Here is a 144,179-nt window from a genome sequence, read left to right on the forward strand (position 1 = left end):
TCGCAAGGCGTTTGGGATCCAAGGTACGACTGTATTGGTAAGGCGCCCCCACAGGTAACATGGGGGGGGGGAGAACGATAGGAGGGGATCGGGAGAGACAGGGAAGCCCGGAGGGAACGCCCCACCTAACCCAGCTCCGACCCCAAGCCAATATCACCAGCGGCTGGAGCAAAAGAGCAGAGGAACCGCACACCGGGGACCGGCTGGGGGCTAGAAGAACGCGGCGTGGACCCTCCCCTGGCAGTGCAGGGGGGCACAGCAAAAACCATGCTTTATGTTATTGAGTTGATTTTCAGTCCATTTCTTATCAGTATTTTAAAACCCTATGAACCCAGGTAGGCGGCCTGAACCATTGGAGCCCATTTCCTGGAACGGCCGCCTCAGCCCTGATCTAGGGACCCGACACCAAGCCCTAGGGGTCCCACAGGAGAATTAAAACTGCCCTTCTCTCTCTCTCTCTCTCTCTCTCTCCCTCTCTCTCTCTCTCTCTCCCCTCCTCCTCCTCCTTTAGTTATACACACATTCATCCATTCTATTCACTTCTTACTCATTTTCATTATTATTACTCATTTTTTCTAAAAAAAGTTTTTTAAAAATTTCTCATTAATGAATTCTATATATACCGTATTTTTCGCTCTATAGGACGCACCGGACCATAGGAGGGGGAGAACAAGGGGAAAAAAATTCTCCCCCTCTCTGCTAAGCGTCCCTTCAGCGAAGCGGCAGGAGAAACGGAGCCCCTTCCATTTCTCCTCCCGCTTCGCTGAAGGGGCGCTGCACAGAGAGGCGTAGCCTCGAGAGCAAGAGGGATCGGTGTGCACTGACCCCTCCCACTCTCCAGGCTTCAGGCGGCAATCCGCAAGCCTTCGGAGCACAGAATTCCATTAGCCTTTACATTTTTAACTTTGGACTCTTATCTGCAAACTCCCAACCCCACCTCCCCACCTTAACACTGGGAGGGCCATGTCCCCGGAATTTGTGAAGACAGGATTCTCAAAAATACCTCTTCCTTGCGGATCCTGGAGTACTTTTGGCAACGCCTGGAGTTTTTCTTCAAGCTCCTGGACCTTCATACGCAATGCTTGATCATCCTTAAGTACTGTTTCCGCCCCCGTCTTAGGGCTATTGGGTGCCTTCTTCAGTATTTCAACATCCTGGAGAGGACAGACACTTTCTGCTAGACATTTACTCCAGACATTTACAGAAGGCACAGAGGCACTGGTTGAAGAAGTTGGGAATGAGCAGACAGTGCTATTGCTGAGAAGGAGCTCCACCCCAGGGTGCTAAAGAGCTCTTTCCCTAGCCTGCAGGTGCCAGAAGGCCAAGCGCTGGTGTTGCAGTGGTGGTACTTCAGAGGCGTATGAGAAAAGGCTGCTCTGGATTCTGGGTATATAAATGGCCTTGCCTGAAGCTGTGGATTGTGCTCGCATTAGCAGAGAGGCTCTACTTAGTTGCAAATGAAGCACATTTCAGTCATGATAGAAACCGGTGCTTCCATGCATGCTTGTTCAGGAACTCTGTGAACTAGTCAGCCGCTGTTTTAAACTGGCCCTTTTTCTGGCAGGTTAAACGATTAAAGTTGACTTGATTCACTTCATCCGCCAACTACCCTTCTAAGCAACCAGGGCAATTACAAATAAAAGGCTCTCCAACCGTGCGCTATCCCTATCTGCAAGCAAGCTCTCCCACAAAGTGTTCTATGAGACACATGAGCCAAATAGCCGAGGAGACAGTTTTTTAGCTGCCTGTCATTCATACACTTTATACTGAAAGGATTTCAGGGGCAGATGCTCTTTTTCTGCATGGAGGGTGGGGGTTTCCAAAGGAGCACTATTCAGACCTGCATTCATGGCTTATGAGTCGTAGCCGTGTGACAACTGCACATCATGCTGATGTGTTGAAGGGCTGATGTTGCACTTCCAGGTAGAAGAGCTCGTTGGCATTATTTTAGGCTCTGTGTCAATTGACTTTGTGACATGATGGGGGGGGGAGTTCTTATTTTTAGAGTATTTACCTGCAACCTATTATGTGGGAATCTCAAGGTACTTTACAACTAGGTCCGAAAATAGGCAAACATTGAAATGCAGCAGAATAAACAGGCCTACAGTAAAAAAATATCCTTCAAAGCCCATATTGGCTGGCAGCAGCATCCCCCCAAGTCCATGATGGATAAACACTTTCCCCACATGGAGCAGAATTGCACCCATGTTGGCAAAGGCCTCCTTTCTAGAAGGGGGAGCAGAGGCTGCCCCCACCCACTGCTCTCTTCTCCCAGGCATCTGAAGAGACAAACGGCTCCCCTTCTCTACCTGTGTGCCACAAGCCTGAATTGCAAGACAGTTCCCACTTTGGGGCAACAGGGAACAAACATGCAGAGGACGAATTCTGAGGCTCCCCCAACAAAGCCATTTCCCTGGGCCCACCTGCCAGCCTGCTGCTGGCTGGCTGCCCACCCACAGGAAAACGACACGATTCTCCCCACCAACAGGACATAACAAGAAGATGGGGACGATAACATAGGACTTCCTAACTTGTGAGTTCTGATGAGCCGCTGCTGCTTCCCCAGTTTAAAGGATGGCGGCTCAGGTGAGCCATTAAGCTAGAAGGAGGAAAAGGACCGACCCCGGGATGGGCTGTCTGCCTTCCTTTTGCCTTCCACCTCACGACATCCTTCCCCAGCCTGGTGCACTCCAGGTGTTCTGGGGCTCCATCTCTCACCAGGCCCAGGCGGTATGGCCAGGGGTCAGGGATGGGGGCAGTTGTCCAAACAGCTGGAGAGACTCAAGGAGGGCATTACAGCCTCAAAGCCCTTTCCCTACCTCTCAATCTGGACTTACCTGGCCTTGCCCCTGGCCGCCTTTAGCCAGATCAGCTGTGCTCGGAGCTGGGACAGACCCCTCTGGAGACTTAGAGGCAGAGGAAACAGCCTGGGTCCCCTGGAGAGCACTCTCAAAGGAGATGCCCGCAAAGCAGATCACACTTTTCCTACTCCCAGACTGCAGGCTAGAGAACGTCGCTGCACGCTGGTGACCCATTCCCTGGGTGGTGCACTGGGAAGAAGAAACCTCACCCAGAGATGGGAGGGAAGCACTTTGGCCAGTGCCATGGGGCCTTTCTTCGGCAAGCTGCTCGGGGACCTGCAATGGAGCACTGCCCAAAAAGGAGGACATGTGGGAGGCCTGCTGGGAAGGCTGCTGGGACCCCGACTCTTCCTGGCTAAGGGAAGCAGCTCTTCCAGTGGTTTCTCTGGGAACAGAGGGCATTGAGGTGAGCTGGCAATGAGAAGGCTCAGCCAGGTGGGAGCCGGAGGTCTCTGTGGTCGCACCCATGGATTCGTTGGGCGAACTTTTCTTCTCCATTCTGTGGACATGAAGGCAAGTCTTCTGACCAGTGTACCAGCTGGTTTCAAAGGCTATTTTTTATGAAAGCTTGAAAAACAAAGAAAACACAATATACAGAAATCAGTGTCAGATATCAAGCATTTTGAAAACATAAAAATGAAAAGAAACAGAAGACGAAAAGACTTCTGATTCCTTGTCTATCAGCTTAAAAACCTTATGCGAAACTCTTACTTCCCACCTGGGATGAGCCGCTTGGTGCACTAGACTGAGCCGCTGGAGAAAGACTGGGGTGGGCGGCAAGTGGGAGGGGGAAGTCGTGCGCTTCTGTCCCTTGGGGAAAAAAATGCTGATCGTCCCAGGAGGCAGCCTGCTTGCAGACAAGGGGTCTGGGCTGCCTCAGAGCCCATCAAGGCCACAGGCTGCTAGCATGACTCATCCCGGCTTTCTCATCTGAGGGGAAAGGGTGCACGGTCTTAAATGCTTAAATGCCTTGGCAACTTGGCTGAGCTACCTTGGGCCAGTCCTTGGGCAAGTCCTTGGGCCAGCTTAGCCTCCCTCACAGAGGGTTGTTCTGAAGATACACTCAGGCGGAGGAGGACGTCGGGTTGGGTGGGGGTTGCCAGGAGCAGCACGATGTCCCTCCAACCCCCGGCTTCCACTCTCCAGGCAGGCGCCCAACGTGGCCAGCTGGCAAGGGCTCTTTCTTACTCCAGCCTTGGCGTGCAGATCCCGGGTTCAGCCCCAGATCTCTGGAGCGGAAAGGCTCTTGGGCGTGAATATGAAAGGCAGCATCTGTCAGAATAGGGCATACTGAGCCAGTACAGATGAACGTGACTATTGGTTCGCTTCCTCTGCTATCTGCCTTTTCGGGCACCTCAGAGGTGGCAGAGAGAGGCAGGGGGGAGACTCTGGCCTCTACAGAAGGCTGCACCCCTTTCCTCCATGTCCCCACCCCAACTCTTAGGACCAGAAGCAAGAGACAGCTTTCCTGAGCACGTGCCCCTTCCCAGGGAGATGCCACTCTGCACTACTTTTCCCTGAACTGCTCGCGAAGCAGCCATACTCCAGGCTCTTATTGTCACAGCCCTGCAGGATCAGACCAAGGCCCATCTAGTCTAGCTCTCAGCAGCCCAGCAGATGTCCAAGGGAAACCCCAAGCAGACTCCAAATGCAGCTCCACTCTCCCCACTGGGGACGCCCGCAACGGGTAGGCAGAGGTAGACTGCCTCTGCGGCTGGAGGTGCAACGTGGTCTAACCCTCCATGAATTTGACGAATCCTCTCTTAAAGCCATCCCCCGTCAGTGCCTCTGGAAGGAGGAAATTTCAGTGTCACTAGGCACTGTGTCTGGCCTGAATCTGCCAACATTCCTCTTTCTTAAAGAGATCCAGGTTCTGATATTATGAGGAGGAAACATCGCTCTGCACCTTTCCCACATCATGCATACTTCTATGATGTCCCCACTTTCCCCCCTCTCGCAAAGCCCCAAAGCCTCCTACATTGTAAGCCTTCCTTACAGGGGAATCATCAGAACCACCTGTGCTGCAGAGCTTCTGGCTGAAAGGCGACTCATGGAGATTTGCAATGACTGCTGCAATGCACCCCTAATGATTCAGATTGTATCATTATAGCCTTATTGTGTTTATTTGTTGTTGATATAATAAAATTTGTATAACCTTAGAAGTGGTGTGGCTGTGAGTACCATGAAGGGAGCCTGCACTTTGTGATTTGCCAGGGCACTACTGCAGGTTAGGAAGGAGGAAGAGGCAAAGATCCTTTCTCCACTAAAACATGTTTACACCCAGGGTGTTTCCAGACTGTCAGTATTTTGTGGGAGGGATTCAGGTCCAGCCCAGAACTTCAGCTTTTCCAATGAGAATGGATTAAAGCACTCTGACCATGCCCTTAGTAGTGTCTAACCACTGTGTTAAGTTTTGGGCAAGCAAGACATGAACGCAAAACAAACAAGTGGGCGTCTCCTCCGGAGGAACCCCTGCATTGTAAATATATTGACAGCACACTTACAGGTCTTTGGCATTGGCATCCCAGAACTGTGAAGGTTGCCTCAACTGTTGAGCAACACAGCTAAGGAAGAAGGAGTGGAGTGTCTCTGGGGGGAGCATAGCTCCCATTCCCTTCCAAACACACAGACAGGACAGTGTGGTGGCACCCAGGGAATAGTTGCAGCAGCCGGATGGCTGGCTGAAACACACACCATTGCACTCTTTTTGAATGGGATTCAATCTGAATCAGCCAGTTAGTGAACTTGGTGCTCCTGTGCAACAAACCCACTACAAAATTGCTCTTCCCCGCACACTTCCAGGTCCCTCCAGCTGGGCTTTTGGAGTGTGATAGGTTTTTCTCACTCCAGAACAGTTTGTGTTTAAGCTGAAGGTCACCAAGAAAGCAAGGGAGGCTAAAAAAATTGCATTTGTTAATATAGTAAGTTTTACTAACTCTAATAATGACTAACTGTGTGGAAATGACTGGAAAAAGAAAAAAAGGAAAATCAAGGCTTTCGACTCTTGGTTTCCTGGAAGAAGATGAAAAGACTCCCCTGGACTAGAAGAGACATCTCATTAACAGCTAGAGAAATGCCAAAGAACTTTGGATATCTGCTTGGGGGGTTTCTGATACAGTATTAATTTAACAAGGAGCCAGTACTGAAACCAAAAGTAGACTGACCAGCTAGCTGAATCAAATATATTGCTATGGGGTGGGGGGAAACCTCTAACATTTTACTTTTTGATACTTGTACTTCCAGGGTGAATTGAATGGTTGGGGGGTGGGGTGGAGGAGAGGCAGAAAGAAGAGCTAACTTGTCCGTGGCTGGGGGCGCCATCTGGACGGTTCTGCCGGGGCACAAGATCACCTAACTACTGCTCTGCGCCTCTGGACCAGGGGTGGATGGTGCTCATTGGGACTGGGAGGGTGGAAGGCAAGGAGGCCAACAGTAGGTGGCGCCAGAGCCAAGGAGTGGCAGAGCAAATGTGTTCTGTATCTGAGATGGAGTGGGAAGGGGCTGGCGGCCACCGCAGCCATCTCCTGTCTGCCCTCATGGAGCGGCCAGAATCCACTGGGCAAATGCTCATCTTGCCAGAGTCTGGGTCTTCTGCTGTTGCTCTCTCAGAAACCGTGCCCAGGTGGGATGCTTCGTTTTTCGTAGCTGCTTCATCCCTGAGGAAGTTGGAGGTGACGCAACTCCTGCATCTCTGACGTGGGAAGTTTGGGAGGTATTTCAAATTCCCCCCTTCTCCCTTGGCTCCCTGGAAAGAAGGCATCTTTACATTTTGAGCGCATTTCACAGGCCAGGAGCCCTTCCCAGCCCAAAGGCGTTCCCCTGAGATTCAGCTTCCGGGCTATGGCTAACCAGGTTAGGAGCAGGAATATTGGGAGCGGGAAGGAACTGATGTCATCTGCCAGAGCAGCTGGCTAATTGAAGTGAATGAGGTGATAACAAGGCTTTCAAATCTGAACTCTTGTTTGCGGCTGATTAGGATAGAGGGAGGTGGAGAACAAGGGCAATCGGTAGCAGACTCTGGGTAGTTGGTTCCTTCTCTTTGTTCGGGTTCCTACGTCACACCAGCAGTTTAAATGGCAACACTCCTGTGCAAGATTGTCCGCCTTTAAATTATTTGTTATGGAAAATCAATAAAATGATAAGTTGCCCCTGCCAAAGGGTTGCATGACATCTGGCTGAAGACTTTTTGTGCTAAACGTTGAAGCTATGCTGGGGTGTGTGTGTGTGTGTTGCAGAATGGTTTAATTAGCTCATTCTCCTCCTAGCACATCGTCTTCATTCAACTCTGGCTGTTGAATGAATGCTTTCTTAGAATCATTCTGATGTTTAAGTGGGCTTTGGCCTTCTTCCAGACAGCAGCTTGAAAGGAAAGCAGAGGAAAGCTCAAATGATGACAGAAGGCAGGGGCATCCCACAACCAAGAGTTTTGGTTTGGATGTGACACTTTGAGACTTCCCCAAGCCATCCCGAAGCCCCCATTTCACTCTGGTCCATCTGAGTATCTCCTTTCCACCCATGCCTCCCCTCCCCCCCAAATATTCACAATTAAGAAATCAGAAAACAACCCCCACCTCTCTTTCGTCAGAACTAGATGGAATGATCAGGCATAGCACCTCCTGCAGAGAGGATAAAACCAAAATGTTTCCAAGGGACACATTTATCAAACAAGATATCTGCCCATAGCTCAGTCAGTAGAGTGTGAGACTCTGCATCTCAGGGTCGTGGGTTTGAGCCCCACGTTGGGCAAAATATTCCTGCATTGCAGGGGGTGGACTAGATGACTCTTGTGGTCCCTTCCAACTCTACAATTCCATGATATCCTGTGAGGAGTAGTCAACTGAGTTTTACTGAGAAGAGATGCGTCAAAATCAACACAGCCACGTAATTTGTGCCCATCAATTTAAATAGGTCTGCTGTGGAAAGGACTGATGTTGACTACAACCCTGATGTTTTCTGATTATTTTACAGAGCGTTTCCCTCAATATCAAAAAATGGAGGCAGAGACAATTTACTGAATTTCAAAACCACCGAAGCTTTATTGAATGAATGAACGAATCAGTTTATTACAGCCACAAACCAGAATATGGACTTCTACAGAGATAGAGAACATGTTGTAGAAGAAGAAGAAGAAGAGTTTGGATTTGATATCCCGCTTTATCACTACCCTAAGGAGTCTCAAAGCGGCTAACATTCTCCTTTCCCTTCCTCCCCCACAACAAACACTCTGTGAGGTGAGTGGGGCTGAGAGACTTTAGAGAAGTGTGACTGGCCCAAGGTCACCCAGCAGCTGCATGTGGAGGAGCGGAGACGCGAAGCCGGTTCCCCAGATTAGGAGATTACCGCTCTTAACCACTACACCACACTGGCTCTCATATATATGTAGGTTAAAATCAAAATCTATAAGCTAGAACACAGTAAAGAATACAGATGTGAAACTATTAAAATGTGTAGCTTAAGACCTTAACCGCTAATTTAAAATATGCATGTCAATGCTTTATTATAATTAAGGCAGGTAAAATAATTATTACTCTTAATATTATTCATTGCTATGAGGCTTCTTGAAGCAATTCAGAATACAATCAACATTAGCAGAACACTTTCCTTTACAAGGACAATTTAAAAAGCAACAATTTAAAAGCAATAAAAAAGTAATATTGCATAGGAAAGAATTCTAAAACAACAGCAACAAGACACAATGAAACAGCAAGCAAAAATTGCCACTCCATCATCGCTGAGCCTTGAAACTTGTGTCTTCTCCCCATAATCGAAACTGACATCAAGTCTTATGTCATCTGGAAGAGAATGAAGGAGAAGAGAGATGAATTTCTGCCACCTTTACTGATTCACCAAATTGACCTGGCCCCCATTCCACCCCATTTACAAGGAGGCTTCCAGGGCTGGGGTTCTATTTATGGATCCTGCCTTTGGTGGCAACAACTCCTTCCAAGCCTGCAGTTTGGCCATCTTTGTGCTGTGGCAGGATTGCACAGCCACATGACCCAGGAGGTCTGCATCAAGCAAGGATGCTGCAGCTACTGAGTGGGCTCTCCTTAGTCTGGAAAGTGTGTCCCATGTCCCCAGGCTGTGGGGTGTTACCTTCTTTGGGGCAGAAGTGAGCCAGCTCCAGAGGGACGAGAGCATGCTGTAGAGAAAAGAAAAGACCGTACTGGGCCAGATGACTGATCTGATCCTAAACCCCCCCCCCCCAAAAAAAAATAATGGGTGCAAGAGAACATGGAAGCAGACCCAAGCCAGGGAAGACTTGCTTCCATCATGGGATGAGTGAGTTCTATTGCCTGGCCCCAAGGTGGAAGTGTAAGATCAAGGAAGAGGGCAGGAAATGTCTCCAGCCTTGTCCGGCATCCCAGGGACACACATTGTGCTGTGCGCCTGATACCAGACTGTGATTCCTCCTGTGGGAATCCTTTCACAAGCCACTCTGGGAGCCTCTTGGGGCTGTGAAGGTGCCAAAGGTGAGAGACTTACCTTCAGGCAACTGAGCCTTCTTGCACAGGACATCAGCCAGCTAATGCCACTGGCTGCCAGTTGCCTCTCCGCTGCAATCACACTTGTTGTGTAACCTCTCAGTTCCTGTGGGAGGAAAGGGGACCTCAGAATCAGGAGGCTGGTCTGGGGGAAAGAGGCAGACCACTGTGAAGCCCTTTACACTCTCAGAGAGAGATCCGTTTCTGTTCTAAAATGGCAATGTCCTCCAGCCCCAAATTGTAGCTCTGCATCCAAGGCCCTCCTTTGGCTGTCTGGGCAAGTGGGCCTTTGCTGGCTGGTCCATGTGGCCAGCTTGCCTTACAAGAGGGGAAGGGCCCAAGAGGTGCACTGCTAGGTGGCGGCTTCTCCATGAAAGCTTTCTAGGTCCAACAGCCACTGAGGCCATCAAGATACTTACATTCAACAGCAAGTTCAGGGTCTTAGTGCTTGGGGCCTCCCAGAGGAGGCCTCCCAGCATCAGAGTATAACGTTCCTCTAACTCCTGCAGGCAATGGCAATGAGGGAGAGGATGCGCCAAGCAGGGGAAAGAGAGATCAGATGTTGAGCAATGCTTAAAGCGTGTGAAGAAGAAACAACAACTACAGAAGTCAAATTTCAAGGCTAACAACTTACCTGCTTGTCGGGCTCAGTTTTGACCTCAATGACCGCCGCAAAGGCTGCATGCACAATCAGGCTGTGGAGCTTCAGTGGTAATTTGGGCTTCATGAGGCTGGAGAGAAGGAGGGAAACCTTTTTAGACTCTGTCTCATATGGGGGGGGGGGGAGCATCAAATACATGCCATTCTCTTGAAGTTCTAGTGAATTCCTGTGTTAGCTTAAACCACTTTTTACAATCAAGCAGCGTATCAATTTTACAGGGTAAAAATGAATAAAGGTAAAATTAAAATAAACACACGAGGGCACTGTTTATGTGGCAGTCTACCTGGCACTTGGTTGCAAGCCTCTAGGTCTTAGTTAATCCCACCCCTAAAAGCCGAGTCATTTCGCAGTCATCTCTAGACAATATATCTTCTATTTTCTCTCTCACATCTCCACTCATCCTGTAAATAGTTGCTGCATAAAGAAAGCTCTTTGAACGCAAGAAACCCAAGAAATTGTAAGCAATTCTTCCAATCGAATTCACTGCAGTGGCAAGGTCTGGTAACACCTTTCCACATTCTGCTCCCCTCCCCTCCCCCCCCCCCCCCGCCAGCTCCTCGTCAAGCTCAAAAAACCCGGTATACCTCAGTTGGTAAAGGGCTTCCAGCGCCATAGCAAGGGCCAATTCAGGCTGCGTAAAGCACACAACCCGTCCCATGAGATCCTGATAGAGAACAGAGGGCGGAGGGGGGAAACGTCAGTTCCCTACGGACATCAGGTGGATTCCTCCAACCCCAAACTCAGTGCAGGAATTGGCAATGTAATGCCAAATGCCTGCACAACCCTTCTCTTGGCCAGACCCCGCCAGGCCTTCCTTCTGCCCAGCATCCCCCCAATCCCATCCCCAGCTCTCCTGCCCACCTCACCCCTGGATACCTCATGCAACCTCTCACTCACCGCAATTGCCTTGACGGCCATCTTCTTGGAATACCTCAACCTGTCCTTTTCTCTCGCGCGGGCCTCCGAGCAAGTGGCCAGCACGCAGCAGAGCAACATCTCATCCTTCTCCAGTTGCTGGAATGGCAAGAGTCAGGCTGTCAGTTCATGGCAGGAGGGCTTCTCTGCATCTGAGACCGCCAAAATGGGGGTACAAACAGCACTGGTGGATGGGGGGGTGGGGGTGAGGGATTTCGTATGTACTGTGCTGTTTTCTCAAATACTAACCACAGGCGATGCCCAGACCCTGCCAGTCTCTGAACCATCTGCAACAAGAGAAGCAGGAAAGGACATGGGGGCAGGTTAGTTCCTTTCTACTTATTTTCCACAGTTGAGGATTAGAGCATTAAGGCCACCCCTCCTTACGCTCCAAAATGAAAAGGAAGCATTTGCTCACGTGGGCCCCCAGCAACCCTGGACTTCTGGGGGACTTTGCGGGTCCCCTTCTTCTTGCGGGCTGCCATGTCCCTCAGTCGCCTGAACCTAGAAGAGAAGGAGAGGGGCAGACCTTCTTCTTGTTGTTGTTATACCGCCCTATACCCACAGGACTCAGTTACAACCAGTGCTTTTTTCTGGGGGGATGCAGGGGTGCGCACACCCCAAAACATTTTGTGAATCTTTGCGCTTTTGTCCATTTACTGTACTGCATTTATTTCCCCGATTTGAACTATAAAATGGTGATTTTCTTGAGTCAAAATGAGAGTACCCCAAACATTTTTTTAATAGAAAAAAGCACTGGTTCCAACATAAAAATCGCAATATGCATAATAAAATGCATAATAAAGGTGAAAAACAACCCAGTAAAGCCCCCTCCCCAACACATTTCAAAACCTGAGACAGAAGCCTACAACCAAAATGGTGTGTGTGTGTGTGTAAGAGAAGGCAGGGAGTCTTTGCAGCATAGCCATAACACAAATACGGGTGGCCTAACAGTTGCAGGCAGAGCCGTGTCATTTCACACACTACTTTGGCTGCGGGACATCGTATCAACAAGGAAAGGAGCATTTGGTGTTGTTGCATCTCCTCGGGTATTTGTTGATTTGTCGCCACGAGGGGTTGTAGTTGTGGAGGTATAGTTTGATGAGGTTTCTGGTTATTTGTACCCTAGGTGCCCACTCACACACAAAAACAAATCTCCCTGCAGCCAACCAAAGACCACCAACCACACCCTAGGTCACCCCCAACCTCTCTCACCACCAAGGAAATGCAACAAGGGAATAGTAAGTGAACCCACACAAGTGATGCTGACACAAAACCCCACACATACAGGGGAAACTCGGGAAATTAGAATATCGTGGAAAAGTTCATTTATTTCAGTAATTCAACTTAAAAGGTGAAACGTCTACTTCTCAGAGGTCAAATATTGCTCTGTTTGCAATCCTTGTTTTGCTGATTTCATTTCATATTCTAATTTTCTGAGATTGTTAATTTGGGGTTTTCATCAGCTGTACGCCATAATATCACAATCACAACAAATAAAGGCTTGACATATCTCGCTTTGCATGTCATGAGTCTATCTCATATATTAGTTTCACCTTTTAGGTTGAATTACTGAAATAAATGAACCTTTCCACGATATTCTAATTTTCCGAGTTTCCCCTGTACACTAAGTAGAAGAGAAGCATTGCCACCCGGCCCCACCCTCCCCCTCTTTCCCCCTCTGTTCTTCCTAACCCAACACTGCATGCAACACTACTGTCTCACAACAAATGAAACTGATCTGTAGAAAACACAACTTGACAAAAGAGACAAGGCACTTTTTTTTGTAAACTAAGAAATCTTCAAGCATTTGTTTATTTATTTATTTTTTTAAAAAAAAACAAGGAAAGGAGCAGGAAGGAGTTATCCGAGATGATCGTGGTCTTGGAGAGAAAGCAGATGGAGGGAGAGCTTTGAATCAACTAATTTGAGTATGTTGGTGGGAACTTCTTCACATCATGTTTACTCCGTTGCTGAAATTTGCAGGCAGCCGATGCTACAAGGACAAGTAGCCTGCAGGGCTGGGAAGCAGATTACACCAATTGTTGGAGGAGAACAACAGCATCTCTTACTATTACTCAGCATAGCAATATAGAGCTTCCAGGAACAGAGGCACTCTACCTCTGAAGCCAACAGCTAGAGGAGAAGCAGCAGGAGTGGGCTACTGCTTGTGAGTTTGGACTAGATGGGCTTTTCCTCTGATCCAGCAAAGCCACTTCCGCCTACAAAGGAGGTGGAGTTGCGGGCGACTGAGGGAATCCCCGGCCGCGTCAGCCCCTGGACAGCCAATCGGCTGGCTCAGGGGGCGTGACCAGCCCTATTTATCGCCGTCTACCTCGTAGCAAATCGTCACAACTTTCTGGGTATTGGCGGTTAGGCATTGGTATTGGTATTGTTCTGTAGATGGAAGAGGGGAGGAAGCGCCATCACCTGCCCCGCATATTGAAGGGTAGTCCGATAAAGGATTCCGGGGGCGTGGCCCTGTCGAAGCCTATGGAGGTGAGGGCCTAAGGCACGCCCCTGAGTGGTGACCCCGGGGAGGGGGGTGCGAGTTGACGTGCATCAGCAGGACTCCCCCTACTGGTGGTTAACCCTTCCCGGACCTCAAGCGGACGGGCTGAAGCCGGATAGTCGGTTAGGACCAATGCCTAAGCCAATACCACTCATCACCTGTAACCAATAAAGTTGTGGCCATATTTAGCCCATTAACCTGAAATAATTGTGTCGTGTGTCTTTATTTCCCCTTGGGGGGGGGCGGGAACTCGCCACGCAATAGGGCTCTTTTTGTTTTTTTATGCACCCACAGACCCCAAACGGCTCTCCACAGGAACACAGTGGTGCATCTCATGTATGTGGGGGGGATTCCAACACTCCCCCCACCCCCATCCCCAGCAAAGGAAAGATAAGGGAAGCATTTCCAGCATTTAAAAGAGCCCTCAGCACAATGCTGTTAGGACAGCAGCCCTGCCTGGAGAGCGAAGGGGGCTGCTAGGAAGGTCGTCAAAGCATCAAGGCATAGATGAGCCAAAGAATGCAATGAAAACTCTCTTGGAGTCAGAGTGACTGACAGGAAGACTGACAGAACCCCTGTCTGTTGCAGTTGATGGCTGAAGAGTTGAGAAACGGAGAAGGGGTAGAGAGAGGGGGGTGTATAGTGGCTAGAATTCTGGACTAGGAGGACCTGGGAGATCCGAGCGCAAATCCCCACTCAGTCATGAAGTGCACTGTTTGATGTTGGGTCCAGTCACTCTCATCCTAGCCTGCCTAACAGGTTTGTTGTGAGGGGAGAAACAGGGGGAAAGGCAAGCCATCAATGCCACCTTGAACTGCTTGGATGAAAAGTGGGCTACGAATGTAATAAAAAGCATCCCCAAATAATGATCATGGAAGGTCTAGTCCAACCCCCTGCAATGCAGGAATCTGCAGCTGTACCTTCTGGGAATCGGGCCTGCAACCTTGGTGCTATCTGCAGCTCCCTCTAACCAGCTGAGCTGCAATGAGATTGGAGGGAGAATGGGAAGGCGGGTGGGAAGAGAAGTTAAGCTGTTCAAGAAGGGGTTAAATTCCATGGGGATGCTGGCCGTGTGGGGGACCCCAAGCCCTCGCCCCAGAAGATTAAAAGAAAGAAGCAGAAGACATCCTACTTACAGATTCACGATGCTGGCCATCTCTTCAGCTGAAATCCCCTCCTGTTTAAACTCAACTGCTTTAAAATGCTCACACAACACTAACTCTGAACCTTGCCTCCAACCCTATTGCTACTCCTCTCTGTCTAAAGTATACAGGAAAATAGGTGCACAAAATATACAGAGGAAAATGAAATGATAAAGTGAAAGCAAAGCAAAGTCTACACCTATCTCCCCTGTTGGTCCCTCGCTCGCTTGCTTGCTTCTCCGTCCCAATTCTGTCTCAGCCAACTCCTCCCAACTATCCCACGACAGGGATGTGTAGCCTCTGTCTTTTCTACAAGCAGCACGAGATGTCACAAAGATGGGCAGGACACTGTTTCCTTGACAACCCATCCAGCTTGACCCTGAACTAATCTCCCCCCTCTTTCGTTGCCATGTTTTCTCCCTAACCTTGGGACACCTGCTGTTTGCAGCTTTACAAATCACTTTTTATCACAAACAGGTTCATACATTTTCTGGCAACGTTTCTCAAGAGAGGCCACCCAAGCAATTCACCACCCACAATTTGCGGACACCGCTATGCCATCATATTGGCATCAGGTGTTTTCCAGGCCAGTGAAAGTCAGCAACCCCTTCTTCTAAAGCTGCTTCCCCAGTTTCATCCAAAATAGAAAGAAATGCCATTTGGTAGCCCAGTGAGAAGCTTTGGGAAGTAATGAAATACATTTCTGAAAGTTATTTATGGATGCACAAGGTCACCACATCTTTGCTTAAGGTGAATGGAAAGGAACATTTCCCCAGGCGGCACACCACTGTCCCCGAATCTCGTCCGCTGCCTGGTCATTTCAACAGATTGTGTGTCTTAGTAAGATTTTGTACATTTCAGAAAGCTTCCCCTTGCCTACAAATGAAGTGCATGATTTTTCAAAAACTTATTAATGCCCCGTGCTTTTACTTCTGGTGTGGTAAAAAAATGGCAGAATCTGGCTATCATTTAAAGCAGTGTAAGACGCTGGTTTACGTTTCCCCTCACATTTGGTGACTAGGTAGGGATATGCAGTTTTGTGTTTTGTTTTTTGAAGAGTTGCTAAGGAGTCCTGCTGCTTCCGAGTTTTATTTTGGGGGTTGTTGTTGTTTTTGTTTACAAAAAGGTAGTCCAGTTGTAACCCTTTTCTAGGTACAATTCTGTACATTCTGGTACTACCTGTTCACTCATGGTCCCTCCAAATCCCTTTGTTTCTTTTAGCAATGTGTCCTTGTGTATCTGCATAAGCTTTTCAAAGCCTGCTACCTTTGCTTACAGAATTTCTCCTTGGTCTGACTCTGTGGAAGGCACCATGCTATTCCCCTTTAAATTAGCCATTTCAACAGAAAACACGAGAACTGGAATTTTGCTCTTGAATGGATTTTTGGATCGCCTGCATGCCAAGCACATACTTCTCCCACTGGGCCAGCACCCTTCCTCAGTGACTGAGCTCTCATTGCACACAGCCATCCAGCAAGCAAAAAAATGTTCTTGTTAGAAGGGCAGAGTGGGGAGCAAGAGATTCAGGGGCCGGTTTTAGACCCACAGTGCTCGGGTTTATTCTGCTGCCTGCTTGACATTGTGCCTCCTTTCCTCCTACCTTTTATTCCTATGAAAGTTTCACAGTGTCGCTGCTTGGGATTCTGGATAATTTATGGTGTTTTTCTTTTCAGTCTTTTAAATTAATTTTCCAAATTTTGTTTTTAAATTTTTTTATTCAAAGTTATAACAAAGCATATTTTCCAAAAACATATCCTTATTCCCTCCCCATTTTTCCTCCCCCCCTCCCCCCACAAAACCCACCCCCCACCCCCCGACTTCCCTCAGTTCCAGTCTTTGGTTTCTCCAATAATGCTATTTTCTGCATGTTACAGAGTTGTATAGATCCTCCAACTGTTTAGCTAATTGTTATCAGTAAAAAAAAAAATAATTGTGGATGTTTATTCAAAACCTGCCAAGGAGTCCAGTTCGCTTTGTTGCGTCTTCAAATACTTTGTGAAAGGTTCCCATTCATCCTTAAAGTCACAGTTATCCTTGTCCCGTAGCTTATGAGTCAATTTTGCCAGTTCTGCATAATCCATCAATTTTTCTTGCCATAATTCTTTAGTTGGGATTTCTTCAGTCTTCCATCCTTGTGCTATCAGAACTCTCGCGGCCGTTGTCGCATACATGAAGATGTTTTTCAACTTTTTTGGCAGGTCTTTCCCTACGATCCCCAACAAAAATGCCTCGGGTTTTTTAACAAATGTTAGATGGAACATTTTCTTCAGTTCATTGTATATCATTTCCCAATTTTTTTTAATTACCTTACAATCCCACCACATATGATGAAATGTTCCCTCCTTTTCCTTACACTTCCAACATATGTTTGAACTAGTTTTGTACATTTTCCCTAACTGCACTGACTGGTGTTGTGTACCATCTGTACATCATCTTCATGTAATTCTCCTTCAATAGGGAACAGTCTGTAAATTTTAAGTCAGTTTTCCATAATTTAACCCAATCCTCCATCATGATGTTGTGACCTACATCTTGTGCCCATTTAATCATAACTGATTTTACCTCTTCATCTTTCGTCTCCCATTCTAATAGTATGCTATATGCGGCCTTCAGTAGTTTCACTTTCCCTTCAATCACTTCCGTTTGAAACCTAGATCTAGTATAACTAAATCCTTTCTGTAAAGGGAATTGGGGTTGCTTGTGCGTAAGTGGCCGCTGCTTTTGGCAACGTTCCCTGGCTAAACTTTTCCCTGGCTGAACAGCACTTTCTCCGTGGCTGTGTCAGTCACTGGCAGAATCCGTCAGTGGGCGTTTCCTGAACTTCTTCCAACACAAAAGCTCTTTGACACCAAGTCGTCGCCTAGCTTCCCTGCGTGGAAGTTTTCTGCGCAGAGTGGGTGTGGCCAGCGGAGGTCCTGGGCTCTCCCCGCTGGTCTCTGTGGAAGAGTCTTGGAGCCATCTCTCCGACGTCCCTTCCGGCTCTCTATTCTTCCTGGTGTCACGCTGATCTCCTTCCTCCGAGGAAGTGTTCCCTCTGTCCCGGCTGGGCCCTTCTCCTGCATCGCTAGGGAGCCTCACCTCCACTCTTGGCTCCGATGGCAGTTCCCTGACACTTTCTTACAGTCTTCTTTATGTTTCATGTAGTTGTCGATAATGCAACCAACTCTGAAAGTGGTCTTTGATCTCATCATAATCTCTTAATTTCCATTTTCCATCATGTTCCTTTAATAAATCAGCATATGTGAGCCATTTTCCTTTCTTTCCAAGTGGTTTGAGCAGTAATGCTTCATGTGGTGAAAGCCACCACGGAGTCTTTTGTTCCAATAAGTCTTTATATCTCTCCCATACTCTCATTAATGATTTCCTGATTATATGGTTGTAAAAGCTTCTATGAATCTTCCCTTTCCCATACCATAAATATGCATGCCAACCAAATCTGTTGTCATGACCTTCTAGTTCTAGTGCCTCTTGCTTGTCCAATCTCATCCAGTCCCTGATCCATACCAAACAAGCAGATACGTAATACAATTTAAGGTCTGGGAGGGCAAACCCGCCTCTATCTTTCACATCTGTAAGTATTTTATGTTTTATCATTGGCCTTTTGCCCCCCCCCCGATAAATCTTAAAATCTCTTTCTGCCATTTTTTCAAGCATTCTTCTTTCAGGATGACTGGTATTGATTGAAAAAGAAATAGCATTTTTGCCAACACATTCATTTTAATCGCTGATATATATATATTAAAAAATAATAATATTTATTGAAGTTTCAAAAAAGCTACAAAAAGAAAAAAAGAAAACAAAAAATACAAAGTACAGAAAAATAAAAGCAGTTAAAAACAAATCAATCTTTACATATCTTATCTTTCATTTACTTGTTTCCCTGACCTCCTCACACCTCCCTTTTTTGTATTCTAGTTCAATTGGTTATTTCAGCAAAACCTTTCCGTTTTTGCTTTTATCTTAACAATTCAACTTAATATATTGTAGCTTTACATTCTCACCTGTTAACAATCCATTTTTACATACCCCTTTGTAACATTACTGCTAAAACCACATAACTTCATTCCAGCATCCTTCTAACATTCATTAATTTTACAATATTTCTGTAGATAGACTTTAAATTTCATCCAATCTTCTTCCACCGACTCTTCTCCCTGGTCTCGGATTCTGCCAGTCATTTCTGCCAGTCCCAATTTTGAGTTTTTTCTGTTACTTTAGGGAGTGAAGTTTTTATTTTTATTTTTTTTATTTTTTTAAAATACATTTTTATTGAAGTTATACACAAAAACAGACATATAAGAAAATACAGAAAAAAAATTACAAAGAAGAGAGGGGGGGGAAAAACCACATCCGAAAAAAGAAAAACACACAATCTGAACTTCCTTCCATCCTTTTGATAAGTATCAAATATCTCCTTCCATTACGTATTTGATTTTCAATCTATAATCTTAAATTCACTCGCTGGTCGTATTGTTCTAACCCCGTCAGTTCACTTTAAACATTTATTCCAATATATTTCCAAAATTTGCTCCAATTTTTCAGAAATTTCTGTTCATCCTGATCTCTTATTTTACCTGTTAATTTGTCAAGCTCAGCATAGTTTACCATTCTAATCTGCCAATCCTTTATGTTGGGGATAGTTTCCACTTTCCAATATTGTGCCAACATAATTCTCGCTGCTGTGGTGGCGTAGAGGAATATCGTCCTATCTTCCTTTTTAATTTCTTTATCCATCATTCCCAACAAGAAGGCTTCAGGCCTTTTGGGAAAAGTATACTTAAATATTTTTTTAAGTTCATTATAAATTGATTCCCAAAAGCCTTTCACCTTTTTACATGTCCACCATAAATGATATAGGTCACCCTCCGCCTCGCCACATTTCCAGCATTTCTTGTCCTTTAATCTATACATTTTGGCCAATTTCACAGGGGTGTGGTACCATCTATATAGCATCTTCCAGATATTTTCTCTCAGTGCCATACATGCTGTAAACTTTATGTTACAATTCCAGACTTCCATCCACCTTTCGAAATCAATATTATAACCAAAGTCAATTGCCCATTTAATCATTGCCTCTTTCACCTCCTCGTCCTTTGTGTACCACTCTAATAGTATATCATAGATTCTGGACAGGGTTTTGTTTTTGCCTTCTATTACTTCTATATTAAATTTTGATTTTTTATCATCAAAACCCACCTTCCTCTTATCCTCTTTTAACAAATCATTCACCTGGTGGTATTGCAGCCAACCAGTGAATAAATTTTTTATTTCTTCATAAGGTCTAAGTTTGGGCCCTTGGTCTGTTTTTCTTAACATTTCTTCATAGGTGGCGTTTATCTCCTCCATATTTATTTTCTTGACCGTTAAAACCTCTATTAGTGAAATCCACCATGGGGTCTTTCTTTCAAGGAGGTTTTTGTTCCTTTCCCATGCTTGGTATAATGGTCCCCTAAAAATATGGTCTAAGAAACTCTTGTGGGCTTTCACTTTCCCATACCAAAGGTACGAATGCCATCCGTACCAATTATTAAAGCCTTCCAGGTCCAGTAGCTCTCTATTCTCCAGTTTTATCCAATCTTTTAACCAAAGTATACAAGCCGCTTCATAGTATAAACTTAGGTCCGGGAGAGAAAACCCCCCTCTTTCTTTTTTGTCTATCAAAATTTTCATTTGTATCCGTGGCCTTTTCCCCTGCCAAATATACTTTGCCAAGGCTCTCTGCCACTCTTTACATTGTTTTAGGCCTTTAAGTATGGGGATGGTTTGGAATAAAAATAACATTCTGGGCAGAATGTTCATTTTAACAACAGCTATCCTCCCCAAAAAGGAGAGTTTCATCCTCCCCCAAATTTCCATGTCTTTCTTTATACTCCTCCAGGTAGCATCGTAATTATCCTTGTATAAATTTATGTTCTTAGCTGTAACCCAGATCCCAAGATATTTCACTTTCTTAGCTACCGCAATTTCGGTCCTTCTTTCTAGATCTATCATTTCTTCCTTTGTTAAATTTTTAACTAACATTTTGGTTTTGTTTTTATTTACCTTAAGTCCTGCCACGGCTCCAAATTCGTCAATTTTTTGTAAAGCTTCTTTTACGCTATTTTTTGGGTCTTCTAAGGTTAGTACGATGTCATCTGCAAAGGCCTTGATTTTATATTCCCTCTTTCCTACCTTGACTCCTGTGACTAGGGAGTGAAGTTTTAGGTTCTTCCACTCTTATCACTAGGTCATCTGCATACGCTTTTAACTTGAATTCACTTTCCCCAGCTTTTACACCTATAATCTCCTTATTTGCTCTTATGTTTTTGGCAAGTACTTCCAAGACCAGAATAAACAATAATGGTGATAATGGGCATCCTTGTCTTGTTCCTTTTTGGATCTTACAGTCATCCGTTATCACCTGATTTATAATTAGTTTGGCTTTTTGTTCTGAATAGATTGCTGCTATTGCTTTTAAAAACTTGGGACCACTTCTAATTTGTTCTAACAGCTTTATCATGAACTTCCAAGAAACATTATCGGAGGCTTTTGCAGCGTCTATAAACATCATTGCCACTTTCTTTTCATTTTTAGCCTCCAAATATTCTATTATATTCAAAATATTCCTTATATTCTCCTTCATTTGTCTTCCTGGTAGGAACCCAACTTGATCTTGATGTATATATTCCTTTAATATTTTTTTTAATCTGTTAGCTAGGATATTTGCAAACAATTTGTAATCATTATTTAACAAGGAAATAGGCCTATAGTTTTTAATTTGCAGCAAATCTGCGTCTTGTTTTGGAATTACTGTTATATAGGCCTGTTTCCATGTTTCTGGGATTTCGCCTGTGTTCAGTATTTCATTCATGACATCTTTCAATGGGTTCACTAATTGTTCATTTAATATCTTATAATATTTTGCCGTAAAACCATCCGGGCCTGGAGACTTGCCATTTTTAGAGCTTTTTATTGCATCAAGTATTTCTTGCATTGTTATCTGGGAGTTAAGGATGTTCCTTTGTTCTTCTTTTAAATATGGCATATTGCTATTTCTGATGTATTCTTCTATCTTAAATGTTTTTTCTTTCCCTTGTCTGTACAACTCAGAAAAATATTTAAAAAACCCTTCTTGTATTTCCTTCAGCTTGTCTGTGATTCTGCCATTTATGTTAATTTTATTTATGGAGTTCCTTTGTTCAGTTTTATTCAACTGCCAGGCTAACAACTTCCCCGGTTTATTTGCATGCTCAAAATATTTTTGTTTTACTCTTTTTATTTCCCAGCTGATTTCCTCGTTTATAATCATTGAGTACTGGGTTTGTAATGTTTGTTTTTTTTAAAAAAAGTTCTTTTTATTAAGTTTCATTTGTCATACACACACAAAGAAAAACAAATACATTTAAAGAAAAAAGAGAAAATACAAATACTCACTAAACGAAATAACAAAGAAAATTTAAAAAGAACACCAAAAAAGGGGGGGGGGGAAGACTGATACATATAACAATTAACATACACCGACTGACTTCCTTCCCTACTGATTTCGGGTTTCTGATTTTAATAATTTCATTTTTACAGCTGGTATTGGTTATTAGTTTATACATCAAAAGTTTTATAACAGACCTGCTATAGTTGGTAGGTTTCTGAAATTACCTTCAATATAGACCATAAATTTATTCCAGTCATCATTTAACTTTGTATTTTTTTGGTTTTTAATTCTTTGCGTCATTTTTGCCAATTCGACAAAATCATATAATTTTGTTTGCCAATCCCTCACCATTGGTATGTTTGTGCTTTTCCAGTTTTGAGCGATTAGCATTCTGGCCGCTGCTGTTGAATATTGAAATAAGGTTTTATCTTCTTTCCTAATTTCATCTCCAATAATACCTAATAGGAAGGCCTCTGGTTTTTTAGGGAATGTGTATCTAAATATTTTTTTTAACTCATTATATATCTGGTTCCAAATTTTTTTCATTTCCTCACATGCCCACCACATATGTATAAAATTACCTTCTTTTGTTTTGCATTTCCAGCAGGCCTTATTTCCAGTCTTATACATCCTACTTAGTTTTTCTGGTGTTATATACCATCTATATATCATCTTCTCTAAGTTTTCTCTGATTGCAACGCTTGCCGTGAATTTTATTCCCTCATTCCACAATTTTGACCATTTCTCATATTCTATGTTGTGCCCCAGATCTATCGCCCATTTGACCATAACTTCCTTGATTTCCTCGTCTTTTGTATCCCATTCCAGTAATATATTGTACATTTTAGATAATAACTTAGATTTGCTTTCAATTATTTCAATCTGGAATTTGGATTTCTTTTCATTCATTCCATTTTTTTTGTCTTCTGTCCATATTGCGTTGATTTGATGGTACTGTAACCAGCCTGTCAATTTTCCCTTCAGCTCCTCATACGGTCTTAATTTCCAACTGTCTTCAGATCTTATCAATAAATCTTCATACGTCAATCTTTGCTCTTCCATATTTATTTTTTTGATTATTAGGATATCTGTTGGGGACAGCCACCAAGGTGTTTTCCATTCTAGCAGTTTTTTGTTTTTTTCCCAAACTTCGTACAGTGGACCCCTGATGATGTGACTTGAAAACCCTTTATGGACCTTCTCTTTGTTTGACCACAGGTAGGCATGCCAGCCAAACCTGTTGTCTGCCCCTTCTAAATCTAGTAGGTCGGTGTTCTCTAGGGTTATCCAATCTTTAACCCAACAAAGGCAGGCGGCCTCATAATACAGTTTTAAGTTAGGGACTGCAAACCCCCCTCTCTCCTTTCGGTCCGTGAGTAATTTAAATCTGATCCTTGGCCTTCTTCCCTGCCATATGAATCTTGAAAGAGTTTTCTGCCAATCTTTAAATATTTTGGACCCTCTGATTACAGGAATATTTTGGAACAAAAACAACATTTTTGGAAGTGCATTCATTTTTATTGCCTCCATCCTACCCATCCACGAGAGGTTGACTCTATTCCAGACATCCAGGTCTTTTTTAATTTCTTTCCACGTTATCGAATAATTGTCTTCAATTAAGTTTATATTTTTTGATGTAAGCCATATTCCTAAATATTTTATTTTTTTAGCCACCTTGATTCCATATTGTCTCTCTAATTTTTCTTTTTCGTCGTTTCCCAGGTTCTTTATCAACATTTTTGTCTTTAATTTATTCAATTTGAAACCGGATATTTTACCGTATTCCTCTAGTGTCTCCAGCGCTTTGCCAATACTTCCTTGCGGCTCTTCCAGGGATAACATCAGGTTGTCCGCGTAGGCTTTTAATTTATACTCCTTTAATCCTATTCTAATCCCTTGTATCTCTGATATCAATCTTATTTTATTCGCCAATACTTCTAATACCATGATGAATAAGAGCGGGGAGAGAGGGCATCCCTGCCTTGTTCCCTTCTCGATTTTAAATGTGTTTGTAAGATTATTGTTTATTACCAATTTGGCAAATTGGGTTGAGTATATTGCCTGTATTCCTTTCATAAATTCGCCCTCTATCCATGCCTTCTCCATAGATTTTAATAGAAACAACCAAGAGACGTTATCGAACGCCTTTTCCGCGTCTATAAAAATCAATGCCACAGGTATATCGTTATTAATCTCCAAATATTCAGTTATATTTATGATGTGTCTCACATTGTCTTTCAAGAACCTGTTTGGGAGGAAACCCGCCTGGTCTTTGTGGATTAAATTTATTAAACACTTTTTCAATCTATTTGCCATAATGTCGGCATATATTTTGTAATCGTTATTTAGTAAAGATATTGGGCTATAGTTCTTGATGTTCAATTTATCTGTGTCTGGTTTAGGGATTAACGTTATAAATGCCTCCCTCCAGGACTCAGGTATTTTCCCTCCTCTTAAAATATTATTCATGGTATCACAGAGCGCTGGTGACAATTGATTTCCCAGAACTTTATAATATTTGGCCGATAAGCCATCCGGTCCTGGTGCCTTTCCCAATTTCATTTTTTTTATCGCATTCTGAATCTCTTCTATTCTTATGGGTCTGTTTAGTTGAAGTCTTTCTTCTTGTGTAACAATCTTCCCTTTGCAATTCTCTAGGTATCTTTCTATTTGGATTGGATCTTCTTCTCCTTTCTTATATAACTCCTCATAAAATTTAAGAAAGTTTTTTTGTATTCTTTTTGGGTCTACTATCAGTTCTTCCTCTACCATTATTTTGTTTATCACATTTTGTTTTTGTCTTTTTCTCAGTTGCCAAGCTGATAATTTTCCCGTTTTGTTTGCTGATTCAAAATATCTTTGCCTCATTAGCTTAATTTTCCATTCAATTTCTTGGTTCGTTAACATCGAATATTGTGTTTGTAATATTTTTATTGTTTGTATACTTTGTTCATCTTTCGGGTGTTCTATTATTTTTTTCTCATACTCCCTTAGCTGTCTGAGAATTTCTTCCTTCTTTTGCTGTCTTATTTTCTTCTTGTGATTATTTTGTTGAATGAAGAGACCTCTTAGAACCGCCTTACTGGCGTCCCATAGCACTTCTATATTTGTTCCTGTGTTAAGGTTCAGGTCAAAATACTCTTTTAGGGTGGCTTTGGCTTTTTCAATAACCTCATCATTGTCTAATAAATATTCGTTCAACCTCCATCTAAAACCCCCCTGCGTTGCACCTTTTATTTCCAGTGTTATTGAATTATGGTCAGAGAGGATTCTCGGTTGGACCTCACATTTTATGGCTCTTAAGGTAAGTTCCCTCGAAGTCCAAATTTGATCTATTCTGCCCCAACTTTTATGTACCTCTGAGAAAAAGGTAAACTGCTTTTCTGTTGGGTGCTTGTGTCTCCATATATCTATTAGGTCCATATTTTCTTCCAGATCCTGAAATGATTTTGGTAGCTTTCCTTGGTTTCGTTTTTTCTTTTCTGTTTGTCTGTCAATTTCTGGTGTCGGCACTGCATTGAAATCTCCCAATAATATTGTCCTGTTACTTTCTAATTTTAATAAAACTTGTTCTAATTTCTTGAAAAACTCTGGCTTATTTGAATTTGGGGCATATATGTTTACCACGTTAATCTTTTCCCCCTGGAAGCTGATTTGTACCCCCAGTATCCTTCCTTCTTCATCCTTGTAGATCAGTTTAGGTTCCCATTTTTCATTGACATATGTTACTACTCCTTTTTTTTCCTCTGCCGTGGAGCTTATAAATTCTGTTCCTAAATTCTTGTTTAACAAAACATGTTTATGCTTTTTGGCTACATGAGTCTCTTGTATACAGATTACATCCAGTTTTTTCTTTTTCAAAACATTTACAATTTTATTCCTTTTAGTTTTTTCGTTCAAACCGTTTACATTCCATGTTAAAATTTTAAGATTCATTATTGCTTTTATCTACTGATAAGTCAGTAATTTACCAATTTGAGTTTTTACCAATTTAAATTCGGGTGGTTTTGCTCTCTGTTTCTTCTTCTTCCTCTCCCACCTCTTCTTCCCCTACCTCTCCCCCTCCTCCTCTTCCCCCCCTCTCCCTCCGCTCCCCTCCTGCCCTCCCCCCTCCCCCCCAGTCCTGTACCACCCCTCTCCTCCCTTTCTCCACTCCTCCCTCCGTATCTCTCCTCCATCCTTCCAAGGTCTTTCTCATATCTACGCAGGAATTTACTGACTTCCTGGCTTTCAGTAATCTTAAATCTTTTTTCCTTGTAAAAAAAGGAAATCCCTTCTGGGAATTCCCATCTATGTTGTATGCCATTCTTTTTTAAAATATTGACTAGCTGTTTGTAACCCTCTCTCTTGCGAAGGAGTCTGGTTGGTATTTCTTTGAAGATGATAATTGGTCTTCCATCAATTACCAGTTTCTTCTGGTAGCTTTCTCTCAGGATTATGTTTCTCATCTCTATCAATTTGAAAATCACTAAGCAGTCTCCTGGAACCTTTTTCAGTTTGTTTTGTTTGGGTCTTATTTTTATTCTAAAGGCATTTTCTATCGTTTGCGCGACTTCTTCTTCCTTCAAAACTAACCACCTCGCCAATTCTTTAGTCATTTTTCCTTTAATATCTTCGTTGATTTCTTCCCCTACTCCTCTGAAATTTAACTGTTTTTGTTTCATTTCCATCAGTGCTAAATTGTCTAGACCTTGGTCTTGGCTCCTGCTCAATTCTCCAAAATTCTCCTTTATTTTCTCAGCTTCTTTTCTCTGATCTTTCATCTCTCTTTGTATTTTTTTATTTGAGTCTTCTAAGGACTTTGTTCGAATCGTTAGTTCTTTTATCTTATTTGACAATTCCCCTACCGCACCCTCTATCTTCTTATCAATAGATTCCTGCATCTCTCCTAGCTTTTTCTCCATGTGAATTTCGTTCTGTTTAAATTCTTCCTTTATTTTCAACCATAGTACATCTAAGTCTCTAATTTCCTCTTGTCGTGAGGTTTTCCTCTCTAATGGTGTTCCTACTGACTTCCTCCCGTCCTTTCCCGCCATCTCCCCGGTCTTCACCCTCCCTCACCCCCTATCTTTAGTTATGGACAGAATTTAATTTCTTATAACTCTCCCCTAGAGGGCGCACAATCTTAAATAGTTTTAGTTATCTCAGCAGGGATGCACTGGTCTGCCCTTAGATCAGGTCAAGACACTGTTGTTAAGTTCCACCGTCAGGGGTTCTATCCCTTCAAATACTATATTTAGTCTGTCCTCTTGAATCAAAGTGGGGCTACCTTATCTAAGTCAACAATCAAATGTCTCCCACGTTATAAATATTATCTTAAGCTATCCAACTCTTTCATGCTCCCTTTTTATGGTCTCATCTACTACTCATGGATAATCAGGCAAAATCACGACTTATTAACAATTTAGAGATATGGTAATGCGCTACCACCAACTTGGAGAGTTGTTACACTTAAATATTGGGGAGACTATAGTTAAAAAAAAAGAAAAAAAAAGCGGGAAAAAAGAGAGAGGAGAAAGAGAAAGAAGGCGAGAGAACAAGCGGGAAGACGAAAGCGACGGAGAAAGGTAGAAAGGCGGAATAGTAAGGGTAAAGATAGGGGATTGTAAATATACTCAATGTCTGAGTTTTGTTATGTTTGTTCTGTTTGTCCTATTTCCAGTTAGGACAGTTTATTTCTCCTTCTTTTGATCGGTTTTTCAGCCACTTGTTTGGCTTAATCCATTTCTGCGTGGTGAAGACAGTGTTTAGGCAACTATCTGGTTGATGTTCCTGTAGAAAATGTTGGAGCTAAGAAAGAGGGGGGAGGGGGGAGCGAAGGGGAAGGGGGAGGGGGGAGAGGGGGACAGGAGAGAGGAACAGGAGGAACAGGAGGGGTAGGAGGTTCAGAAGATTTCAGGGTCTCTCTGCAAGGCAAAAATATTCCGCAGAGGGGGGAGAGGAATCTAGGTTGAGTTCCAGCTTCTTAACTTTATGCTTCCCTACTGGAACTTTCCAATCGTGGTTGTCTTTCGTTCGTCCGACGAAAATGGGGTGGGGGGTGGGGCTTCTGCTTCCCCCGGGAGAAATGTTCCGCTCACAAGTAGATCAGGTCCAGAAGATACAGCAGCCTTCGTCGCACGGGTTATTTCCAAAAATGTAATTGAGTCCTTTATAAACCGGCAAGGTATCTAAGGTCCAGCTGGGTTGCTACAAAGAGGAGATAAATGCTGGTGTGCCGTATGGACACGGGTCTTGCACGGGGTTTCCCTCCCGCTATTAATAAAATGTAAAGGAGGGCAAAGTCCGAAAAATTAGAAAGAGGGGGATCGAAATTCCGAGGTTATTTTTTTGACCGCCGTCAGGGCTGGTGAGGAGGGGAAACGTTTACTTCTTCAGTGCCGTATACGTTCCTTCTATTCGGCTCTCCCCTCTCCCCCTCTTGCTTTTTCCGCTTCTAGTTAAAGCCTCCGTTAGGTCTTCTCAGTATACCCTTTAAATCCTCCTCTTACTCTTTCGTGTTCAGCCAATACGATACAAAGTCTCTAAGGTTTTCTTTCTATTTAGCTACTTTCTTCTAATTTCCCTTGCCCCGCTAAACTACCGACGGGGACTTTCACTTCTACGTTTCTACAGCGGGTGAGTAAAGGTTTCTTTGTTTCACTCTTACGATTATAGTTCCAGCGCCATCTTAGATCCGAAATACAGGTCGGGCTCCTTAACTTAATCTATTAACATCCATCGCTCCTTAGTCTCTATCTTTCAATTTTCAATTCCAACATTTATCGCTCAGCACCAAGGGCGTCTGTTCTTAGGATTACGGAGATTTGTCGCCTTTTTCAGTGGGAGCTAGAGGCATTACCGCACGGGGTCCGCAGAGCTTACCGAAACGCGTTTCTCGGTCCCATCGCTCCCGAGTCTTCCCCAAAAATAGAAAAAACCTAAAGGAACTTCGGGACCCTTCCAACGCTGCTGGTTGCGCTTCCCTCAAGGGGGCCCCCCTTGAGATTTTGGGGTCGCAGTGCCTTTGCGTTGCCCCTCAAAACCCCGTGCAGTTCGGAGAAGCCCTTCAGCGGCTTCACCGCGCTCCCTTGCTGCTTGCGATCCAAACCGGAAGTCAAAATATTCCTTATATTCTCCTTATATTCTCCTTGTTTTTGGCAAGTACTTCCAAGACCAGAATAAACAATAATGGTGATAATGGCATCCTTGTCTTGTTCCTTTTTGGATCTTACAGTCATCCGTTATCACCTGATTTATAATTAGTTTGGCTTTTTGTTCTGAATAGATTGCTGCTATTGCTTTTAAAAACTTGGGACCACTTCTAATTTGTTCTAACAGCTTTATCATGAACTTCCAAGAAACATTATCGGAGGCTTTTGCAGCGTCTATAAACATCATTGCCACTTTCTTTTCATTTTTAGCCTCCAAATATTCTATTATATTCAAAATATTCCTTATATTCTCCTTCATTTGTCTTCCTGGTAGGAACCCAACTTGATCTTGATGTATATATTCCTTTAATATTTTTTTTTAATCTGTTAGCTAGGATATTTGCAAACAATTTGTAATCATTATTTAACAGGGAAATAGGCCTATAGTTTTTAATTTGCAGCAAATCTGCGTCTTGTTTTGGAATTACTGTTATATAGGCCTGTTTCCATGTTTCTGGGATTTCGCCTGTGTTCAGTATTTCATTCATGACATCTTTCAATGGGTTCACTAATTGTTCATTTAATATCTTATAATATTTTGCCGTAAAACCATCCGGGCCTGGAGACTTGCCATTTTTAGAGCTTTTTATTGCGTCAAGTATTTCTTGCATTGTTATCTGGGAGTTAAGGATGTTCCTTTGTTCTTCTTTTAAATATGGCATATTGCTATTTCTGATGTACTCTTCTATCTTAAATGTTTTTTCTTTCCCTTGTCTGTACAACTCAGAAAAATATTTAACAAACCCTTCTTGTATTTCCTTCAGCTTGTCTGTGATTCTGCCATTTATGTTAATTTTATTTATGGAGTTCCTTTGTTCAGTTTTATTCAACTGCCAGGCTAACAACTTCCCCGGTTTATTTGCATGCTCAAAATATTTTTGTTTTACTCTTTTTATTTCCCAGCTGATTTCCTCGTTTATAATCATTGAGTACTGGGTTTGTAATGTTTTGATTGCCTGTTTTACTGCCTCTTTGGTTGCTTTGTTTGGCAGCTGTTTCTCCTTTTTCATAATTTCCTCTAATATTTCTTTTTTCTTTTTCTCTCTCAATTTCCTTTTAAATGAATTTTGTTGTATAAAGAGTCCTCTCATTACAGCCTTACTTGCATCCCAGACCGTCTGTAACTTTGTTAGCCCTTGACTATTTATTTCAAAATAATCCATCAAGGTCTTTTTTGCTTTTTCAACAAATTTGTGATCATCTAATAACTCATCATTTAATCTCCATCTAAAAGAGATTTGACTTTCTTTTTGTAATTCCATAGTCAGGGAATTATGGTCTGAAAAGGTTTTGGGATTGATTTCAATTATTTTGACTCTTGTTTCTAATTCTTTGGAGATCCATATAGAGTCAATTCTCGAACTGCTGTCATGTACATGGCTGTAAAAAGTATACTCTCTATCAAACTTGTGTCTCACTCGCCAGATATCTATCAGCTTTAGATTTTGAGTCATGTCAAAAAAAGTTTTTGGCAGTTTACCTTCTTTGGTCTCTTTTTTCCTGGCTGATCTGTCTTTGTCTAAAGTTGGAACTCCATTTAAGTCTCCCATTAAAAAAATCTTTTGATCTGCAAATTCAAGTAGTTCTGTTTCTAGTTTCCTGAAAAAAGTTGCTTTTTTATCATTAGGGGCATAAATACCAACCAATTTCACTTTCTCTCCCTGGATTTTAATTTGTATTATTAAAATTCTGCCTTTTTCGTCCTTCTGAATCAATTTGGGTTCAAGTGCAGGATTAATATAAAAAACAACTCCTCTCTTTTTTGTTTTATCTGATGAGATGAAGTCCATACCTAATTTTTTGTTAATTAAGACCCTTTTATGCTTTTTTGCAATATGTGTCTCTTGGAGACAGATGATATCCAATTTCTGTTTTGCTATTACATGTTCAATCCGATATAGTCTGGCTCCAGAGTTCAAACCATTAACATTCCAGCTCAGTAATTTAAGATTGGCCATTTCCAGAGTCAGTTACAATATCTGTTTTCCCTGAAGCCGCCTCTTCCAAAAATTTTCCAAATTTTTTGAAGACAAACAAACAAACAAACATACATCCTAATTGCAATTTAACCAATCTTGATAACATTGTTAAGTGACTTCCTCAAATCCCCCTGGTTGAATTTCATTGTATTTCATTTTAACAGTTTTCTAAAATCAATCTTCTCAAAAGATTGCTCTGTTGCTCTCAGAGTATTTCAGCAGCTCCCGCAGGAAAGCCACCAGGAAGCGGAACACGTTCTGGTGTGGATCTGGCAGATCACCTGCAAGACAGGGAGGGGCGGTTTGGAGTTTCAGTGCAGAGCTTTGCTAGAGGAGGGGCATGGATCACTAGCACGGTGTGCTTGTTATGTTTGCAGGTTTAGACCTGGCATAAAAAAAAGAATGTTTAAAATGGTAACCGGACTAGAACTCTGCTGGGAACTTTGGGGAATAATACAACTGTAGAGTCGGAAGGGACCACGAGGGTTAACTAATCGAACCCCCTGCAATGCCTAAGGTGGGGCTCGAACTCAGGACACTGAGATGAAGAGTTTTATGCTCTACCAACTGAGATATCTTGGGGGAAGGGCCATAGCTCTGCAGTAAACCACCTGCTTTTCATGCAGAAAGTCTCAGGCTCCACCCCCAGCATCTCCCAGGAGGGTAGGGAACATCCCTTGTCTGAAATCCTGGAGAGCCACTGCTTGTCAATTTCGACAATACTGAGCTAGATGGCCCAGTATATGGCCGTTTCGAGGTTCACTGAAACAGGTGGGCTATTGTTACAAGTCCTGGTCAGAAAGCAAAAAGGCAACATGTGCGCACCCCACCCCCCTCCACAACAGAGAGGGATGGTTATCAAAGGAGACATCAGCAACCTCTGCAGTTAACAAGGCTTCCCAGACCAGACTAGCCCTCCTGCCAGTGTGCCGGTTTACTGGCTTTCAGGGATGTTTTAGTGGATTTCCTGTTACTTGCGGCAACATTTGGACTAGATGATTTTGGAAATCCCTTCTGATTCTATGCTTCTGTACACACCACAGACCAGCCAGGAAGAGATGGGGCTCTGGGGCCGACCTGGCGACAGAGGTGGCTGTCATGTGAGCACTCAAGGCAGCGCTGATACAGTTCATAGCAAAGGACTGGTTCTGGCACTGCCTCCAGGAAGATGAGCAGAGCTTCGGCCACCGAGTGGTCACTGCCAGCTATTGACAGCCTGGCAAGGGAAGTGTTCTGTCCTGTTACCTGCAGCCTGCCTCCTTCCCAGGCTGGTCCAAAGCAAGAAGCTTGGTCCTTATACATCTGGGCCCACCTTGCAAGTTTCCCCTTTTGGCGCAAGGTGGACCTTGAACCCACAGCCCTGAGATTAAGAGTGTCACGCTCTACCAACTGAGCCACCCCACTGTAATTATCCCACACCTCCCCTCTTGACGAAGCTGCCTGCAAAGCTGGTCTGCCGAGGAAATGTCCTTCTGCAGGCATGGTTTCAATCCAAACAACAAATACTAGTGGTCAACTCCAAAAGTGCGGTCAACAAACCCTGCTTGCCAAAGAACAATTGAATGCACCCTTGAAGCTCCTTTGCAGCCATGTCTCCACACCTGACACCACGTATGATGTTAGATGTGGGGCCTGTGGGCCTGTCAAGATTCCCCACCTCTGCTCTATCTAGCCAGGCTGATGTTTTTGTTACGATAATGAAGCAATGCAGCTGCAAAGTCCTAGCTTGAAGTGTAAACATGATGGGAATGTTGGGACTGCTGTGGGAACAGAGGGGCAGTCATTTCACAGTGCGCAGCACCGGAATTACCTCACAGTGTAATATGAGCTGTACAGGATGTACAGGAAGTTTTAGTCACAACACTGCTGGAGTTTGAAGAGAGCAGTCCTGTTTTTTGTAACGCTGCAAAGACAGAAATAAAAGCATGTAAATACGTTTCTGTCTATCTCTTTCCCCTGCCTGGGGGAGGCAGGAAAGAGGGGTGTGTTCTTCTCACGTTTGAGAAGAATCGCTGATCGAGACCTTGCCTGCGTCTGCTGGGGAATGCAGCCAGGGAGGTCAACGGGGAATCAAGCCGGGTGCCTGGACTGCTGCCAGCTTATCATGAGAAGGGCTTGAATTTCCAACAGTTTTCAAATGGGGGTTAAAGCTGTGGAGCTGTTTGGATGCATGATGGCTTTCAACACGGTGATATATCACTAGCTAAACATTGCAATACACCAATATATCACGATGTCTGAAATAAGATGGAGCTATGTAGAGGCATTGGCTGGCTTCACGGTTTCCCCCGCATTGTGATTTCGGCTGCCCCCTGCAGGAGGGCAGGGGAAAGCTGAACCGGCAGAGTCCACAGGGGCTGCAGGAATCTAAAGAAGCATTGTCTGGCTTCACAGTTTCCCCCCACATGGTGTTTTTTGCATAGTACACACACACACACATCATGATTCGCAATATATTGCCAGGTCAGAAATTATGAAACCAGTCTCACTATCTAGACTTCAAGCTGATTTGAAAATATATCGCCCGGCCCTAGCCACAGCAAGCATCTCAAGTGGGGAAACAAAAAACTAATTGCTCGCACCCCAAATCCAAGCTCCCCCTCCCCCTATTAATATGCAGCTAGTAATCCTCCCACTCCGGATGTGCAGTTCACCCAAAAGCTTACTGAATATGCAGCTGTGGACATGAGGTTTGGCTAACATTTTATTTAAATTGTTGGAACCTGCCCTGGGACCTTAGGGTGAAGGGCAGGAAATAAGTAACAAAAACAGCAACAGAACATGGATGGGCCTTCATAGGTTGATGGGCTGCAGCCCCAGCCAGCATGATGAGATGAGGGGGTCACATGTTCACCACCCCTTGTCTAGAGCACGTTGCAGAGGCAGGGGTAGAAACTGAGCAACAGCTGGAGCCCCAGCCCACGACTTTGTCTGGGCAATGCAGCACACAGCAGCTGGTGAACAATGCCTCCGGCCTCCTTCCCATCTTCCTCTCCAGGAATGTTCAGGGTGGTTATTTCTATCTCAAGCTACCACATTCAAGAGAAAGAGAAAGAGAGGAGGGGGGAGCAAGAGAGCTTTAGGAGCACAGCAGTGGCAAGCAGCCCATCACTGAAAGGAGTTGGCAAGAATGGAGAATTTGATCCCCTCATCCCCAGGACAGCTGTTGATTAGGACCCAGTTCATCCCCCCTCCCCCCCCCCCGCCAATACTCCCCGCCCCTGTCTTGAGAGAGAGAAAAAACAAAAAAAAAATACTTCCAGTAGAACCTTAAAGACCAACTAAGTTAGTTCTTGGTATGAGCTTTCGTGTGCATGCACACTTCTTCAGATGCACAGTGTATCTGAAGTGTATCTTAAGGTGCTACTGGAAGGAATTTTTTTTGTTTTGACTATGGCAGACCAACACGGCTACCTATCTGTAATTGAGAGAGAGAGAGAGAGAGAGAGAGAGAGAGAGAGAGAGAGAGAGAGAGAGAGAGAGAGAGAGAGAGGAGAGAGAGTATTGGTGTGGGGAATGACACATGCTGTATCAGAGTCTTAGTGCAAGAGTAGCTGGTGCATGCTAAAGAACACAGGAGCCTTGCTGGGTTAGATCAGCATTCTGTTCCCACAATGGCCAACCACATGCCCTTGGGAGTCCATAGGGACACGGGGACAAGAGCACTCTGTCCATCATGTTCCCCAGAAACTGGTAATCAAAAGCATGTGGTTTGTGATAATAGTGGCAAGAAATAGCCCTGACCGGAGGATCAACATATCTTCCATGATTCTAAATGTCTACAGCTGTCCAAATTGACAGTCACCACGGTCTCCTTGTGGCTAGGATAATACACCCAAGTCGATCTGATTTTGAGAGGAGTGACGTTTCCCTGAGCCACCCCAAAGCAGCCACTACCGCTTCCCAAATGCCAGTGCTCAGGTGGTGAGAGTAAGCCAGAGTGGCACAGCCTGTGCAGCAGTTGCTGAGCACAGAGACAAGGAGAAAACTGGCTCTTGGGGCCAGAGGGGGCTGGCGCCTGCATCATGAGACTGGGCTTTCTGCCTCCCGTGCTGCCAATCGCAAGCGGACCCAGAGTCAAGCAGCGATGGCAAATTCTGGTTTCATCTCCGTTCTCCTCTGCCGAGTTCTACAAGGGCCACGTTGAGACTAGGGGAGAGACCAAAGCAGAGAGCTAGAGCCACCACCTGGACTGGATTTGAGTCAGAAGGCAGGCAGGTGCGGGTACCTGAGAGGAAAGTCCGGTTGGTGGGGTAGTGCCTGGTTTGCCCTAAGGGACCAGCTGCCACTGCATGGAGCAGCTGCTGATCGTTGACAAGGGCAACTCCATTTACGTGCCTTCGAGGCACATGCACACTGCCGCAGAGCTGGAAGGGGCACTGGAAGGGGCAAAAATGTCCCCCCCAAGAGCACAAGAGTACCTCGGAACGCAACCCCCGTGTAAACCTGCTTTGAGCCCGCTACAAGAACATCTAGAGGATAGCAAACCAACTGTTACCTTTTCTAGGAAGCCGTCTTCTCCCTGAGATCAGAGGAGGAAGGCAAGAGCAACAGACAACCAAGGGTGTTAATGGCACAGGCCCTGAGAAGAGTAAGAAACAGCCCGTTGGCTGAACAGAATCTGGGCAGATGGCAGGGAAATGCACACGGTTCAGTGGCCCTGCGAAAGGGCAGGTGGGAGGACCAGAACCTGGGATGACTCAGTCAAGGCAAACAAAGGGCATGAACAGCACACAGGAAGCGGATGCAGAGCTACAGAAGCTGAAGCTGAATGCAGCAGAGGACCCCCAGCCCCCACATTGCTGAGTGGAAGAGCAGCTGTTTTCCAAGCAGGCAAGCAGAGTGGGAAGGGTAGACATCCAGCACATGAACCTGCCAGGTAAATCAACCCCTTTCCCTACCAGGTCAATAAGTCTGGTGACGGGAACTCCGCCAAGCGGCTGCCTCATCCAGCACAAGGCTTCCAAGGAGGTCCCGAAGCAGCTTGGTAGGTAGCTCCCACCGATGGTGAGGAAATAGTCCTTGCCAGGGTCAAGGTGAAGGACAAAGATAGCCTCAATCTTCTCTTCCTTGCTGACGTACACATCCAGGGAAATGTCCACCGTCTCACCTAAAACAGGAGGAGGTCAGGTAGATACACTCTTTGGCACAGCCAAGTTGGCTTGTCTGTAAATTAAAAGTGAAGACGGTGAAGAATTGAACAGAAGGACACAATAGGAGGCTGCTGGATCAGGCCAACGGCCCATCTAGTACAGCATCCTGTTCTCACAGGTGTATGGGGCAAACCTTAACTTCAAGAATTAGGAGAAGAAGCGACTCAGTTCCCACCCCCACCCCACTTTCCTCTCTAGTCCTCCAAAGCAGCAGCTGCACAGAAGATGGTGACAGGATACTGGGGGGTGAGAGAAAGTGATCCTAACAAAAGAATATCAAAAGGGAAAGGATTTTTGCGCCCCCAATGTAACTTTCTTTTTTAGTTTACATTTCATTGAGTTTTTAAAAGTTTGGCTAGTTCTATATGTTCCCCAAGATATTTTTGTGCCTCCACAACATAAAAATACGATTATTTTTTTAAAAAAGTAATTTTTGGACGGACTGCTCTCACTGGTTCCCTGCGATGCCAAAAGGTGTTTGGGGACCCTCCAGCATTGCTTGGCTTCAATTCATTTGTCTGTGTGTCTTTGTTTAAAGCTGGTCACACACACTTTTACACTTTGGGCTCAGCTGCTTTGACGTGTGGCCCTTGGAGGCTTGAGCATGGGGCAATGCAGCCCACAAATGTTAAGCCTCCCCTGCTCTACCAAACTCCCAAGGTTTGAGGGAGGAGGGTTGGGAAGAGGAGGGGAAAAGGAAGGCCTTCCCTAGATGAGCCTTGGGGTCCCTTTCCAACTCTACAGTTCTCTGATTCCAGAGAGAGACGCACTGGGCTCCAAGTATCCCTCGCAGGGCTCAGCGTGAAGCCATGGCTTCCAATACTGGCTGTCACTGAGCTTGGGGATAAAGGAGAAGTGGAGGGTGACCTGCCCGTTGTTTGTGATCTGGAACCTCTCCTTCTGCAGCTGCCGGAACTTCACATTCTCAAACGGAAACTGCAGAGCAAAACGGGGGGCGGGGGGGGGGGAGGAAAGAGAGTGTTTGCCTTCAGCAGAGGCAAGGAAACGTGCTCCAGGGGGAAGTTTGTCCTTGGCCCCGGCCTCTCATTTAGGGGACTGCACATGCAACAGGTCCACGTGGGGCTCTCCAGATATTGCTGCACTTGCCACTGGCCATGTTGGCTGGGGATGATGGGAGTTGTAGTCCAGCATCTGGAGGGCACCACGCTGGCGACCCCTGGAGTCTTTGCCTGCAAGGAAGAGGAAGAGGCTGCCACTCAGTGGAAGGGCATCTGCCTTGCATGCAAAGGTCCCAGGTTCTATCCCCAGCATCTCCAGGTAGGGCTGGGAGAGATCCCCCGGAAATCCTGGGGAACCGCTCAAGACTGAGCTAGATGGGCCAAGGGCTTCTTTCCCTCCTGGTCTTTTTGCAGCAAACCCTCTTTAAGGGGTTGGAGAGGATCCTATTCGTCCTTACCTCCCTCCAGGGAGGGAAGGAATTCGTTCTCCATCCTGTCCATCAACTGAACAATATCCTCAATCACTTTCCGGTACCGTCGGTCATCCACAACCTTCACCTATCGGGGGGGGGGGGGCAGAGCACATTTGTTGGGGCTATGGACTAAAAAGCGGGGGCATGAGTTAAGAGCAGAAAGGCCTGATGCACCCCCTGTTCCCAGCCCTGAAAGAGGCAAGTACTGTAACTCTGAGAGCTTCCCCAGGATGGCAGCGGCTGTGACTTCCAGAGCCAATGGGCTGAAGCCCAATGCTCCAAGCCAAGTACCACAGAAGCTCCATTGCATGAATGGAGCCAACGGTTAAGGTATACAGTTCAGCCCATGTGGTCTGCCATGCCTGCAGGAGCAGCGTGTACTCAGAACAGTGGAGAATGGAAGCCTAGGGATTTAACAGAGCCAAAACCTGCCCACTCCTTGCACCGGAAGTCATTGGCCAAGGAGGAGCTCTGTGGAAAGGGGCCTGGTTGTTGGTCAGGGCCTGCCCAGATTCGAGGAGGTGCCACATAGCAGGCAACTAAAAAGCCTGAATAGAAGATAGCCCTGGCCAGAGCAGGTGTTACCCCTGTGAGGAAGAGGGAGCTGAGGGGCTTGTGGTCGCTCCTTTTCAATTCCATGTGGCTTCGGTAGCTGAGCTGATTCACGCTGCCTCCTCGCCAGAGGATTGGCTCACACCATGCTGGCACACGGCACTTCCCACTGCAAGGAGACAGTTGGACTGGCTGAGGCAACACACAAGGCTCACACAGTCAAACTTTGGCTCCACACACGGCCTGTGATCTTGACCACGGTCAAGAGCTGGAGATGATGGGGCTTGGGAGTCCAACTTCTGAAGGGGCGGACCTTGCAGGTGTGCAGGCATTTTGCCTCATGGAGAGAGTTGTCAGGAAATCAAAAGCTGCCTTCTACCAGGTCAGAATGATTTTCTGACCTCCCCCAGTTTGGATTCCTACATTGCAGGGGGTTGGACGAGATGACCCTCGTGATCCCTTCCAACCCCACAATTCATTAATTAAGTCTCCTCTGGCTGGCAGCAGTTCTCTGTGGCCCAATCCTTTTTCAGGTGGAGGTGCCTTTCAACTTGAGACTCTGCATACAAAGCATATGGCACACCACCAAAAGATGATCCTTCCCCAAAGCAAGGGGCCCCGTTATTCTTGTTCAGACACTATTTTTTCAGTGATCCAAAAGACCCTTTCTGGCACCTGAAATGCTGCCCAAAGGAGCCTGCCGTTTTCCGGCTTCGTCACTACATGTTCCGCCTGTCCTTTTGATTTCCCCATTACCACAGCAAGAGCAATGAAACTAGCAGGCCTAGGTGGCTTCTGACAGTTGTCAAGAACCACAAGAATATGCCACATCCTGGATGGTGAGGCTCAATGGCTACTAGCCATAATGGCCAGAGAACATACTCCACCAAGAGAAGCAGTATGGCTTGGAGGAGGGGAGCGTGCTGTTGCACCCAGGTCCTGTTTGTGGGCTCCCCGAGAGGCATCTCATTGGCCAATGTGAGAACAGGATGCTGGGCCAGATGGACCAATGGCCTGATCCAGCAGGGCTGCTCTCATGCTCTTATGCCCTGACAGACTCATCTTGAGAGAGCACCAAGTCTCATTCCCAGACTTCCTTGACACAAACAGGATTCTCTGCTTAAACACGCCATGAAACAGGATGCTGATTATCAGGACAAATGTGGGGGAAAGGCTGCTTGTGGAAAAGGAGCCAAAACATTTCCAGAGACTTTGAGCAGGGATGGCTTGAGGAAGACAACATATCACAGCCTTGCATTTCACAACTCGCCTAGCAGCCTTTGGCAACCGGGAATTCCATGCAAGCAAAGTGAGCAGGTGAAGGAGAGCTGGATCTCTCTCTTCCTCCGTGGCTTGGTGTTCATTCTGGCTGCAGAGGAAAGGAAGTCCGTCCAGCCCTCAACTCTAGCCCTCCTCCAACAGCTTGCTTAGCAGAAAGCCATGTTTAAAATATATGTTTTACTAGCCTGCTCAGGAGGATGGAAAGGCAGGACACTACTAGCATCTCAGCAGACTAGGAAAAACAAACAAGCCTTGCAGAAGAATGATTGAGAGGACTTACTTACAAAGGCTCAACTATCAAGCAGGATCTGTTTTAGAGTCGAATTTGTACGTCAGGATGAACTTGATCTCTCCCTCTGTGAAATCAGCAAAAGCTGTCTTTTGGGTACGCTGAATGTTTAGCTAAAGCCAAAAAGAAATCGCTTATCAGCAGAGAAGCAGAAGACCCCCTGTTGCCTATTAACAGCCACTGTTGTGCTGGAAGACCAAGGTGAAGTACTAGTAGGTTAAAGGTAAAGGTAAAGGGACCCCTGACCATTAGGTCCAGTCGTGACCGACTCTGGGGTTGCGGCGCTCATCTCGCGTTATTGGCGTACAGCTTCCGGGTCATGTGGCCAGCATGACTAAGCCGCTTCTGGTGAACCAGAACAGCACACAGAAACAGCGTTTACCTTCCCGCCAGAGCGGTACCTATTGATCTACTTGCACTTGGACGTGCTTTCAAACTGCTAGGTTGGCAGGAGCAGGGACAGAGCAATGGGAGCTCACCCCGTCGCGGGGATTCGAACCGCCGACCTTCTGATCGGCAAGCCCTAGGCTCTGTGGTTTAACCCACAGCGCTACCCGCGTCCCTACTAGTAGGTTAGCCAAGTGCAAAAAAGGGGTATACCTGCTGAGATCCTATCTTATACCCAATTCTTAAAGGTACAGGATGCTTGTGCATTTTTGCCCCATGTCATCTTAAATTACTTTGCTGCATCACACGACAGGAAAATCCTCTAACTCAGGAGTAGCAGACACGTGGCCCTCACAATGCTGCAGAACTACAATTCCCATCATCCCTGATTACTGGCCATGATGGCTGGAGCCAACAGGAACTGCAGCTCAGTAACATCCGGCAGACCACAGGTTAGCTATACCTCCAATAGACAATGTTATATGTACCAATAATCCATACAAACTGTTAACAACCACCAGAATACACCCCCGACACTATGAGCAACTGCAAAACCACCCTTTTGCATCCTACGTTGGCTCCCAGGACGTTTCTGAGCAGAATTCTCAGTGTTGGCGCCAACCTTTAAAGCCCTAAATGGCCTCAGCCCTGAAAGAGTGTCTCCATCCCCATTGTTCAGCCCAGGCATCAGGGTCCAGCACCGAGGGCCTTCTGGCCTTTTCCTCACTGTGAGAAGCGAAGTTACAGGGAACCAGGCAGAGGGCCTTCTGAGTAGTGGCACCTGCCCTGTGGGACACCCTCCCGTCAGATGTCAAGGAGATAAGTAACTATACAGCCTTTAGGGAAGTTTTTAATGTTTTATGATGGTTTTGCATATGTTGGAAGTCCCCCCCTTGCCTTCCTTGCAGCATCCTTCTCAAAGGGCTAAGGCACGACTACGCTCACAGAGTTTAAATCCACCGTAAGGTGCAGCAATCAGGCCTGTTTCAACACAAAATACCAATGCTCCTTATGCCAAGTGGGAGAAAGGTCGTCAACATGATGAACACACAAACCTTGGAGAGAAAAATGTAAAACAAAAAGCACCAGCAATTTAATTGGACTTAATGGAAGTCTCTGCTGATAAGAACATGTGAGCAACGCAGATTTTCCAGACAGATGCAAAACCTAGAGCAGGAAACCTTAGACCTTTCGATATTGCTGGACAGCAGCTATGCTGGGGCTGCTGGGAGTCCAACAACATCTGGAGCGTGTGCTGAGCTAGGAAAGCCCTCTAACTGGGAAACGGCAGAGCAGTCCTACTTATTCCAAGGCAACCCTCCAACTTAATTGGGACTTGCTTCTAATTCAGGTTGCACAAACCGGCAACCTTAAAAAGCATTTGTAGAAGTCGCAGTCATCCTATGTTATAGCTACACTTTGCTCCTAACTGCCTGAAAGTGGTTTCTCTAGCCTAGGCTGGGGTATCCCAGACAAAGGAAATAAACAGGGCAATATCCTAAACCACCACATATAACACAAAGATGTCTCTCACCTGGTCATAGGTCAGAAGTCTCTGAAGCTCATTTTTAGTGATCAGATGACAATGCTGGAAAAAAGCAAAGCAACCACAGCTACAGGCTAGCTCACGGGGTCGGGGGTCGGGGGGCAGCCTGCTGCCACTTCCTGCAATATGTAGTAAGACTGATAACTAGGATTGGGCAGTATGATCATATTAGGCTAGTGCTCTGTGAACTAGACTGGCTCTTGAACTGCTTCCAGGCCCAATTCAGAGCATCCCATTTGGCCTTTCAAGTGTTTCAAGGTTTGGGGAAAGGGTACCAGAAGAAGGCCCACTTATGTTTGCACTGCCTCTCCACTGACTAGAATCCCTTTCCCAGGGAACTCCTGCTCTTTCAAGCATGGCAGGGCCTTTTCAGTCATGGCACCCGACCTTTCAGAATAATCTCCCAAAGAGGTTCACCTGGCCCCTGCTTTGATGTCCTTTCAGCAAAGACTTTTAGAATTTCCCCTGGTTCTTGAATTCATGGGCGCTTGTGGCCCTCCAAACCCTGCTGTAGTACACAGGAACATAGGAAGCGACCTTATATTGAGGCAGACCATTGACCCATCAAGCTCAGGACGGACTACATGGACTGGCAGCAGCTTTCAGGCAGAGATCATGCCCAGCCCTAGCTGCACACACTGGTGACTGAGCCGGGAACCTTCTCCATGCAAAATGGCCGCTCTGCTTTCGCGTTACTGCCCTTAACAAACTGCAACTCCCACCCCGATCACTGGAGAAGTTGCCCACATTTGCTATAATCTCATCTAATACATCTCTGCCACTCGGTTTATGTTGCTCTCTCCTGGCTGCTCTAGTAGAAACCTTAGTGGTGCAGCTGCAGCAGCAGGGATCGCCGACACTGCACCCTCCTGGTGTTGCTGAAGTGGAACTCTCATGAGCCCGTCAGCAAGGCCAATTCTTAGCAATTATGGGAATTTTGGTCAATCAACATTTGGAGAGCACAATGCTGCCTGCCATAAAGAAGGCTGATCACCGAAGAATTGATGCTTTTGAATTCTGGTGCCGGAGGAGACTCTTGAGAGTCCCAAGGACTGCAAGAAGATCAAACCTCTCCATTCTGAAGGAAATCAGCCCTGAGTGCTCACTGGAAGGACAGATCCTGAAGCTGAGGCTCCAAGACTTTGGCCACCTCATGAGTGGCCAATGGATCCAAACTACAAGAAAGAAGATTCCACCTAAACATTAGGAAGAACTTCCTGACAGTAAGAGCTGTTCGACAGTGGAATTTGCTGCCAAGGAGTGTGGTGGAGTCTCCTTCTTTGGAGGTCTTTAAGCAGAGGCTTGACAACCATATGTCAGGAGTGCTCTGATGGTGTTTCCTGCTTGGCAGGGGGTTGGACTCGATGGCCCTTGTGGTCTCTTCCAACTCTATGATTCTATGATTCTATGAGAAGAGAAGACTCCCTGGAAAAGACTCTGATGGATGAATGTATTGCCAAAAATGTTATTTTTGTTTCAGTCATTGCAAATTCTGGACAAGATGGACTGTTTCAAGAAGTGGCAGAAAGAGGGGGACGGGGGAGACGACATGGGTTCGTGGGGGGACTCGGAGGGGGAGGGGGGAGAGGGGGAGGAGGGAGAGGAAGGTGAAGAAACAGAAAGTAAAACCACTCGAATCTAAACTAACAGAAACTTAAATCCGCAAACTACTGTTTTATAAGTAAGTAAATAAGAATGAATTTAAAAATTCTAACATGGAATGTAAACGGTGTGAACGATAAAGCGAAAAGGAATAAAGTTGTAAATGTTTTGAAAAAGAAAAAAATGGACATAATCTGTATACAAGAGACTCATGTAGCCAAAAAGCATAATCGTGTATTAATAAACAGGAAATTAGGAATGGAATTTATAAGTTCCACGGCAGAGAAAAAAAAGGAGTAGTAACATATGTTAAAGAAAAATGGGAACCTAAACTGATTTATAAAGACGAAGAAGGAAGGATATTGGGGGTACAAATCAGCTTCCAGGGGGAAAAAATTAATGTGGTAAACATATACGCCCCAAATTCAAACAAACCAGAGTTTTTTAAGAAACTAGAACAAGTTTTAATAGAATTAGAAAACAACAGGACGATACTGCTTGGAGATTTTAATGCTGTGCCAATTCCAGAAATTGACAGACAAACCGAAAAGGGGAAAAAGAACCAAGGGAAGCTGCCAAAGTCTTTCCAAGACTTGGAAGAAAATATGGACTTAATAGATATCTGGAGACATAAACATCCAATAGAAAAGCAGTTTACCTTCTTTTCAGAAGTACATAAGAGTTGGGGCAGAATAGACCAAATTTGGACGTCGAGAGAACTCTCTTTAAGAGCTACGAAATGTGAAATCCACCCGAGAACTCTTTCAGACCACAACTCAATAACACTGGAAATAAAAAGTGAACTACAAGGAGGTTTTAGATGGAGACTAAATGAACAACTTTTAGAGGACGAGGAAGTCATCGGAAAAGCTAAAGTTACCTTAAAAGACTACTTCGAATTGAATCTTAACACAGGAGTTAGCTCAGCAATAACCTGGGACGCCAGCAAGGCGGTGCTGAGAGGCTTCTTCATTCAGCAGAACAGTTACAAAAAGAAACTAAGGCAACAAAAGAAAGAAGAGATCCTCAGTCAGATAAGGCAGTCAGAGAAAAAACTGACAGAGAACCCAAAAGACATACAAAGTATACAAGTAATTAAAATATTACAGACACAATATTCGATGTTAATGAACCAAGAAATTGAATGGAAAATCAGGTTAATGAGGCAAAGATATTTTGAATCAGCCAATAAAACTGGAAAATTATTAGCTTGGCAACTGAGGAAAAGACAAAAGCAAAGTGTGATAAACAAAATAAAAGTAGAAGAAGAAACAATAGAAGACCCAAAAAAGATACAAAAAACCTTTCTGGAGTTCTATGAAGAGCTATATAAAAAAGGAGAGGAGGATACAACCCCAATAGAAAAGTACTTAGAGAACTGCAAAGGGAGGACGTTAACGGCCGAAGAAAAAATACAATTAAACAAACCCATAAATATAGAGGAGACCCAGAATGCAATCAAAAGAATGAAATTGGGGAAGACTCCAGGCCCGGATGGCTTATCGGCAAAATACTATAAAGTCCTAGGAAACCAACTTGCGCCAGTCCTCTGTGAGGTTATGAATAACATTTTAAAGGATGGAAAAATACCGGAGTCATGGCGGGAGGCATTCATAACCTTAATTCCAAAATCGGACACCGACAAATTAAACATTAAAAATTATAGGCCAATATCTTTACTAAATAATGATTATAAAATATTTGCTGACATAATGGCAAACAGATTGAAACAACATCTAACGGACTTAATTCATAAGGATCAGGCCGGGTTTCTGCCGAACAGGTTTCTGAAAGACAATGTTAGACATGTCATAAATGTAATTGAGTATCTGGAGGTTAATAACAATGTACCGGCAGTATTGATGTTTGTGGACGCTGAAAAGGCGTTCGACAATGTATCATGGACGTTTATGATAAAATGTTTGGAGAAGGCGGGGATAGAGGGCGATTTTCTGAAAGGAATACAAGCTATATATTCAACTCAATCGGCCAAATTGGTAATAAATAATAACCTGACAAACCAATTCAAGATAGAAAAGGGAACAAGACAGGGCTGCCCTCTCTCCCCGCTTTTATTCATTATGGTTTTAGAAATATTGGCGAATAAAATTAGAACCTCATCTGAGATACGAGGAATTAGAATAGGATTGAAGGAATTTAAGCTAAAGGCCTACGCAGATGACCTGATATTATCCTTGGAAGAACCTCGAGAGAGTATTGGCAAAGCGTTAGAGATCCTGGAAGAATACGGCAAGCTATCCGGCTTTAAACTAAACAAATTGAAGACAAAAATGCTGACAAAAAATCTGAAAAGTGAAGAAAAAGAAGAACTAGAAAGAAAATACGGAATAAAAATTGCAAAAAAAATAAAATATTTAGGAATCTGGCTTACATCAAAAAATATAAACCTAATTGAAGATAATTACTCGGTAGTTTGGAAAGAGATCAAAAGAGATTTCGATGTCTGGAATAGAGTCAATTTATCGTGGCTAGGTAGGATGGAGGCGATAAAGATGGTCGTGCTTCCTAAGATGTTGTTCCTTTTCCAAAACATCCCAATAATTAGGGGGTTTAAACTGTTTAAAGATTGGCAACGGACTCTCTCCAGATTCATCTGGCAGGGTAGAAGACCAAGGATTAGATTTAAAATTCTTACGGACCGAAAGGAAAGAGGGGGCTTCGCTGTTCCAAATTTAAAGTTGTATCATGAGGCCGCATGTTTATGCTGGGTCAAAGATTGGATCACTCTAGAAAATAGTGACTTACTGGACTTGGAAGGGGCGGATAATAGATATGGCTGGCATGCCTATCTATGGCAGAGCAAAGGGAAAGTGCATAGGGGATTTTCGAGTCACATCATTAGAGGCCCCTTGTATGAAGCCTGGGAAAGGAAGAAAAAACTACTGGAATGGCGAACCCCCTGGTGGCTGTCCCCAATTAATATTATAACAACTAAAAATATAAATACGGGAGTAAAGAATTTAACATATGAGGACCTATTGGTAAGATCGGAAGACACGTGGAAATTAAGACCGTACGAGGAGCTGAAGGGAAAACTGACAGTTTGGCTACAGTACTATCAAATCAATGCCCTATGGGCGGAAGATAAAAAAAATGGAATGAACGAAAAAAAATCGAAATTTCAGATTGAAATAATTGAAGGTAACTCTAAATTATTATCTAAAATGTACAACATACCTGTCACGGCCACCCAGGACGGGTCCCAGCTCACAAGAGACCTCACTCCGTTGCAGTTTATTTACAGGAAAAGTTTATTGAAGATTTCTGCTTCTCGTACAGTTCAGCATCGTGGCCGTACGTCTGTCACGTTAGACCGCTGAAGTCCCCTCTGACTCCTCCCCTCTTCCACACCAACTTAATAGCCTGGCTCTAGACCACCTCTTCCTCTCCTTTCTTTTCCGCAGGGTCTTCCTGCCCCCCTGGGTTCCCTCTCTCCGTGACTCGCCTGAGGCTGAATCCTCTGCCGCCTCTTCCCCCCTCCTTCTGGCTTTAGGGCCGGGCTCCTCCCCTGAGCTCTCTCCACTTCCGCGCGCCTCTACGTTTGAACTTGGCGCGCGTACGTTGCTGCTGACCCTTCTTTCGACCGCTACACCACCCCTTGTTCTGCTCTCCACCCTTTCCGGCTGAACACCTTGCTCCAACCCCCTTTCTCTGTTCTCTCCTAATCCTGCTCCCTCCGAGAGGCTGACGACTCCACCCCCTTTACTCCGTTCCGGCTGAGACGCCTCTTGCTGCGTCTGTCTTCCACTGGGCTCCTCTCCGCTTCTCCCTTCTCCTCCCTTTTGCTTGATTGAGGTAACCCCCTTTTGAGAATCCTCTGACTCGCTGCTCAGACTCGTGGATTCCCTCAGAATTCCGTCATCTTCTTCCTCATCCTTCTGCCCCTCCTCCCACTCGCTCTCCGTCTCCTCTGTCATCTCCTCCTCTCTCCCAGAAACCCTGACATCCATCCCCCCCTCGAAGCCCCCCCTTCCCCCCTCCCGCTCGCCGGGTGCAGGTTGAGGAAAACGTGGTTCTTCCGGGGTCGGTTCAGGATACAAGTTGTCCACTTCAACGTTCTCCTCTGTCATCTCCGTATATGTGTGTTCGAACTCGGGTTCCCCACCCACAGACCTCACAGTCTCTTCCTCCATCACTGCTTCTCCTGGCGCTGCCTGCCAAGGACCTACCATCCATCTCTGACTCCATGCCTCCCTTGGCTGATCCACCCACCAACAAGGGCCTGTCTCCTCCCCCCCCAGTCTCGGATCCCTGGTCGGGCTTGTTTCGGGCGTATGGCCCTCGGGTGAGGAGAAACCCTCGAACGTGCTGTCTGACAAAGTGGGCGTGAAAAGCCAATCATCAAAATACTCCTCGGGTATGGGCTTGTGCGGAAAAAGTGCATGGAACTCCTCCTTCAACAGGGGTTCGTCCAACGCGTAACCCGGCACCCAGCTATTGGCAGAGGCCGGAGTGCCTTCCCTGGCTAGAAAATATTCAACTCCCTCCTCCCCCCATCTCGAGTCCAGTATCTCTGTGACCTCGTTAAGAGGTTCTGGTCTTGGCGATTCCCCCCCCTCAGGCGCCCTCCTACGTGGCTCTGGGAGTGCTCCTGACTCTTGAAACCTGTGTGGGGTTTTGTAGGGAGTGAGCACCGACCTATGAAAGACCGGGTGCACCCTGGAACCCTCCGGAAGGGCTAGACGAAAAGCCACCGGATTGATCTTAGCCTCAACTTGATATGGCCCTAGCTGCCTGTGTCCTAACTTCTTCTTGGCCAATGACCTGGCCGGCATCGCGTGGGCTGCTAACCACACCCAGTCCCCAATCTGGATGTCCTCTCCCGCCCTCCTGTGCTTATCGGCCTGCACCTTATACGCCTGTTTTGCCAGCTCCAAATGTCTCCGCAGCTCCTCGTGCACCTCTTGCAACTCCGCTGCAAACTGGTCGGCATCTTGAGGCCCCCCCCCCTCCTGGTGCCGCAAATCTCGGGAAGGTTCTGGGATGACGGCCATTGTTCGCGAAGAAAGGCGTCACCCCGGTGGATGCGTGTTTCGTGTTGTTGTAGGCGAATTCAGCCATCGGCAGATAGTCCACCCACGCCGCAGGTCGCTGGTTGGCGTAGCACCGCAGGTACTGCTGCATGATCGCGTTGACCCTCTCCGCTTGACCGTTGGTTTGTGGATGTCTCGCCGATGTCAGGTTGATTTTGACGTGCAAGATGCCCAGAAGCTTTCGCCAGAAAGTGGAAACAAACTGGCGCCCCCTGTCGGACAAGACGGACTGCGGAAGTCCATGCACTCTGAAGACGTGATCGATGAAGAGCTTTGCGGTCTGTTCTGCCGTCGCCACCTTGGCACAAGGGATGAAATGCGCCATCTTGGTGAACAAGTCCACCACCACTAACACCGCCGTCTTACCTCTGGAGCTGGGCAGGTCCGTAACAAAGTCCAACGCTACCCTCTCCCACGGTTGCTGCGGTGTCTCCAGCGGTTCTAGCAATCCCGCCTGCTTCTGGTGCACTGGTTTGGACCTCTGGCAGATATCACACCTGGCGACGTAGTCCGCCACCTCTCCTCTCATCTGGGGCCACCAAAAGTCTCTAGCCACCAACTCCATCGTCTTCTCTTTGCCGAAATGGCCTGCACTAGGGGCGTCATGCAATTGTTGCAGAACCTTGGCTCGAAGATCGTCGGTGGGCACGTAAAGGGCACCCTTACGAGTCAAAAGTCCATCTTGCAATTGGAACTCATCGTTGTCTCGCGACCCTCCGCGTAGCTCCTCCATCTTGGACTGTGCAAACTGATCCCTTTGCAACGCGCGTCGCACCGCGTCCAGGTCGACTGCGATGGTAGCGCACGTCCACGCCTGCGGTGCGAAAATGTGCTTTGCTGCGATTGGAGCTGCTTCCTCCAAGTATTGCGGCTTTCGGGACAGCGCGTCTGCAATAACATTGGAGTCTCCTGGGATGTATTCTATTTTGAAGTCGAAATCCGCAAAGAACTCCGCCCAGCGCATGTGTCGCTGGGTCTGTAACTTAGCCGTCCGCCAATACTCTAAGTTCTTGTGATCCGTGCGGACTTGCACCGTGTGCTTGGCTCCTATTAAGAAGTGTCGCCACGCTTTGAAAGCTGCATGAATGGCCAACAACTCCCTGTCCCATATGGTATAATTGCGCTCCGTCTTGCTGAGCTTCCGGGAGTAGAACGCACCCGGTCTCCAGTTGCCTTGTGAATCCTCTTGCAAAAGAACGGCCCCAACCGCTCTGTCTGACGCATCGGTCTCTACCCGCATGGGTCTGCCGGGATTCACGTGGAGCAGCTGCTCTTCGGAGGCGAAAAGACCTTTAAGCGTCCGGAAGGACCGCTCCGCTTGTTCGGTCCAGACGAACTTCTTCTTCTTGGAACTGAGGGTGTCAGTGATAGCCGCCGTCGCGTTCGCAAAACCTTTAATAAACTTGCGGTAAAAATTGGCAAAGCCGATGAACCTCTGGACCTCTTTCCGATTTCGAGGGCTTTTCCAGTCCAACAGCGCTTGAACCTTAGCCCTGTCCATGGCCAGTCCCTCGTCGGACAACTTGTAGCCAAGGAAATCAACCTCTCTGACATCAAACTGGCATTTTTCCAACTTGGCGTACAGCCTGTGGTCCTTCAGCCTCTGCAGGACCTCCCTCACGTCCTTATCGTGATCCTCCGGCGATTCCGAGAAAATCAGGATATCGTCGAGAAAGCAGACACACTTCTTGTAGAGGAGACCTGCTAGCACGTGGTGCATAAATGCTTGAAAAACGTGGCTGCCATTTTGGAGACCGAAAGGCATGACTCTGTATTCGTATGTGCCCAGAGGGGTGAACATGGCGGTCTTCCACTCATCTCCTTTCCGGATGCGGATGAGATTGTAAGCTCCACGTAGGTCCAGCTTGGTGAAAATCTTGCCCCTCCTGACGGTCGCTAAAAGGTCGTCAATCTTGGGCATGGGGAAAGCTTTGGGCTTAGTCAAGCTGTTTATGAACCTGTAATCCACTATAAGCCTTTTTTGGGGCGTGTTTTTCTTCTTCACAAAGAACACAGGGCTGCCACCCGCTGCTTTAGATTCCTGGATGAAACCTCGCTTGAGGTTATGGTCTATGAACTCCCGAAGCTCTTGCATCTCGTCTTCCGACATGGAGTACAGCTTGGCAGCAGGCAGTTGCGCCCCTGGCACTAAATCAATCGCGCAGTCGTAAGGTCTGTGAGGCGGCAACTTGTCAGCTTCCTTCTCACAGAAAACCTCCAAGAAGTCCTGGTACTTGTGAGGCACTGTTTGCACCATACCCAGATGCAACTGCTGCTCGGCTTCTCCTCCCTGATCGGTCTGAAAGCAATGCTGAGCACAATACGATGAACAAAAGGTGATCTGCCGCTGGTACCACGCAACCGCGGGACTGTGCCTCTCCAGCCAACTCATGCCTAACACGATGGGTGTGTCCGATAAGTGGGTGACATTGAAACTAATAAGTTCTCGATGGTTGCCAATCTGCATCATCATGGGAGGGGTTTGCTGCACCACTTGCCCCCCCAGCAACTTCCTGCCGTCTACCGTGACCACGTTTAGAGGCGTCGTTGCAGGCAGGAGCGCCATGTTGTGCTGCTTAACGAACTGCAGTCCCACGAAGTCGGCGTTGCTTCCCGAATCGATCGTTATTGGAACCTCGAGGAGTCTCCCATCAGGCAACTGGAGTGTTGCTGTGAGCAGAACTGCCGGTCTGGGAGGCAAAGGGTCCACGCTCTGCAGTGATGCTGGGGGCTTGTCTACAGATCCGCCTGGCTGAGCCCCAGTAGCTCTGCTTCCAGCCAGGCACTGTCGTTTCCCTGAAGCTGCTCCCCTGGTTGCACCTCTGCTGTTACAGTTGCCAGTGCTGCAGTGTGCTTCTGGAGCCTCTGGGGGCACTCTTTCGCCATATGGTGCGCACTGTCACAGATGTAACACTTCCTGGTTCCTCTAGGAGGCTTCGCTTTGGCTGCACCAGGGACAGGGCTCTGGGATGGCTTCTGAGCCCTAGCACCACCAATCTCCATTGGCTCCTCGCTGTCCTTCCCCATTGGCGAGGGGTGCGCACGGCTGAAATCCCTGTGCACAAAAGGGAGAGTCCTCGCTTGCGCACGCGCTTGGGGCCCGTCCTCCTCGTGCCACGGACGTCCCTCATGTCGAATTCCAATAGCTAAAGCCCGTTGCACCACGTCTTCTAGGGTCTGGGGTCTGTCCCCCCTAGCGATCTCATCCTTGATGGGGGGGCTCAATCCCTCCCAAAAAAGATCTCTGACCGGCTTACTGTCCTTTGGCCAATCTAAGGCGGTGAGCAATGCAAAAAATTTAGAGTGGTATTGGCGCACAGTCGCTTTCCCCTGCCTCAGCCCGTGCATTTGACGGCGCGCAATGTCCACATCCACAGAGGATTGAAAACAAGAATCCATCGCTTTGATGAACGCAGTTGAATTGCGACGGGCCGGTCCATCTTCGCGCCACAGATTGCGTAGCCAAGCCCTGGCCTCCCCATGCAGGTGCGAAACAATGAACCCCACTTTCTCCTCCTCATCTTTAAAATCGTGACGGAGTAAATGCAGTGCATATACGACGTCCGCTCTGAAATTGGGATAGTCTTGCAAGTTGCCATTAAAATGCGGAACCAGGGCACCCCCCCTCCGTCCAAGCGCAATGCCCTCCGCTCTGGAACCTGGGGCCCCCGCCCTGTCCGCGTGTTCCCACCTTGCCTGCAAATCCTGGCACGTCTTCTCCAAGTCGTCATTCTTCTTCTGCGAAGCAATGACTGCCGATGTGAGAGCGGTAACCTGATCCCGCAGTGCAACCAGCTGCTCCTCAGCGCTCATGGCTGCTCCCGTTCGTGAGCTTCGCAAAAAAAATTTTTTGCTTTCTGAGAGGGGACTTACTGTCACGGCCACCCAGGACGGGTCCCAGCTCACAAGAGACCTCACTCCGTTGCAGTTTATTTACAGGAAAAGTTTATTGAAGATTTCTGCTTCTCGTACAGTTCAGCATCGTGGCCGTACGTCTGTCACGTTAGACCGCTGAAGTCCCCTCTGACTCCTCCCCTCTTCCACACCAACTTAATAGCCTGGCTCTAGACCACCTCTTCCTCTCCTTTCTTTTCCGCAGGGTCTTCCTGCCCCCCTGGGTTCCCTCTCTCCGTGACTCGCCTGAGGCTGAATCCTCTGCCGCCTCTTCCCCCCTCCTTCTGGCTTTAGGGCCGGGCTCCTCCCCTGAGCTCTCTCCACTTCCGCGCGCCTCTACGTTTGAACTTGGCGCGCGTACGTTGCTGCTGACCCTTCTTTCGACCGCTACACCACCCCTTGTTCTGCTCTCCACCCTTTCCGGCTGAACACCTTGCTCCAACCCCCTTTCTCTGTTCTCTCCTAATCCTGCTCCCTCCGAGAGGCTGACGACTCCACCCCCTTTACTCCGTTCCGGCTGAGACGCCTCTTGCTGCGTCTGTCTTCCACTGGGCTCCTCTCCGCTTCTCCCTTCTCCTCCCTTTTGCTTGATTGAGGTAACCCCCTTTTGAGAATCCTCTGACTCGCTGCTCAGACTCGTGGATTCCCTCAGAATTCCGTCATCTTCTTCCTCATCCTTCTGCCCCTCCTCCCACTCGCTCTCCGTCTCCTCTGTCATCTCCTCCTCTCTCCCAGAAACCCTGACAATACTATTGGAGTGGGACACAAAGGATGAGGAGATCAAAGAAGTCATGGTTAAATGGGCCATAGATTTAGGACATAGCATAGCCTATGAGCAGTGGTCAAAACTGTGGGAGAAGGGAATAAAATTTACGGCGTGTGCCGCAATCAGGGAAAACATAGAAAAGATGATTCACAGATGGTATTTAACACCAGAAAAACTGAACAGGATATATAAGATTGGCAGCGGGGTCTGCTGGAGGTGTAAAGTAAAGGAGGGTAATTTCATGCATATGTGGTGGGCCTGCGAGGAAATTAAAAAATTCTGGGATACTATATACAACGAGTTAAAAAAAATATTAAAATACACATTTCCAAAAAGACCAGAGGCCTTTCTATTAGGCATCATAGGAGAGGAGATTAAGAAAGAAGACGTAGTTTTGTTCCAGTACTCAACAGCAGCGGCCAGACTGCTAATTGCTCAAAAATGGAAAAGGACGAGCACCCCAACGATGATGGAATGGCAAAATAAACTATATGACTTCTTTGAATTGGCAAATATGATGCAGAAAATCAGAAACCAAAAGAATACAAAGTTAAGGGACGATTGGGCTAAATTTATGGTATATATAGAAAGAAATTATGAAAACATACCAACTATAGTAGGTCTATTATAAAACTTTCGATGTTTCAAGTTATTAAACAACAACAGCTGTAAAAATGGAATTTTGTAAAAATTAGGAATCCGGAATCAAGAGGGATGGAAGTCGAACTGTAAATGTAATGTGCTATGTTGTCTTGTTTTCTCTCTACTTTTTTTCTCTTTTTTACTTTTTCCTTTTTCTCTTTTTTTCACATCTATTTACTTTTGTTATGTGTATGCATTAAACGAAACTTAATAAAAAGAACTTAAAAAAAAAAAAAAGAAGTGGCAGAAAGACATTTCTAGATTTGTCTGGCAGGGCAAGAAGCCCAGAATAAAATTTAAAATACTAACTGACGCAAAGGAAAGAGGTGGATTTGCCCTGCCAGACCTTAAACTTTACTATGAATCAGCAGCGTTCTGCTGGTTGAGAGATTGGCTGCTTCTTGAGAACACAGACATTTTGGACTTAGAAGGTTTCAACAATGTTTTTGGGTGGCATGCATATTTGTGGTACGACAAGGTTAAAGCACATAAAGCATTTAAAAACCATATTGTCAGGAAAGCATTGTTTAATGTCTGGATAAGATACAAAGACTTACTGGAAAATAAAACCCCAAGGTGGTTGTCACCAATGGAAGCAAAGGCTCAGAAAAAACTCAATATGGAGGCCAAATGGCCGCAATATTGGAAAATATTGGAACAAGAAGGAGACAAATTGAAATTGCAGAGTTTTGAGAAATTAAAAGATAAAGTGCGAGACTGGCTTCATTGTTACCAAATAAGAGAGGCCTATAATTTGGACAAAAAAATTGGCTTCCAGGTGGAAAAATCAAAATTGGAAACAGAACTGTTAGATCCCAAAACTAAGATACTTTCAAGAATGTATAACTTGCTGTTAAAATGGAATACGCAGGATGAAATGGTTAAATCTGCTATGATTAAATGGGCACAAGACATTGGTCATAACATTATATTTGCTGACTGGGAACAATTGTGGACCACCGGTATGAAATTTATGGCATGGCATGTAATGCATTGAGAGAGAATATTATGAAAATGATATACAGGTGGTACATGACACCAGTCAAGCTTGCAAAAATATATCATTTGCCCGACAATAAATGTTGGAAATGTAAAGAAAATGAAGGTACATTCTTTCACCTTTGGTGGACGTGCCCAAAGATTAAGGCCTTCTGGGAGATGATCTATAATGAAATAAAAAAGGTATTTAAATATACCTTCCTGAAGAAACCAGAGGCCTTCCTCCTGGGCATAGTCGGCCAATTGGTGCCAAAGAAGGATAGAGCTTTTTTCATGTATGCAACAACAGCAGCAAGAATACTTATTGCAAAGTATTGGAAGACACAAGATTTACCCACCCTGGAAGAGTGGCAGATGAAGGTGATGGACTATATGGAATTGGCGGAAATGACTGGCAGAATCCGAGACCTGGGAGAAGAGTTGGTGGAAGAAGACTGGAAGAAATTTAAAGACTATTTGCAGAAACACTGTAAAATTAACGAATGTTAAAATGATGTTGGATTGAAAATAAGTGGCATTAGCAACAAAGTTATTAAGAATATGCAAAAATGAATTGATAATGGTTGGAAATAAAGAGTTATAATATGTTAAGATATAGAGATAAGACAATGAATGAGGGTAAGGATTTGCTGATTTGATTATGTAAAGGGGATACAAAAAGGGGAGGTGAGAGGAGGTCAAGGAAACAACCAAATGAGTTTAAAGTTATAAAAAACAGATTTGTTTTTATTTTTTTCTTATTTTCTTTTTGTCTTTTGTCTTTTACATGTTGTATTTTTATTTTTATTTTTTCATGTATTTTTGTACTTATGTTTTTGTAAAACTTTAATAAATATTTCTTTAAAAAAGAGAAAAGACTCTGATGTTGGGAAAGATGGAGGGCACAAGGAGAAGGGGACGACAGAGGACGAGATGGTGGGACAGTGTTCTCGAAGCTACCAGCATGAGTTTGACCAAACTGCGGGAGGCAGTGGAAGACAGGAGGGCCTGGCGTGCTCTGGTCCACGGGGTCATGAAGAGTCAGACACGACTAAACAACTAAACAACAACAAATGCTGCCTACCCTGAGCTACACACAGGCAGGAAAGTTACAGAAACGTGACTCAATTTGCTTCTCCAGATAGCGGAGACCAGCAAGTTACATCAGCCAAGGCTCTCTCCCTCCAAGCCCTCGAAACGCACTCGTGTTTCATGATTGTCAGCTGCGGCAGACCCTGGTCAGGGGGCAGGAAGCTCATCTGGGCACAGATATCCTTGTAATCCTGGTTTCGGCGCTCAAAGTCTTCCACGTGGGCAGCAAGGTGGGAATTGACCATGCAAAAGCTGGTATTGTTGCAGACAAGCCTCACGGCCACACACTCCTTGTTACCCTGCAGGGGCGGAGCAAAGATGGCTGTTAGTGAGCAAGCAGGAAAGAGGGGAAACTGGTTGGCAGAGATTAGAAAAACAGACAGACAGACAGAAAGATCGACGTAGGGAATTCCGCTGTCAGGGTCTACTCCCCATCTTCCCCATGATGCCTGTGGCCACTGTCTCCCTCATCACTTCCTTGATGCGGCTGAGCTGGTCCTTCCTGACAAAGATGAGCACCAGCTGCACCTAGAAGATGCAAGGTACTGGGATGTCTACCAGCTCTGTTCATTGCTTGCTGTCCTGGGCCGGCTGGATGCAGATAGGAGTGGCAGGTGGCACCAACTGGGGATCCCCCAAGGGAAGAAGGCTCAGAGCCAGGGAACTGGTGGGGGGTCGTCCGAGGGAGAAGAGGGAGCAGACTGTGAGCAAGAGGAGGTGTTGGAAACTGAAGAGGCAGGAGGGCAGGAAGATTCTGTGGCAAACAGCAGCCCAGAATCCGAGGCAGAAGTGGAGGCTGGAGGCGGGGGTCAAGAGGCAGAGATCAGGCAGGCTGCTGAAGAAGCCAGGGGGTCTCCCCATCCTGCTGCGATCAGCTCCCCTCCCTGCTGGTCTCCCAGAACACAGAGAAATTAAGAGGAGGGAGCAAAGACAGGCAAGGTGTCAGAGTCTCAGGATGCTTGGGAAGGACCAGGGGGAGGAGGAGACTTCAGAGAGTGGTGGGAGGGTAGCAACCTTCAGCCTTCACAACTACCTCACTGGGGCAAGACCTGTTGGGAAAGGTTTCTGTGATCACGAGGCCTGCACGGTTTGGGTTTCTTTGAATAAAGAATGTTGGCTTCTTTTGAATAAAACTCCACTGACACCAGGTGTTTTTTTCTTGCTGACCTCCTCCTCCTCCTCCTCCTCACTCCAGCTCCTGACAGCTGTCTGGCTGCTGAAGAAATGGGTGGGGTTGGACTTACTTTCTTGTACTTGGATTTGGAACGCAAAGCCTTTTCCACAGCTGTCAGCCACTCTTGCTCCTTTGTCGAGTCCAAGTAGAAGAAAGCCTCTGTGCTCAGGTCCAGCTCCTGGAACCGAATGCCCAAGTGCCAAAGAGAAGGATGTGGAAGTGCAGGAATAGGACTCCAATCGGAACAGACGTGCTGGTCAAATATGCAAAGACAACAGGAGTGTGCAAGGGCAGGCAAGATCAGGACCAAGAACAAACAAGTAATACCATCCACTTCTTCCTCAGCTTAGCTATTCGGGGCCCCAAAGGAGCTTTGCTAATGAAAGGAAAAAAAGCTTTTTCCTTGTATTTTTTAAGCTGTGTCAGCCAGCCTGATATCTAAGCACTATCCCAGTAGCCACAGGCAACCAGAAATTCTTTGAAGGCAAGTGAGTTGGTTGATCTCTCCATTCTTCCTTCACCTGGCAACCTGGTTTCCAGGCTGGCTTTCCGGGAGCAGAAAACCACCTCTCAGATCTGTTGTGCCAAGCTTGTTTGCTAGAAGATTACCCCGTAACACCCTTGTCCTCTTTGCAAACCTCCTAAAAGGCTAGCCTTCTGTGTTTCCATGCTGGCCATGAAGGAATGGGCATTCCCGACTCTGAAAACAGCACAGAAATACAGCCTGTCTAGTAAAGGGGTAAAAAGAGCAAGCTAAACAGCCTCTGTAAAACAGTAGCATCTGAAGCTGCTAACCACATACTGATAAACATATCATAAAAGGAGACATGAAAAACAAATGGCCACTGGGTACTACTAACAGTGGGACACGGGTGGCGCTGTGGGTTAAATCGATCTGCCGTGACACCTGATTACTTTATGATCGTCAATCAGCAGTTTATAACGGGTCCGGCACACTTCTTCAAAGCTGCGCCACTGTTGCTCCCTTCAGGTCACGGCTTGGCAGAGTAGAACACAGCGATGTAAAGCAGTCTTTCTTCCTTCAGGCAAGCATACACAGACAGCTCCGTCTAATTACAGCTCTTTATTGAAACATTTCATCAACAGAAACCATCACTGCTTGCGGCCATATCCAAAGGCACGTCTTTCTCTCTCAGATACACAGAGAGAACTGAAAGTACAGGGAAAAACTCCTCCTCCTTAGCTTCTAAAAGCTTCTGTCTCCTCCCGGCTTACGTCTGACGTCGGAATGTGACGCACACTCAGAACAACTTAACCATTTAAGTTCTGAACACTCACACCCCCCCTAGCGTTGGATTCCGACTGCACCTGTGGAACATCCTCAGCAAAACTCTGTGAGATCAATGCCTTCCCCAATGCCTTGCGCCCTCTCTTGGCGTCCCTGTTAGGCAACTGTGGAACCACCTCACAACTCTCAGAATCGCACTGTGCGAAACTTACCCACGCACCTGTGGCCTGGTACCTCTCTGGTGGAATACCCTTTGTTGTGCGACTGGACCTCCTAGGCACAAACTCAGGTGTTCCCTCTGACTCACTTTGATCAGCAGGTGTGTCCTCTGCATCATGGGATTCTCCTTCTGACTTAAAGCGTCTTCGAATCCTCTCCATCACACTCACTGGAGAACTAGGCTCACTCTTGGGCACTCTCTTAACAACTTGTGGAGATGCCACATCCTGCTCTTGACCCTGGTCAGTGACCTGGTCGTCATCAGCAGCCTCAGCCTCTTCTTCCACCTCATCAGAACTGTCTTCTGGATCAGAGAGACAATCTGAGAGAAGATCACGCTGGACAAACATTTTTGGCTTCTCACTCTGCTCTAAGAACTCAGCGTGTTTACTGATCAGCACCTTACTCTGATCACCTGAAGGGTAAGCAAACCGCCATGCACGGGCTTCTGGCTCATACCCACAGAAGATCATTTTCTGGAATTTGGCTCCATCTGGCCCTCGCAAAGCCTCAGGCGCAGAGACAATCGCAGGAGACTCAAACTTGCGCAGAAAGTGAACCTGGGGTTTGCGGCCATTCAACAGAGAAAACGGAGTGTCACCTACCAGCGAATTGTAGGTCCTATGCCAGGTGAAGCATGCAGCTCTAGCCGCCTCCAGCCAAAACTGTGGAGGTAACTCAGACTCTGTAAGCATCACCTGTGCTGCCTGAACCAGAGCTCCACTCCTCAGCTCTGCCACCCCCCTCTGATTGGGTGAAGTAACTGTGTGACGTATCCCTTTCTCGTGAAAGAACTTCTGCAAAGCAGAACCAGTGTACCTAGCATTTCTGTCACTGATGATCGCTTGCACTCTGGTGGAGAACCTTAGTTCTACTCCCTCAATCCAGCTCTTGATCAGCTGTGCTGCATCCTCCTTGGATCTGAGACCATGAGTCCAGGAATTCTGCGAAAAATCATCCACAAAAGTCAGCAGATACCTGCCCCCCCCCCCAGACTCTGTTCCCTGACAGAATTGGACAGATCTATGTGAACCAGCTCAAAAGGTTTGGTGGTAACCCGTTCCACCTTTGGGTAACTGCACCCTCTCACCTTTGCTTGCTTGCAAGTGTCACAATTAATGGCACTTCCACAATTTTGAATCCTACACCCCTTGGCAACCTCGGGCAGAGTCTGCAAGTCCTCTACCGACCCATGAATTGTTCTCTGATGCCATACGCATGCACATGAGGCATCATGAGCGGGAACTGTAGTACGCTGGTTGGGAACTGTAGCACGTGACGCTTGTGCTTTCTCAACCTTCCCCTCACCCCCAAGAGACGTTTTAAGAACGAAAAGATCATTCTGTCCCCGTTTCACTTCAACAAGTCGTCTTCCTTGTCTGGAGATTGTGCAGGAATCCCCCTGGAAACAAACCTGAAAACCCTTTTTTAACAAATAAGGCACAGATAACAAACAGTGATGAACCCCTGGAACAACACAAAAATCCACCGTTTCCTGCAAAACAGAAAGATATACATTAGTACACTTATCAATTTTGGATCTCTGTCCATTTGCGAACTTTACAGTCTGTCCCTTTGAAACTGCCGTGCAATTCCACATCTCGACTGCAGGGGTCTCTGGAACCATGTTGCGGTTAGCTGCAGAGTCAATAACAAGGCTGAGCTCGAAATTTTCCACTCGGCCGTCTTCGAACAATGCCATGCTTGCAGAAACTTGATAAGACTCTTCCTGCTGCTTCCCCTGGCCACCTGCACGCTTGCCTGCCTTACCAGGCCTGTTGCCATGGAAACCCGTCTGGTTCCCATGAGAAGTGTCCTTGACAACATCCTGCCTCGGCTCTGTGCTCCGGTGGGGGCAACTGCCACGCAGATGTTGAACTCCTGTGGAAAAACACTGCCCGGGGCTCCTGCCAGCTGGCCTGGCCTTCCTCCTTCTGGAACGGCGCCTCCCACCAGCCTGGCCCCCCCTGAAGCTGCTCTTCGCTTCAGCACAAGTGAAAAGTCCTTTAAACTTGCCTTTGGAACTCTTCGCCCCCCCGATCTGCTCACTAGCGCTCCTAGAGGCCAATCCATCGGGCACAGGGCCTGCCAGTCCAGCCTCCCCAGGATCCAGTCCATCACACAGACGTGTAGAAGCATTACAACAGCTCCCCAATACTGTCCCAGCCCCCATTGGGCTTTCTGGGCATCCTTCAGCCTCTCCTGGGCTTCCTCCAGCCCTCTCTGGCCTGGCTCCTGCTGAGCTTTCACACACACTCCTCAGCGCCTGCCAGGCGGCATGGGCCGATTCAACGCCCTCAAGATGAGGCTTCAGCGATTCATCAACGCATGCTCTGAGCATATCCAGCTCAAGTTGTATTCTCTGCTGGCTATCTTCAGCCCACACAGCCCCACAGCTTGCAACGCCTGTTCCAGCTGCTGGCCAGCTAAGGGGTGATTCTTTTGGCTCCCACTGGTTTGCTTCCCAAAGCCCTTTGACCAAGAACCATCCCCTTATTCTTCTGCTCCATATTGCCCAACTCTTTAGAGTTAGAGGCTCCAACGGTATATCCTGGCTTTTGGCCATCTTCTCCCGTTCTCCCAAGGTGCCCATTAAGCTGTACTCACTCAGTGCTCAGTGCTCAGTACCAGCTCCTCCGGCTCTCCCTTGCTTGGAGTAACGATTCTTCCAGCTGCTTCTCAGCTTCCAGCTCTCAGCTGCTTTTAGCTTCAGCCAGCTCTCTGTATCAGCAGCTCCTTGCCTCTGAAGCAGGCAAATACTCATCTGCTCTCCGGCATCCAGTCAGCTCCCGTTCAGCTCCTCAGCCTCAGAACGCTGACTTCAAAGACATTCCTGGAGCTCACACCGACTGCTTTACGAGCGTTGGCTGACCTTCCATAACCTCTTGGAAATCGATCTGCCGTGACACCTGATTACTTTATGATCGTCAATCAGCAGTTTATAACGGGTCCGGCACACTTCTTCAAAGCTGCGCCACTGTTGCTCCCTTCAGGTCACGGCTTGGCAGAGTAGAACACAGCGATGTAAAGCAGTCTTTCTTCCTTCAGGCAAGCATACACAGACAGCTCCGTCTATTTACAGCTCTTTATTGAAACATTTCATCAACAGAAACCATCACTGCTTGCGGCCATATCCAAAGGCACGTCTTTCTCTCTCAGATACACAGAGAGAACTGAAAGTACAGGGAAAAACTCCTCCTTCTTAGCTTCTAAAAGCTTCTGTCTCCTCCCGGCTTACGTCTGACGTCGGAATGTGATGCACACTCAGAACAACTTAACCATTTAAGTTCTGAACACTCACACCTAGCACTTGCAGATCAGAAGGCCGGCGGTTCGAATCTCCGTGACGGGGTGAGCTCCCGTTGCTCGGTCCCTGCTCCTGCCAACCTAGCAGTTCAAAAGCACGTCCAAGTGCAAGTAGATCAATAGGTGCCGCTCCGGCGGGAAGGTAAACGGCATTTCTGTGTGCTGCTCTGGTTCACCAGAAGCGGCTTAGTCCTGCTGGCCACATGACCCGGAAGCTGCACACCAGCTCCCTCGGCCAGTAAAGCGAGATGAGCGCCGCAACCCCAGAGTCGGTCACGACTGGACCTAATGGTCAGGGGTCCCTTTAACTTTACCTTACTACTAACAGTACGAGGAAATAACCAAAGCAAAAACTCAAAAACTTTGTTTGAAGTAGTAAGCTTAGCATTATAAGGATGACCCACACCAAGTGTTGGGGGGGGTGTCACACCTCCCTTTCCTCCAGCACAGCTTTTAGGAGGAGTTCCAAAGGTTTTGCTTCAGTTTTGGATTAACTGCATCTTGTCACAATGTCTGAAGCTGCACAAACCGCTTCATTTGAACCATGGCTCATTGAAACAAGCCCATTTCCAATCGTGGGTTTACAAAGCTGGTCAAATGAACCACCTTAGGATCTGGACACACCAAACTGTGGTTAATTTAAAATCCAAGTGGAAGCTTCCCAATAGGCTTGGGGTGGGGGAGAGGTGTGCAAACCTGGAGGAGAGGCTGCCGTCCTGCTCATAATATGAAGCCACGGTTCAGTATGTGGCACCAAGGGAAATTGCCCACCACAACTAATACTTTCAATTACCCACCCATGTGGCCTGAGTGAACAGGACAGACTTTGCCTGGCACCCAACAATAAAGCTGTCATGTAGATGTCGCTTTCTCCAGCCCCAACTCTGATACAGGTTATAATAATAATAATAATAATAATAATAATAATAATAATAATAATAATAATTTATTATTTATACCCCGCCCATCTGGCTGAGTTTCCCCAGCCACTCTGGGCGGCTCCCAATCAGTGTTAAAAACAGTACAGCATTACATATTAAAAACTTCCCTGAACAGGGCTGCCTTAAGATGTCTTCTGAACATCAGGTAATTCTTTATCTCTTTGACATCTGATGGGAGGGCGTTCCACAGGGCGGGCGCCATTACCGAGAAGGCCCTCTGTCTGGTTCCCTGTAGCCTCACTTCTCGCAATGAGGGAACCGCCAGAAGGCCCTCGGCGCTGGATCTCAGTGTCCGGGCTGAACGATGGGGGTGGAGACGCTCCTTCAGGTATACAGGACCGAGGCCGTTTAGGGCTTTAAAGGTCAGCACCAACACTTTGAATCGTGCTCGGAAACGTACTGGGAGCCAATGCAGATCTCTCAGAACCGGTGTTATGTGGTCCCGGTGGCCACTCCCAGTCACCAGTCTAGCTGCCGCATTCTGGATTAATTGCAGTTTCCGGGTCACATTCAAAGGTAGCCCCACGTAGAGCGCGTTGCAGTAGTCCAAGCGTGAGATAACTAGAGCATGCACCACTCTGGCGAGACAGTCCGCGGGGAGGTAGGGTCTTAGCCTGCGTACCAGTTGGAGCTGGTAGACAGCTGCCCTGGACACAGAGTTAATCTGCGCCTCCATGGACAGCTGTGAGTCCAAAATGACTCCCAGGCTGCGCACCTGGTCCTTCAGGGGCACAGTTACCCCATTCAGGACCAGGGAATCCTCCACACCTGCCCGCCTCCTGTCCCCCAAAAACAGTACTTCTGTCTTGTCAGGATTCAACCTCAATCTGTTAGCCGCCATCCAACCTCCAACCGCCTCCAGGCACTCACACAGGACCTTCACCGCCTTCACTGGTTCTGATTTAAAGGAGAGGTAGAGCTGGGTGTCATCTGCATACTGATGAACACCCAGTCCAAACCCCCTGATGATCTCTCCCAGAGGCTTCATATAAATATTAAAAAGCATGGGGGAGAGGACAGAACCCTGAGGCACCCCACAAGTGAGAGCCCAGGGGTCTGAACACTCATCCCCCACCACCACTTTCTGAACACGGCCCAGGAGGAAGGAGCGGAACCACTGTATGACAGTGCCCCCAGCTCCCAGCCCCTCTAGACGGTCCAGAAGGATGTTATGGTCGATGGTGTCAAAGGCCGCTGAGAGATCCAGCAGAACTAGGAAACAGCTCTCACCTTTGTCCCTAGCCCGCCGGAGATCATCAACCAGCGCGACCAAGGCAGTTTCAGTCCCATGGTGAGGCCTGAATCCCGATTGGAAGGGATCCAAATGGTCCGTTTCCTCCAGGCGTGCTTGGAGTTGTTCAGCAACCACCCGCTCAATCACCTTGCCCAAGAATGGCAGATTTGAGACTGGGCGATAGTTGGCCAAATTGGCCGGGTCTAAAGATGTTTTTTTAAGAAGCGGTTTAATGACCGCCTCTTTCAGCGGGTCTGGGAAGGCTCCCTCACAGAGGGAAGCATTCACCACCCCGCAGAGCCCATCGCCCAGCCCTTCCCGGCTCGCTTTTATCAGCCAGGATGGGCAAGGATCAGGGAGACAGGTGGTCGGTTTCACTCGTCCAAGCAGCCTGTCCACATCCTCGGAGGTAACAGACTGGAATTGATCCCATGTAACAGGACCAGACAGAACTCTAGCACTCTCCCGCCCTGGCCCTGCTCCCACGGTGGAGTCTAGCTCCTTCTGAATCTGAGCGATTTTATCTGCAAAAAATTTGCAAAAGCATTGCAGGAGATCTTGGGGTCCCTACCAGGCCCCGGTGGTACAGGTGGTTCTGATAGATTGCGAACCACCTGAAAAAGTCTCCTGCTGCTGTTTTCTGCAGATGCAATGGAGGCGGCGAAAAAGGCCCTCTTCGCCGTCGCCATTGCCACTTGGTAGGCTCGACGTTGAGCTCTAACCCGTGTCCGGTCTGATTCAGAATGAGTTTTCCGCCACCGGCGCTCTAGCCGTCTCAACGATTGTTTCATCACCCTCAGCTCTGGGGAAAACCACGGGGCTGTCCGGGCTCCATGCAATCAGAGAGGGCGCTTCGGAGCCAGACAGTCAATAGCCCTGGTTAACTCCGCATTCCAGCGTGCCACCAGGGAATCAGCTGAAAGGCCATCAACTTGGGATAAAGCATCCCCTACCACTCTCTGGAAGCCAATTGGATCCCTTAAGTGGCGGGGGCGGACCATCCGAATCGGTCCCACCTCCCTGCGTAGGGGAAGGGTTGCGGAGAAGTCCAGTTGCACCAGGAAGTGATCTGACCATGGCACTTCTTTTGTTTCGCTTTTAGTTAATGTCAGATCACCAACATCCGTAGAGGTAAACACCAAGTCTAAGGCATGTCCGTGGCTATGAGTTGGGCCAGACTTATTCAGGGACAGCCCCATGGAGGCCATGCTTTCCACGAAGTCCCGAGCGGCCCCTTGTAAGGTCGTGTCGGCATGGATGTTAAAATCCCCCAGGACAACCAAGCTAGGTGTCTCCAGGAGCATATCCGCCACGACCTGAAGCAGCTCGGGCAGGGAATCCTTGGTGCAGCGGGGAGGTCGGTACACCAGTAGGAATCCTGTACTGCCCCTATTGCCCAACTTCCAGAACATGCACTCAGAAAACTGGGTCTTCCCAATAGGACGCCTGGTGCAGACTAATGACTTCCTAAAAATCACTGCAACCCCCCCTCCCCGCCCACATGACCTGGATTGCTGTGTGTAAGAGAAACCTGGTGGGCAAGCAGCGGCAAGGACAGGCCCATCTGCTTCATCCAACCAGGTCTCTGTCACACATGCCAGATCAAATCCTCCATCCACAATCAGGTCGTGGATGGCAGTGGTTTTATTCATCATTGACCTGGCATTGCACAGCAACACTTTCAGGTCATGTGGGTTTCCCTTGCTGATTACTGTATCCTTCCGGTCAGGACCAGACCTGGAGGCAGGGATAGTCCTCAAACAACGACTAAACCTGCCTCCTCGGTAATGACATGGTCTGGTCTTAGCATAACTCCTCCTCCTGCCCGTGATCACTGAGATCGGGTGTCCCAATACATCTCCCCCTGTGGAACCTGCCCCACCCAATCTATTGGCTGAGGCCCACTCCCAGGCAGCCATGACCCTTCCCCTTAAAAGGCAAAATACAAACTATATAATAATTTAACAGAATAATAATAATAATAAAACAAAACAGAACAGAACAAAACAAAACAAAGCAAGAAACAATAGCCCCGACTAAATGCTTATCCCACCCCAAGCAAAAATAAAGTAATGAAATAATATAATATTATAAAAAAAAACAACCACCATTTAAAGTGCTGCAAATTAAAAGCGATTAAAACATTTAAAACCATTGTGTCCATTGCTGCCGGTAGCTGCTCTAAACTGTAGTGGTAGTGCAGGCCCCGCCCCCTAGGCCGGATGGAGTTGGCAGGAGAGGGAGCGGTCCTCCCAACACTCACGCAAGCAGCAGCAGCAGCAGCCGTGTCCCAGAAGCCTCTCTCAGGCCTCTTATGCTGTGGTGGTTCCACTGGTCTTTGCACTTTGGCATGATCTGAGCTGAAATTCTGGGTGTTGACATATTCCTTCTCTCTCTTGGCGAGGACGTGCTGGATGAGTCCCTCTCTCTGTCCGGACTGCGGATGTGTGGAAGGCACAAAGAGCTGGCGCATAGTGTGGGTCATTGGGGTTGCTTCTTGCTCATGCTCTCCTTGTCACGGATACGCCTCAGGGAGATGAGAACACAACTCAAGTAGTCCTTCAAAGCAAGGAGGCGGGAGGGCACAGTACACCTCTAAGGCAACTTACAGCCTGCTTGGTGGCAGCAGTGGGGGTGGAGGCTCCCCATTTGCTGATTCTGCAGGTTTCTTTCCTTCTCCATGAAGTTATCCTCGAATCCCAGAATTCCCGAGAGAGGAAAAAACTTCTGAGGTTAGAGAGGCTTGTCGCCGGAAATCACCCCCCCCTCCATTAACACGTGTAACGCACAAGCACCACACTCACACATGCACGCATCTCCCCTCCCTGACCCTAGAGATGTCCCTTTAGAGGGCCATCTCTTAACAGCCTTCCGTAAATAAGGAAGCGCTAGTCTGACAGCTCTTCTCTATAGCGCTCCGCATCGCCCTATCTTTATTGTGAGTAGACTGGCCGCCTGAACTTTAGGTCAAACGGCGGCCGCCTCAGCCAATCAACATTGCCGAACAGCGCCCCTTGCGGCGGCCACACTGGTACTGCAGGCTGCAAGCGCCTTTTCCTCACCTTTTGACAGCTCTCAATACAATGTTTCCGAGTTTAATTGACCGTGACTGATGTAATCAAAATGTAGCAAGTAACTTCCGAAAGGCGAAAGTACTTTGAACTTCAAGGACAATATTCTGTATAAATTCACCAAAAATCAGCCGTACATCGGATTTTCACCGGACCACTTTTATTTTGCTACATATTACAAGGACTATCAAAGGGGGGTGACCTGATGCGGGGCAGCCATAATCCCTTGACCGAGCGGTCACGTAGTCAGCGGCCCTTCTCAGCGGACGTGACTACCTTGATAGCCATCATGATGGGCTCAGACAGAAGGCTATCAAGGACACAATAAACTGCACCCTTTAGTGTATTCCATGCGGACTCGCACAAAAGGACTCTGACCGGATTCCCCTCAGGGGGCAGGAAACTTCGCCCTTCTCTTTTGTTCTTGTAAATAACTCATATGGGGAGGGGAGAGGAGGCGCCGACCAGGTGTCAGGTCACTCAGATTACCTGTGTAGCCCCTCCTCGACTCCTCCTAATATTAATGTAATCATGATGTAAATGTGATGTAATTCTGGGGGTGTAGCATAGGGGATTAGCAACTAATAAAAGTTAGGGTCTCCCTTTGTTCGGGGCTTCCATCTTGCTTCACCTCGTGGGCGGTGGGAGTCCTGTCGCGACGGTCTTTTCTTGAATAAAGACCGAGCCTACTGGCTGCTGTTTTGCTCTGAATTGCTCTGGTCGGTGTCTTCATTTGTCCAAGACAGCCCTCGGACTTTCCTGTAACAGTTTTGGCGACCGTGCTCAGGGACACTTGGTTCTCCTGCAAAGGTGAGAGGGGAGATAGAGGGGATCGGGCGCCACTGGGCTCAGACATTAATTAACGATCCTGACTGGGACTATAACACCGACCAGGGAGTGTGGGGTTTAAAATTTTTTAAAAAGGCCATCCTAGATGGTATTAAAGCTGCAGGACAGCGAACCGTAAATTGGACCAAAGTCCAAGCCGTCCTTCAAGGACCTGATGAACATCCTTCCGACTACTACTCGAGACTAGTCTCTGCTATTAAGACCTGGGGTGGAATAGATCCAGAAAGCCCACAGCATGAGGTGATAGTCAAAGGATTCTTCAAAGATCAGGCCACTGCTGACATCCGGAAGGCATTAAACTCTCACCTTGGGTACGATGGAAAAACCATAAACGAAATCCTTTCCATCGCAAAGTCTGTCTTTAACTCCAGAGATGAACGGAAGAAGAAGGATCTAAAACCCGACTCTCCCCGGGTGTTAGCCTATGCAGCCGGGGTTCCTACACCCAAAGAAAAATTTAAGCCAGGAAGACCAGAATCACCGGATGACCGTGTCTGCTTCCACTGTGATGAAGTAGGGCATATAAAAAGATACTGCCCCCTTCTGACAGGAGCCAGAAGAGCGGAATATAGAAATCCGAAGCCATACAGGTCAGAGTACAGGGAAACCACCTATCCCAAACCTAGGGAGCCTTCCTCTCCACACGAACCGAACCGACACCTAGCCCAAACACAATCCTACTCAGCACCCTCACAATCACGGCCTCGGAACCAACCTCGCGACGCCACCAATCCCTTTAGACACGGTAACCGTCCCGCGAACCCAACTCATGAAATGGTGATGGAGGAGTACCAAGAACATTGACAATTAGAAGCAGATCCCGCCTCTTTCCCTTTTCTCTGCCCAGTCTTACAACTGTCTTCCTCAGACCCCATATGTACTATGCAAATTGATGGTCAGTCTTACGACTGTCTCCTAGACACTGGAGCCACCTACTCAACACTTACCAATAGCCATTTGACCCCGGGGGAGGAGACCAAAACCGTGATGGGACTTGATGGGATCCCCCGCAACTGCCCCCTCTCCAAACCTGCAAAAGTCTCTGTTGGACCTCTATCAGTTAAACATACCTTTCTTCTAACTTCAAGTCCAGTTAACCTCCTGGGGAGGGATCTGCTCTGCAAACTTAACGCTACCATTCAATGCGGTCAAGAAGGAATTTATTTGCATATGCCTAACGACTCCATTTTCAACTTCCAAGGAGTTCTTCAAGAAGCTAATAACAAACCCATTGACCTTCCTCCTGAACTTCTAAATAGTGTTCCCTCCTGGCTATGGGGAACCGAGTCAACTTCGGTTGGACTTTTAAAATCTGCAACACCAGTAAAAGTCAATTATAGGAAAGACCTACCATTCCCCTGTACCAAACAATATCCCCTACCTCCCGAAGCAATTAAGGGACTCACTCCAATGATTGACGAATTCCTGAAGATGGGAGTTCTAGTTCCCTGCGCCTCACCGTGTAATACCCCCCTCCTTCCAGTCAAAAAGCCTAATACCAACCCTGTCAAATGGCGCTTGGTGCAAGACCTTCGATTGGTAAATTCCTTCGTTATCCCCAGACACGCTAACCCACACCACCTTTTGAGTACCATCCCGGAGGGAACTGTAGTTTACTCCGTCATAGACCTGTGTTCCGCCTTCTTTAGCATCCCCGTGGACCCAGAAAGCCAATTTCTCTTCGCTTTCACCTGGCAAACTGGCCAATTAACTTGGACCCGATTACCCCAAGGATATGTGGAGTCACCAGCAATTTTCTCCTCCATATTACACCAAGACCTTGTAGATGTAAACCTTCCAGGAGGCTCTGCTCTCAGGCTTTACGTAGATGACATTTTACTTTGTGGGCGGGATTTGGAATCCTGCAAATCAGATACTATAGCTCTCCTGACGATATTGGCGCATAAAGGTCACAAAGTATCCCCCAAAAAGATTCAATACTGCCAGAAGGAGGTTAAATATCTTGGTCACATTCTTGGGGTGGGTACCCGTGCCCTCACCACCGATAGGATCGAGGCCATAACGAAACTACCCCTACCTAAAACAAAAAGGCAGCTCAGGGGCTTCATTGGGATGAGTGGATTTTGCCGAGCATGGATTCCCCGCTACGGAGAGTTCACCCACCCACTTACTGCAATGACACATGATAGTGCCTCAGACCAATTGCAATGGACCGTGGAGGCGCTCGAAGCCTTTGAATCAATCAAACGGGAGCTGAGGTCTTCGCCTGCTCTCGGACTTCCTGACTACAGATTACCTTTCTCCTTGTTTGTCCACGAAAACAAGGGAGTAGCCTCTGGAGTCCTTACCCAACCTTTTCAAGGAAAGAACAGACCCGTCGCTTACTATAGTCTCCAGCTAGACACTACTGTATTGGGGAATGTGGGGTGCCTTAGGGCGGTGGCAGCAGCAGCACTACTCTTAGAAAAGGCTCAAGAAACTGTTTTGGGACATGAATTAACTGTAAACGTTCCCCATGCTGTGGCCACCCTTCTTAGCCTACAAGGCTGCCAACGCTTCATTATACAGAGACTGAATAGATACGAGGCCATCCTTCTCAGTCCATCAAACGTCACCATAAAAAGAGTAAATTCACTCAACCCCGCGACCCTTCTGCCCCTTCCTGACGACGGCACCCCACATCACGACTGTTCTCAAATAGTCCGCCATGTAGAAAAACCACGGGAAGATTTCGATTACCTCCCTTTAACTGAGCCCGATCTCATCGTGTACACTGACGGGAGCTCCAAAGTTGTAGGAGGGGAACGGAAAAGTGGATACGCCATAGTCACTGATAGCGAGACCTTAGAGGCACGACCTGTCCATGCAAAATACAGCGCACAAGCGGCCGAACTTATCGCCCTGATCAGAGCTTGTGAATTAGGAGCAGGACAAAGGATCACTATCTACACAGATTCGAAGTATTGTTTCGGGTTGGTGCATGCTACAGGGCAATCTGGTTACAGAGAGGTTTCTTGACTGCAGCAGGTACTCAAATTGCACACGCTTCCCTAGTACAGCGCCTCATGAACTCAATACACCTTACTGAAGCTATTGCAGTAGTACATTGCAAAGCACATACAAAAGGCAGGGACCCAGTCTCCAGAGGGAACCGACGGGCTGACAGCGCAGCACAGGAGGCAGCCCTTCAGCCCCTCTCCGCAGACAATGAGTTCCAGGGACCACAAGTTTTATCAGACGTAGTGGTTAAGAGCGGTAGTCTCCTAATCTGGGGAACCGGGTTCGCGGCTCCGCTCCTCCACATGCAGCTGCTGGGTGACCTTGGGCCAGTCACACTTCTGTGAAGTCTCTCAGCCCCACTCACCTCACAGAGTGTTTGTTGTGGGGGAGGAAGGGAAAGGAGAATGTTAGCCGCTTTGAGACTCCTGAAGGGGAGTGAAAGGCGGGATATCAAATCCAAACTCTTCTTCTTCTTCTTCAGAGGAGATTAAAAGATGGAAGGAACAAGGGGCCCACTTAGAGAATGACGTTTGGTATTTTCCGGACAAAAGGCTCATAATGCCCAGACTATGGGTACCCAAACACCTGAGAATCCTACACCAATGTACCCACTGGGGCAGAGACAAGCTTATAGACACAATGCAACGCTGCTGGTATGCCCCAGGTCTTACTCTCGCCACTAAAGCTGCCGTAAAGAATTGCCATACTTGCCAGAGCTTTAATCCAAAACATACCGCCAGATGCCCACCAGGGGCCAGACCATGGGCTTTTGTCCCATTTGAAAGTCTTCAGGTAGATTTCATAGACCTACCCCCCTGCCTAGGCTACAAACATGCTCTGGTAATCATCGACCAGTTGACCGGGTGGGTGGAATGCTTCCCTACCCGCAGAGCAACTGCCCACATTGTTGCAAAGATCCTATTACAAGAAATCATACCCCGCTTCGGAGTTCCCCGACACATAGACAGCGACAAGGGCTCCCACTTCACATCAGATATAATCCAACAGGTTGCCAACGCCCTTGGAGTTAAATGGAAGTTACATACCCCATATCATCCACCTTCCTCCGGGCAGGTCGAAAGAATGAATCAACAGCTTAAATCGCAGCTAGGAAAACTTTGCAAAGACTCTGGTATCAAATGGGTTAATGCCATTCCATTAGTCCTGCATAACTTAAGAGCATGTCCTCGTGGAAACCTCAAACTATCTCCCTATGAATTACTATTCGGAAGACCCTCCCCAGTGTATAATACCCAATTTCCTACATCAGAGCTAGAAGTGGGAGAGGCAGAGTTAACTAAATATGTAATACAACTCCAGAAACAACTCATTCTTCTACACAGATACGCTGCCTCCAGCCAAAATATTCCCCTTGACGAAAACATTCACCCGTAACAACCAGGGGATTGGATACTAGTGAAAACTTACCATAAGGTACCCTTGCAGCCCACTTGGGAGGGCCCCTACCAAGTACTTTTAACCACTCCAACTTCTGTTAAGGTAGCAGAAAAGACAGCCTGGTTGCATCACACCCGCTGCATCACACCCAGCCCAACAGACCGGACCAGATCGGGGCACGAATCGGGCCCAACAGACCGGACCAGATCGGGGCACGAACCGGGCCCAACAGACCGGACCTGACCAACCACATACACCAGCCCATTGGACCTCTGAAATAATCACAGCAGCCGACCAGGACGACCAACCCCCAATTCGCCTCAAACTCCGTAAAACACACGCCCCCGTTTGACACCTTCATTTGACAGCTCCGCATTTGACAGCTCCATTTGACAGCTCCGCTTGACAGCTCCGCATTTGACAGCCCCGTTTGACAGCTCCGCATTTGACAGCTCCATTTGACAGCTCCGCTTGACAGCTCCGCATTTGACAGCTCCATTTGACAGCTCTGCAGTTTGACAGCTCTGTTTGACAGCTCCGCAGCCTGACAACACCCGCTATTCACAATGACAACCACCATACCCACCCTGCTCGTCCTTTCTATTACCTCTGCCCTTTCTCAACACACCATAACCACACACGCCTCATGCCCTGGATTACAAATGGAATACAAATATCTGGACTTTGGAATCGTTGATATGGTAAAAAGAGGGACACCAGACCGCCTAGGAGATTTTGATTTCTGCTTACCCGAAACCCGCGTTCTCCTTCGACATTCCATACTACCGATCCTCGCTATTCACCAAACTTGGGAACTTTTTATTCGCCCGCCCTCTTACATCCCACTGGGCAAACTCATCCTCACCAGAGATGGCCCTTGGAACCGAGCCCACTGCCTCAATGGTTCTTACGTACTCTTTTCTGGTGGTACACCTAAACAAACTCTGAACTGGACACTTCTGGACAATGGTGGCGGTGAGTCAGTTTATACTGACCGAAATCACCCCACAGACCACCTAATTCATGGATTTTACTGCCAACGAGTGGATTCCACTCCCCGCCAAACCATCCTACAGGGAGTTTGCCTCCGAAGGTACTGCTGCGTCTGGGACATCGGACTCGCCTCCGGTTGGGACGGGAAAGCGTACCTTGAAGGCTGGCATCACTCCGTTACACCTCCAGCGGAATGGGACACTACCGGACCCCAAAGGTGTGGAGATCTCACCACAAACCTCACCTACCTCCTCCGCCAAGATCCCCTTCACCCCGCCGGTACCGCACCTCAACAAAGGGGGGAACTGTCAATATCCGAAAACCCCAACAATAATGACTTTTTGTCCACTTGGCATTCCAACACCTACGTAAAACTGATCTCTCAAATTGCAAAACAGACAACAACCAATGAGTGCTGGATCTGTGCCAATGCTCCCGCACACCTCCACAGTGGCATACCATTTCTTGGAGTGCCTCTCACCCTGCAACAACATCTCTCCGCTGACGTGCAGTCCTGGAACCTGACTGCCGTGAACTTGACCCACCAGTACATCTACCTAACTGGACCCACAACAGGTGACCTTTGCCGGAAGTTCAGCGGGAACGACAAAGTCATCGGCGAGAGCACCTGTAAGTACACCGTTGACATTGCTTTAAACGGCAGGATTACCCTATGGCACCAGGGCAATCCCTCTATCCACCCCAGCTTAATGTCTGCATGGAAACGCGTTATGACCTTACCTGACTCCTGGAGCCCCTCCCCAGTCTCCCAGTGTTTCTTCCGTACCTTCCTCACGGGCCGCATAGACTCATGCCTACAAGGGTTGTTCTGGGTTTGTGGCCACCGCGGCTACGTATGGGCCAGCCCCCACTCCCGTGGCACTTGTTATCTTGGACTAATTTTACCTGGAGTTCGGGTCACACAAGATCTACCCCCCGGAAGGAGACGCAATAAGAGGGCAAAGGACTTATCACAACTCTCTGACGTTGCAGCCAATAGTGAGACTTATGGCCGGGCTCTCTTCCCCGCGTATGGAGCCGGCTCCAACCACGTCGATATCCTTAAGTTAACGGATATCCTGTTAAACTTCATGGAGGAGTCCAATGCCGCTACCCAATCTATCCTGACGGAATTAACAGAAGTCAGGCAGACTGCGATTCAGAACCGCCTTGCTTTGGACTACGTTCTCGCCACGACAGGAGGCGCTTGTGCCCTTGTCGTAACCGAGTGCTGCACCCACGTGTCCGATCAAACCCTTAATATTACTGGACACCTTAACAACATCCATAAACGAACGGATGAGCTTAAAGACATACAACATGAAGGATTGTCTGATACCTGGCTGCCAGGGTCTGGCTGGATAAAGCAGCTCTTAGGGAACGGACTTCTGATCCTCGTCACTGTAACCATCTGCATTGCTGTCTTCTGCTGTGCGATCCACTGTTTCCCGATGTGCTGTCAAACTTGCGGCTCTTGCCTTCCGACTCTTTGCCCGCGATCAACTACCACCTATAGACCGCCAGCACCAGGAACCCAGTCGACCCCCATCGAAATGGGACCCTTGAAGAACTTCCAAAATCTGGATTCTAGGTATGACATGTCAGACTTTTATTGATTGTGCGGAGAGAAGGATTGCGCGGTTGTCCTACCTTCGCAATCTTATCTCCGAAGGGGGGAACTGTCGCCGGAAATCACCCCCCCCTCCATTAACACGTGTAACGCACAAGCACCACACTCACACCACACTCATGCGGACTCGCACAAAAGGACTCTGACCGGATTCCCCTCAGGGGGCAGGAAACTTCGCCCTTCTCTTTTGTTCTTGTAAATAACTCATATGGGGAGGGGAGAGGAGGCTCCGACCAGGTGTCAGGTCACTCAGATTACCTGTGTAGCCCCTCCTCGACTCCTCCTAATATTAATGTAATCATGATGTAAATGTGATGTAATTCTGGGGGTGTAGCATAGGGGATTAGCAACTAATAAAAGTTAGGGTCTCCCTTTGTTCGGGGCTTCCATCTTGCTTCACCTCGTGGGCGGTGGGAGTCCTGTCGCGACAGTCTTTTCTTGAATAAAGACCGAGCCTACTGGCTGCTGTTTTGCTCTGAATTGCTCTGGTCGCTGTCTTCATTTGTCCAAGAGAGCCCTCGGACTTTCCTGTAACAGGCTTCAGAACCGTTTGGGGAAGTTTCGGGAAAGGAACTTAGAAAATACTTAACTGCAGGAAAATGTTCCTGCCTCCCCACAGCACCACATTTGCCGGACAATTGCCTCTCAGCTTATGCATGTTTAGGAAGGATTGTGGAGGCAAGAGGTCCTCCCCTCAAGGCCTTTTCCTCTAAAGGAGGTAGACTGGTCTTCTCCAATCCTCTGGCCACTGCTGAGTTTTCCAAACTTGCTGGCATATTGCGTGTAGCACCTTAACAGCATCATCTTTAACAAAATTTAATAGTTCAGCTGGAATATCATCACTTCCACTGGCCTTGTTATTAGCAGTGCTTTCTAAGGCCCATTTGACTTTGCTCTCCAGGATGTCAGGCTCAAGGTCAGCAACCACACTACCTGGGGTGTATGAGACATCCATATCTTTCTGGTATAATTCCTCTGTGTATTCTTGCCACCTCTTCTTGACGTCTTCTGCTTCTGTGCGGGTCTTTCCACCTTTGTCCTTTATTATGGTACTCTTTGTATGAAATGTTCCTTTCATAGCTCCAGTTTTCTTGAACAGATCTCTGGTTCTTCCCATTCTGTTGTTTTCCTCTATTTCTTTGCATTTCTCGTTTAAGAAGGCCCTCCTGTCTCTCCTTGCTATTTTTTGGAAATCTGCATTCAATTTCCTGTATCTTTCACTATCTCCCTCGCATTTTGCTTGCCTTCTCCAAGTCCACCTTTCCTTTTGAAGCAAAATGTCATTGAAATGGGGGAGAAATGCCCTGCATGAAGTCTTGGGTTTGCAATTTGGGGAGAGGGAAGACTGTCTGCGGCGCTGGGGAGGAGGCAGGCTAGCGAGGCCCCCTAGATCTAGAGGCCCATGGCTTCTGCCTACTTAGCCTATACATAAATCCGACCCTGCCTATGTCACAGTGAGCACAGGCCCATCGATCACGTGCAAGGCATTCTGCATGTTGGGAAGGCGCCTCCTGTTCTGGGCCAGGTGGAAGAGTGACACCAGCAGAAGACTGGGTGGTGGGGTCGAAGCTGATCCTGGGGAGCACGTGAGGAGTCAAGGCTTCCCGCATGAAGGCCTCGCTTCCCATAGAAGTCCCTGCCTCCTGGTCTGTGTTCGCTTTCTTCTTCAGGTACAGCGCCAGCATGTTCTGGATGGTGCACCTGCTTTCGGGGGAGAGCTTGTAGAACTGGTCCACACTAGAAGAATAGCCATGAGACGGGTGAGACTCCTGCAAGGCGTCCCCAAAGTCAGGGGAACATAAGCGCATTTGAAGAGCCTTGCTGGCTCAGGCCAAGGCCCATTCAGTCCGACATCCTGTTGGCATGTAGTTGGTCCACCACAATTGCAAGATTATTGCATCCTTCAGGAATGGTGTGTCCAGCTCCATCTGAGTCATCATCCAGGCACGCTGTGGAGCTGCATGGATGAGAGATGGGCATCTTCGGCCAGTCAGGGCTGAAGAGCTGGCAAGATCCCCTGTACTGAGCCGGAAAGCAAACTCTTTGGCCTCCGAGATCTCTCCCGACTCTCAGCAGCCCTCACTGTGAGCCATACTAGAGGAATGTTGTCCTGCTTTTGCTGAGCTACAACACAGGAGCGCACCCCCAGGGGGCCATGATGTGGTAACCCTGGCGAAGCATTGCAGAGCAACTGAGAAAGCAGAATGATGTTTGCGTGGACAGTCCATTAGAAAGCTGCACTATTATTGCATCGATAGCACATTGCAGAATACGACCCCCCTCCAGGCAAAAACATCCGTCTGGCGGGACAGTAGCTTTCATTTCGGAGGTTGTGGTTTTACATCTTCCTATTTATTTATTTATTTATTCAAAATTATTTATTTATTTCATAAAATTAAACGCTGAAGAAGTGAATACCAGAATAGATCAGAACTCACTCCCAAGGTAAGGGGAAGAGACATGGCTAAGATGGCAGGACAGCTTACTCTATGGTGTTAACCCCTTCATGCACTAATTAGACTGAAGCATGTTGGTTATATGAGACTGGTTATCCCGCACAATATGCTCTCACGCAACCCATGCCCTCCAACTGAAAACCCATTTCCTGGACAATATCAACATTGTGTTTTGTGCCTGTGAACTGCACAGTGAATATTTTTATTATTAAAGAAAACAGCCCGGTGTTTCAGCTTCTCAGAGTTGTTTTATTCAGTGCGCTGCTACAGCTTGTCACACCCAAATCCTCCAAAGGAATCTGCCAAAGTGCTTTTCCAGGCAAAAGGGGGCAGAGGGAGAGAAACCAAGAACCTCAAATTCACTAGACCAGGGGTGGGGAATTGTGTGGCCCTCTAGATGTTGTTGGATTCCATCACCCCTGACCGTCAGCCATGCTGCCTGAGGCAGAAGGCCATTGGATCTGGCAATATCTGGGAGCCCACAAGATTCCCTGCCCCCGCCCTACACAAACAACCAGGCACTCAGCTGTGAGGCACACCTCTTACCGGAGGGAGGGTCACTCCAGAGGCAGCTGTGGCATGAGGGTGCTGGTTCATGCCTTTGTGGGCACATTTGAGGATTAAAGAGGACCCCCTAGGAAGCGTGCTTGGAGATCTTCCTTACCACGTGGCTCTCTGGCAAAAACACAACAGTACTAACGGCCATATGGAACCACACCTCAAAGCTGGATCAGACTTCCCAGATCCTGTAGCCTACATCAGGAGGAAGACTGGGGCAGAGGGGCCTAGAGTGGGAGTCAGAGCTGCTCTTAGGGCTGCATGTCTGAAGCATGGGCAGAAATCTTTGGGTGTGAGGTTGCATGGGGCTGTCTCTTTGTGTTTTGGTGATGCCAGGCCGCCAGCCAGCCAGAGGCAGGCAACCAACTGGCTTCAGGGGCAAGCTCCTTTGCAAAGCCAGTCTGATTTCACCAAATGCAATGGCAGAGTGACCATTCGGCCCGTGTTCTGCTTCGCTGTGAAATGGCGTGTGTTCCTCAACCCAGAGAACCTCTTGTTCAACGTCAAGCTGGTCTAAGGAAGAAAAGCATAAGAGTCAGTCTTGAATCCCCACACAGATGTGCTGGGAGATGCCTGCACACCGCACACGTAAAGCACATCTCCTCCCACCCACACCCAAAACGTCCTGGGAACAATGGTTTGTTAAGGGTGCTGGGAATCGTAGCACTGTGAAAGGAAAAGTAAGGTTCTTAGGATGCTTTGGAGGGGGTGGAATGTTGAATACACAGCGGCCACATGGACGGATGGACACACCCACACCCACACACCCCAGCATAGCTTCAGCGTTTAGCACAAAAAGTCTTCAGCCAGATGTCATGCAACCCTTTGGCAGGGGCAACTTATCATTTTATTGATTTTCCATAACAAAGAATTAAAAAGGCGGACAATCTTGCAAAGGAGTGTTGCCATTTAAACTGCAGGTGTGACGTAGGAACCCGAACAAAGAGAAGGAACCAGCTACCCAGAGTCTGCTTCCGATTGCCCTTGTTCTCCACCTCCCTCTTTCCTAATCAGCCGCAAACAAGAGTTCAGATTTGAAAGCCTTGTTATCACCTCATTCCCTTCAATTAGCCAGCTGCTCTGGCAGATGACATCAGTTCCTTCCCGCTCCCAATATTCCTGCTCCTAACCTGGTTAGCCATAGCCCGGAAGCTGAATCTCAGGGGAACGCCTTTGGGCTGGGAAGGGCTCATCTTTCCTGGGCCTCTTCTCCCCCTCAGGAAGGGGTGCTTGGCTCCTGGCCTGTGAAATGCGCTCAAAATGTAAAGACGCCTTCTTTCCAGGGAGCCAAGGGAGAAGGGGGGAATTTGAAATACCTCCCAAACTTCCCACGTCAGAGATGCAGGAGTTGCGTCACCTCCAACTTCCTCAGGGATGAAGCAGCTACGAAAAACGAAGCATCCCACCTGGGCACGGTTTCTGAGAGAGCAACAGCAGAAGACCCAGACTCTGGCAAGATGAGCATTTGCCCAGTGGATTCTGGCCGCTCCATGAGGGCAGACAGGGGATGGCTGCGATGGCCGCCAGCCCCTTCCCACTCCTTCTCAGATACAGAACACATTTGCTCTGCCACTCCTTGGCTCTGGCGCCACCTACTGTTGGCCTCCTTGCCTTCCACCCTCCCAGTCCCAATGAGCACCATCCACCCCTGGTCCAGAGGCGCAGAGCAGTACTTAGGTGATCTTGCGCCCCGGCAGAACTGTCCAGATTGCGCCCCCAGCCAGGGACAAGTTAGCTCTTCTTTCTGCCTCTCCTCCACCCCACCCCCCAACCATTCAATTCACCCTGGAAGTACAAGTATCAAAAAGTAAAATGTTAGAGGCTTCCCCCCACCCCATAGCAATATAATTGGATTCAGCTAGCTGGTCAGTCTACTTTCGGTTTCACTCCTGGCTCCTTGTTAAATTAATACTGCATCAGAAACTTCCCAAGCAGATATCCAAAGTTCTTTGGCATTTCTCCAGTTGTTAATGAGATGTCTCTTCTAGTCCAGGGGAGTCTTTTCATCTTCTTCCAGGAAACTAAGAGTCGAAAGCCTTGATTTTCCTTTTTTCTTCTTTTTCCAGTCATTTCCACAGTTAGTCATTATTAGAGTTATTAAAACCTTATTATATTAACAAATTTTTTAAGTCTCCCTTGCTTTCCTGGTGACCTTCAGCTTAAACACAAACTGCTCTGGAGTGAGAAAAACCCTTCACACTCAAAAAGCCCAGCTGGAGGGACCTGGAAGTGTGCGGGGAAGAGCAGTTTTGTAGTGGGTTTGTTGCACAGGAGCACCAAGTTCACTAACTGGCTGATTCAGATTGAATCCCATTCAAAAAGAGTGCAATGGTGTGTGTTTCAGCCAGCCATCCGGCTGCTGCAACTATTCCCTGGGTGCCACCACACTGTCCTGTCTGTGTGTTTGGAAGGGAATGGGAGCTATGCTCCCCCCAGAGACACTCCACTCCTTCTTCCTTAGCTGTGCTGCTCAACAGTTGAGGCAACCTTCACAGTTCTGGGATGCCGAGGAAGCGAACCAATAGTCATGTTCATCTGTACTGGCTCAGTTACAGATAGGTAGCTGTGTTGGTCTGCCATAGTCAAAACAAAAAAATTCCTTCCAGTAGCACCTTAAAGACCAACTAAGTTAGTTCTTGGTATGAGCTTTCGTGTGCATGCACACTTCTTCAGCAAGGTATCTGAAGAAGTGTGCATGCACACGAAAGCTCATACCAAGAACTAACTTAGTTGGTCTTTAAGGTGCTACTGGAAGGAATTTTTTTTGTTTTGTACTGGCTCAGTATGACCTATTCTGACAGGTGCTGCCTTTCATATTCACGCCCAAGAGCCTTTCCGCTCCAGAGATCTGGGGCTGAACCCGGGATCCCTAAAGAGGGCTGCCTTCAGTTGTCTTTTAAAAGTAAAATAGTTGTTTATTGGTTTGACATCTGCTGGGAGGGCGTTCCACAGGGCAGGCGCCACTACCGAGAAGGCCCTCTGCCTGGTTCCCTGTAACCTTACTTCTCACAATGAGGGAACCGCCAGAAGGCCCTCGGTGCTGGATCTCAGTGTCCGGGCTGAACGATGGGGGTGGAGACGCTCCTTCAGGTATACAGGACTGAGGCCGTTTAGGGCTTTAAAGGTCAGCACCAACACTTTGAATTGTGCTCAGAAACGTACTGGGAGCCAATGCAGATCTCACAGAACCGGTGTTATGTGGTCCCGGCGGCCACTCCCAGTCACCAGTCTAGCTGCCGCATTCTGGATTAATTGCAGTTTCCGGGTCACATTCAAAGGTAGCCCCACGTAGAGCGCGTTGCAGTAGTCCAAGCGGGAGATAACTAGAGCATGCACCACTCTGATGAGACAGTCCGCGGGCAGGGAGGGTCTTAGCCTGCGTACCAGGTGGAGCTGGTAGACAGCTGCCCTGGGCACAGAATTAACCTGTGCCTCCATGGACAGCTGTGAGTCCAAAATGACTCCCAGGCTGCGCACCTGGTCCTGTGCACCTGATCCTCTCAAGAGAGGAGAGTTTCCTGCAGAGTCTGGCCAGCTGCTCATCCCTTCTCCCTGCAATCTCCTTCTCCACCTCTTCCACATGATTCAGCAGACGCTTTTCTTCTTCTTCTTCTTCTTCTTCTTCTTCTTCTTCTTCTTCTTCTTCTTCTTCTTCTTCTTCTTCTTCTTCTTCTTCTTCTTCTTCTTCTTCCAGGAACTGGCGCAGTTGTCTCAACTTCTCCACAATCTTCAGCCTCTCCGCTCACAATTAGGATTGGGATTTGAATTGAACTGCTTCCACCCTCTCAGCTCACAAGTCCTCAGGCTTCTCCTTGACTGCTTTTCACATAATAAACAACAATGGGAAATAAACTCCATTTAGCTGCATTCAAAGGTGAACTTACCTAATTCACCATTCTTGGGAAAATATGGAGACCAAAACAGCAATCTTTTGAAATTCACACCTCTGAATTTCTCAAGGTTGACCCAGCCAGGTAATGTTCACAAAAAATGAATTTATGAGGGTAAAGCACGTATCAACATATTTATACGAGAAGGTAGCCACCCTACCATTTGTTTTTTTTAAAAAAAATAATATTTATTACTTTTAAAGATTACAAAAAAGGAAAAGAAAAGAAAAAAAGAGAAAAGAGAAAAAACAAAGGAGAAAAAAAAAATACAATACAATATATAGACAATACAAAACACAACCTAAACCCGTTAAACTAAACACATTAAACTAAACTAAACAAAACCGAATCCCTAACCCTAACCCTAAATAAAACAAAACAAAAACAATTTAAAAACATACACCACACCTTTTCCATACTCTATCTTTCATTCCCTTGTTTCCTCGACCTCCTCTCACCTCCCTTTTTGTATTCCACTTCTATTAATTGTTTCAGCAAATCCTTTCCATCTTTCTCTATTTTCTATCATATTATAAATAACATATTTTTTAACCTTATTTTCCATTAAAACTAAAATACTTATATATGCTTAACTCTTTATAACATTTCTGCTAAGGCCATAAAATATCATTCCACCATTTTTCTATCACTCATTAATTTTACAATATTTCTAATCTTCTTTCACCATCTCCTCTCCCTGGTTTCGGATTCTGCCAGTCCTTTCCGTCAATTCCATATAGTCCATCAACCTGGAGATCTTATGTCCGAGGCTCTTAACTCTTTTCCAGGTCCCTTCTGCAGGTCTTCTTCATATTCTTTAATGCTAAAGAGCAAATCTCGGGAAAACTCCAACCTAACAATACTTTTATTCCTTCTGGACAGGTCAGCCAAATTTCCATATTTGAAGCTAAGATCCATAAAGTGTTTCAGAACATGTTTCAGGATTCCTCCAAATCCAAAGGCCCCCAGAACTTCAATCTCCTCCAGACCCAAGTCCATGTCAGTTAATCCCTGCATAGAGGGATCTTTCCAACTTTCCTTCTTCAGTCCAAGCCGGGATCCGATCCTCAAAATCTGACTTCTTCTAGATTCAATCATAAAAGGCCTCAATTTGTAGTCCTCAATTTGCTTCTGTAAGACTAAGGATCCCGCTTGTATTACTTTAGGTTCAACAACAACAGCTTTCTCCTTCTCCTCCACAATTTGTCCTGCCCAAGTAGATTCCTGTACCAAGTCCTGAATTACTTCTGTGTTGATGCTCACTTTTTGTCTCAAATTAATCACTTTCTGTTCCAAGTTATCAATTTTAAAAGTCATGTCATCCGTCTTCTTATGAAGCTGTTCCAGCGAATAGCTTATCTTACATAATACAGTCACTATGGCTTCTCCTGTCAACATTTTAAAATGGTCCAAGGTCAATCTCTGGTTCTCACAATTCCTTATCTTGCAGCTGGCGATTCCCCAGTTACACTCCTGTAACAGTTTCAAAAGCTCCCTCTAGAGGGAAACAGTCTCCACTTGTATCAATCCTTTCAAACACAACTCAAACCATAAAAATAGTTTCCATTTTCAGTTACTTTTCCTCCTTTTTAAGAGCAGAAGAGGGCAATGGAAACAGTATCTTTCTCTTATTTAGCTAGCTGTCAAATATGGTCTGTTCGCAGTTAATGAACTCTTTTCTTTCCAGGTTCAGAGCAGTGGTAATTTGATTTTTCACTCTCTCCTGCAGGCTCGCTAGGTCCAAAATTTTCCCCCTCTTCTCCTGCTTCCAAGGGGGGTTTTGTAATTTTAACCGATGGAAATTTAATCCTTTGCCAAAAGCTTTCAAAGACTTTAGCTTGTAACGTCTTTGCTTCAGTCTATTTACAAAAGCGGAAGGCGGACTTCCTGTTTAAGACCTTCCCGCTTTGGTGCCAAATTAAGGTATTTAAAGATCCAATTTTCCGTTCTACTCACGGGTAGTTGTTTAAAGTCCAATTGTCCACAGGAAAAAGTCAGCGCTCTCCGGCAACAGCAATGTGGCTTCACTCCGTGAAAGAAGCAGTCAATTCGAAGCACCGCGCCACTCACCCCACGTCACTCTGGATCCCCAAAACAGGGTTTCCCCGCGGGTAGGGGAGGAGCAAAGGGTGCCAGCCGAATCCCAGGTTCACAAGCTTCTCCCGCTTGTGATTTCAGTGGGTCTCCGCCTTCGCCGTGGTGGTCAGACCCTGCTTTCCATGGAGCAAGTTCCTCCTGATCAGAGGAGCTCCGCCATTGCCGGAGGCGGGTAGCCACCCTAGCATTTGATTCATTTTCAGAATAATAAATAAATAGCAAACCGATATGGGAAAAGGAGAAATGGGGAGAAGTTGAAATGGGCAGATTTCCCCCTCCCTCCTCAGTCCGGACTTGCTTCTTGAAGTGCTTGTTCCCTCACTAGTAACAAGAGGGACACTTCCAAGGAGGTCTTTGCTTTCCTTGTCCAGGTCTGCTTGATAGGCCAGAATTTCCCCTCTCTCTTTCCTCCGAATCTCCAGGCGGCGACAGATCTCTCCCTGACAAGAAAAGGGAAAACTCAGCTTTGATTGAGACACAAAAAGAGGAGATGAATATTATACTGGCTTCTTGGGTCCAGTGGCCTTGCTATATATATATATATATTAAATAATATTTATTAAAGTTTCAAAAAAGTTACAAAAATGAGAAAAGAAAAGAAATTTAAAAAAAATAAAAAGAGAGCACAAAATACAAAATACAGCAAAATAAAAACAATTAAAAACATTTCCTTCTTTCCATGTCTTGTCTTTCATTTACTTGTTTCCCTGACCTCCTCACACCTCCCTTTTTTGTATTCTAGTTCAATTAAATATTTCAGCAAATCCTTTCCAGCTTGGTTTTTATCCTAATAATTTATCTTAGTGTACTATAATTTTACATTCTCATTTCACCAATTAAAAAATCAATTTTTACCTAATCTTTTATATCGTTTCTGCTAAAACCACATTACTTCATTCCAACATCCTTCTAACATTCCTGGATCTTACAATGTTTCTGTAAATAAATTTTAATTTTTTTCCAATCTTCTTCCACCAACTCTTCACCTTGGTCTCGGATTCTGCCAGTCATCTCCGCCAGTTCCATATAGTCCATCACTTTCATCTGCCATTCTTCCCGGGTGGGTAAATCTTGTGTCTTCCAGTATTTTGCGATGAGTATTCTTGCTGCTGTTGTTGCATACATAAAAAAGTTCTATCCTTCTTTGGCACCAATTGGCCGACCATGCCCAGGAGAAAGGCCTCTGGTTTCTTCTGAAAGGTATATTTAAGTACCTTTTTCATTTCATTATAGATCATCTCCCAGAAGGTCTTAATCCTTGGGCACGTCCACCAAAGGTGAAAGAATGTACCTTCAATCTCTTTACATTTCCAACATTTATTATCGGGCAAATGATAGATTTTTGCAAGCTTGACTGGTGTTATGTACCACTTGTATATCATTTTCATTATAATCTCTCTTAAGGCATTGCATGCCGTAAACTTAATACCTGTGGTCCATAACTGTTCCCAGTCAGCCATCATAATGTTATGTCCAACATCTTGAGCCCATTTAATCATAGCTGATTTCACCGTTTCATCCTGAGTGTTCCATTTCAACAGCAAGTTATACATTCTTGACAGATTCTTAGTTTTAGGATCTAACAATTCTGTTTCCAATTTTGATTTCTCCTGAAACCCAATTTTCTTATCCAAATTATAAACCTCCATTATTTGATAATAATGAAGCCAATCCCTTACTTTGTTTTTTAGTTTTTCAAAACTCTGCAGCTTTAAGCTGTCTCCTTCCTGTTCCAATATCTCCCAATATTTTGGCCAATTGGCCTCCATATTGAGCTTTTTCTGAGCCTTCGCTTCCATTGGTGACAACCACCTTGGGGTTTTATTTTCAAGCAGATCCGTGTATCTTATCCAAACGTTAAACAAAGCTTTCTTGACAATATGGTTTTTTAATGCTTTATGTGCTTTGACCTTGTCATACCACAAATATGCATGCCACCCAAATACATTGTTAAAACCTTCTAAATCCAAAATGTCTGTGTTCTCAAGAAGCAGCCATTCTTTCAGCCAGCAAAATGCGGCTGATTCATAGTAAAGTTTGAGGTCTGGCAGGGCAAATCTCCCTCTTTCTTTTGCATCAGTTAATATTTTAAATTTTATTCAGGGCTTCTTGCCCTGCCAGACAAATCTAGAAATATCTTTATGCCGCTTCTTGAAACAGTCCATTTTGTCCAAAATTTGCAATGTTTGAAACAAAAACAACATCCTTGGCAATACATTCATTTTTATCGCTGCAATTCGGCCTAGCAATGAAAGCTTCAAATTTGACCATATTTCTAAGTCCTTTTTCACTTCCGTCCAACATTTTTCATAATTATCTTTAAATACGTTCACATTCTTAGCAGTCATGTTAACCCCAAGGTATTTCACTTTCTTAACCAATGTTAATCCTGTCTCTTTCTGAAACCTCTCTCTCTCAATCGGTGTTAGATTTTTCTCTAAAACCTTAGTTTTCAACTTATTCAACTTGAAACCTGCTACCTGACCAAATTCTTGAATCAATTCCAATACTCTTTTAGTACTAGATTCTGGCTCCTGTAATGTCAATACCAAATCATCTGCAAATGCTTTCAATTTGTACTGTTTAGCTCCGACTTGTATGCCTTTAACTAATTGGTCCTTTCTAATCATATTTAGCAAAACCTCCAGGACCGATATAAAAAGCAATGGAGAGATTGGGCACCCCTGTCGTGTTCCTTTCTCAATCTTAAACTCTTCTGTAACTACGTTATTCACAATCAATTTGGCTTTTCGTTCTGAATAAATTGCACCAATACCGTTTTCAAAACCTTGGCCTACCCCCATTCCCTGTAATTTTTTCTTCATAAAACTCCAAGAAATATTGTCAAAGGCTTTCTCCGCGTCCACAAATATCAAAACTGCTTTTGTGTTGATCTTCACTTGTAATTTTTCTAAAATGTTAATTATATTCCTCGTATTGTCAGACAAGTGTCTCCCCGGGAGAAAGCCCGCTTGATCTTTATGGCTTTCTTCTACCAGTATCTTTCTTAACCTTTTAGCCATAATATCAGCAATAGTATAATAGCAAAGTAATTTACTGGAGGAAAGAAAAGTACAGAACACATACATAAATACCATAAGTAGTTATCATCACAAAAGAATATGCAGGTAAACCCATGAACAGCCAGGTAAACCCATCAACAGGTTTCCTGCCAGACAGGAGTCTGTTGTAGGCCGCCCCTTCTATGATGTATGTATGATGTATGGAGGGATGGTCTTGGGCTCCAGGGTGGGCAATTTCAAATGTCTATATAAGGACTTGGTTCGGGGTCTCCTCCTCCCTCCTGCGTGGGGGGGGGGTGAGCACCCTGTTGCAACAGGTAATAAAGATCTGGCTTACTAGCTGCTTTGCTTCTCAGTATTCTCTGGTTGGCCTCTGTTATTTTCTCCTACCGATAGAGAAGCTACCAAAGGACTCTATATGGGCTCTGAGGTACCCCAGAAGGGAAAAGGAGCCTCCAGTCCCCACCCCCTTGCAGCTGACCCCTTGCTGCTCTCTGCTTGGCAGGGTATTGAGGAGGCATCCTGCTAGCCAAAGGAGACATGTGCAATTCACATTTGTAGTGTTCTAAATGTGTACAAAGCAACCTTGCTGGGGGATGTGGATGAGGTTAACCCTTTCTCTCCCTGCCATGGTCCCAAACCAAATCTTTGAAGCTGCTGTATTTCAAGGGAAGATCCCTTGGCCCCCCTGGCAGAGAGAAAGACTTTGACTCCCTCCTCCCAGCCATCCCAGCAGCCCTCAGGCTTTCCCTTGGCTGCTTCTAAGGTAATAAACAACCACCAAGGAATACCATGCCTACTCTGGATCTGAGAATTAAGAAGATCACCTGCCAAGAAGAATACACAGCTATTTCTCCCCCTCAAGGTACCTTGTATTCCTCGACAGCCTCTTCCAGAGGAATCACCTCCTGGTGTTGGTGCTTCTTGGATCTGCCCCAAACCACACAGAGAAGGACCCTACCAATATCAAATAGACCGTATTCTGCCTTCACACCCTACAAGAAGGTCAACGGTGCCTTGGGGAATGGATCCTTTTTCGCTGTATCTTTCTCATTGACTTTAAGAATGGATCTGGATGTATTTTTGACTCAAATGTATTTTTCCTCAAAATGCTGTCCTTTTCTAAATGTATCCAAATGTATCCGAATGGGTTTTTGTATTTCCCCCCAATCTCATCGCCTAGAGAATGTTCCTTAAATGTAACAATCACTTGTTCCAAATGTATTTGATTCAAATGTATTTGAGTGTATACTTTTATGGGGAAACGTAGCTAGGACAATGTGGAGATATATATATCTTGCTTATAGTGCCTTTGAACGGTCAACGTTCCACCCTCTATCCTTTCAGGAGCTGCCAAAAACACTCTCCACACCACACTGCCATCTACTGGGTCTACAAATGATACCATGAATACACACAAATACAAGCTCTAAAATAAATTAGTTTTATTTCCCCATAAGTATGCAAACATACAGATGTCTGCCTGCTTGTCTGAAGATGCCGTGCCCCCGGGGGGCGCTGTGACCGGCGCCCATTGGGAAGGAACAAGACAGGAAAAGGAAGGAAATGGGAGAGGTATTTGTAAGGCCCCACTTTTCCCATGGTGTCCTGTTGTGTGGTCGGAAAGTACTCTTTATTGTTGGATTTGGGTTAATGTCAGAATAAAAGCGATTTCCTTCAAAACAACACATTCCTTTTTATCTTACCAATTTCTCATATTGTAAGAAGCGGAAGAAGAAACCATAGAGAGCATTCATATTTTCCTTCTGATCAATGAAGTCAAACGTTACAATTATCCATTTGAGAATGATCACCTATAGGGAGAAGACAGATCTCAGTAAGCCAAAGCAAGGCCAAGACAACCAACCCCTTCTGGAATATGGTCAGCGTGTACAACATCTAGCTGAATCATCACCAGGATAACTAAGTCAGGCTGGGGGAAATATCATTCTTCAGAACCAAGACATCATTACCATGCTTTCCAAGTTACCTGAAAGTCACTACAACACTTTCGAGCACAGAGCCAAGACGCAGCTGAAAGAAGAGAATCCTACAAACTTCGGGGTTTGTAGATGGTTGTAAAGGTTGCTGAAAGGTTTCTAGTTCACTAGATGGAAACGGCTTCCAGGCTAGGCAGGACCAAGGTTGCTTTGTAACTGTTCCTGTCTGCCTGCTTGCCATCGTGCATATTTGTAAACCATTTCTGCCAAAATATCTACATCTGCAATAGTAGTTTCTGGAAGCAGACCCTGCAGTAGTGCACACTCCATGAAGTCCATATGAAGAGTGTTACGAAATGGAGGGGGGGGGCATATGAATGAAGTCTTACTCCCGAGTAAGAGACCTAGAGCCCGAGGCGATGACCTCAAGGGAACCCTGCCACACTAGGGCTCCCCTCGCCCCGTCCCAACGTTGCACCAAGCACCGCACAAAAGTCCAAAACCCCGAGAAGAAAGCGCCATTTCTGACCCCGTATCCAGATGCTATACACGATTGATGTATTTTATGAATGAACAATGTATTTGCATGAGGATGCGCTCTAGCCAATCAGATGGCGTTGAATGTAGCCCTTCAGCCAATCGCAGCAATGCCATGGCTCTGCAGAGGCAGCTCAGCTCCAGCTGTTTTGCACGTTCCACTGAGCGCTGACAAGGTGATGACAGCTCCGGCTGCGAGAACAACGGACTGAGTCAATCGAAACCTCATTACCCTGTTAATCCAATCAAAACTAGATGTTGTTTAGTCGTTTAGTCGTGTCCGACTCTGCGTGACCCCCTGGACCAGAGCACGCCAGGCCCTCCTGTCTTCCACTGCCTCCCGCACTTTGCTCAAACTCATGCTGGTAGCTTCGAGAACACTGTCCAACCATCTCGTCCTCTGTTGTCCCCTACTCCTTGCGCCCTCCATCTTTCCCAACATCAGGGTCTTTTCCAGGGAGTCTTCTCTTCTCATGAGGTGGCCAAAGTCTTGGAGCCTCAGCTTCAGGATCTGTCCTTCCAGTGAGCACTCAGGGCTGATTTCCTTCAGAATGGAGAGGTTGGATCTTCTTGCAGTCCATGGGACTCTCAAGAGTCTCCTCCAGCACCAGAATTCAAAAGCATCCATTCTTCGGCGATCAGCCTTCTTTATGGTCCAGCTAGATACAAAGTAGCAATGTCAGGCCAGGCCACTTCCGAAAAGAACCGTCTGTATTAAAAAAGCCTAAAAACGCTTGGAAATTCATAGAAAACCACTGGTTTCACCGATTCTCTTCATTCCACCGCCAGTCTGCGTTGTTGGCCAAGGACTTGGGAACCCCTGGGTCCCCGCCAGAATTCCCCAAGCGGGAGGTCACCTACTCACAGGAAGGTACTTTACCCGTAGGTGACAATCACTGGGCAAAAGCTCTCCTCCGGACTTACCCAGGCGGCAGACTATGCAAACCAAAGTTCTATTGTCCTCTTCCAGTAGGTGCTTAGAATGTACTTGGGTGTCGAGACCCCGCAGCCACCCCCTCGTTGGAAATGACTCACACAAGGACGCGGATATTAGGTTTATGTTACTGGGCAAATTTTGGCCACAACTTTATTGAAATTAAAGAATGTGAGCGGTATTGGCCAAGGCATTGATTGGACCTGACTCTATCTGACTCCTGCCCATTGTGCAGGAATTCCCAGTAGGGGGAGCCCTGTCGATGCGAACCAACTCAAGCTCCCCCTGGTGCTCCCGTCGGGGTCGTGTCAAGGCCTTAGCCCCCCAGCCGGGCTTCAGACTAGATCAACACCCTTTAACGGAATACCCTTAAGCATGGAGGGGCAGGTGGTGGCCACACCTCCCCTCCCCCCCACAAGGTCAAACAATGCCTAACCGCAACCCTAACAAAGTTGTGACGATTGCTATGAGGTAGGCGAAAAGTGTGGGATGTAAACACAGGAGCAGTCAATGACAACATTCCTAGAGTGTACATGTTAGAACATGGGGAGGGATGTCTGTCTAGCAAGCAGGTAAACTTCCTGGGTACGGACTTCCTCCGCATGTGACCAGAGGTGGGTGTGGCCTCACCTATGCAGGTAAATGATAAAAGCACAGGGCAGGCAGCCATCTCTCTCTCTCTGCCATCTTCCTTCGATGGGTGGGGAAACATCTAAGGATGCTCTCTTGGCTCCCAGCCAAGAGAGGAGATAAGGACTATCTTGCTACAAGATAGATTCTAAATGTATTTTACCTTTTTAAGCCTGTCTGCCTTCTGGGATCATATTGTGAACAGAACGTGAGTAAACTCTTTTATACTTTTATAAAGACTGTGTTGTGTCTTGTATTTTAAGAGGGAACACAGGGGAAATTACCAGAGTAATTATTATAGAGGTTCTAGCGAACCTGTGCAGACGTTACCGTTGCGAACTTAAAGGGGAATGTCTATAAACTCTGCTGATATTTTGGGAACTTGTTAGCACAAGTTGGATAAGGATATAATTAGTCAATATGTCCTCTCCTGCACCCCTGAACATTCCCACAAAAACCAAGTGTCCAGTGCCAATTTGCCAAGTGGAAAAATTCCTACCAGGCCCCTCGGACAACCAAGGCGACCAACCAAAGTCCATAGCAAGGCCATTGCCTAACCTGCAAAATCGGGAGGGAGGGCGGGTGATTGAGGAAGCGAGCCAAAGAGGAAGTTCTCTGGGGGTTGGCTGGCCGGACTCTGACGTGGCCAGGATCCCATAGGCAACGGGGGACAGAGTCCCCCGCCCCTGGTGGGGAGTGGGTGGCCACGTGGTCCACCGCAATTCCTCCCCACTGGGAAGTGGAGCGGATTTCCCAAGACATATCCTGTATTTGCATGTTACCCCAACACATTCCTCCTATGTTAATCATGCATAACCCGCCCCTTTTCTGATGGAGTGGTGATGTTTAGCGAACTGCCTGCTGGGATAAGATAGGAACTTTTAAAAGTCCTTGTCACCCCGTTCTCGGGGTTCAATTCCTCTCTGAACCTGTTGTGCGATAAACCTTGGTCTCCGCTATTTGCTCCGGTTGGGGGCTGGACTCCTTCTTTGTTCCGCAGGGACCCACGGGCTCTGAGCAGCCTCCCACCTGCAATGTTGTAATCTAAATGAGCACATCTTCCTACAAGTGAATAGTAGCCACCTATCTGGGGGGAAATAAAGTGGTATGCTGAGAGACATGGTTACGGTGGAGAGCAAATCTGTGTTCCACAATCCGAACATCCCGAGAGAAACCAGATGGCAGCTATGTTTTACTGTGTCCACAGAACTCAATGAAAGCCAACCAATGGTTTGGGTCAGGTTAAGTAGAAGCATGTTGAAATCTGCAGATGGCACAAAGTTCATTGGCAGTAAATCAGAAAGAGGGACAGTCCTTAAACAGCTGAAGAGAAGGGGATAAACCTCAACTGAGCATCCAAGTATTAACATCCTGACGGTAAGGACCTTACCCAATCCTAGTCACATGGAAACACCATTTTAAAGTATGGCTTGATGAGCTAAAAGATGAAGAGGAGTACCCATTCAGAAGCACATCATATTGGAAACAATGCAGTTCAGTACTAACACTCAGATATGCACCAGCTTTATTCCCAGTTCGTGACCCAGCAAGAGACAAACGTACTGGAGCTGATTTACATGTCTTGTTCTTCTTTGCTGGATTGGGGCATAAGCACTGAGCCCTATCTTTCTTCTTACCTTTATTCAAACGGGTCAAGGCTTCTTCAATGGAAAGTCGGTCATCTTCTGTCTCTTCTGGTTTGTTTACTACCAGAAGCCAGCAAAGCTTGTTCTGGCACCTTAGAATTCTCGTGTCTCTTCATTTTTTTCTTATTCCAGGAAAGAAACACAAGACAAGGTCAGCTTTTTCCCCCTTTTCTTTTGCTAGTATTTTCCTGTCCTCCAATAATCAAGTTTGGTGCAGAAAAGGAATGGAGAGCTTTGTTGTTGTTGTTGTTTAGGCGTGCCCGCCTCTGCGTGACCCCCTGGACCAGAGCACGCCAGGCCTCCCGCAGTTTGGTCAAACTCATGCTGGTAGCTTCGAGAACACTGTCCAACCATCTCGTCCTCTGTCATCCCCTTCTCCTAGTGCCCTCCATCTTTCCCAGCATCAGGGTCTTTTATAATTCCTCATAGTAATCCCATCTGATCACTACATCTCTGGATATTTGCACTCCTACATAGGCTGAGCCTGTGACCTGGCTCAGGAACTAAGTCTTTGTCATTACAAAAGACTGGCCAGGCTCCCCAGGGTACCCAATCAAGTGAGCACTAACAGGTAACCTGCCAGAGAGGAGGTAAACAACGCACTCAGGTGTCTGTTGTAGACCGCCCTTTCTGTGATGTAGGTACGATGTATCTGGGGGGTGGTCTTGAGCTACACCCCTTTCTGTGATGTAGGTATGATGTTTCTGGGGGTGGTCTTGGCCTCCAAGGCGGGCAATTTTAAATGTCTCTATAAGGGCAGGCACATCTTTGTTGTGGGTCCTCCTCCTTCTCCTGCCTGGGGGGGGGGGGGAGCACCCTGTTGCAACAGTTCAATAAAGATCAGGCTTACTAGCTGCTTTGCTTCTCAATCTTCTCTGCTTGGCCTCTGCTATTTTCTCCGACCGATGGAGAACCTACAAAGTGTTGTAATTGCAGACTCCTGTACACAGCGGAAGGATGAGCAGTACATGCCACATGCTTAACTTTACTTTATTTACACTTCAATGCAGAGAGATTACAAGCAGGCATCTTGCCTCTGCGAGAGTAGAGAAGCAACTCCTTCTCCTCGGAAACAAAGAACTCCGAGAGAACAGTGAAAAACAGGAAACCAGTGTACGTCACATCCAGTCTCCTATTCCCGTGGGAAACCCAACAGCACATTGACTGTGGAATGCAAAACATTGTCCCGTGACAAGCACTTCGCTGCACAGTGAAGGAAGCAGAAACCAACATCCTCCCCCTTTCTGTGAACATCACTGGGCAGCGTGTTCGTACAATATCAGTACAAACCCAACTTCTGCACATAGGTACAGTGTTGATCCCTTGATACAATCTTGGACAATACATCAGCAGGAATTTCATTACCTGGCATATAGGACACCGTTACGAGTCCCTTCTGAATACATTCCCTAGCATGTTGCAATTTCAATTGCAAGTGCTTCGTGCTTTGCTTACAACCTTCAGAATTCAGCAAAGCCAAACATGCTTTGTTGTCCTGGTAAACCTGGATTGGACATTTGACAGGAATTTTCATGTCTTTGCACAATTGTAACAACCATTCACAATCCTTAAGTGAATAAGACAGTGCATTCAGTTCAGCTTCATAAGTACTTAAGCTAACTGTTGTTTGCTTCTTGCATGACCAATCACATAGACCCTGATTGTACATGTAGCAAACTCCAGACGTACTTTTCCTGTCTGTAGTGTCACTTCCAAAACTTGCATCTGCAAATATCTCAAGACCACCAGACTTCTGACTGTTAAATCTCAGTCTGTAATGCATAGTGCCTTTCAAATAGCGCGCTATGCGTTTCAGAGCTTTCCAATCCTTAACACTAGGATTGTTGACTTGTCTGCTTAGCAAATTACAGCTAACAGCAATGTCAGGTCTTGAACATCTGGCAATGAAGTTTAGCTTGCCTAGCACACTTCTGTACAGTGTAGTGTCAGAAAATGCTTCTTCAGTGTCTTCTACCTGATAACCTGTTGTCATCGGTGTGTCTACAGGGTTAGCATCCATCAGGTTTAGTTTGCTTAACACATCAGCAATTTTCCGTGACTGGTGTACTAGAATGTTACCATTTTTATCTCTCTCTATTTCCAGAGATAGGTAGTTGTTTACCTCACCAAGATCTTTCATGTCAAAGTGCTCTTTCAGTTGAGCTATGGCGTTATTATACATTGTGACATCTTCCCAAAAGAATAAAATATCATCAACATAAAACAAGCAATACAGTTTCTTTTGCCCCTCCTCTTTGACAAATACACATGGATCAGCTTTCCCTTGCTGAAAACGTAGAGAAAACAATACTTCAGTGAGTTTTGTGTGCCAACACCGTGCACTTTGTTTGAGACCATAAAGGGACTTCTTTAGAGCACAAACAAATCCCTGTTTTACCTGTACGCCATCAGGTGGAAGCATATAAAGTGATTCACCTAGAGATCCGTACAAAAACGCTGTATTCACATCGTGGTGACTAACGTGTAGATTCTCCTCTGCAGCTAGCTTGAGCATAAGCCTAATGCTCTCATACCTCACTGTGGGTGAGTAGGTCTCGTGATAGTCTTCACCTGGTACCTGTGCAAAACCTCTGGCTACCAATCTGGCTTTGTGTCTGACTACCTTGCCATTTTGATCTGTCTTCGCTTTGAAGACCCATTTGCTTCCAAGCAGTTTCATTCCTGGAACTACTGGAACTAGCTCCCATGTTTTGTTCCTTTCCAAGGAATCAAGCTCAGCCTTCATGGCATTTAACCATGGCTCAGCTTCCTTTGAATCCAAATCCTGGATTTCTTGGAAACTTGAAGGTTCAAATACCTTCTTGGAGCTTTTAACAGCTGCTACTGCTGTCTTAGCAAATTCATCAGCAAATCTCTTTGGAGGTCTGCCTTTTGTGGCTCTTTGTGACCTGCGAATTAGCCTTAAGTCCTCAACACTTTCCTCTTCCTTCTTAGGAGAAAAGTGGCCTATTGTGAACAATGGTTCTTCCAATTCTTGATCAGAGCTTTCAGAGGGTCGCATAGAGGCTTTCGCACTCTTGAAATCCTCTGAATCATCCGATTCAGTTTCAGACTCAGAATCAGAACCTTCATTAGTGGGTGTGGGTTGTTGCGGCTGCTTTTGCTTATCATCAGTCTCATCACTGTCATCAGGATAACATTGGGAAATTCCCACATTCTCCCCGCACTTGGCATTGTACTCAACACTTCTTGTGAGCTTAATTGTCTTAGAGTCAGTCATCATTATTCTGTAAGAACCTTTCTGATAACCTAGAAAGATACCATGCAATCCACGCTTGCCTAACTTGGAGCTTTGTGGTGAGTGAACCCACATGTCAGAACCAAAAAATTTTCATGTGTTTGATGTATGGTTTCTTGCCAAACATCTTCTCATATGGGGTACAACCAATCGCTGAAGATAACCTGCAATTATAACTGTAAACAAAACACGAGAGAGATTCGGCCCAATAACTCTCTGGAAGATTGGCATCATGCAGCAAGGTTTTTAACCCTTGAAGCAATGGTTGAATTGCCCTCTCGCAAAGTCCATTCTGCCATGGCGAGCGAGGACTAGACAAATCGTGTTGAATTCCTTTCTCAGTCAGAAAAGCTTCAAACTGCTGAGAAGTGAATTCCCCCCCACGATCAGTGAAAAGAATTTTTATCTTCTTACCATGCACATTTTCCAACCAAGCACAGAATTCCTTGAACCTGGGAAAAGCCTCTGATTTCTGCTTGAGATTGTACACATAAATATACCTGGAAAATGCATCAATGAGAACCATGAAGTACCTATTTCCACCCAAAGAGGGCGATAGTGGACCAACCAAATCAGCATGAACAACCTGGTATGGTTCTGTAGCTTGCCTACTAGACACCTGTAATGGGAAAAGGGGGCTGCTTGTGCGTAAGCGTTTAAAGCCTCCAAGCTTTACTATCAGTTCCTAAACTTTCCCAGTCCGAGGAGCCATGGACGCGTGGCTACCTCAATCGCTGGCAGAATCCGTCAGTGGGCGTTTCCGGAATTTACTCCAACATAAGAGTTCTTTGACAGAGACTCTTCTTCTAGATTCTCTATGTGACAGCTTCCTCCGCGGAGTGGGCGTCCCCAGTGGAGGTCCTGAGCCCTCCCCGCTATTCTCACTGGAAACATCTTGGAGCCCTTCCTCCGATTGTGTTTCTGCAGGAACTCTCCCTCTCCCCCTACTGGTTCCTTCCTCCGCATCTGAGGCTCTCCTAGCCTCCTTGAGTCCTTCCACCACCTGACTCTCCGATGGCAGTTCCCTGACATCCACCTCCCCTCCAGGACCCCCCTCACCCCCCGTTTCCCCCTCTTCTTTGGGTGGTGAGGCTGGGAACCCCCGGAAGGAATCCTCCTCATCTTCGGTGGACTCGAAAACCTCTCTCCACCTACTACTGTCCCTTCTTCGCCCATACTCTTCCCCATCTGATTCTTCTTCCTCTTCCTGTCCTGATTCTGGGAACCCCTCGAATTCCTCTTCCTCATCAGTGGTACCGAAGTGTTCCTCCCAGAACCTAACCAAGGGTTGGGGCTTCTTTGGGAACCGGCGATGAAATGTTCCTACTAAGACCTCATCCTTGACCATTTCTGCCGGCACCCAAGTATTTTCGGACTCCGGTTCCCCTTCCCATGCCACTAGGTACTCCACCTGTCTCCCCTTCCACCGAGAGTCGAGAATTTCTGCTACGTGACTACTCCGCTCCCTCTCTTCTACTTGCGGTGCTGCAGTAACCTCACTTTCGTGCTCCCCAAATTCTCACCCCTCCCTGTATGGTGATAGTAGTGACCTATGGAATACTGGATGCAGTTTCATGTTGTCTGGCAGCCTGAGTTTAAAGGCCACCGTATTGACCTGCTGTATAACCTCGAAGGGTCCCAGTCGTTTTGGCCGCAATTTTTTACAGCCCCCTTTGAACGGTAACCCTTGTGTTGACAACCACACCCGGTCCCCCACCCTTATGGTCTCTCCTTCTCTTCTGCTCCTATCTGCCTGCTTCTTGTATTCTGCCTTGGCCCTATCCAGATTCATTTTGAGCTGTTGGTGTATTGCTTCCATTTCTTCCACAAAATGTTCCGCTGCCGGTACGCTCCATCTTTCCCCCCCTTCCTCTGGAAAGGCCCTGGGGTGGCACCCGTAATTAGCCAAAAATGGGCTCATGCCCGTGGACACATTTTCCGCGTTATTGTACGCGAATTCGGCCAGGGCTAATTTCTCTACCCAATCATTCTCCCTGTCATTTACATAACACCTCAGATATTGTTGCAGAATACTGTTTGCCCTTTCCGCCTGCCCATTTGTTTCTGGGTGTCTGGCGGTTGAGAAATTGACCTCCACGTGCAGTAAGCTCATGAGCTTCCTCCAGAACCTGGACGTAAATTGTTTCCCTCTGTCTGAGACCACCCTCAAGGGGGCGTCATGCAACCTAAAAACGTGTTTTACAAACAACCTGGTGGTTTCTTCCGCCGTTACCGCATGTGAGCAAGCTATAAAGTGGCACATCTTGGTTAACAGGTCTACCACTACCATCACCGCAGTTTTCCCTTTGGATCTTGGTAAATCCGTCATAAAATCTATGGAAACTGCCTCCCATGGCCGTTCCGGTGTGGGTAATGGTTCCAGCAACCCCGCTGGTGCCGCCCTCTCCCCCTTTGCTCGCTGGCAGCGGTCGCACCCCCTTACATACTCTCGTACATCTTCCCTCACCTTGGGCCACCAGAATTGCCTGGTAACTAACCACATGGTTTTGTGTTGCCCAAAGTGCCCCGCGGTGGGGCTGTCGTGCAGTTGTTTGAGTACTCTACCCCTCAATTCCCCTTCTGGTATGTACAAGGCCCCCTTGTAGTACAACGCCCCGTTCTTTTCTTCAAAACCCCCTGTGATCTCCCCGGCTCTCCTGAGCCCTCTGAGCTTCTCTTGGGCATATTCATCGTTCTCTGTCCCTTCTACTAGTTCTCGTTGCCCTACCAATGCTGCCCCACACACCCAGTGGTCCTCGGGGATGACATGTCTCTCTTCTGGCGCTCTCTCCCCCTCCATATACTCTGGTTTTCAAGAGAGAGCGTCCGCTCTCACGTTTTCTGGTCCCGGTACATAACGAATCTCAAAGTGAAATTTGGAAAACTCCTGCGCCCATCGCACTTGTCTCTGGTTCAGTACTCTGGCCGTTCGCCAATATTCCAGGTTCTTGTGGTCCGTGCACACCTGAACCTTGTGCTGCGCTCCTATTAGCAGGTGTCACCATCGTCGAAACGCTTCATGAATAGCAAGCAGTTCTCTGTCATACACTGTGTAGTTCCTTTCGGATTTATTCAACTTCCGCAAGAAAAAGGCACACGGTCTCCAGTCCGGAGCATCCTTCCCCGGCTGGAGCAGAACCGCCCCTACCGCTCGATCTGATGCATCTGTTTCCACCCTCATCGGTTTCTGTAGATCCACGTGCAAGAGCTGTTCTTCCGAAGCAAATGCTTTCTTTAGCTTTTCAAACGCTCGCTGCGCCTCTTCCGTCCATACAAACTTCTTCTTACTACTGAGACAATCGATGATGGGAGCCGTTAAGTGGGCAAAGTTTTTGATGAACTTCCGATAGAAGTTTCCAAACCCCAGGAACCTCTGCACGTCTTTCCTGGTTCTGGGTGTCTTCCATTCCAGTACCGCTTGGACTTTGCTAGGATCCATGGCCAATCCCTTGTCTGACAAACGGTACCCCAGGAATTCCACCTCTCTGGTATGGAACTGGCATTTCTCCAGCTTGACCCACAGCTGGTTTGCTTGCAGTCGGCTTAGTACCTCCCGAACATCTCGGACATGCTGCTCTTCGTCCTCTGAGTAGACTAACACATCGTCTAAGAAGGCTACACAGTTCTTATAGAGCAAAGGTCCCAGCACGTGATTCATGAATGATTGGAAACAGGCTGAACCCCCCTGTAGTCCGAAGGGCATAACGAGATACTCAAAGGCCCCCAAGGGTGTGAACATGGTAGTTTTCCATTCATCTCCCTTCCTCACCCGTATCAGGTTATACGCCCCCCTCAGGTCCAGCTTGGTAAAAATCTTTCCCTTCCTCACCCTGGTCAAAATGTCGTCAATCCTGGGCATGGGGAAGGCTACTGGTTCTGACACCGAATTTACAGCCCTAAAGTCCACTACAAGCCTGGGCTTATTCGTGTCTTTTTTGTCCACAAAAAACACTGGGCTGCCCCCCACCGCTCTTGACTCCCTGATGAAACCTCGTTTCAGGTTCTTGTCTATGAACTCCCTTAACTCCTGCATCTCCCTGTCTGACATGGCGTACAGCTTGCCCACCGGTAGCTGGGCTCCCAGGAGTAGGTTGATTTGACAGTCAAAGGGTCTATGCGGGGGCAGTCTATCTGCTTCCTTCTCACTGAAGACGTCACTCAGATCGGCGTATTGTCTGGGTATTTCTCCCTTTTCTCCCGCCGCCACCCCTGCAAGACTGGCTCTAGCCAGCCCCTGCATTTTCCCTTGCAGTGCTCTAGGCAATGCGCTGATCCAAAAGAGACTGTCCGCTGGTGCCATCCCACTAGTGGGTCATGTAGCGCCAGCCAGCTCATTCCCAAGATGATGGGAGGTCCCGCTAGTGTGGCTACATGAAAAGCAATGACTTCCGTGTGTCTTCCCACTCTCATTGTCATGGGGACCGTCTGTTGGTTCACTTCCCCTCCCAGCAGTTCCCTCCCGTCAATCGTTGTCACCTACAAGGAAGGAATTAAGGGCAGGGTTTGTATTTGGTGTTCTGACGCAAACTCCTTACTTATAAAGTTGCAGGAGCTGCCTGAGTCTAAGAGGGCTTTTATAGTCAGCGGATGTCCGTTGGGTAGCTCTAGCTGCACCTCCACGACAAGAGCAGCTCTTGGGGGTTCAGGCTTGGGCACGTTCACTGATCCTTGGCCTGACTGCTGTGCCCTGTCGTTGGCAGCCAGGCGTTGGCTTTTACTTGCTCCTTAGCCCCCTCTTCCTCACTCCCAACAGCCCCCACCATTCCTTGCCATCCCTTCCTTTGCGGGCAGACCCTGGCAAAATGTCCTGGCTGTTGGCAAAGGAAACATTTTTTGCCACTCTTTCCTTCCTTCTTCCGCCCTTCGTTAACATTTGAAGTTCCACGCGCGCTTGCTCCTCCAATCTCCATCGGTTCCACTGGCGGGGAAGGTTGTGCCGGCATCTCAGGAATGCGGAAATCATTCCAACACTCTCCTCTCCCTTCCCGCTTCTCCAGCGCTCTCGCTTCCTGGCGCGCTCCAATCGCAAGCGCTGCCTTGGTCAGCTGATCCATGGACTCAGGACGGGGCGCGCGGGAAAGTTCATCTTTCACCGCTGGGGCTAGACCTTCTTCAAACAGCATTTGAATCGGGTCAGAAGACAGATCCCACCCCAATTTATGAATAAGCATGGTAAACTGTGTCCAATACTCTCTGACTGATTGATTTCCCTGTTTGCAAGACATTAACTGCCTGCGTACCACCCCCTGTTCAATCTGACTGGAAAACATCAAGTCCATCGCGCCAAAGAATTTCCTCAAGTCCTTTAAGGCGCTATTATTGTTTGCCATCAGGGGTCTCACCCAATCTCTAGCCCCTCCCTCAAGGTGTCCAATCACAAAAGCCACTCTCGATTCCTCATCAGCAAAGTCATCGTGTTGCAGGTTTAGGGCATATTGCATCTCTGTCTTAAAGGCTTGGTAGTTCCTTGGATCACCCCCAAATTTCTGTACCAACCCAGGTACCTTTCTTCCGATGGGAGTGGGTTTCCCCTGTGTATCCTGCGCCCTCCTTTCCTCGAGCCGCGCTGTTAGCAGTGCCAGCTGGTGCTCCAAAGCTCTGTTTCTCTCCTCCAGAGTTGGTCCCGCTCCAGCTCCTCCTGCCCCTCCGGCTCCGGTTGGGTTGCTCATGATGCCTCTCCTTCGCACAATCTGCGTCAGGGACTGACGGATTGCTGTAATGGGAAAAGGGGGCTGCTTGTGCGTAAGCGTTTAAAGCCTCCAAGCTTTACTATCAGTTCCTAAACTTTCCCAGTCCAAGGAGCCATGGACGCGTGGCTACCTCAATCGCTGGCAGAATCCGTCAGTGGGCGTTTCCGGAATTTACTCCAACATAAGAGTTCTTTGACAGAGACTCTTCTTCTAGATTCTCTATGTGACAGCTTCCTCCGTGGAGTGGGCGTCCCCAGTGGAGGTCCTGAGCCCTCCCCGCTATTCTCACTGGAAACATCTTGGAGCCCTTCCTCCAATTGTGTTTCTGCAGGAACTCTCCCTCTCCCCCTACTGGTTCCTTCCTCCGCATCCGAGGCTCTCCTAGCCTCCTTGAGTCCTTCCACCACCTGACTCTCCGATGGCAGTTCCCTGACAACACCTTACCTTTTGCAGCCATTTTCACCTTGTTTGCTGCGCATGCTTTGCACCTCATGTGGTACCTGCAGGGTTTAATAGTCATACCTTCAACCAAGGCAGGCATTTTAGATACTGCCTCAAAATGCAAATGACCAAATTTCCGATGAAAATCGTGAATACATCCTGCATGCAAACTTTTGTTAGAACCTGCAATGCAACAAGTTTCATCCTGCACAACATCATCATAATACAAAACAAACAATCAACATATTCAGCATGCAATACATAATCGTTTTTCTTTGTGATGGTGCACTTCTTGTTCTTGAAGGAAACGTCAATTTTCCGCTCATTCAGCTGCGCAACACTGAGTAGATTGTGTGTGGCATCCGGTACGTAAAGTACATCTTGTATCGATAAGTCCAAACTGTGAAGAACAACAGTTCCATAGCCTTGACTGTGGATCGTGTGGTCATCCGCCTGGTGAATCGCACCTTCCTGCGGTGTAAAAGACACGAACAGTCGCTTATCGTTGCACGTGTGGTGGGTCGCTGCTGAATCAACAACGAAGAAAGACCTAGACGTCTTCTGGACCTTTGCAACCTTTGGAGTGAAGCGTGAGACCATTGCCTTGTGCTGCGTTGTCCTGGACACCGGACCTTTGCCTTTGCTCTGGCCTTTTCCACGCGATGAGCTTTCGCTGCACTGCTCTGTCTTGGCCCTGGGATATCTGCATTCCCTCTTCATATGGCCTTGACGTCCACACAAGTAGCATTTCCCTGCCTTCAAAGCTTTTGTGCCATCTGGTGGTTCCACTGCACTCTGGGATGACGTCTGTGAAGACTCCCCCTTACCCATGCAGCTAGCACCCCGGCGGTCTGCTTCATTCAGAATCACGGCAGTAACATAGTCTACTGTGAGCTGAGCAGTTGGCCGAACAGCAATCTGAGTGGCAACAGACTCCCGACGTGGACCCAAAGAATGTAGTATCATGAAGGAATACACTGCCTCTGGAAAGGTGAGTCCTCTCTGTTGCGATCCCCAAGCCTTTGAAGCCTTTGCCTGGTGCCATGGCAAACGGCCTTAAAAGTTCAAAGTCCAGCCATAAAGCCATCAACTAGAAGCTGGCAGGCTGCCCGGAGCATGAGCACATACCTCTCATCAATCATCTTGACGCAGAGAAGATAAGACCGGTCCGTTTCTCTGTTCCTTTGCCGGAATTCCGACCCGGCTTCTGGAGTCCATCCTTCAGTTTGATTGAGTTTTTCTGGGCCCAGGACCAAAAATGTTGTAATTGCAGAGTCCTTTACACAGCGGAAGGATGAGCAGTACATGCCACATGCTTAACTTTACTTTATTTACACTTGAATGCTGAGAGATTACAAGCAGGCATCTTGCCTCTGCGAGAGCAGAGAAGCAACTCCTTCTCCTCAGAAACAAAGAACTCCGAGAGAACAGTGAAAAACAGGAAACCAGTGTACGTCACATCCAGTCTCCTATTCCAGTGGGAAACCCAACAGCACATTGACTGTGGAATGCAAAACATTGTCCAGTGACAAGCACTTCGCTGCACAGTGAAGGAAGGGCTCTTGTGTTCCCCATAAGGGAATAAGGACAGATTTTTGCTTATTACAATATGCAATAGTGGGCTGCAAAAGGCGGAGTTTGGCCTCATTAGGTCCCCCTACCATGAACTCCTTAGGTGGGCCACCCTGCGTCCGCCTCGGCATCGCGCCTCGCTATTCTGCAACTCGAGATAACACTGAACTGCTCTGCAGGGTTGTTGTAAGGATTGCAAGTCAAGGCATCCAAAGTGCCTTTGAACATTGAAAAGCCCCTAGTCAATGCTTTGAACTAAAGGTAAAGGTACCCCTGCCCGTACGGGCCAGTCTTGACAGACTCTGGGGTTGTGCGCCCATCTCACTTAAGAGGCCAGGGGCCAGCGCTGTCCGGAGACACTTCCGGGTCACGTGGCCAGCGTGACATCGCTGCTCTGGCGAGCCAGAGCCGCACACGGAAACGCCGTTTACCTTCCCGCTGGTAAGCGGTCCCTATTTATCTACTTGCACCCGGAGGTGCTTTCGAACTGCTAGGTTGGCAGGCGCTGGGACCGAGCAGCGGGAGCGCACCCCGCCGCAGGGATTCGAACCGCTGACCTTTTGATCGGCAAGTCCCAAGCGCTGAGGCTTTAACCCACAGCGCCACCTGCGTCCCTACATGCTTTGAACTACTGTCGCTTTAAAAAGGAAACTCTGATTAGTAAGAGTTTGGGGGATTAAAAATTGGTTTGTCCTGGGGGCGCTGAAGTTGTGTTCTGGCTTGAAAAGCCAGTGAGACCACTGGGCCATCTAGCTCTGTATGGTCTGCCACAGCCAGCAGCTGCTCTCCAGGATTTCAGAGCTCTCTTTCCCATGAATGGGTTGGAACTGCCGCTTTTTGCATCATGTGCCTCTCCCAGTGGGCCACCCCGAGCCATTTGCTGTATAGCGTTCTACATCCCATGTAGTCCTGCTTCTTCCAGCTCAGTTCAGTTCATTCTGCAACTGTGCAAGTTAGGCCGCATCTGCTTTATGCATTCAAAGCACCATCATGCCCCTTGACATGCTAACAGTTGCATCTTGGTATTCAATCCCTTCAGCACCTTGGACAGCAGTCTCTCAAGGCTCAGCCACAGGTTCCTGGTGCCCCATGCTTCCTAGGCCCAGGTCCGTGCTTTAAAGGCACTGTGTCCGAGTGTTTTGTTGTCCCAGGGCTTTCTAATTTTCAGCATCCCTTTCCAGGGCAGCTTTATTTATTTCATGTCTGAAAGGAGTCCTCTGTGCGTGGCAAAGGCTTGTTGCTGGGACAATAGGAGGCTGCCTTATACTGAGTCCCACTATGGCTCTATCTAGCTCAGTCTTGTCCACAATGGATGGCAAAAACTCTCCAGGGTTTCAGACAGAGGACATTCTAGCTGGAGATACAACAGATTGAACCGGAGAGCTTCTGCATGTAAGCAACTGCTTTACCACTAAGCTATGGGCCTTCTCCCATTGCTTCCGCCCTGAATGAACTGCAAGCCTGTCCTCCAGTCCTCCCAAAACTCTCTTTGGTGGCTACACTCTGCAGGAGGTCATTGGTTGCAGAAGTTGAGCTGTCTGCACAAGTGACTGAATCAAGGAGAAGGCTGATCTGGAATGAAATGCTGACTTTCAGGCATCTCTTGAAGACCTTTTTTATGCCAACAGGTCTGTGCTACCATTTAAACATTTCCTGAGCACCCAGACATTTGAATTCTTTGGACTGATTTTAATGTCCACCCTCCACCCGCTTTTGTACATTGCTGTCTTTTATGACATGCCCTAGCTTCTGAGAAGCCTTTCGCTCAAACCAGTTAGACATGACATGAATTAGTCGTTTTATCCACCCGGCATGTATGGAACAGACCCTGACGAATCAAATGACAAGGCATAATTAATCACCCAGCTGAACTGAACAGGGAGCAGCAGCTGAGGTAGAACATGCAAACAAGAAATTATTACTTCAAGGTACAGAAGCCCCAGAATACCCCAGCCACATGGAGTTAAGAATAGCAATTCCAGATTAAAGGGCTTGCATCTGAGACATTTGTTCCTTCCTTTTTTCCAAGACAGGTGATGTTCCTACGAATACATTGGAAATTTTGAAAAGACCGTGGGCATTTCCCCTCCGCAGCTGAAGATCCAGAGCTATCTGAAGAGGGGAAAATACCAGGTCTTGCTCAGCTGGAGATGTCTTATTTCCTTTGAAGATATAAGCTAATGAGAATTTTAGGCTGCCGGGGGTGGGGCAAAATCTGAGGATGGGAAAAATGATATCACTGGCAGTCACATGGGAGGCTGCTTAAAGTGCACATGGAGAAACAATGGGTCCTTGTACTGAGGGGACTGAGGGCCATATTCTCCTCTGGGAAACCTTCCAGGGCCCATGTGCCTGTGGTGGGAGGGGCCACAGGTGAAAGTGGGTGGAGTGATGAATGTAAACTTTGGTTTCCTAAGGGAGGCTGGTTTCTACACACATTCAACTCTCCACTCTCGGTCCTTCATGACTCAAGGTTGCAAGGGGAGGGGTAGTACCTCTGGTGGGGGGGGGGCACGTTGTGCTCCTTCTGGGGTAGTTTGTCCACCTTTGGTCACTACAGCTCTCACCTGCAGCTCTTAGAAACTGTCAGCCTGCAGCAGCAGCAGCCACACCCCAGGAATGGCTTCAACTGGCAGGCTAACCAGGTGAGGGGAGTTGATGGGTCTCAAACCCTCAGTGAGTTAGGGGCTTCCCCTGCATGCAAAGCTAGTGTCGGGTACTGGCTAGAGGAGGAGGAATGGTGGGAGGCTACAGCCAGGGAACCCCCCAGGGAAGCATCAAAGTGGGAAGGCTCCAAGCCAGGAGACTGCTGGTGGGATGCAGGAGACAGGTCAGAAGAAGAAGAAGGGGGAGCAGATGGCTTGGAGGCTAAACAAGCAACAGGTTTAAGTGAGACTGAAGCAGCTGAGGAGGAGGAGGAGGTGGTGGTGGCTGAGGCTGCAACAGATCCCCAGGCACCTGCCATGTCCACTGTTCCCTTCTCCTTTTTCTCAATTGCCACGCCAGGAACTTTCCAGTTTTGTTTGCAGATTCAAAAAACTTTTGTTTCATTAACTTGATTCCCCATTCCACTTCTTGATTCATTAATATTGAGTATTGTGTTTGGAGCATCTTATATTCTTGTTTATAACCATTGTTGTTCGAATTTTTTATCATGTTTTTCTCACATATTCTCATTTTATTAATTACTTCTTCTTTTTTCTGTTCTTTGGCCTTTTTTCTTTGAATATTTTGCTGTATCAGGAGGCCTCTTAACACTGCCTTGCTAGCGTCCCACACTACATCTATGTCTGTCCCTTTATTCATATTTAGGTCAAAATAGTCTTTTATAGTAGTTTTTGCTTTTTCAATCACTTCTTCTGTTTCAAATAAGTAGTCATTCATTCTCCATCTGTATAGCCCCTGGGTGTTCCACTTTAGTTGTAGTGTTATTGGGTTATGGTCCGACAGAGTTCTGGGTTGGATCTCACAATTCACCACTCTTGTTGTTAATTCTCTTGAGATCCAGATCTGATCCAACCTACTCCAGCTCTGGTGTGGTTCAGAGAAGTGGGTGAATTGTTTTGTCGTAGGGTTTTTGTATCTCCATATATCTATTAGATCTAAATTTTCCTCAAGGTCATTGAAGGATTTTGGTAATTTCCCTTGGTTTAGCTTCTTTTTTCTTACACTTCTATCTAGTTCTGGTGTCAGTACTCCATTTAAATCTCCAAGTAAGACCAATTTGTTGTTATCTAAGTCTAATAAGATTTGCTCCAATTTTGTAAAAAACTCCAGTCTATTTGAGTTTGGGGCATAAACTGTAACCACATTTATTTTTTTCCCCTGGTATTTAATTTGTACTCCTAGGATTCTTCCTTCCTCATCCTTACATATTTGCTTGGGTTCTAATTTTTCTTTCACATAAATTGCTACCCCTCTTTTCTTTTTTGAGTCTGAGTTGATAAATTCTATTCCGAGCTTCTTATTTATTAAAATATGCTTGTGTTTTTTGGCAACATGAGTTTCTTGGCAACAAATGACATCAATATTTTTTTTCTTTATAATTTTTTCAAATTTATTCCTCTTGGACTTATCGTTAAAGCCATTCACATTCCACAATATAAACTTAATGGTCATTTCAAGTTATGACTAAGTACACTTTATCCTACTTTCTGATTTAAAGTCTGGTGCTTCCCTTTCTGTTGAACTCTCTGTCTTCTCCCTCCTCCTCTTCCTCCGATCTAAAATCCTCCGTTTCCTCCTCTGACTCCCCCCCTCCTCGACTCCACCCCCTCCACTCCCCCCTGTGACCAAGTCGCCTCCTCGCTGTCCTACTTCTTCTTTACCCAGGTCTTTCTCGTATCTTCTCACGAACTTTTCTGCTTCATGAATATCTGTCAGCTTGAATTTTTTATTTTTATGATAGAAGGAAACCCCCTCTGGGAATTCCCATTTGTATTGTATTGCGTTCCTCTTCAAAACACTTGTTAACTGTCTGTATCCTTCCCTTTTGCGCAGGATCCTAATTGGAATTTCTTTAAAGATGGTGATTGGACGGTCTCCAATCATCAACTTTCTTTTAAAACTATTTCTTAATATTATATTTTTCATTTCAATGGAGTTGAATATTACTAAACAGTCTCCGGGGATTCTTTTGGACTTAAATTGTTGTGGTTTTCCTCTTATTCTAAACGCGTTCTCTATTGTATATGCTATTTGTTCTTCTTTCATCTCCAACCATTTTGCAAGTTCCTGAACTATTTTTCCTCTTATGTTTTCATTTGCTTCTTCGGCGATCCCTTTAAATTTTAAATTAAGATTTTTTTGACGCATTTCTGTCATAGCTAAATTGTCCAATAATTGGTCTTGTGTTTTATTTAATTTTTTTATTTCTTCCTTCAGCTTTTCTGTTTCCTTCTTTTGGTCCCTCAAATCCTTTTGTGTTTTTTTTATTGGAGTTTTCAATTATTTTTGATTTAACTGTCAAATCTTGTATCTTTTTCGAGAGTTCGCCTACAGCACTTTCTATTTTCCTATCAATTTGCTCCTGTATTTCTCCTAGTTTGTTTTCCATGTGTGTTTCCCTTTGCTTAAATTCCTCTTTAATCTTAAACCACAAAAAGTCTAAGTCTTTAATTTCCTCTTGTCGAGATGCTTTTCTTTCTCCCAGGGTCCCTCCAGCTTTTTTACCATTTTTCCCCGACATCCTGTGGTTTATATTTCTCTCCCCTAGAGGGCTCACAATCTGTTTTTCCCCCTTTTTTATGTTTTCCAAACCATAAACACCTTAAACTGTATTAGTTTAAAACTCTTGCCCTCCTGACCTCCTATCCTCTTTTGTTTTCTTAATATCAAGGGGGCTTCCAATACCTTATTTCAGTTTACTTACATCAATTATTCACACAATATTAACCAGTCCCACTTATATTTCCAGAAACTTTTTGTTGTTAAATATTTGCTTTGTATTAGTATATTAGTATAATTGTTTCAGAGACAGAGGGGGGATGAGCAAAAAATAAGAAAGCGTAAACAAAAATCGGTGTCTTTCTGTTATATTCCAGGGGGGGAAAAGAAGAAGTTGTATAGTCTCTATATATTCAGTAGTTTCAGCCACTTGTATAATCCTGTAATTTTCAGCCACTTATTTATTTAGTCCAGTTCGCGGGGGCTGTGCGAAGTTTTATTGCACTCTGGAATTTCCAGTTCCAAATTCCAATGCGTCTCTTTGTTCGGTCTTGGTGAGGTGTAGTTATATCCAGGAAACCACACTGGGTGCCTCAGATGTTAGCTGTTATCCCATTGGTTGTGTTTTCAGGAGATAAGGGATCATCCTAAATTAAATGTTATGATTCCGATGATTTAGAGTTCCTCCAAAAATTGGTGAGTAGAAAATAGGTTGGATAAGTTGTTAGTTATGTTATTAAAATAAAGAGGAAAGAGAAACAGACAGTAAAACAGAGTTGGAGGGGAGGGAGGAGGGAGAGAGGGGACAGGAGAGGGGAAGGAAAAAAATATAGAGTAACCAATTTATTTTTTGACTTAACGCAAAAATGTAAATGTCATAAATGGTATAACAGAACGTGGGATAGAAGGGGGGGACCAGGGGAGGGGAAAAGAATGATAATCACGAACTTATGAGCATGGTATATGTACAGTTTTGACAGAGGTAGGCTGGAGGAATATATTTTAGCTTCGTATGGTTTTTAGTTTCAGTCGTAGAGGCCTTGAGCAAACCTCCAGCGTGTCCACGAGAGCCAACAAGTTAGGGAGAGTTCTTTTTATTAATATTTCCGACGGTTTTCTCGAGCCGTTTTTTCTGTGCCCTTCTACATAGAGTTCCATAGGCAGCTCTTCTCTCCTGATCTGCAAAGCTCCATTTCAAACTGCTCTGCAGCCTTCCGTTATTTACTCTCTCTTTTTAGATTTTAGATTTAAGCCGCTCCTCTCCAAAGAGGCTGGCTGTCCAGGGTTGAGGAATGTTTCAAATTTTTACGTTCGTTACATTAGAAGTCCAAGACAGTTACTTAGTAACTCACACAGTCGGGCGGAAAGAAAAAAAACTTCCTGTCGACGCTGGAGACATTTTCCAATAGGCGCACAACACAAGATCCAGGTGTGCACGGACCATAAGAACCTGGAATATTGGAGGACTGCACGAGTCCTCAACCAAAGACAGGTGCGATGGGCACAGGAGTTTTCCAAGTTCTTTTTTTGAAATTCGCTACGTGCCGGGGAAGGAAAACGTCAGAGCAGACGCCCTCTCCCGGAAACCGGAGTACTTGGAAGGAGAGGGAGTGCCGGAACTACCACATGTGATACCGGAGGACCGATGAGTAGTGGTAGAGTGACGAGAACTAGCCGGGTTGACAAGGAATGACGAGTACGCCCAAACAAAAATCAGGGAGATCAGAGACGCAGAAGAAAATCAGGGGGGTTTTGAGGAAAAGGAAGGGGCACTGTACTATAGGGGAGCATTGTACATACCAGAAGGGGACTTGAGGAGAAGAGTACTCAAACAACTACATGACAACCCCACGGCGGGGCATTTTGGTCAACACAAAACCATGTTGCTTGTCACCAGGCAGTTCTGGTGGCCAAGGGTGAGGGAAGATGTGCGGGAATACGTATGGGGGTGCGAACGCTGCCAGCGGGCAAAAGGGGAGAAGGCAGCACCCGCAGGGTTACTGGAACCCTTACCCACCCCGGAAAGACCATGGGAGGTGGTATCCATAGATTTTATGACCGATTTACCCAAGTCCAGGGGGAAAACAGCAGTCATGGTGGTAGTTGACTTGTTGACCAAAATGTGCCATTTCATTGCTTGCTCGCATGCAGTGACGGCAGAGGAAACAGCTAGGCTGTTTGTAGATCACGTCTTCAGGTTGCATGGCGCCCCCTTGAGGGTTTTGTCCGATAGAGGAAGGCAATTTACTTCCAGATTCTGGAGGAAGCTCGTGAGCCTGCTGGACGTCGAGGTGAGCTGCTCGACGGCCAGACACCCGGAGACCAACGGACAAGCAGAAAAAGCTAATAGCATACTCCAACAGTACCTACGCTGCTACGTCAACGAAAGGGAGAACGATTGGGTGGAAAAACTAGCGCTGGCCGAATTTGCATACAATAACGCTGAACATGTGTCCACGGGGATGAGTCCGTTCATGGCCAATTACGCGTGTCACCCCAGGGCCTTCCCAGGGGAGGGGGAGGGGAGGGGGAGTGTGCCGGCGGCCGAGCAGTTTGTGGAAGAAATGGAGGCTTTACACCAACAACTTAAGGTTAACCTGGAGAGGGCGAAGGAAGCGTACAAGAGGCAGGCAGACAAGCACCACAGAGAAGGGGAGAGAATAAGGGTTGGGGACCGGGTGTGGTTGTCAACCCAAGGGCTACTGTTCAAAGGGGGTTGTAAGAAATTACGGCCAAGGCGACTGGAACCTTTCGAGGTAACACAACAGGTGAATCCTGTGGCCTTTAGACTCAACTTGCCCACCAACATGAAACTGCACCCGGTGTTCCACAGGTCATTACTCTCACCGTACCGGGAAGGGAGGGAATTTCTGGGGCGAGAAAGAGAAATCCCCATGCACCCACAGGTGGAGGAAAGGGAACTCAGTGGTCAAGCCGCGGAAATTCTCGATTCAAGGTGGAGAGGGAGACGGGTGGAATATTTGGTGTCTTGGGAGGGGGAGCCCGAGTCGGAAAACACTTGGGTTCCTGCAGAAGAGATCAAGGATGAGTATCTGCAGGAGGAGTTTCATCGCAGGTTCCCAAGGAAGCCGAAACCACTAGGGAGGTTCTGGGAGGAGCAATTTGGCACCACGGATGATGAAGAAGAGTTTATGGGATTTCCAGCCTCCGAAGATGAGGAAGGGGGGGTATCCGAGGGAGAGGAATCCGACTGGGGAGATTGGGCAGCGGAAAGAGACAGCAGCAGGTGGAGAGCGGTGTTTGAATCATCTGAGGAAGGGGATAGTTCCTTCCAGGGATTCCCCGCATCACCGTCCAAGGAACGGACGGGGGGAGAGGAGGGCCCTGGGGGGGAGGTGGATGTCAGGGAACTGCCATCGGAGCCAAGAGGAGAGGTAAGGCTCCCCAATGATGCCGGAGAGGGAAGTAGCAAGGAGAGAGGGAGAGCTTCCGCTGGGGAAGGAAATCAAGGTGACACCAGGAAGAAAGGGGAGGCTGAGAGTACTTCGGAGGGAAGGCTCCGAGACTCTTCCAGTGAGATCAGCGGGGAGAGCACAGTGTTGGAATTCTGCCTGGGTCAGAGGAATGTGCCACAGCGTAGGCACCGGCAGATATTCCTTGTCGACCTCCCTGCTGCGCCACTCTGCTGATAAGCAGGCGAGGTCTCGGCGATTCATCTCAGATGTGTGAGAGGAACACACCGTTCTTCCTCTCTCCCCTTTGGTGTCCCCCAGGGAGGGGAAAGATTCAGACAGAAATCTATTTACATCCTTTATTTCTGTCTCTTTACATCAGTACAGAGAAACATGTCTGCACTCCACAGCAGTAAGAATAAACTCCACCCATGCACTTCCAGTACGGGTCATCTGACACACACACTGAGCTAACATCCGGTGCTCAGTACAGAATGGACTGCCCCTTTGTTCCCATGGCAACAGTCACAAACATCCTGTTTGGCTTTCCAGCCACAAGCAGCTGACTGAGCTGCTAGAGCCTTTGCTTGCTGCAGCTTTGGTGCTTTATGGTAACATACTCCCCCTAAAGTATCAATGCGTGCTGCGAGCAAAGCGTCATCCAGAGAAGAAAACAAACAGTTGTTATACTTATAACATTCCCCTGTTGTTTCAGTTCCACCCTTGGAACTACCCACCACTGGTTTTACCAATGTACCTCTCTGGTTGTGTGACTTCCAAGGAATGAGTGCTTCTGCATTACCTTGGTTAACAACTTTCTGTTGTGCCTTTGTCTCTGACTCAGACACAGCTTCAATTTGTCCTTGGTCGTTTACAACAGCAACACATGCAATAGCTAGGTTGGCAAATTCCTTTGAATACCTCTTGGGTGGTACACCCTTCGTTGCTCTCTCAGACCTACGTAAGAGTTGCTGCTCTTCTTTGCTTTCTGGTTCAACCTTTGAACTCTCTGGAGAACCAGTACTAAGCTTAATCAGTGGTTCATCCTCCTCTTCTGAGGGTCTTGTCATTATGTGAGATTTCCTCTCAATGACTGTGTCAACTGAGCTCCCTGAGCTATCGCTGTCATCATCAGTACTACTGAACTCAATAAGATCAAACTCATCATCATCATCATCATCAGAATCATCTGCAGTGAGAAATGTGTGATCAATCACTCTCTCCTGTTCAGGAGCACTCTCTAGAAATTTTGTGAGAGTCACCTGACCAGATTCAGACAAAATTACTCTGTAGAGACCCTTTTCATAACCCACAAAAATGCCTCTGGCATTCTTTACCCCACCTGGAGTTTCTGTTCTCACATGAGACCCAAAAACCTTGAAATGGGCAACTGAAGGTTTTCTATGGAACAGTTTCTCAAACGGAGAACATCCCAACTCTTTTGAAACCTTTCTCAACCACGGGTGCAGAATGCCGCAGCGAGACTCCTTACGGGGTCTTCGCTTAGAGATCACATTCATCCGGTGCTATACCAGCTGCACTGGCTCCCGGTGGAGTACAGGATCAGGTTTAAGGTGCTGGTTTTAACCTTCAAAGCCCTATACGGCCTAGGGCCCTCGTACCTACGGGACCGCCTCTCCTGGTATACCCCACAGAGGAACTTACGGTCTTCAAACAAAAACACCTTGAAGGTCCCAGGCCACAGAGAGGTTAGGCTGGCCTCAACTAGAGCCAGGGCCTTTTCGGCTGCGGCTCCAACCTGGTGGAATGCTCTGTCACAAGAGACAAGGGCCCTGCAGGACTTGACATCTTTCCGTAGGGCCTGCAAGACAGAGCTGTTCCGCCAGGCCTTTGGTTAGGGCGCAGCCTGACGCCCTCCTTTGGCAACCTTTACAAAACTTTATGGCTGCCATCAATCTTGATTTTAATTAATTTTTATAATGTTTTTATAATGTCGCACTATTTTGGTGTTGTTAGCCGCCCTGAGCCCGGCTTCGGCTGGGGAGGGCGGGATATAAATAAAATTTATTATTATTATTATTATTATTATTATTATTATTATTATTATTATTATTATTATAACAAAATGACATTAGCGACTCCGCCCAGAATTCATTTGGCAGATGCGAACTAAGCAATTGCGCATGCATTCCCTTTTGCAATTCTTTGTTCACCCTAACACAGACACATCTTTTCCAAGATTCTTCGGAACTAGCAATTTTGTGTCTTATCCCTTTCTTCTTCAGGAACCTCTGGAAATCCTGTGAAAGAAAAATTGGCATCTTATCTGTGCAAAGACAATCTATGTCAGCATCATGCATATTTTTAACTTTGTCACAAAACTCTTTAAACCTTTCTAAGGCTTCTTTAGGTCTCTTCAAAACATAAATCCAGACATAATTTGTGAAAGAATCCACACACACAAGGTAATATTTTGCATTGCCTCTAGATGGTGCTAGAGGACCAATCACATCAGCATACACCCGCTGAAATTCTCTGTCGACCCTCGAGGTCACCTTCTTGGTGTTCTTCTTGGTCAGACCTGCAAAAGAGATCATGTTAGAATCACAAGAATTACATTCCATGTAATCACTTTGATCAAAAGTCAACAAATATAGTCCATCTTTCTCTTTGGCAGAAAGATACAACTCTCCATCTTTGTAGATCTCGCAGTTCTCATCATCATAGGACAGTTTTAGTCCCTTCTTGGCAATCTGCGAAACGCTGAGCAGATTGAACTTCAACTCTGGAACCAAGTAAACATCGCTTATAGTCAAGTTCAGACTTTCAAGGTACACAGTTCCAATCCCCGTCGCTTCCAACTTCTGACCGTTGGCTTGTTGCACAGCGAAGCTTTGTTTCTTAAACGTCGAAAATAGCTGTCTGTTCGGGGACATATGAACCGTGGCGCCCGTGTCTATGACAAAAGCGTTCTCCACTTCTGGCGTGGTTCCTTTCGACATCAAAGCCTTTGCAGTCTTTGCCTTTGGGATGGTATGACCTTTGCCTGGCGCCTCAGACTTTGTAGAGCTCGCCTTGGCTCCTTTGTGCTGACGTGGCTTCTTGCAGTACCGCTGAAGATGCCCAGTCTGGCCACAATTGTAACATCGGACAACGTTTAAAGCTACAGCATTTTCTCCAGTAGCAACAGCAGTGGGGGCGTTAGAACTCCATTCTTCCCTCCCCCTGTCCTTGACCTCCAGGGCAGCAAGTCTGTAATGTTCATTCAGAACCACAGCAAAGACCCTCTCCGAAGTTAACTGCGCCGCCGGTAGCGAACCAAGCTGACTGGCAACGAATTTGTAAGTCCGATTCAGGCTGTTTATCACCATGAAGCAAAACACTTCCTCCTGCAGACGGAAATTACGTTCCACCATCTGTTGACGCAGATATTTCATTTCCGTCAGATGCGCTTGAACATCTCCATCAGGCGAGTCTGACACACACAGAATTATAGCCGTTCTGGCCTTCACATTCTGTGACTCCCAAGCACGTGTTGGTGCTGCAGGGATGGGGTTCTCAATCACCTGAAACAGTCTCTGATTCTGCAACAGGGCCTTCATCTTAATAGACCAAGATGCATAATTGTCATTGGTCAGGAGGGGTGGAGAAGGCAAGCCTCCGCCCTTCTTAGCATCCATTTTTGAGTCCTTGCATTAACTCTCAAACACAAGCCTCTAAAATCCAAAAGCTTGTTTGTTTGCACTCTTGTGCACCTGGCAGCTCTTAACGCTAGGTGCTTTGGAAAGTCCCTTTCCAAAGGGACTTCATGAGAGCCTAGTCACAACAAACTTTGTTTTTGCCTCTCTGAGGCATAGCCTGACTGTCCAGCCCTCTCGAGTAACTTTCCACTTGACTGGCGGGCGTTGCTTAGCAAAAGTGCATTCCTTCCCTTGTACAGGAAACCACAAGAATCTCTGGAATGCAAGCCTCTTCCCACTCGGAGCTGTTTTTCCCAAACGCTGCTCCCCGTGAAGCAGAGAATAACTCAATCTGCGTTCACTCTTTTAAGCCCGAAAATCTCATACCTTGGGCTCCGTGGCTTTGGCTGTCAGCTTCTTCTGGTCAGCTTCTGGCTGCAGAGGATCAGCTTTCTCACCTCAGGCTTCCATGGAGTGATGAAAACAGCAGCTCTGCTACTCTTTTTGCAGACTTCCATGGATCGAGGAAACCAGCAACCGGCATCTGCTACCACTGTTGGAATTCTGCCTGGGTCAGAGGAATGTGCCACAACGTAGGCACCGGCAGATATTCCTTGTCGACCTCCCCGCTGCGCCACTCTGCTGATAAGCAGGCGAGGTCTCGGCGATTCATCTCAGATGTGTGAGAGGAACACACCGTTCTTCCTCTCTCCCCTTTGGTGTCCCCCAGGGAGGGGAAAGATTCAGACAGAAATCTATTTACATCCTTTATTTCTGTCTCTTTACATCAGTACAGAGAAACATGTCTGCACTCCACAGCAGTAAGAATAAACTCCACCCATGTACTTCCAGTACGGGTCATCTGACACACACACTGAGCTAACATCCGGTGCTCAGTACAGAATGGACTGCCCCTTTGTTCCCATGGCAACAGTCACAAACATCCTGTTTGGCTTTCCAGCCACAAGCAGCTGACTGAGCGGCTAGAGCCTTTGCTTGCTGCAGCTTTGGTGCTTTATGGTAACACACAGGACCTCCGCTTGGCACGCCTACGCTGCGCAGAAAGCTTCCGCACAGAGACTAGGCGGACTTGGAGTCAAGGAATTTTTATGTTGGAAGAAATTCAGGAAACGCCCACTGACGGATTCTGCCAGTGACTGAGACAGTCGCGTTGTAAGGGCTGTCAAGCCAGGAAAAGGTTTAGCCATACAACCAGCTTGGAGCAGTTTGTGGCTTACGCACAAGCAACCCCAATTCCCATTACAATAAGGTATGGGGAAAATACAAAAGATATTTGGAACAGAAAACCCCAAGATGGAACTCTCCACTAGAAGCAATCGCTGTTAAAAAAAGGAACAACATCAAAGAGAACTGGATAACGTATAACACAATATTAAGGGGGGAGGAGGAGGGTCAACTAATATTGATAAGTTATGAGAAAATAAAAGATCACTTTTCTAGTTGGCTAGATTATGTCCAGGTGAATGAAGTGTTCAGACAGGATAAGCAGATAGGTTTTGAAAAGGAGCCTTCAAGATTTGATAGAGAACTACTGAATAGTAAAACCAAAATAATCGCAAAAATCTATAGACTTCTTTTAGACTACGAAGTAATGGATGAGGAGGTTAAGGCTTCAATGATAAAGTGGGCCCAAGATGTGGGCCGTCCAATTATGCTAAAAGATGGGGAAAACTGATGGAATGTAAATTTCAAATTTACAGCCAGCTATAATATAAGAGAGAACATGATGAAAATGGCTCCTTCCAGATAGAGAGCCAGAATCAGAGAATCAGAATCAGAGTCAGAACCAGATCTTCGGTAAAGATGTGGTCTGGTCTTAGCGCAACTGCTCCTCCCACCCGCGATAACAGAGATTGGGTGTTCCAATACATCCCCCCGTAGGGAGCCTGCCCCAGCCATTCTGTTGGCTGAGGCCCCCTCCCAGGCAGCCCTGACCCTTTCCCCTTAAAAAGCAAAATACAAACTATACAATAACCTAAAAAAATAGTAAAAGAAAAACAAAGCAAGAAACAATTATGCTAAACTTAAAATAATCCCCGCCCCAACTAAACATTTGTCCCACCCCAGAAAGAAAATAACAACAACAACAACAAACCACCGTTTGTGGTGCAACAGAGACACAGCCAGAGACAGAGCGAGACCCTGAATCAGTGCCATAACCAAGCCCTCATTCAGAACCAGAGCCTGAAAAAGAGCTACAGCCCGAACCAGAGCAACAGCCACAGCCACAGCCTAGAGCCACAGCCTGAGTCTACAACAGTACTTGATACAGTGCCGGAGCTGGAGCCAGAGCCAGAGACACAGCCAGAGCCAGAGCAAAACCCTAATTCAGAACCAGAGCCTGAAAAAGAGCCAGACCCTGAAATATAGCTGGGTCAGAGGCAGAGGAAGAGCCATCATGAGACCCTGAATCAGAGTCAGAACCAGATCTTCATTCAGAACCAGACCCTGAAAGAGAGCCACAGCCAGAGCCACAGACGGAGCCTAGAGCCACAGCCGAGATCCACAGCCTGAGTCTGAAATAGTGCTTGATAGAGTGCTGGATCCTGAAACAGAGACACTATCTGAAACTGAGCCTGACGCTTAAACGTAGCCAGGGGCAGAGGTTCAGCAACTTCTACCGGAAGTTCATCAGGAACTTTGCCCACTTGACAGCGCCTATCACAGATTGTCTCAGTAGCAAAAAGAAGTTCGTCTGGACAGAAAGTGCCCAGCAATCCTTCGAAAGGCTGAAGAAGGCGTTCGCTTCGGAAGAGCAGCGCCTGCACGTGGATCTGCAGAAGCCAATGAGGCTGGAGACCGACGCGTCAGACCGGGCCATCGGAGCGGTACTGTTGCAGCCGGGGCCCCAGCAGAGCTGGAGGCCGTGCGCCTTTTTCTCGAGGAAGCTGAGCAAGTCGGAGCAAAACTACACGGTGTATGACCGCAAACTGCTTGCAATTTATGCAGCATTTCGACGATGGAGACATCTGCTAATAGGGGCGCAGCACGAGATCCAGGTGTGTACGGATCACAAGAACTTGGAATACTGGAGGACTGCGCGAGTACTCAACCAGAGACAGATTCGATGGGCACAGGAGTTCTCCAAGTTTTTCTTCGAGATCCGGTACGTGCCGGGGGAGGAGAACGTAAGAGCAGATGCTCTCTCCCGGAAGCCGGAGTACATGGAAGGAGAGAGACCGCCGGAAGTCAGACACGTGTTCCCCGAGAACCGATGGGTGTGGGGGGGAGTGTTGGTTGGGAAACGAGAACTAGCCGGGCTTACTAGAAACGACGAATTCGCTCAAACAAAAATCAGGGAACTCTGGAACGGAAGGGAAAACCAGGGAGGGTTTGAGGAAAAGGAAGGGGTACTGTACTACAAGGGAGCGCTGTACGTACCGGGGGAGACCTTGAGGGGAAGGGTACTCAAACAACTCCACCACAACCCAACAGCGGGGCATTTTGGTCAACACAAAACCATGTTGCTTGTCACCAGGCAGTTCTGGTGGCCAAGGGTAAGGGAAGATGTACGGGAATATGTACGGGGGTGCGACCGCTGCCAGAGGGCAAAGGGGGAGAGGGCTGCACCCGCAGGGTTACTGGAACCCTTACCCACGCCGGGAAGACCCTGGGAGGTGGTATCCATAGATTTTATGACAGATTTGCCCAAATCAAGGGGGAAGACAGCAGTCATGGTAGTAGTCGATCTGCTAACAAAAATGTGCCATTTCATAGCTTGCTCGCATGCGGTAACGGCAGAGGAAACAGCCAGGTTGTTTGTAGATCACATCTTCAGGCTGCATGGGGCTCCCTTGAGGGTCATCTCGGATCGCGGGAAACAATTTACTTCCCGGTTCTGGAGGAAGCTCATGGGCTTGCTACAGGTCGAGGTGGGCTTCCACGGGAATGAGCCTGTTCATGGCCAATTATGGGTGTCACCCCAGGGCCTTCCCGGGGAGGGGGGAGGAAGGGGGGAGCGTACCTGCGGCAGAGCAGTTTGTGGAAGAAATGGAGGCCTTGCACCAGCAACTTAAGATGAACTTGGAACGGGCCAAGGAAATTTACAAGAGGCAGGCAGATAAGCACCGTCGGGAAGGGGAGACCATAAGGGTGGGAGATCGGGTGTGGTTGTCAACCCAAGGGTTACCCTTTTAGGGGGGGTGTAAGAAGTTGCTGCCAAGGCGGCTGGGACGTTTTGAGGTAACACAACAGGTGAACCCCGTGGCATTCAAGCTCAAGTTGCCTGACAGCATGAAAATACACCCGGTGTTCCATAGGTCCCTACTCTCACCGTACAGGGACGGGCGGGAATTCCCGGGGCGAGAGGGAGAAGTCACCACACACCCGCAGGTAGAGGAGAGGGAACACCACAACCAAGCCACGGAAATACTCGATTCAAGATGGTGAGGGCGCCAGGTGGAGTACTTGGTAGCTTGGGAGGGAGAACCCGAGTCAGAAAACACGTGGGTTCCAGCGGAGGCTATCAATGATGGGTATCTTGCGGAGGAGTTCCACAGCCTGTTCCCAGATAAACCTAAACCACTAGCGAGATTCTGGGAGGAGCAATTTGGAACCACAGATGATGAAGAGGATTTTGTGGGTTTTCCTGCCTCCGAAGAGGAGCGAGGAGAGGCGTCAGAGGAATCGGACTGGGAGGGCCACCCGGCGGGAAGAGATCGGAGCGGGTGGGAAGCGGAGTTTGAATCATCAGGGGATGGCGACAGCTCCTTCCAGGGATTCCCCGCAACGTCGGCTGAGGAAAAGGACGTAGTTGGGTCAAAAGGTCGGGCCGGGGGTGGAGGGGGTCCTGGGGAGGGTGGATGTCAGTGAACTGACATCGGAGCCAGAAGTGGAGGCAGGGCTCCCAAGCGCAACCCCATATAACCATTAAACACAATATTAAGGGGGGAGGAGGAGGGTCAACTAATATTGATAAGTTATGATAAAATAAAAGATCACTTTTTTAGTTGGCTAGATTACTTCCAGGTGAATGAAGTGTTCAGACAGGATAAGCAGATAGGTTTTGAAAAGGAGCCTTCAAGATTTGAAAGAGAACTACTGAATAGTAAAACCAAATTAATTGCAAAAATCTATAGACTTCTTTTAGACTACGAAGTAATGGATGAGGAGGTTAAGGCTTCAATGATAAAGTGGGCCCAAGATGTGGGCCGTCCAATTATGCTAAAAGATGGGGAAAACTGATGGAATGTAAATTTGAAATTTACAGCCAGCTATAATATAAGAGAGAACATGATGAAAATGGCTCATAGGTGGTACCTCACTCCTTCCAGATGGTCAAGAATGTATAAAAATTTAGCGTATGCTTGTTGGAGATGTGGAGGAAATAACGGTGACATGAGCCACATGTGGTGAACGTGTGAAAAGATTAAGATTTTTTTTGGGGGGGGAGGGGGAATATACGGTGAATTAAAAAAGATGTTGGGGATAACATTTACGAAAAAAACGGAGGCATTTCTATGAAGTATATTCCATTGTGTACATTCCATTGTAGGAATGGATACAGAGCCAGAGCCACAGCCACAGCCTAAGTCTGAAACAGTCCTTGATAGAGTGCCAGAGCCAGAGCCAGAGCGAGACCCTGAATCAGGGCCAGAACCAAGCCCTCATTCAGAACCAGAGCCTGAGAAAGAGCCAGAGCCAGAGCCAGAGCAACAGCCACAGCAACAGCCACAGCCACAGCCACAGCTACAGCCTGAGTCTGAAACAGCCCTTGATAGAGAGCCAGAATCAGAGAATCAGAATCAGAGTCAGAACCAGATCTTCGGTAAAGACGTGGTCTGGTCTTAGCGCAACTGCTCCTCCCACCCGCAATAACAGAGATTGGGTGTTCCAATACATCCCCCCGTAGGGAACCTGCCCCAGCCATTCTGTTGGCTGAGGCCCCCTCCCAGGAAGCCCTGACCCTTTCCCCTTAAAAAGCAAAATACAAACTATACAATAACCTAAAAAAATAGTAAAAGAATAACAAAGCAAGAAACAGTTATGCTAAACTTAAAATAATCCCCGCCCCAACTAAACATTTGTCTCACCCCAGAAAGAAAATAACAACAAGAACAACAACCCACCGTTTGTGGTGCAACAGAGACACAGCCAGAGACAGAGCGAGACCCTGAATCAGTGCCATAACCAAGCCCTCATTCAGAACCAGACCCTGAAAAAGAGCCACAGCCCGAACCAGAGCAACAGCCACAGCCTGAGTCTGCAACAGTACTTGATACAGTGCCGGAGCCTGAAACAGAGACACAGCCTCAAACAGAGCCTGAGCCTGAAACAGAGGCAGAGCCACAGCCAGAGCCTGAGTCTGAAACAGTCCTTGATAGAGTGCCAGAGCCAGAGCCAGAGAGAGACCCTGAATCAGAGTCAGAGTGAGACCAAGAGCCAGAGCCAGAGCCAGAGCCAGAGCCAGAGCCAGAGCCAGAGCCAGAGCCAGAGCCAGAGCCAGAGCCAGAAATAGGGCTTGATACAGGGCCGGAGCGCAAAACATAGCTGCAGCCACAGCCTAGAGCCACAGCCTGAGTCTGCAACAGTACTTGATACAGTTCCGGAGCTGGAGCCGGAGCCAGAGCCAGAGACACAGCCAGAGCCAGAACAAAACCCTAATTCAGAACCAGAGCCTGAAAGAGAGCCAGACCCTGAAATATAGCTGGGTCAGAGGCAGAGGAGGAGCCATCATGAGACCCTGAATCAGAGTCAGAACCAGATCTTCATTCAGAACCACACCCTGAAAGAGAGCCAGAGCCACAGACGGAGCCTAGAGCCACAGCCGAGATCCACAGCCTGAGTCTGAAATAGTGCTTGATAGAGTGCTGGATCCTGAAACAGAGACACTGTCTGAAACTGAGCCTGACGCTTAAACGTAGCCAGCGGCAGAGGGAGAGGCAGAGCCTGATACAGTGCTTGATACAGCGTAGGAGCCTGAAGCAGAGACACAGCCAGATCCAGAGACACAGCCAGAGCCAGAACAAAACCCTAATTCAGAACCAGAGCCTGAAAGAGAGCCAGAGCCAGAAACAGAGGCAGAGGCAGATACAGGGCTTGAAACAACCCCCAAGAAGTGCTTCCTCTGCCAACGGCCAGGACATTTTGCCAGGGTCTGCCCTCAAAGAAAGGCATGGCAAGGGATGGTGGGAGCCGCTGGCTGTGAGGAGGAGGGGGAAAATCCCTCGAGGGTCATCTCGGATCGCGGGAAACAATTTACTTCCCGGTTCTGGAGGAAGCTCATGGGCTTGCTACAGGTCGAGGTGGGCTTCCACGGGAATGAGCCCGTTCATGGCCAATTATGGGTGTCACCCCCATATAGTTTGCAAAATACAAACTATACAATAACCTAAAGAAATAGTAAAAGAAAAACAAAGCAAGAAACAATTATGCTAAACTTAAAATAATCCCGGCCCCAACTAAACATTTGTCCAACCCCAGAAAGAAAATAGCAGCAACAACAACAACAACAACAACAACAACAACAACAAGAACAACAACAACAAAAACAAACCACCGTTTGAGGTGCAACTGAGACACAGCCAAAGACAGAGCGAGACCCTGAATCAGTGCCATAACCAAGCCCTTATTCAGAACCAGAGCCTGAAAAAGAGGCACAGCCCGAACCAGAGCAACAGCCACAGCCACAGCCACAGCCTAGAGCCACAGCCTGAGTCTACAACAGTACTTGATACAGTGCCGAAGCTGGAACTGGAGCCAGAGCCAGAGACACAGCCAGAGCCAGAACAAAACCCTAATTCAGAACCAGAGCCTGAAAGAGAGCCAGACCCTGAAATATAGCTGGGTCAGAGGCAGAGGAAGAGCCATCATGAGACCCTGAATCAGAGTCAGAACCAGATCTTCATTCAGAACCAGACCCTGAAAGAGAGCCAGAGCCACAGAGAGAGCCACAGAAGGAGCCTAGAGCCACAGCCGAGATCCACAGCCACAGCCGAGATCCACAGCCTGAGTCTGCAACAGTACTTGATACATTGCCAGAGCCTGAAACAGAGACACAGCCTCAAACAGAGCCTGAGCCTGAAACAGAGGCAGAGCCACAGCCAGAGCCTGAGTCTGAAACAGTCCTTGATAGAGTGCCAGAGCCAGAGCCAGAGAGAGACCCTGAATCAGAGTCAGAGTGAGACCATGAGCCAGAGCCACAGCCAGAGCCACAGCCTGAGTCTACAACAGTACTTGATACAGTGCCGGAGCTGGAGCTGGAGCCAGAGCCAGAGCCACAGCCAGAGCCAGAACAAAACCCTAATTCAGAACCAGAGCCTGAAAGAGAGCCAGACCCTGAAACATAGCTGGGTCAGAGGAAGAGCCATCATGAGACCCTGAATCAGAGTCAGAACCAGATCTTCATTCAGAACTAGACCCTGAAAGAGAGCCAGAGCCACAGACAGAGCCACAGATGGAGCCTAGAGCCACAGCCGAGATCCACAGCCTGAGTCTGAAATAGTGCTTGATAGAGTGTTGGATCCTGAAACACAGACACTGTCTGAAATTGAGCCTGATGCTTAAACGTAGCCAGGGGCAGAGGGAGAGGCAGAGCCTGATACAGTGCTTGATACAGCCTAGGAGCCTGAAGCAGAGACACAGCCAGAGCCAGAACAAAACCCTAATTCAGAACCAGAGCCTGAAAGAGAGCCAGAGCCAGAGCCAGAGCCAGAAACAGTGCTTGATAGAGTGCCAGAGCCTGAAACAGAGGCAGAGGCAGATACAGGGCTTGATACAGCGTCAGAGCCCGAAACAGAGAAACAGCGTGAAACAGAGACAAAGGCTGAGACACAGGCCGAGCCTGAAATAGAGCTAGAATAAGTGCTAGAGCCAAAGACTGAGACAAAGCCTAATAAAGAGCAGAAGCTTGAGCCTGAGCCTGAGCCTGAAACAGTGCTTGATACAGTGCCAGAGCCTGAAACAGAACCAGAGCCACAGCTACAGCCATAGCGCCACAGCCCGAGTCTGCAACAGTGGTTGATACAGCGCCAGAGCCTGAAACAGTGACACAGCCTGAAACAGAACCTGAGCCTGGTTATTAGCATGGCAATTAAAGAAGAGAGAGGCAGAATGGCTTATTAATAGAGTTAAGTGCGAAGGCAAAATAATAAACAACCCTAAAGAAATAGAGAAACGATTTCTCGAATTCTTTAGAGAAGAAGGAAGGAAATGAAACAACAGAAGAAGTTAACATTTAGAACAGAACTGTCTTCCGAAACTTACTAAAGAACAAAAAGAACTGTTGAATGCCCCTGTCACATCGTACGAAATTCAAAGAGCAGTTAACGAAGCAAAGATAGGAAAGCCACCAGGGCCAGACGGCCTACCCCAATATATTATAAAAAATTGAGGACTTACTGTCTGACCCATTAAGAAGTATCTTAAAAGGACTTCCTGGCGTGGTGCACTCAGCGTCGGGTCAGGGAAAGCGCTCTGCTGCAGTAAGAACACTCCCAATCACGGCTACGGGATAAAAAGGCGGGGAAGCGAGGGCGACGCAAACCCTGAAGAGGTCTGAGAGGAGGTCCCAGACTGAAGAAAACAGATCCAAGCAGCGCATAAAGGGGTTTTCTGCCGTCCCAGCACAAAAAGTGCAGGGAGGTGGAAGAACTTCAGCGCAGAAAAGATCGCACACCCGACTGTGAGACGCCCCTGAGACCCGAATGAGAAAGCACCAGGCTGCTCCAAACTAAAACTGCAAAATCAAGAGTACTCCTGAAGGAACAAGGTAATAATGCTGGCTTAAATTAAAATAAAAGGAGTACGGACTAACTTAATATTATAAAGGACAGTAAAGCTAATGGAGAGAGGAGCTTCAGCGTTCTGAGACTTATCAAGTTGTGGAAAATAAGCCTTGTAAAGAGGCAGAAAATAAAAACTGAGACATACTGAGTACCTGCTTCTACAGGGGGACGCTCTGTTGAGAGAGACAAGGAGCTGAAATAGCAAGCAGCAGCAGCAGCAGCAGCGGTGACAACAAAGCAGCGGCCATTAAGAAGGAGATCAGCGTAAAACAAAGGGGTGAGTGGAAAAGAAAAAGGAGGGGGAGAAACGTGGAGGATACAGTGGAAAAAGAGAAGGAATAGAAAAGATTTGAAGACCAGGCAGCGGTGGGAAGATAAAGATTAAATTAAAGAAGTGAAAGGGAAGAGGAAGAGGAAGAGATATACAAAGGGAGAGAAAGAAGGAGGAAAAGACTGGAATAGGGAAGAAAGCAGCTGGCGAAAATGGCGCTGGGAGGGGAAGAGTGAGTCATCGCCCTCAGAAGGGAAAAAGCCGGAAGAAGAATAGTGGCGGAAACCGTCACTGCAACAAAGAGAGGCTAGAGAAACAAAACAAGAAGGACCACCTCACAAGTAAATTGGAAAATTGCGCCACCTAGTGGCGGAAAATAAAATTACTCCCATAATTTAAAAAACGCTGCTAAGACACAGGCTTGAAGTACAACCATAAAGAAAACTAGCTATACACGAAAGGACATTTGAAATACCAAGTTCAGCTTCTGGAAAATAAGTTCTTAAGACGGATGTTAAGTACTTCGAAGGATTTTTTCTCTGATCATTGCCAAAGTAATTTAAAATTGCCAAAGTAATTAAAAAGACTTAACTATTTTTTTAAAAAAACTTGGACTTTTTTTAAAAAAAAATAAATAAATATTTGAGATGAACAGATAACAACATAGGGTAAAACCACCGGAATCTTAACTGACTTTCAATCCCATCAGGCAAAAGGACCAAATTATAGACTATAAACAGAGCATTTTCAAAGTTTAGGAATATATATATTCTTGGTTTGAAATAAAGACATCTAGATCAGAACCAAAAGGAAGAATGACAAATATGGGTTCTAAAAAATACCAAACTACACTGACATCTGGGTCAGGTCTACAAGTGAGAAGACAATCAACAGCTGAAACAGACCCCAATGCTGACATAAAAGACCCTATAATGGGGATGGAAAAGAGCCTAAATGATAAGTTGGACATACTAACTGGCAACATCCAACAAAACTCAAAGCTAATAATAGACCTAACAACACAAATAAGTGACCTCTCACTTAAAAACAAAGAACTGGATAAATCTGTACAAGAACTTAAGAGTAAATCTACCAAACAAGAGGAAATGACGAAGAAATTGCAGATGGAAAATAAGGACATTAAAAAATCACAAGACTCAACGAAGGAAGAAATAAACGACCTAAAGAGAGCCCATGAAGAGCTGCTAGATGATATATCATTGATGGAGATGCGTCAGAAGGAGATGGTCCTTCGCTTCCGAGGCGTCCCACAAACTCATGATGAACAAATTCAAGAGAAACTATCACAGGAGATTGCAAACTGGTTGGGAGTAGAGGTAGAAGAGATGCTATTGGATATTGATAAAATTTTCAGGATCAAATCAGAAAGATCGGACACTTATAAAGGGCCAGGAGATTGCTTAATTTTTGCTTAGTTAGTAATAGATGATAGGCCTATCAAAATATTTAAGGAAATTCCAAAAAGAATTCTGAAGAAAAGGCAGAATTATAAGACAGTAACAGAAGCACTCAAGAAGAATTCGATTAGATTCCGGTGGGAATTTCCCAAGGGTATCACCTTCACATATAAGGACAGAAGAAAAACTTTTAAATCAGTAGATGAGCTGGGAAAATTCTGGAGGAAGTACAAAAAAGAATTAACTGGAGAGCCAACATTGGAGCGAGAGGAAACAACGCAGACACCACAAGAAGCATAGAGAGACAAGCGCGTATTAAGGGGGGGGGGAGAGTGGAAGAAGCAGATTATCAAAATCCTAAAATTTCTGAGTTTTTTCTCTTTTTTTTCTTTTCTTTTTTTTACTTACCCAACGAAACTACTGTAGATAATAAATAAAAATTAATGAATCTAAAAATTATATATTGGAATGTTAACGGTCTAAATGATAAGAGGAAGAGAAATAAAATAGAACATGTATTGAGGAAAGAACAATGGGATATTATATGCTTGCAGGAGACCCATGTGACTAGAAACCATAGAAGGGTTTTAGAAAATAAGAGATTGGGTCAAGAATTTATATCCTCAGATGTAAAAACGAAAAGGGGAATTGTGATCTATGTGAACCCTAAACTAGACGCAAAAAAAATCTTCAAGGATGATGAGGGTAGAATACTAGGGGTAAAAATAACAAAAGGTAAAGAACATTTAATTATAGTAGGAGTTTATGCACCGAATGGTAACAAAACAGAATTTTTCAGAAAAGTAGAAGCTAATTTACTGGAATTTATAGAAGAGGGAATGATTTTGACGGGAGACCTAAATGGTGTCACATCAACAGAATTAGATAGGACAGAGAGAGAAAGAAAATCCAAAAAAGGCAGACTCCCAGACACCTTCTTTCAGATGGTAGAAAACTTAAATTTGATTGATACATGGAGATATAAAAACCCAGGAGAAAGACAGTATACACATTTCTCGGAAGTTAAAAAATCAGCCGGCAGAATTGACAGCATATGGGTATCAAATAACTTAACAACTAAAATTAAAAAAGCAGAAATACAGACCAAAATTATTACAGATCACAACCCAGTCACATTAGAATTAAAGGAACACAAGAAAACTAATACAAGATGGAGACTTGATGAAAGATTATTAAATGACGAAAAGATTGTGAAAAAAGCGCAAGAACTATTGAAAGAATTTTTTGAATTAAATAAAGAACAGGATACAGACTTCAGGACAATATGGGATGCAAGTAAAGCTTTCATAAGAGGCTTTTACATACAACAAAGTGCAATAAGGAAAAGAAACAGAGAGCAAAAACTGGAACAAATAAGGAAGGAAATAGGAATAAATGAAAAATTATTAGCAAAACAACCAAAAAATGAATTAATAAACCAAAAACTAAAAATATTACAAACTCAGGCTTCAGCAAAATTAAATAGTGAAATTGAGGACAATATTAAATGGATGAAACAAAGGTCGTTCGAATTTGCAAATAAACCCGGAAAGAGGCTAGCCTGGCAACTGAAAAAGAGACAAAAGGAAAAACTGATTGATAAAATAGTGGAAGAGGGGAGAACTTTAGATAACCCTGAGGAAATTAAAAAGTGTTTTACAAAATATTATAACAAGCTATATGAAGCAGGAAATGAGACAGAGGTTGAAATAAGAGAGTATTTATGTGGAAAGGATATACCTAAAATTAAGAAAGAAAAGATTCAAGAGCTAAACTCCCCAATAACCACGACAGAGCTTCATCAAGCGATAATTAAGATGAAACTGGGAAAATCCCCAGGCCCAGATGGTCTTACCGCAATACATTACAAAAAATTAGAGGAACCATTATTATCACCTATGAAGACACTCTTAAATAAAATATTAGAAGACGGGAAGATTCCCAACACCTGGAAACAGGCGCACATAGTAGTAATCCCAAAACAAGGACGAAATAAAGAGTTTATAACCAATTATAGACCAATATCATTACTAAATAATGATTACAAGATCTATGCACAAATATTGGCAACAAGATTAAAGACAGTTTTGCAGGATTGTATAAATAAAGAGCAGGCAGGGTTCTTGCCGGGCAGGAAAATGAGTGACAATATAAGAACAGTGATTGATATGATCAAGTATTTAGACATGAAACCAAGTAAGAAGGTAGCCTTTGTTTTTGTGGACGCGGAAAAGGCGTTTGACAAAGTATCATGGAAATTTCTAAAAATATTATTAGACCAGATGGACATGGGAGACCAAATCACAAGAGGGTTAAAAGCAATTTATGAACAACAAGAAGCAAATATAATAATAAATAATGACACGACTGATTATTTTAAAATACAGAAGGGCACCAGGCAAGGGTGCCCACTTTCACCTTTGTTATTCATTTTGGTTTTGGAAATATTAAATCAAGAAATCAGATTGGATCAAGAAATAAATGGAATATCCCTAGGAGAGAAAATATACAAAATAAGGGCATTTGCAGATGATTTAGTTTTAATGGTGGAAAATCCAAAGGAAAGCATAGCAAAGGCTCTAGAAAAAATGGAAAACTTTGGATGGGTATCAGGTTTTGCCTTGAATAAAGAAAAAACGAAACTAATGGTAAAAAACATGGGAGATCAAGAGAAAAAGAACTGGTAGAAAAATTTGGATTACAAATTGTAAAAAAGTGAAATATTCAGGTATACAAATAACAATGAAAAATATAAATTTGTTTGAAGATAATTATAAAAAAATTTGGGAAGTAACAAAAAGAGAAATGGAAACTTGGACAATATTGAAATTAACACTCTGGGGTAGAATTTCGGCTATTAAAATGAATATCTTACCAAAACTTCTGTTCCTTTTTCAAATGATTCCCATACTAGGTAAAGATGATTGTTTTAAAAAATGGAAAATGGACCTAACAAAGTTTATATGGCAAGGCAAAAAGCCACGGATCAAACATAAATTATTAACTGACATAAAAGAGCGGGGAGGTTTTGGACTCCCAGACCTGAAACTATATTACGATGCAGCATGCTTTACTTGGATCAAGGATTGGATCAAATTGGATAACAGTGACATTTTGGATTTGGAGGGATGGAACTGTTGGAATCAAGCCTTGTCAGAGGAATGTGCCACTCTTCAGGCACCCGGCTGATTTCCTTGTTGACCTCCCCGTCTGCGACTCCCGGCAGGAAACAGGCGAGGTCTCTAATCGGCGATCCTTCTCAAACGTGAGAAGAACACACCACTCCTTCACTCTCCTCCCTGCTATCCCCAGGGAGGGGAAAGAGACAGACAGAAATGTATTTACATGCCTTTATTTCTGTCTTTTGCAGCAGTACAGAGAAACATGTCTGCACTCTCTTAACATCAACAGCAGAGAGAGATTAGACTCCACCCCTGTACTTCCAGTACAGGTCAGATGACACACCGAGCTAACATCCGTTGCTCAGTACAGTGAATGGACTGCCCCTTTCTTCCCATGGTAACAGTCACAAACATCAACATCCTGTTTGGCTTTCCAGCCAGCTGCTGAAGCTGCTGCTCGCTGCTGCATTGCTCCTTTTTGGTAACATACTCCCCCAAAAGAATCAATGCGTGCTGCGAGCAAAGCGTGATCCAGAGAAGAAAACAAACAGTTGTTATACATATAACATTCCTCTGTTGTTTCAGTTCCACCCTTGGAACTACCCGCCACTGGTTTCCCCAGTGTACTTCTCTGGTTGTGTGACTTCCAAGGAATGAGTGCATCTGCATTACCTTGGCTAGCAACTCTCTGTTGTGTCTTTGTCTCTGACTTAGACACAGCTTCAACCTGTCCTCGGTTGTTTACAACAGCAACACATGCAACAGCTAAGTTGGCAAACTCTTTTGAATACCTCTTGGGTGGTACACCCTTCGTGACTCTCTCAGACCTACGTATGAGGTGCTGATCTTCTCTGCTCACTGGTTCAGTCTCCGGACTCTTTGGAGAACCAGTACCAATTGTAAACAGTGGTTCGTCCTCCACCTGTGAGGGTCTAGCCATTATGTGAGATTTCCTCTCAATGACTGTGTCAACTGAGCTCTTTGAGCTACTACTGTCATCATCAGTACCACTGTAATCAATAAAATCATCATCATCATCCGAATCATCCCCTGTGGGAAATGTGTGAACAATTACTCTTTCCTGTTCAGGAGCACTCCCTAGAAATTTTGTGAGAATCACCTGACCAGATTCAGACAAAATTACTCTGTAGAGACCCTTTTCATATCCCACAAAAATGCCTCTGGCATTCTTTACCCCACCTGGAGCTTCTGTTCTCACATGAGACCCAAAAACCTTGAAATGGGCAACAGAAGGTTTTCTATGGAACAGTTTCTCAAAAGGAGAACTTCCCAACTCTTTTGAAACCTTTCTCAACCACGTATAAGTATATGACATTAGCGACTCCGCCCAGAACTCATTTGGCAGATGTGAACTAAGTAATTGCGCTCGCATCCCCTTTTGCAATTCTCTGTTCACCCGTACACAGACACCCCTGTTCCACGCTTCCGCTGAAGCAGCAATCTTGTGTCTTATCCCTTTCTTCTGCAGGAACTCCTGAAAATCCTGTAAAAGAAAAATTGGCTTCTCATCTGTGAAAAGACAATCAATGTTAGCATCATGCATATTTTTAACCTTGTCACAAAACTCTCTAAACCTTTCTAAGGCTTCTTGTGGTTTCTCTAACACATAAATCCAGACAAAATTTGAGAAACAATCCACACACACAAGGTAAAATCTTGCATTGCCTCTAGAAGGTGCTAGAGGACCAATCACATCAGCATACACCCGCTGAAATGCCTTATCGACCCTTGTGGTCACCTGCTTGGCGTCCTTCTTGGTCACACCTGCAAGAGAGATCATGTTAGAATCAGAAGAATTACATTTCATGTAATCACTTTGATCAAAAGTCAACAAATACAGTCCATCTTTCTCTCTGGCAGAAAGATACAACTCTCCATCTTTGTAGATCTTGCAGCTCTCAGCATCATAGGACAGTTTTAGTCCGTTCTTAGCGATCTGCGAAACACTCAGCAGATTGAACTTCAACTCTGGAACCAAGTACACATTGTTTATAGTTAAGTTCAGACTCTCAAGATACACAGTCCCAATCCCGGTCGCTTCCAGCTCCTGACCGTTGGCCTGTTGCACAGCGAAGCTTTGCTTCTTAAACGTTGAAAACAGTTCTCTGTGTGGACACATATGGACGGTGGCTCCAGTGTCCAGAACAAAAGAGTTCCCCACTTCTGGTATGGCTTTTAGCGACATCAAAGCCTTTGCAGGCTTCGCCTGAGACTTGGTATGACTTTTGCCTGTCGCGTCAGACTTCGCAGAGCCCCCCTTGGCTCCTCTGTGCTGACGTGGCTTCTTACAGTTCCGCTGAAGATGCCCAGTCTGTCCACAATTGTAACATCGGACAACGTTCAAAGCCACAGCATGCTCTCCAGTAGCTACATCAGTGGGGGAATTAGAACTCCGTTCTTCCCTCCCCCTGTCAGCAACATCCATTGCAGCTTGTACAGGAACAGCAACAGCAACAGTTCCTTCACTCCCCCATCTGGGGTCAAAGCTCTCCTCAGCTTTCGATGAGCTCTTAGGAACTTGACCAGCATCATCTTGGCTCACCCCTTTTGGGGTAGTCATCCATCCAGACCATGATGAATAACTAGGCAGGGGAGATTGATAAGGCAAGCCTCCCCCCTTCTTGGCATCCATTTTGAATCCAAGACTCATCTCTCACTCTCAAGCAGCTCTTAAGCCTGCTAATATCCAATAGCTGGCTGTTTACACTCTTGGCACCTGGCAGCTCTAACGCTGACTGCTTTGGAAAGTCCCTTCCAAGAGCTCGTGAGATTCTAGCCAAAACATTCCATTGTTTTTCCGCCTCTCTCAGACCCAGCCTCACAGTCCTCACAGTCCAGCCCCTTTTCAGTAGTTTTCCACTACTAACGGCCGTTGCTTAGCAACAGTGCATTCCTTTCTTTGAACAGGAAACCTTATCAACCACAAGAATTCCTGGAATGCAAGCCTTCTCTCTCGGAGCTGTTTTTTTCCAAACGCAGCTCCCGTGAACCAGAGAATAAATCAATCTGCGTTCACACATTTAGCCCGAAATTCTCATACCTTGGGGCTCCGTCACCTGTCTGTTCAGCTTCTGGCTGCACGCAGACGTTATCTTCTTGCCTTAGGTGCAGAGGATGACAAACGATCCATCAACCTCCTTTTGCAGACTTCCATGGAGCGAAACCATCGGCCCTGCTACCATTTGTTGGAAGCAAGCCTTGTCAGAGGAATGTGCCACTCTTCAGGCACCCGGCTGATTTCCTTGTTGACCTCCCCGTCTGCGACTCCCGGCAGGAAACAGGCGAGGTCTCTAATCGGCGATCCTTCTCAAACGTGAGAAGAACACTCCACTCCTTCACTCTCCTCCCTGCTATCCCCAGGGAGGGGAAAGAGACAGACAGAAATGTATTTACATGCCTTTATTTCTGTCTTTTGCAGCAGTACAGAGAAACATGTCTGCACTCTCTTAACATCAACAGCAGAGAGAGATTAGACTCCACCCATGTACTTCCAGTACAGGTCAGATGACACACTGAGCTAACATCCGGTGCTCAGTACAGTGAATGGACTGCCCCTGTCTTCCCATGGTAACAGTCACAAACATCAACATCCTGTTTGGCTTTCCAGCCAGCTGCTGAAGCTGCTGCTCGCTGCTGCATTGCTCCTTTTTGGTAACAGGAACAACAGATATGGTTGGCATGCCTATCTAATTTATAACAAAGTGGCAGTCCATAAAGAATTTCTAAGCCACGTAATTAGAAATGCATTATACAAGGTCTGGGTGAGACCTAGAAGGTTGTTAGAACCAAAAACCCCATGGTGGGTCTCACCGCTAGAAGTAATATCGGTTAAAAAGAAAAATACTATAGGAAGAATGGCAACTTACCAGCAGCTCCTAAAGGAAGAACAGGGCCAATTAAAACTAAGACCATACGATGAGGTGACCCAATACTGTACCACATGGTTACAATATCACCAAATTGCACAAATATTCAACCAGGATAAAGTAATAGGATTTGAAAAAGAAGAATCAAAATTACAAAAAGTATTATTACAAAACTCAAAAAAATATATATCCAAAATGTATAATTTATTATTAGAATGGGAATTAAAGGATGAAGAAGTAAAAGAAGTTATGATCAAATGGGCATGTGATATAGGATATGTAATTCGGCTGGACCAATGGGAGAAATTATGGAAATATGACATTAAATTCACGGCATGTTATACAATAAGAGAAAATTTTATGAAAATGGTGTACCAATGGTACTTAAGTCCAGTAAAATTGGCTAAAATTCACAAATTAAAATCGAATACCTGTTGGAGATGTAAAAAAGAAATAGGAACAATGTTTCACATGTGGTGGGAATGCCGACCTATTAAACAATTCTGGAATGAAATCTATGAAGAACTCAAAAAGATGTTTAAAATATCTTTTAGTAAAAAACCGGAGGCATTCCTTTTAGGTTTAATTACAAATGATATCCCCAAAAATCAAAGGAAAGTATTCCTTTATGCAACAACAGCTGCCAGGATGCTTATAGCTAAAAACTGGAAAGGCAGAAAAATTCCATCAGTGAAAGATCCGCAAATTAAATTTTGTGAATACATAAATCTGACAAGACTCACAGCTTACATAAGGGGACAATTGGACCAGAAATTATTAAAAGAATGGGGTTGTGCTAAAGAGTATATGAAAAAACATTGTTCTGGAGTTAGTATATTGGTATGTAATGAATGATGCTTTACAGGGTTAAAGAATAAGAAAACCTTCCCCCCGGGACCAGCACAATAGCAACACTAGAAACATTATAAACCTATTAGCGTATTTAGACTTAAGAATAGAAAAGAAGGCAGTCTTAATGGCTATAGATGCAGAAAAAGCTTTCGACAGGGTATCCTGGAAATTTATGAAAGGTCTATTACACCATATGGATTTTGGTGTACAGTATATAAAAGGGACTGAAGCAATATAATCAAAACAAAAAGCTAAAATCATAATGGAAATTTATCACAGGAGTGTGAAATCAGTAAAGGGGTCAGACAAGGTTGCCCACTATCCCCCTTAATTTTCATATTAACATTGGAAGTTTTAGGTAAACAAATTAGGGAAGAAAAAGAAATAAAAGGGATTATGCTGGGAAATAGAAGTTACAAAATGAGGGCATTTGCTGATGATTTAATTATAACTACGGAGCAACCAAAACAGAGTTTAAGAAAGGCGTTGGAAATAATATATGGCTACGGTAAAGTTGCGGGGTTCAAAATGAATTTAAACAAGACAAAACTATTAGTTAAAAATATGTCGCCAGATGAAAAAGCAGAATTAGAACAAATAATACGCATTAAAATCTACCCCCAAATCAAGTATTTAGGATTATGGATAACACCAAAGAATATTAACTTATATGAAGATAATTATACCAATTGTTGGAAAGATTATCAAAAGACAGTTGGAGACATGGACAAGGTTAAATTTATCATTCCTGGGCCGTATTTCGGTAATTAAAATGATAGTTTTACCGAAGCTACTCTTTCTATTCCAAACGATTCCAATTACAGGAAAGACCAACAGTATCAACAAGTGGCAAAAAGAAATTTCTAAATTTTTGTGGAAGGGTAAAAGACCAAGAGTAAAGCATAAGATATTAATAGATACTGTAGAGGTGGCTACGGGTTACCGGATTTGAAGCTATATTACGAAGCCTCATGTCTTCTCTGGTTGAAAGATTGGTATTTATTAAAAAATTGGGATATTTTAGATCTAGAAGGTCATGACACCCGTTTTGGGTGGCATGGCTATCTTAATTATGGGAAAATAAAGATGCATAGGAGTTTTTCAAATCATATAATAAGAAATGCTATATATAAGGTATGGGGGAAAATACAAAAGATATTTGGAACAGAAAACCCCAAGATGGAACTCTCCACTAGAAGCAATCGCTGTTAAAAAAAGGAACAACATCACAGAGAACTGGATAACGTATAACACAATATTAAGGGGGGAGGAGGAGGGTCAACTAATATTGATAGGTTATGAGAAAATAAAAGATCACTTTTCTAGTTGGCTAGATTACTTCCAGGTGAATGAAGTGTTTAGACAGGATAAGCAGATAGGTTTTGAAAAGGAGCCTTCAAGATTTGATAGAGAACTGCTGAATAGTAAAACCAAAATAATCGCAAAAATCTATAGACTTCTTTTAGACTACGAAGTAATGGATGAGGAGGTTAAGGCTTCAATGATAAAGTGGGCCCAAGATGTGGGCCGTCCAATTATGCTAAAAGATGGGGAAAACTGATGGAATGGAAATTTGAAATTTACAGCCAGCTATAATATAAGAGAGAACATGATGAAAATGGCTCATAGGTGGTACCTCACTCCTTCCAGATGGTCAAGAATGTATAAAAATTTGGCGAATGCTTGTTGGAGATGTGGAGGAAATGACGGTGACATGAGCCACATGTTGTGGACATGTGAAAAGATTAAGATTTGGGGGGGAATATACGATGAATTAAAAAAGATGATGGGGATAACTTTTACGAAAAAAACGGAGGCATTTCTATAAAGTATTTTAGATAAAGAGATCCCAAAAAATCTAAGAGAGGATTATTGTTTTGTGTACATTCCATTGTAAGAGTGGAAACAGAGCCAGAGCCACAGCCACAGCCTAAGTCTGAAACAGTCCTTGATAGAGTGTCAGAGCCACAGCCAGAGCGAGACCCTGAATCAGTGCCATAACCAAGCCCTCATTCAGAACCAGAGCAACAGCCATAGCCACAGCCTGAGTCTGAAACAGCCCTTGATAGAGAGCCAGAATCAGAGAATCAGAATCAGAGTCAGAACCAGGTCTTCGGTAAAGACATGGTCTGGTCTTAGCGCAACTGCTCCTCCCACCCGCGATAACAGAGATTGGGTGTTCCAATACATCCCCCCGTAGGGAACCTGCCCCAGCCATTCTGTTGGCTGAGGCCCCCTCCCAGGCAGCCCTGACCCTTTCCCCTTAAAAAGCAAAATACAAACTATACAATAACCTAAAAAAATAGTAAAAGAAAAACAAAGCAAGAAACAATTATGCTAAACTTAAAATAATCCCCGCCCCAACTAAACATTTGTCCCACCCCAGAAAGAAAATAACAACAACAACAACAAACCACCGTTTATGGTGCAACAGAGACACAGCCAGAGACAGAGCGAGACCCTGAATCAGTGCCATAACCAAGCCCTCATTCAGAACCAGAGCCTGAAAAAGAGCCACAGCCCGAACCAGAGCAACAGCCACAGCCACAGCCTAGAGCCACAGCCTGAGTCTACAACAGTACTTGATACAGTGCCGGAGCTGGAGCCAGAGCCAGAGACACAGCCAGAGCCAGAGCAAAACCCTAATTCAGAACCAGAGGCTGAAAAAGAGCCAGACCCTGAAATATAGCTGGGTCAGAGGCAGAGGAAGAGCCATCATGAGACCCTGAATCAGAGTCAGAACCAGATCTTCATTCAGAACCAGACCCTGAAAGAGAGCCAGAGCCACAGCCAGAGCCACAGACGGAGCCTAGAGCCACAGCCGAGATCCACAGCCTGAGTCTGAAATAGTGCTTGATAGAGTGCTGGATCCTGAAACAGAGACACTGTCTGAAACTGAGCCTGACGCTTAAACGTAGCCAGGGGCAGAGGTTCAGCAACTTCTACCGGAAGTTCATCAGGAACTTCGCCCACTTGACAGCGCCTATCACAGATTGTCTCAGTAGCAAAAAGAAGTTCGTCTGGACAGAAAGTGCCCAGCAATCCTTCGAAAGGCTGAAGAAGGCTTCGCTTCGGAAGAGCAGCTCCTGCACGTGGATCTGCAGAAGCCAATGAGGCTGGAGACTGACGCGTCAGACCGGGCCATCGGAGCGGTACTGTTGCAGCCGGGGCCCCAGCAGAGCTGGAGGCCGTGCGCCTTTTTCTCGAGGAAGCTGAGCAAGTCGGAGCAAAACTACACGGTGTATGACCGCGAACTGCTTGCAATTTATGCAGCATTTCGACGATGGAGACATCTGCTAATAGGGGCGCAGCACAAGATCCAGGTGTGTACGGATCACAAGAACTTGGAATACTGGAGGACTGCGCGAGTACTCAACCAGAGACAGATTCGATGGGCACAGGAGTTCTCCAAGTTTTTCTTCGAGATCCGGTACGTGCCGGGGGAGGAGAACGTAAGAGCAGATGCTCTCTCCCGGAAGCCGGAGTACATGGAAGGAGAGAGACCGCCGGAAGTCAGACACGTGTTCCCCGAGAACCGATGGGTGTGGGGGGGAGTGTTGGTTGGGAAACGAGAACTAGCCGGGCTTACTAGAAACGACGAATTCGCTCAAATAAAAATCAGGGAACTTCGGAACGGAAGGGAAAACCAGGGAGGGTTTGAGGAAAAGGAAGGGGTACTGTACTACAAGGGAGCGCTGTACGTACCAGGGGAGACCTTGAGGGGAAGGGTACTCAAACAACTCCACGACAATCCAACAGCGGGACATTTTGGTCAACACAAAACCATGTTGCTTGTCACCAGGCAGTTCTGGTGGCCAAGGGTAAGGGAAGATGTACGGGAATATGTACGGGGGTGCCACCGCTGCCAGAGGGCAAAGGGGGAGAGGGCTGCACCCGCAGGGTTACTGGAACCCTTACCCACGCCGGGAAGACCCTGGGAGGTGGTATCCATAGATTTTATGACAGATTTGCCCAAATCAAGGGGGAAGACAGCAGTCATGGTAGTAGTTGATCTGCTAACAAAAATGTGCCATTTCATAGCTTGCTCGCATGCGGTAACGGCAGAGGAAACAGCCAGGTTGTTTGTAGATCACATCTTCAGGCTGCATGGGGCTCCCTTGAGGGTCATCTCGGATCGCGGGAAACAATTTACTTCCCGGTTCTGGAGGAAGCTCATGGGCTTGCTACAGGTCGAGGCGGGCTTCCACGGGAATGAGCCCGTTCATGGCCAATTATGGGTGTTACCCCAGGGCCTTCCCGGGGAGGGGGGAGGAAGGGGGGAGCGTACCTGCGGCAGAGCAGTTTGTGGAAGAAATGGAGGCCTTGCACCAGGAACTTAAGATGAACTTGGGAACACCACAACCAAGCCACGGAAATACTCGATTCAAGATGGTGAGGGCGCCAGGTGGAGTACTTGGTAGCTTGGGAGGGAGAACCCGAGTCAGAAAACACGTGGGTTCCAGCGGAGGCTATCAATGATGGGTATCTTGCGGAGGAGTTCCACAGCCTGTTCCCAGATAAACCTAAACCACTAGCGAGATTCTGGGAGGAGCAATTTGGAACCACAGATGAATAATAATAATAATAATAATAATAATAATAATAATAATAATAATAATAAATTTTATTTATATCCCGCCCTCCCCAGCCAAAGCCGGGCTCAGGGCGGCTAACAACAATAAAACAGTACAAAAGTACAGCACAAACAACACTCTAAAATCATTCATTATAAAATTGGTTCAAATCAAGCCACTGGCAACCATTGTGCCAGAGCTCCATGAAGATTGCCGAGGGAGGGAGTCAGGCTGTGCCCTGGCCAAAGGCCTGGTGGAACAGCTCTGTCTTGCAGGCCCTGCGGAAAGATGACAAGTCCCGCAGGGCCCTAGTCTCTAGTGACAGAGCGTTCCACAAGATCGGAGCCACAGCCGAAAAAGCCCTGGCTCTAGTTGAGGCCAGCCTAACTTCTCTGTGGCCTGGGACCTTCAAGATGTTTTTATTTGAAGACCGTAAGTTTCTCTGTGGGGCATACCAGGAGAGGCGGTCCCGTAGGTACGAGGGTCCTAGGCCGTATAGGGCTTTAAAGGTTAAAACCAGCACCTTAAACCTGATCCTGTACTCCACCGGGAGCCAGTGCAGCTGGTATAGCACCGGGTGAATGTGGTCTCGCAGCGAAGACCCCGTAAGGAGTCTCGCTGCAGCATTCTGCACCTGCTGGAGTTTCTGGGTCAGTCTCAAGGGCAGCCCCACGTAGAGCGAGTTACAATAATCCAGGCTGGAGGTGACCGTCGCATGGATCACAGTGGCTAGGTCAGGGCGAGAGAGGTAAGGAGCCAACTGCTTAGCTTGGCGGAGATGAAAAAATGCTGCCTTTGTTATAGCTGCAGTCTGCACCTCCATGGAAAGGGAGGTGTCAAAGATTACACCCAAACTCTTAACGGATGGTGCTGGCACTAAGTGCACCCCCGCAAGACATGGGAGTTGACCCCCCCCAATCCCATATCGTCCCGTCCCAGCCACAGGACCTCTGTCTTCGAAGGATTTAGCTTCAACCGGCTCCCTCGTATCCATCCAGCCACAGCTTCCAAACATCTGGTCAGTGTGTCTGGGGCCGAGTCAGGATGGCCATCCATCAACAGATAGAGTTGGGTGTCATCAGCATACTGATGGCAACCCAGCCCAAAACTCCGGACAAGCTGGGCGAGGGGGCGCATAAAGATGTTGAAAAGCATCGGGGAGAGTATTGCACCCTGAGGCACTCCACACACCAAGGAGTGGCGCGATGACAATTCCCCCCCAAGCGCCACCCTCTGTCCCCGACCAGCGAGAAACGAGCGCAGCCATTGAAGGACTGTGCCCTGAATCCCCACGTCGGCAAGGCGGTGGTCCAGGAGTTCGTGATCGACCATGTCGAAAGCTGCTGACAGATCTAGAAGAATCAGCAGCCCTGACCCGCCTCGATCCAGCTGTCTACGAAGATCATCTGTTAGGGCAACCAGAGCCGTCTCGGTCCCATGACCCGCGCGGAAGCCGGACTGGAATGGATCCAGAGCCGATGTTTCATCCAGAAACCTACCAAGCTGTTCGGCAACCGCTCTCTCAATCACCTTACCCAGGAACGGAAGATTTGAAACCGGGCGGTAATTGGATAGATCTAAAGGATCTAATGATGTTTTCTTTAAGAGCGGGCGCACCACTGCCTCCTTCAGTTCTGCAGGGAATGTCCCCGTGCCAAGGGACAAATTGATGATATCCCCCAGGAGGGCCCGCACCTCGTCTGGACACGCTCTAATCGGCCAAGACGGGCACGAGTCGAGAGGACAGGTGGTGGCCTTTCCAGCTCGGAGGAGTCTGTCCACATCGGCTGGGGATATCCGGTCGAAGTGGTCCAATACTGGACCCGAGGACAGTCGAGGGGCCTCCAGTTCCTTTATTGTATCCAAATTGGCAGGGAGGTCATGGCGGAGCACCAAGACCTCCGCAAAAAAGCTCGCAAATGCCTCACAGCTATGTGCCAAATTATTATTTAAATTTGGCTGTCCCTCAAGGGACGTTAAAGACCTGATTATACTAAATAATTGTGCCGGGCGAGAGCTAGCGGATGCAATGGAGGCCGAGAAGTAAGACTTCTTAGCAGCCTTCACCGCCATCTCATAGGTTTTCATAAAAGCCCTATAAGATGTTCTTGAGGCTCCGTCACGGGCACCCCGCCATACTCGCTCTAGCCGTCTGAGGTCCCGCTTCATTTTCCGGAGCTCTTCGGTAAACCAGGGAGCCCGGTTTCTGCGGGGTCGCAGAGGGCGCTTAGGTGCGATCTCATCAATGGCTGCCAGGAGCTGGATATTCCAGCCCTCAACAAGCTCAGTCAATGAGTCGCCAGGGGGAGCAAGGTCCTGCAAGGCTTGACAGAATCTATCAGGGTCCATCAGCCTCTGCGGGCGAGCCCAAATTGGCTCGCCACCTAAGCAGGGTGGGGGTGGAAAGTCAATCCTGGCTTTCAGAGCGTAGTGATCAGGCCATGGCACTTTCATCGAAGGAGACATGATCACATCTATACCTACGCCAAAGATCAAATCCAGCGTGTGGCCTGCTTGATGTGTGGGGCCCGAAACAAACTGGGAGAACCCTAGTGTCGCCATGGAAGACACCAGGTCAAGAGCATGTGAGGAGGGAGTGGCATCAGCATGGATGTTGAAGTCCCCCAATACCAATAGGTTAGGGAACTCCAAGGCCCAGCCAGCCACCGCCTCCAATAGGCCTGACAGGGTGGCTGCTGGTGCGCTAGGTGGCCGGTACACCAGCCAAACAGCCAAGCTCTCCTCGGAGCCCCACACTAGGCCAACACATTCAATGCCGGGGATCGATGGCGATGGTAGAGCCCTGAAAGGACAATCTTGAAGAGGATTTTGTGGGTTTTCCTGCCTCCGAAGAGGAGGGAGGAGAGGCGTCAGAGGAAGAGGAATCGGACTGGGAGGGCCACCCCGTGGGAAGATATCGGAGCGGGTCACTTTTCTAGTTGACTAGATTACTTCCAGGTGAATGAAGTGTTCAGACAGGATAAGCAGATAGGTTTTGAAAAGGAGCCTTCAAGATTTGAAAGAGAACTACTGAATAGTAAAACCAAAATACAACAACAACAACAATATTTATTACGGCCATAGGCCCATACAAGTAAAAACAACACATAAATAACAGCTTGTGTACGTGGGAAGAAAAAAACAAAAAAACAAAACAAACAAACAAAAAACAGCCGCTAGAACACCACAATAACAATAAAATACTATAAAATAGAATGGCATACTACGCCTTAGTTAGCTTGTAGTGCTCCTTGGCGTCGCTTTTGGGTAAGGACAGCGACCAGGAACCTTTCCACTTTCAGGGTCGTATGAGTATCCTTATCCTGCAAGATTTGGGCAAGGTGGAATTTTGGTGGGGTACCCTCTAGTTTCTGTATGATTGATCCCAACAAATTTGCCCGTGGCACATTGAACAGGGGGCAAGTAAACATGATGTGCTGGAGCGACTCCGGCGTCTCCTTATCACAAAACCAAAATAATCGCAAAAATGTATAGACTTCTTTTAGACTACGAAGTAATCTAAGAGCAGAGTCAGAGTGAGACCATGAGCCTGAGCCTGAGCCAGAGCCAGAGCCAGAGCCAGAGCCAGAGCCAGAAAAAGGGCTTGATACAAAGCCGGAGCGCAAAACATAGCTGCAGCCACAGCCTAGAGCCACAGCCTGAGTCTGCAACAGTACTTGATACAGTGCCGGAGCTGGAGCCAGAGCCATAGACACAGCCAGAGCCAGAACAAAACCCTAATTCAGAACCAGAGCCTGAAAGAGAGCCAGAGCCAGAAACAGTGCTTGATAGAGTGCCAGAGCCTGAAACAGAGGCAGAGGCAGATACAGGGCTTGAAACAGCGTCGGAGACTGAGACAAAGCCTAATAAAGAGCAGAAGCCTGAGCCTGAGCCTGAAACAGTGCTTGATACAGTGCCAGAGCCTGAAACAGAACCAGAGCCACAGCTACAGCCATAGCGCCACAGTCTGAGTCTGCAACAGTGGTTGATACAGCGCCGGAGCCTGAAACAGAGACACAGCCTGAAACAGAACCTGAGCCTGGTTATTAGCATGGCAATTAAAGAAGAGAGAGGCAGAAAGGCTTATAAATAGAGTTAAGTGCGAAGGCAAAATAATAAACAACCCTAAAGAAATAGAGAAACGATTTCTCGAATTCTTTAGAGAAGAAGGAAAGAAATGAAACAACATTTCATTTCGGCGCCAGCGCTTAATGGCGGCTCTCTCTCTGATCTCCGGAGAGAGGGCTGCTCCACGAGTTCGGGTCTGACCGCTACGGCAAAGCGGGGACCCCTAAAATCACAGGCGCAGAAGCCTGTGAACAAGGAGACTCGGTGGGCACCATTTGCGCCCCCCCTTACTGCAAAAGAGCCTTTTTAAAGGCTCCGGAGGAGCATCGGGGGATCGCGCGGTGCTGAGAGTCGCTACCCAGCCCGTGGAGTGAAGCCACGTCGCCAAAACAGAGAGCGCTGACTTCTTCCTGAAATTTGGACTGAAATTCAACATCCGTAAGTAGGATTGAGAAACCTATTGGGACTATAAAATTTCTTTGAAATTCGGCTGAAAACG

At 46.6% G+C, this 144,179-nt stretch overlaps 2 protein-coding genes across 2 annotated transcripts in view; both read right to left on the reverse strand.

The window, feature by feature from the left end:
• LOC309361245 (uncharacterized protein) overlaps positions 1-10,925 on the reverse strand; it is a gene marked incomplete at both ends in the record, with an annotated part of 11,855 nt that extends 930 nt beyond the window's left edge. Inside the window, 5 exons of the mRNA XM_081896159.1 lie at positions 8,898-9,003; positions 9,348-9,452; positions 9,981-10,077; positions 10,592-10,671; positions 10,905-10,925. Coding sequence (XP_081752285.1) covers positions 8,898-9,003; positions 9,348-9,452; positions 9,981-10,077; positions 10,592-10,671; positions 10,905-10,925 — 409 coding nt within the window. The remainder of the gene's footprint in view (positions 1-8,897; positions 9,004-9,347; positions 9,453-9,980; positions 10,078-10,591; positions 10,672-10,904) is intronic.
• Positions 10,926-31,339: 20,414 nt separating this feature from the next.
• On the reverse strand, positions 31,340-69,888 carry LOC309361246 (inositol polyphosphate 5-phosphatase OCRL-like; the record flags this gene model as incomplete). The annotated part of the gene is given in 16 exon segments (XM_081896160.1): positions 31,340-31,437; positions 35,645-35,678; positions 36,058-36,266; positions 37,080-37,245; positions 37,716-37,826; positions 38,327-38,462; positions 39,873-39,976; positions 41,785-41,838; positions 55,896-56,146; positions 56,253-56,352; positions 57,069-57,251; positions 66,280-66,434; positions 66,437-66,474; positions 66,557-66,593; positions 66,596-66,674; positions 69,856-69,888. Coding segments are annotated over 16 exon segments (1,788 nt in total).
• Positions 69,889-144,179: the final 74,291 nt, after the last annotated feature.

This window comes from Podarcis melisellensis (genome assembly GCF_964234715.1).
Source record: "Podarcis melisellensis genome assembly, chromosome: W".
Taxonomy (NCBI): domain Eukaryota; kingdom Metazoa; phylum Chordata; class Lepidosauria; order Squamata; family Lacertidae; genus Podarcis; species Podarcis melisellensis.